Raw genomic sequence first — 144,179 nt, forward strand, 5'->3', positions numbered from 1 at the left:
GATTCTTGACAATTTATAGCTTCGATTCAAAATCGCTCCGGTCATAATGAAGTCCCAGATGTCCTAAACGTGCTGTCCAAAATTCAGGAAGATCCAACGGTTAGATCTCTGGTGATAGTCATTTTAGTGAAGGTGTAGCAGGGAAAACCGAGATGAACTTTTCCTCTCAATTTTGTCTCTTCAAATGGTCGAATAAAATGGAGAAAATGGACTGATTTTCTGATCAATTTCCAGCAGCAAAAGGGGAAATAAAAAGGGGGTTACAAGTGAAATTGATGGGGTAATAAAATGGGTGTTACAAAGGGATTTCAAAGGTTGAAATGAATCTGAAAATATCTCCCGTTCAAGACATTATTTCGGACAGCTTTTAGGAACATAAAACTTCACGTTAAAAGGTCGTGCAACGGTCCAAAACGCGCTAAAACCAAATAAATAAAAATACTAGATCAAACACGCATTTTTAAATAGTAGAACATATATATAATTTCTAATCCAATAAATTTGACAAATACAACATTTAAAAAGTTGGAAACAAATAACATAAGATATAATATTTTTAAGAAGTAAAATATTCTAAATTTAACGGAAAATAATAATTAAGGGAAAATAAGTCGAATAAATTATGAGCGAAAATCCGTGGTGTTACAACTGTACAAAAAGGGCCTTTCGCTCCCGCTCCTAAGGTGTGTAACGGCTCATGAGGGCACAAAAAATCATTGAAAAAATACACGAGGGAGTATGCGAAAATTATATCGGCAGGAAAACCCTAGCACTAAAAGCACTAAGAGCAGGATTTTAGTGGCCCATAATGCTAGCTGATGTGCAAGCTTTTGTGAAGAAGTGCGACAAGTTCCAGCCGGCAAATGATCTGCAGCCGATCCTGAGCCCCATCCCCTTTGCTTAGTGAGGGATGGATATCATAGGACCATTTACATCGGCATCTCTAGGAAGAATGTTCCTGATAGTAGGAATATATTACTTCACAAAGTGGATTGAAGCGGAGCCGACTATGAAAATCACGACCAACTAGGTGAAGAAATTTATCTGGCAGAACTTGATCGCACGGTCTGGGATTCCCGTGGGGATTGTTGTGGACCATGTCGTCCAGTTTGATTGTGGTCCGATAAAAACCTTCTTGAGCCCTTTACGGTATTAAGTTTACACACTCATCAATATGCCATCGTCAAAGTAACGGTCAAGCTGAGGCCGCCAACAAGCTAATCTTGAACGCGCTGAAAAAGAAATTGGACGACTTGAAAGGCGCATGGGAAGATATAGTTCCATCAGTTCTATGGTCTAACAGGACCACCGAGAAGGAGGCAACCAGAGAAACCCCATTCAGCTTCGCATTCAGCGCTAAGGTAGTGCTACCGGTCGAGGTTGGGTTACCCAACTGGTGGATCCTAAATTACGACCCCGAGCTAAAAAAAAGGTTGCAAAAAGAGGATCTCGATCTTCTATCGGAAGTAAGGCTAGTTGTAGAGCTCAGGTCAGTTGCGTACAAGGATCGGATAAGTAAGGCCTATAACTAAAGAGTGCGAAGCCGGCCAATAGAGAAGGAGATTTGGTACTCAGACGCACGGCGGCCACAGGGAAAGCACATGCAAACGGTAAGCTGATAGCCAACTAGGAAGGACCCTGCTTAGTAAAAGAAGAAATCGTCCCAGGAGCATACCGGTTGGAGGACATGTCAGGCAAGCTGCCCAATAATAGTTGGAACGCCAACCTACTTAAAAAATACTATGTTTAATTATTATTCTTTCCAATTTAAACTAAGTAGTTAGCAATAAAATGACATTTTTGCTAAAGGTTAGTAGTACTTATCAATACGACATTAAAGGCCGATGTTGACGTTATTTATTTTCAATTGAATAAGCCCAATAATACCGGGAAGAGCCGTTTTTCTTAATAAAATGAGCATCTTTTGACTTATACAATGCCTACAATCCTAAGTTCTTTAACGGTCAATGAACCACGTGGATCTGCCGTTAACAGAAACTTTTCATAATATGAAGTGAGGTCCCTGGCGGTCAGTGACCTATATGGATCTGCCGCCAAAGGTTACCCTTCCAAGGTAAAACAGGTTCCCTGACAGTTAATGACCTATGCGGATCTACCGTCAGGAGAGACTGAACGTTAGAGCTGATGGCCAAAGACCTAAGTGGATCCACCATCAGGGAGCTACAACATAATATCTTGCCGGTCAATGACTCTAGTGGATCTGCCAAACTAAGATAGTTAAACACGCTACTTGTACCCACCAGATTTGAGTACTTTCACAAATGCTAAATACGAGTAAGCAATAAAGTAAGATAAGGGGATAAAATGAAGAAAAAGCCGACAACAAAGCTGGACAAAATAATATTTTCATTGAATAAAGATCCATTACATCCTAACCTATATTACATGCAAAGATAGAGCCGGCCATAGACGGCAAGGCTTACAAAAAGGAAAGAGGATAAAAATAAAAAGAAGACATAGGACAAGGGTTCTACTCCTTTTGTCCTTCAAACTCGGACCCCGCCACGTCTTTCAGCTCCGGACCGTCAATGACAACGATGTCAACATTTTTCTCATCATTGATGGCTTCAGTATTGATGGCGTCTTGGTCTTCCTCCTCAAACTCGAAGCGAGGATCAACGTCAGCAATATCTACCTCGGTGACCCTGACTCCAAGATCTCGTAATGATCGAGATCGCGAACTCTCGACGATCATGAGCATCCTCCACCTTGGTCCAGTCAAGGTCGGGGATGGCGTGCCTGCACACCTCACGGCAGGATCCCAACTGCCATAATAGCGGTTAGCTAGGCGAGTGAAGAAGTCCATGGACTTCTGGTACTAGGCCACTGCGTTCGCCTCTCGGCTTCGAGCAGCCTTAAGCTCCTCCCTCACCTTTTGCAGCTTTGAATCCTTGTTTGCCAAGGTGAGCCGGTTGCTATTGTTCTACTTGTTGACCATGTCCATGTTCTTCTTAGCCTTGTTAAGTTCAGCATTAGCCGCGTCCAATTTGGACTGGACCGACTTAAGGTCACACGCCTTATCAGCCAGCTTAACGGCGATAACATGATGAGCGTCCACCTCGGCAAAGTAGGCGCCCAGTGCCGGTAAAGATCGCAGAGCTCCTTACCGGAATGCGCCGACTACAAACAAAGAGAGGAATTTTCAGCAAAAAATAGATAAAAAGTAAAAATTAGGAAACGTACAACGTCATAAATCTCATCACGACCAGGTTGTGTGCGTGAATGGCGGCGACAACCTACACTTTCTCCACCAGCATATCATATTTAAGCTGGAGGCTCTTCAAAAGCGGTACCCGAGGTTGCCACCCTCTAGTGGGCAGTCTACCAGACTGGACTCATCGTCCAGGACGTTGAGATTCCGCCGGAACATGGACCCATCTTGAACAGGCGATCGGGTCCATCTCTTCCGGAGAACCTTCGGCAGCTCCACCTCAACCCGCTCGATGTAGTCGGCCTTTCATAGAGTGCAGAAGTGTTGTAGCTCGGGGATCATAGCCGGCAGCGTCAACTGCTTGTAAATATTTGGCCGCAAAGATGAAGTGCCGACCTCTGCTACCCGACCCTTCATCAGAATTTTTGGATCCTTGTCTCTTTCCTTTGACGCAACAGCAACGATAAGCTTTGTCGATGCCCAAACGGCCTGCCTCAGCCCCCCCTTCGGTGTCACCTCAGCCGTCCTCTTCCGAGGGACGAGGTTTGACCATCGAACGACCAAGAGGATGGAATCCCTCTCGTCATCATCATTGTTGGTGCCTCAGCCAATGCCTTAACCCTGCTTCCCCTCGCCCTCCAACCCTGGTAGGGATGGAGGTGAATCCGCGGGCAGGTTTGGGCGGCATGTTGTTGATGGGCTGGACGTTTTGATTGAGGTGTAGAGTCTCGCTGACTAAGTGTTCCCCACCTGCGCACAATAATAATATAAAGGAAGTTAGCAGTCAATACAAAAGCAATAACGTAAAGTAAATACAAAAGCAATAACGGCTAATATAACAATATAGAAACCCACAATGGGGCTCAGCTTCACTAAAGCCAAGAGCGGAAAGGGCCGCGTTACACAAGATATACTTGGCATGCGACAGCCAGACAAGCGAGATCGGCACCCTCTTAGACCCTTTAGGCGTTGATATAGAAGAAGCTTCGAAAAAGTCGAAAGCCTACGTGTTCGACGCCGTTCTGGGATGTGCTCCATCTGGGGCGGGGTTTGGTCCATCACTGGCGCAAAGGAAAGTCGGCAAGAACCCTCACCCAGTAGAATCTGGGCCACCACTACTTCAGGGAGGTAAGCTTAGGGTACACCGTTATCTTGCCACCCTTGGTATACAATGACAGCCAACACCTCGGCCCAACTCATCGTCGGCCCGCGATCTTTTCCTCTTGCCACCACCCTTACCTTTTGCAGACCCATCCTACTTAATCCAATGTAACTTGCGAATAAGGTTAAGGGTTTTGGGGAACTTCTTAAACCGGATAGTCCAGGCATACGCTATGAGATTACGCCATCCTAATGGCGTCAATTGTGACAGGCATACGTTCCAGGCGTGGAAAATTTTTCGATAAACAGATCTAGCGTGTGCGCATAAATCGCGACATGCCCCAATGGACAATCTGTTACCCTGCTCCAAACGACTGGAAATACAAGTTCATACCTGTCTGGAAACGCGAAGAACTCCGACCCCTTGACGCAGAATCTGTTTTCCAAACAAATCTCTAGCCAGTTCGCGTCAACCTGTACAAAGGCAGCAATGTCGGCCTCATTTGGCGGCATATACAAGTCATCCAGGGTGTCATCATCATCATTTGGGATGACATCAAGGGGATCCTCCTCCTCCTCAGCTTTTATGGTGATTGATTCCTCGTCGAACATCAAGGCACGAACTACACTATCTACCTTACCTTAATTAACGGACTACACCTCATCCTCGAGGACGTCTTCATCATCTGACGGTCCTGGAGTGGGTGCACCCTCCTCCGATGCCCTTGCCGGCTTAGAGGATGAAGGTTCACCTGGGGGAAAGAGTAAAAGGGAGCGTTCGGTTAGCCGTACCATGTTCCCATATTGGTCCGCAACGGGAACTCTTAAAGCATTTTCAAGAGCTAGTATGCCGGTAAGAGGGGAAGCATGTAGTACCGGCTCCTCAGCAGCCCTGCCAGAGATATTGCAGTCATGGTGAGTTTTACTCCTACGTTCTCTAGTCAAGTCTACTACCAGTGAATTAGCAGACACTACGGGGATAGATGAGGTACTATCGGAATTAAAATTGCTATTGGTCATAGAAGATGGGGTCTTAGAAACATTTTGGGAATCAAAGTGTGAAGACATGTTTATAATTTAGAAGTATGAAAGATAGAGGAAACTTGTGGGGAATACCTGGAAGCAAAGAACTGGAGAAAGAGATATTCGAATGAGCATTGAGTTCAGCCAACAGGAAAATTGGAAGATTGTTTGCGGACGAGATGAGAGCAGTTTAGAGAGAGAGATTGTTTGGATAGCACAAGCAAATGAAGAGCAAGGTGAAAATGAGCAACGGAGATCATCCATGCCCTATTTATAGGAAAATTCGCAGTCTGGGTTAGGCGACTCTTCGTCTTCCCGTTCTCGATCATGCCATGCGGTATGAAGTACGGAAACAGCTATGGAGCAATTACTCTAAAATCTCTGACACCATTTGCGCGCAAAAACCAAGACGACGATTGGCATTCCCACAAATTCCCAACGGTTATATCCATGACGGTTTATAACTGACTAAGCAGGACATGTGTGTACGAGTCATACCGGCATGGGGGCTAGTTGTATGAGGGTTGTCTAAGTTCCATATCTGATGAACCGTTAACGACCTTCATGGTCAACTCATCTATATGAAGGTCGTTGACTATGTCCTGCCGGCCTTATTAGAGTAAGTATTGGCTTGGGTCTGATCCAGTGCTTACTCAATGCGCCCCATGGGAATGAATATAAGTATTGAAGATGATAAAATTGTATTCAACCAATAGGAGCAGTGTCCTATCTTAACATGGACATTGCCGGTTCCTATAAATACCCTCTGGCCTGAGTCATAAGGTACGTTCGTATATTATACTCTATATGAGATATACTGACTATTACCCTTTTATTGAATTAGGCATCAGAAGGGCGTTTCTCGGATCAACCCTCAAGGTTAGTTTACATGTGTTCTGTCTTGCAGGACAACAAACCGGCTTGCATACTTGAAGGATAGTCACTCCAACATCATTTATTCCATACCGGAACACCCAAGATCTTAACTTGCTCTTGATACTAGGCCTAAACACACACCGGAGGAGACTTTGACCATATACAAGGTTCACAAGGTTCCATCCTTAAACCAAATGGTGATAGGTGAAGTAACCCACCAATCTATATGTTAGTCACAGTCTCTCTAATTCTCCAATGCAGGACAACTATTTCCTAACTCACATTTGTGCTATACTCTTAACACTCCCTCTCACATGTGGGCCATCTTTAATCTTGCAATTTAGAGAGGTCACAACATCCTCGTTGGGTCCTCTTTGGACTAACAACATGGGGTCAACTGGGCCTATTCTTAGGGCTATCACAATTATGTTGGGCATAGTTGCCCCAAACAAATCTTTGACATATTTCATTTTGCATTCATAATGGGTAAGAACTGTCGGCTCTGATACCATGTCAAATTTCTCTATGGCAACCAATACCAATCTCAATGTTAGTCACACCTTTTCTTATTAATCAATAACGTATTTATACTACAAGGTCATAATACCTTACTAAACACTAACGCATAAAATATATCTCGATAGACTCCTAGTTGTACAATACATAAACTATATCTCCTAATCCTATCTTTCTAACTTTAATCATATTTCATAACATTAATTAGACTATTAATCATAACAATATCATATATGATATTATATCAAACTAGAATAACTATGTTATCTTCAACAACCCGTCAAACAGTAATTTCACTCTTGCAGTCGTTCTCACCAGGCCCAGCTAAGACCCTGTGCAGGGTGAGCAACTGCACAGGGACCCCAAAATATAAGGGCTCAATTGTATATGTTGTTTGCCCAATGTAAAAAAAAAAAGAATTAAATTAGTAAATGTTTGACGTTTGATGCGTCTATTTTCTTCTTCTTGTTTCCAATTTCCAAAACCCAATTAATGAAATACTCTCTCGTTTCTTGTTTTCCAAGATATAAATTTTCAAGGTAACTTTCTCTCTCCACTTTTTCATCCTCCATTTTTTTCACATTCGATTGATTTTAGCAACTCCATCACTTACTACCATAGTACCACCAAAACTCCTTTCAAGTTTATCATAGGCTTTTACTTTTTCTCTTTGGTTTCAATCAATTCTTTACGCAATAATTTTTTTTTTTCTAGATTTTATTTTCAATTTATTCTAACGCGACAACATTATTGTGGCTTATGAAGAATTTTGTTAACAGTTAGTTCTTGTTATTTGTTTTAATAATGGAAATTGACTTTTCCTCTTTGTTTTAACAATTTTTTTCCAGATTTACGCAATAGTTTCTTTTTTTTTTTCCGGATTTAGTCTTCATTATTCTTTGGTATTGATTTACATTTTTGCAATTTCTCCTTTTTTTCTTGTTATTTGTTTTAACAATGGAAATTTTCTTCGGAGATCACTAAGTCTTGGCAGTTGAATATGTATTATGTTAGTATATTTTAATTATGAACATGTAGTATAATTCTGAATTTCGTTCCGAAAGAAAACAACTCTTATACGTTGTATGAAATTTAACTTTTGATATTTATATAATGACAGTCTTTATTGCTAAGAGTCTTGTCAGTTGAATATGTATTATGTAGTATATTTTAATTACAAACATGTAGTATATTACTGAATTTCGTTCGGAAAGAAAAACAACTTTTATTAGTTGTATGAAATTTAACTTTTTATAGATGGGATTATGAGAGTGGTGGAAAGTCATTGTCTGTTATTTCTTATAGAGACCCCCATGTCTCTACTTTGGCGTTAGTAGGAAAAAAACAGGCGACATTTAACAACCTAGTATTTCTATAATGACAGTCTTTTTTTTTTTTTTTTACACTTTGGAGCCTCATAATTTACTACAGCAGAGAGCCCCTAAATTGTATGAGGCGTCGTTGGTTCTCACCCTCTTTCCCTTTATGTCCCTCTGTCTTTCTTCTCCGTTGTTGTTTTAGCTGAACGCGTAATCACCACTATCCAGACCGACACAACCGACCAAACACTGACCTCTTTGGTGGAGCACCATTAGCTACTGAATACAAACCTAGCTAGACTAATTGTCGTTTACAATCCACTGTCTTTTTCTCCGCCTCTTGAGTAGCTCATCATACCTGGTTGTTTTTGTGATTTGTTAGTTGCCACACATAATAACTAGGGATGTTCAATGTCGGATTTCGGATCGGAGGAATTGCGAATGAATCCGATCCGAAATTTTCGAATATCCGAACTTTTCAGATATCCAAACTTTTCGGATCGGATCTCTGGATTTTCGGATCGAGACGTTGACATTTTTGAAAATTCCGGTCTGTGTCCGATCCGAAAGCCGGAAATTTTTTCGGTTATCCGATCTGAAATATCCGAAAGCTTAAAATCAGATTGACTATCCGAAATTTCGGATCTGATCGGTGGATTTTTGGAACGGATAATTCGTATCGGATATTTTTGAACAACCCTAATAATGATAGCTCTTTATTTTTTTTGTAACTCTTTAGATTTTTATCTATGTTTTTCAGTGTAATTGTCTTTTCTACAACTTTGAAGATTTTAAATGTACTTGATATTACTTTTCAAATGTAATACTCTTCTATAGGTTATCCACAAATCACCCATCCCTTCTAATATTCTCTTGTTATTTTGTTTAGAATATATCTTCAATTAGTAATATATCTACATTTATTTACTCATTTTAATATTATTACACTACTTTTTCATTATATCAGCCTTGTTAATAGTTTTCTTTATGACCCATTAGATACTAGGCGGGAATCTCCATACGATAAGGATAGCATGGAGGTAGATAGAGGATTATAGGGTTTTATTTTCGAGAATTTGTATTTCTTCTAAAGGGCAAGAAAAAGGTTTCAGAGCATCCTAATTTATGTTGTACTCCATTGTTAACTCAGATGTCAAATCGGAATAGGTAAAACTTGTGCCATTATTATCGGTCAGCGTTACAAATTGTGGAGAGCAAGCATCTTGCCGAAAGTAGAAATAAGTTGCAATTAATATATATGCTCCGTTTGGTTAAGCATAAAATATTTTTAGTGTCAAATATTTTTTATAGAAAACAATTTATAATGGAGAACACAATTCCAAAATTTATTTTCCGTTGTTTGGTTCCATGTAAGAAAAATGATGAAATGAAAGGCAAAGTAAGGAGGTAATGAGATTCATGTATAAGAGAGATAAGAAAAGGAAGGAAAACAGGTTTTCCTTCAATTTTTTTTTGAAGGAAAAATGATTTTATATTATTGAGAGAGCAATTTTACTCCTAAGGAAAATGGTTTACACTCATTTGCAAACCAAACATTATAAAATTGAAAATAGAGAAGAACAAATTTTCTGAAAAATGTTTTACACCTTACCAAATGGAGCCATAGCTTTGGAGGAACATGTCCATTTATCACTTATGTCCAAACTCACCTAACAGAAAAATTACTGTAATTCCTTTTATCAAAATCATTAACATAAAATATTGACGACATTTGTTGGATGCCCTTTGAAACAACCAATTTCAAACTTATTGTTATTCTGGAACTATTTGAGACAGTGTGCCTGTAACAGCCCGCTCTTCCGAGTTGCTAGCGAAATACACTCAACAACCATAAACTAGTATCCAAATCTTGATTAATAAAATCGCAGTGGAAAAATATCCTTAATTACACCAATAACTCCACTAAAATTCCCAAATATTTTTTACAATGAAACATAAATAATTATTCTTAAATCATCTATCTAAATACAAACTCAATCCTTAATGTAGGACGACATCATAATCTTGCTCCACTTCCGATCTCGAGCTTACAACACCAAACATGCAAATTCAGGGAAGAAATACAAAACAAACACAATTCCAAAATGAGTGGGAAACTCATAACCTTTACTTTAGCCCGTTAAAAACAATTTATTTTTCAAATCATTTTCACCTCATTACAACGCTGGCATAGCTCACTCTCTTAAACAAATTAGTGGCAAGTACAAGCTTTGGACAAAGGACAAACGCTGCCTCCAAGGTTCGTTATGGAGCTCAGCAATACTACCCCCAAGGTTCGTTATGGAGCGTAGCCGACCATATCAGGTCAAAAGAGTAACCATCCTCCACCCATACCTTGCCCACTTTCTATTTTTAGTTCATAAACTAAGCAAAAAAATAACAGTTTTCGTATTCATATTCATCGAATAACATTTCCAAAATCAACTCATAATATCACATCCATAACTATGGCCATAGTACGAACTTAAGTATCAAAAACAGAATAGAGAGATCCACACACAGAAGGGCATGAGTAAATATTTTACTGAACATAAAAGTCACCTCATACGCAAACCAATTCCTCAATAATAAGCCGCCAAGACCTTTGGCAATTTGATCAACAACTCTGCAATCACAATCCACCTTACAACAATGACAATAGTTAATAAATTACTCGATAAATGAGAAACTCATCTAACTAACCCTTTTCTAACTGAACTAATTACTCTTTGCTCCATCCTCATCAACAATAATATTTGACAATTATTCTCAAAGTAATCTCAACTAGGAAGTGGAACAATAAACAATTCCCAATATGAAAATCCTTCACGATCTTAATTCCAATCACATATTACTGAATTCCCTAAACTAATTCTACACCACCCACCACAACGCATTGTCAACGATAACACAACAACAAGAACACATCACCACCACCAACAATAACAAAAACAGGAACACCACCTCCACCACCAACAAAATCAAATACAGAAGAGGGAAAAAACGAGCGACAACGACTACTACACAACATCGACACCACGCATAAACAAAACAACAAAATCATCGAACAATAACAACAACAATAACCCAACAACATCCACCACAATCACCACAACAACTCCACAACTACAATTATAATAACAATAATAACAACACAATAGCAACAAACAACAACAACTTGGCTTAATTTACAAATAAAAGTGTCTAAATTAAGAACAAAGCAGTAAATTTACCTCAGCTCTACTAGGAGCAACAAAGAACTGAGGAGAACCGAGAAACAGAGGGGTTGAGGGAGGTTTTCGAAGCTTCAGTGCACATCAGCGGAGCTTCGGCGAGGCTGAATAACAGCAGCATGGCGCCAACGACAGGATTCTGGCGGTCGTTCGTCGATGAAACAGCGCGCAGCAATAAATCGCTCGCTGGACAGCCACGAACAGAGCACGAACAACGAAGAAGAAGTGAGCCAAGTAAATTGCAGTAGAATAGCGCGGCTCCGGTGAGCTTAGGACGCCGACGAGACTAGAAAACTCCGGCAAGCAGCGCTGACGAATGAGAGAGAGGGGTCAGTTTCATGGGGCTAGGGTTTGGGGCTTCAGGCTTTTTCACGGGATTGAGGTTTCCTTCTTTTGGGTGTGAGAAATATCGGAAGAGAGAAAAGAAGGGAGTTTGGGTTTTGGGTTTCTAAAAGCAAACGAGAACATAAATGGAAGGGAAACTGACTTTGATTTCCTAATTTTCGAAACACGCTCAACTAATTGTGCAAAAAATATATAATAATAATAATAATAATAATAATAATAATAATAATAATAATAATAATAATAATAATAATAATAATAATAATAATAATAATAATAATAATAATAATAATAATAATAATAACAATAATAAGAATCTCAATAATTAAATAAAATAAATATATACATAACCAACACGTCAATATAATTCAACTCCAACTCAAATAAAATAAGAATTTTCGAAACATAATTAACTAAATAAATATATTTAACGTTTAAATGAACGCTCTTAAAAACAGGACTATTACAGTTCCCGAGAATTTTATTATGTATTTTTGTAACCTATGCATCAAGTGAATTGATTTAGCTATTTATTTTATCTTTTTAGCTGAACAAAGCTGATAAATATGATATAGTTATTAAATATATTATCATATAAAATTTTATATATGATAATTTTATCTTTCTCCCTATCTCGTTACATATCAATTATGAGGAGTATATCCTTAATTTACTATGTTATATACTTCATATCAATTTTAATTTGTTCAACAATATGTAAAAACAAATAGCTAAACCAATGCACTTGATGCATAGGTTAAACAATCCTTTTATTATATATCCGAGTGTATTATGTCATTATTTATTACTCATTTAAGAGGACATAATATAAGCAAAACAATACATTCTATAGTACACTTGCGTGTATGACATACTCCCTCCGTTTCATTTTAATCTACACACTTACACTTTTCACGCATGCCAATGTAAAACTTTAAGGACATACTACCTCCGTTTCCTAAAGATCTTCCTTGTTACTATTCCTACATATACCAAGGAGGGTCCATTTGTGTGGGGTGTGGGATGAGTAAAGTAGGAGAGAGAAAAGGGGTAAGATAAATAAACAAATAAAAAAGGGTTAAAGTAGGAGAGAGAAATGGAGTAAAATTGAACTAATAATGTAATGGTGGACCATATGATAGGGACATAAGAGGGTAAAAAGGAAAAAAGAATTTCCAAATAAGGAATAAAGTAAAAGAGGGAAGATCTTTTGGAAACGCACTTAAACGGAAAGAGGGAAAATCTTTAGGAAACGAAGGGAGTATATCTTTAGTTTTGTATTTGTAAAAATTATAAAAAGTATATATTACTAAAATACATGTTATGATGAATCTAACAAGATCCCACATAACTATATTTTCATCCGCGTAAAAATCACAAATGATGGTCATAGTGAGATTTGTGAATAGTGTAAAATATCAAAGTGTAATGACAATTAAAATGAAAAGGAGGGAGTATATTTTTGTCATTATAAACCCTAGTACACAATTACACTCTCTCAAATTCCTTGTTTTACGTGCTTTACACTTTTTGAAATTTCTTAATTTACGTTCTTTACAAACTGGTTTGCTAAACGATGCCCTAGAATTTCTCCATAACGTCCTAAATACGTATAATATACCGTATTTTCTCATTTTCAAATTTTCTCCCCTTCTTCCTTCACTTTCCCTCCCATATTCTTCCACATACCCACTGCACCAGTGCCAACACACCACCACCGCACCACTAATGGCGTCGCACCACCACCGCCCTACCCCCACCATATTATCACCCACACCCTTCTCCCTCCTCTTCATTTACAGTAATTTTTTTTTTTAAAAAAAAGGGAGGCACCCATGGGCCATGGCAGGCGTTCCACCACAAGGTGAGGCGCCTGCCATGGCCGCCTCCACCGGTGGTGGGGAGTCCATGGTGGACGCCTCCACCGGTGGTGGGGAGTACATGGTGGACGCCTCTCCATAATTTTTTTTTTAAAATTCAAAAATAAAGGCGTCCACCATGGACGACCCACCACTGGTGGAGGCGGCCATGGCAGGCGCCTCACCCTTTGGTGGAGCATTTGCCATAGACGCCTTTGTATAATTTTTTTTAAAAAAATCAATCTCCTCGTCAATTAGGATCGTGGGCCCGTGATAGTGGTTGTGATGAGTGGTGATGGTGGTGGTACGACGGCGGAGACATAAGTTATGGTGTGTCGATGGTGGTCTGGCGGCACTAGTGGTGGTGTGGAAGAAGGGAATGGGAAGTGAGTGAAGGGGAGAAAGAAAATAAAGTTGTGTTATATGAATCTTCAATGAACTGGTGGTGGTGGCGGCGGTGTTGGTGTGGTGTTGGTGGCGGTGGCGGTGGTGGTGGCTCCAATGGTGGTGAAGGGAACGGGGGAGGGGAAAGAAAGAAGAGAGAAAAATTAGAGGTATGAATATACAGTATAAAAATACTGCATTTAGGGCGTTAGTAGGAAATATTAGGGCGTCAAATAGTAAGACCCTTTACAAATGAACATTTGATTTTGAGAATGCGGTAAGGCCTAAATCATAATGTTATATTTGAATGTATAATAAAAAGAATACTCTTCATCCGTTTTGTTTTAAATGCAACAAATGAATATTTTATATCTCACAAATAGTACCCCTTTGTTACATTTAGAATGAAACAGAGGAAGTACTATTAAACTGAGATTAATTTCAAATTACTAGCCAGCTGATTACAAATTATACCATGCAAAAACCCTAGCCTCCGCTACTCCTTCTTCAGAGGTTAGGGGATGCCATGGATGATATCGTCCATGGTAAGCCCTTTTTTCCTTTTATTTTCAGTTTTTAGTTTATTTTCTTGTTTTGTTGCATAAATTAGTATCCTTCATGAGATTTCATCAAACCCTGCTATGGGGTTTTTAGTCTCTGTTGTGGAGATCTCCTTCTCCCCTATGTGAGTTATGAGTGTTTTTCTTTTGTTCTTAGATATGAGAAAATGTTCTTATTGGTTGAAGTTCAGGACTCAACATGAAGGTTTTGGAATCTCGGATGCGGTTAACATGGCTCGATGAAGAATGCTCTTCCCAAACTATGTCAGAATGATAGACTTTCTCATCAAATAGCTGCGTGATTCAGCAAATACAAGGGGGATGCGCTGTATTGCTCGATATGGTTCATTATAGTTTCTTCAAAGACAAATTTGATTTAATCTTGTTTAATTGTATCTTGTGTTTCTTTGATATTTATTGTAGATGCCGTTTGACCTTCAATTAATGAAATTTCCCTTTTTTTAAAAAAAAACTATCCTAAATAAAGAGTTTTTCCAATCATAACTCTCAGGGTAATGCATGTTCTTAAAATCTAGAATTGAGTCATAAACTCTTTTGATCATGCAATCTCGATTCTTACTAGGAGCTAACGATCAGATATGAAAAACTGAAATTTTTGGTGCAAATAAAATTCTACATTCCTAAAATCTAATGATTCCATTCTAAAATTGTGAATTTGAAGTTTGGAAATAGTGTCAAAAGTTCAAGTGTAACCATTATTTAGAAATAGAGGTAGTATTAGTCAAGTAGTGGAGGGAGGAAACAAGAAACTGCGAAAAGTAAATGATGAACTAAACAATTGCAAAAGAAAACATAAAGAGAAAATGACAGTTAATTTCTAGAGGAAGGAAAGTAAAAAAGAATAAAAATTCAAACGCTTCACCGAGCCTATGCTGGATCTGCCTCTAAACTGGGCCATGCAGAGGTTGATGATATATGCTTTTCTAAAAGGTATGAATCTTTTTCGCTTTTTTCACCAAGTACTCTCGAGTTTTCAAAAAATTCACCTGGTACCCTCCATGTTTTCAAAATACACGGGGTATCCCTAAGTTTCAAACTAATACACCCAAATACCCTTAATAAATAACTGTGTTAACCACCGTTAGACATTAACCCTCATTAAACCTAATTACCCTTTATTAAACCTAATTATCCCTAATTAACCTAACTAAATCTAACCCTAACCCCTAATTTTAAACCTTAATCTTAACCCCTAATTTAAAACCCTAACCCTAACCTCACTACCACACAAACACCACCCCCTTTCCTCCACCCACCCACCCTACCCCCTACAACCCCAAGCCCCACCGCAACCACCACCCCCATGCAGCCCCCCAACTTTCCCTCCCCCACCACGTGAATCTCGCCAGCTCTCATCCCCCACCCATTCCATTTCTCCCCCACCACCGCTAACCCACCCCACTACCCCACCACCACTGTGCGCACCACCTCTGCATCGCCCAGCCGCCTAGCAGCCCTCTTTCCTTCGCTCTCTTCTCGGCATGATTCTGCAGCGTCTAACCGCCCACCACCTCTACAGTGCCCCCTCGAACTGCTGGGCATTGCCTATGCGTTTCATCCCTAAAATCGAATGAGTGGGGGGCTTGCTGGATGGCGCAGGGTTGGGGGAAGGGGCGGTGCGGGGGTGTGGTTGGAAGAGGGGGGTCGCGGGGGGTGGGGAAGGGAGGCTACAGGAGGTGGAGGGAGTGGGGATGGGGGATGGGGGTAGGGTGTTGGGAGGGTGGAGGTAGAGGTGGTTAATGTTAGGGTTAGGGTTAGGGTTAGGGCTAGGGATTAGGGTTGGGGTTAGGGGTTAGTGGTTAAATACATTAAAATATAGAAAATTAGGATTACTGACTAACGACGGCTAACGCCGTTAGTCATTAAGGGTATTTGGGTCTATTAGTTTGAAACTTAGGGGTACCCCGTATATTTTGAAAACTTGGAGGGTACTAGGTGAATTTTTTTTGAAAACTCAGGGGTACTTGGTGAAAAAACCGAATCTTTTTTCTTCTAAGATTAGTTCGTTTATCTCTATTATATAAGTCAAGGGGGGGGGGGGGAAATGGTGTCCCCCTTGGAATGTACTAAAATCTCCCCAACATATATTAAGTTTCCACAAACAACCTCTAACCACCTAATCAATCCCAATTCCATGCATAAACTAGCCAAAACAAAAATATCAATCAAATCAAATTTAAACCCAATCAAATTATATAAAATTCAATCACATAAAATTGCAAATAAAAAAGATTCAATCAAAAAGATTCATAATCAAGAACTTATCAAACGTTAATACTACATACAATAACAAAAGAAATTACACGGCATAACATCCTCTCAAATCAATTTTTCCATAACACAAACTTCAAACAAAAAAAAAATCAGATTGGAGCTTCATGCTATTCTCAAATATGAAAGTTTGAAGTTTGCCAATTCTTTACCGTTAATCAGGTACACAGTTCATCATTGAAAATAAAATTATGTGTGCTGTTCTTTTTTTAGTAAATCTTAAAAATATGTACTATGTTCGAGTAAAATGAAACTCAAATTACAGTGACTCTTACGAATATGTGCTGTAATATATATATTTTTTTTTCAAAAAAAATTGACTTAAATTTACAGTTTATTTAAAATTTAATTCGAAGATAGTTGAAATTCAAATTCAAATTACATCATAACTGATCGAAAAAAATGAAATTTCGTCAAAAATGACTTCAATATCCGTGCCCTGGATATAAAGAAAGAAATTGAGACAAAATATGAGAACTTGAACTATTTTTGTGCCCATATATTAAAATGAATATGAGAAAAAAAAACCTTAGCTTAAACCCATATATTAAAATCAAAAAATCAATTTTTGTTAATATAACTATAGTATTCGTGCCTAAATATAAAAAAAATGAGACATAATAAAGAACTCGAATTTGGGGGAAAAAAGAAATACTTAAACTGATATATTAAAATCAAAAAAATACTTAAACCCATATACTTAAGGTCGAATTTCAACATAAATTGCAGAGCTTGGGCAATGAGCGCGAGCAAGCTCGGCGACCCATCACGGGCTTAGCGAAAGCTAATTCCTTGACCACCAAAGCCAACTCTGCAACTTGCTTGAGATAATTCTCAGCTAATAATCGATGGTCTCAATTGAATAGAGGGAAAAAAAATTGAGTGTGTGGTTTGAATTGGGGGAAATTGATGAAGATGATGTTCAATTGAATAGAGAGAGAACAAATATTGCGTGAAATTCAAAAATATAAGTATGATAATTTGGGGGTAATGATTTGATTTGAGAAAAATATTGTTGCACGCATCGCGTGTATTAAAATCTAGTGAAAATAAAGTAAAGAAACGTGTTGTATCGAAACTCTACATGAGTCAACGGGTGAACATGATTCTATGCATGATACCGAGAGGTTCTCTTAAAATAGAGGAAAAATATAAAGGAAGTTCTCATTTCAAAATGTCTCCAATAGAGTTTAATCTCACCATTATTTCATGATTGTCTGCTACAAATAATAACCACCAAACCAAAGTCACCAAACATAGTTCAGGGTTGGTCACTTGATTGCATGGAATTTGGCATTTGGACAAGTAGATTAGAAAATTGGGCTAAATGGACGGACGTTAAGTTGTCCTTATATATACTTCTATGTCGACTGCTCTATTAAAGGAATATGACTCATGGATAGACTATTGGAGTGAAAGATTCTGAATGACGGAATGATTGACATTTTTGAAGGGTTCTACTCCATTAGCCAAAGGTAAACAAGAAATTCGGGGAGGATAAAGAATAATGCTTGACATCAAAAACAATGCTTCTTTCTGTTATTCTAATATTTCTTTTAAATCTGGGGAGCACAGAGAGGTTCTCGCCGAATCTCTTTATAGAAATTTCTTTTTGAGGCAAAATTTTACCAAATATCTTTATTGATTTTCTTAAAAAAAAAAACTCAAATGGACCCTATTTTTAGTGTGCACCGAACTGGTAATTGAGATTAACTTTATATAATGACTTTTATAAAGATATATTAAAATTATATAAAATATAGTGGATTTTATTAGCGGAAGCCGTGTAGTGAAATTATATGCAATATTATTAAGTGATTTAATTTTAATGCTTTAACACAGGAAAATATAGGTTGTGTAGTATATATATCGTGACACATGCTTTAACATATAAAAAGATGTATTTTCTGCATGATATATTGAATGTCTGAATTATATTGTTAGTTTTTGTATGATATAAAGAGTATCTGAATGATATAGTGGATTATTCCGAAATGATGTAATTTCTGCATGATAAAATGGGTTTGTAAATGATATAGTGAATTTGTGAATGATTTAGTGGTTTGTTTAGAAAAGATGTACTTCTCTTAATGATATATGTTGAACGCTACTTTTGGTGATGGCAAAGGAACAAAATACAAACTAAGTAATAAACTAACAAATTGTTAAGTGAATGGATTTGCAAGGTATCATTGTATTGAGCAAAGAGAATACTAAGTTAGAAGAAAAAATCAGATTTATGTTTGTTGCTCAAGTAAATGCTAAAATTTAGGAAGAAGTATTAATCCTCTAACACACGATTGATGAGATCGTGGGTTTCATGAATAAAAAAAATGGAACGTGTTTCTCTAGTTAATCCACTATCACATGTTTTACTCCCACGTTTTACTTAATCGATGCTAGAATTACTTATGTCCAATTAAGTTCCAATTTGTCTGTGACCCAGAGATCTAATGACTCTAACTAATTAAAGCATCAGTGCCTTCATTCTCTCATAAGTCATTTGTTCTTTGCTTACTTACACTATTCCACTGAGTTTATTGATCATTATAAACACTAGTAGTATATCATGTAAAAAAGAAAAAACAAAATATAAAATAATCATATTGCTGCGGTTTCGGCCGAAAACCGCAGCAATATGGTTTCAACGAAATTTCTGCGGTTTCTCGATATAACTACAGCAATATATTAAAATAATATTAAAAAATTTATTTTAATATATTGCTGCAGTTTTTATAAAAAAATCGCAGCAATATGTTGTTTGCAAATATAACAACAATTTCGGCCCAACTAGGTTTTATTTTCCCTCTCTCCCTCTCATTAACACAACCGTTTCTCCTCATTCTCCTCCCTCTCCTCACTATCCTCTCTCCTCTCTCTCCTCACTACGGATTTTGCCCTTTCTCTCTCATACAGTGGCTCCTCTCTCCTCTCTCTCTTCGGTCGCCCTCTCTCTCTCCTCTTCGGTCGCCCTCTTTCTCTCCTTAAACCATTCTCTCTCCTCTCTATCCTTCTCTATCGTCGCCTTCGACGAAGTGGCGTGCGAGCAGTGGAGTGCTCGAGTGTGTGTATGTGCGTGGTCGTTCGAAGCGGACCAACGAAGGTTGTGCGTGCGAGCAAGGGTGTGAAGGCGAGCATCGTGTTCGAGTGCTGTGCGAGCGAGCGAGCGTCGTTCGTAGCTCGTGGTTCGCCGGCCTTCGTCGTTCGTGGCTCGCTGGATTTCGCCGGCCTTTGGCGCTCTTGAATCTCGCCACCACTGGATGAGAAGAAAAGGTTTCCGTCAAAGTCGTTCCTTCTTTTTTTTTCATTTTTTTTTGTTAATTATCGGTAATTATGTAATTCTGTTTGTTTTTAGATCTTTGTGGGCGTGAATATTGCAGTACAATATTGCCTGAGTTAATAGGCGTGAATGTATTTTGTAATTATATTTTGTAATTATATATTGTAATTAGGGTTTGTAATTAGGATTTGTAAAATATTATTTTTATGGTATATATGGCAATTTGGGTCAATTAGTTTTATGTTGTTATTGTAATCCAATAGTCCACTTGGATTTAAAAATGTTTATATTATAAGTATATTATAACTACCAAAAATTTATGCCTTGAGTAATGAAATTTTTTTTTTTTTTTTTACCTGCCATGCATATATTGCTGCTGTTTCGGGTTAGAAACCGCAGTAATATACCTGTATTTTTATTATTAAAAAAATATCTATTGCTGCGGTTTTGCCCAGAAATCGCAACAATATGTTCTAATATAATTATTACCTATTGCTACCCCCTTAATTGCTGCGAGCCCAAAACCGCAACAATAGGCCACTTTTTGACCGCAGCAATAACCATTTATTCTACTAGTGAAATTTAGTTATCTGGATAAGGGGGTTTTGAGTGAAGACATATAAGAGAGAAGCTTTGAGTCAAACAAGTTAAAGTGAGAAAACTTCCAGTGAAGTTGAGAGTAACAACTGTTAAGGGAACAATTATTCAGGAACTTGAGTTTGGGAACTCAAGGTGTGGCCCAAGAGTAAAGTTATGTTGTACCAAAGTTGTTTGGCTCAACTAGTGAAAGAGTTGAGTTTAAATTTCTAGTGGTCGAGGTTGTTTCTTCTTGTTGGGCCCAAGAAGTTTTTTTATGTAAAATTCCCTTGTGTTCTTTTAGCTTGTTTCATTATTTAAGTTCTATAATATCACAAAAAGTACGTTTATTTCTACACATACAATGTACCCCCCCTTGTAGTGTTCCTATAGAAATAACAGTTGGTATTAGAGCTAAAATTCACAAAAAGTAAGAAACCCTATTGAGAAAAAAAATCTAAGGAACATGAATACCATCGAGAAACTTGAAGAACGTTACTCTACTTAACGACCTCCAATGTGTAACGGGAAATTCTATTGCTAGTAGAAGAATAGAATGGAGATATTCATCAAGGTCGAAAACTATCAGGTATGGAGAGTCATTGAAGTTGGTGATTTTGAGGTCACAACCACTAATGACAAAAAGGAGGTAATCCCTAAACCATTATCTTTATATGACAAAGCCGACTTTGAAAAAAAGGAAGTGAATGCTATGACTGTTAAACTTTTGCATTGTGGACTTGGACCCCATGAATACAATAGAATCATGGGATGCAAATCCACAAGTGAAATATGAGATTTACTTGGGTAACCCACAAAGGTAATTATGAAGTAAAAAGATCTAAAATTTCTATACCAGTGAATCAATATGAAATGTTCTCCATGAAGACTAAGAAAAGCATATAAGAGATGTTAACTCATTTTACTAACATTATCAATGAGTTAGTTTCTATTGGAAAGTTTATTTCATCAGAGGAACATACTCAAAAAGTTCTTAAGAGTCTTCCTAATTATAAATGGATTGCTAAAGTCACTAATTTACAAGAAACAGAAGACTTCACGAAGTTCAACTTAGAACTGCTCGCTGGATCACTTATGACTTATGAGCAACGCCGCCTTGTGTAATACCCTAATCTTTAAGAGCGTTTTGTTTAGCGTTAATCATAATTGTGAAGTTAATTATATTACGAAATTTTTTATATATTTGGGTTAGAATATGATTTGATTTCTCATGATTGTAATATATTTATTTATTTAATTTTATGAAGAAATTATTGTTAAATGTTTTTGGGTTTTAAACATTTAGAATTGGTTGGGTGGTATTTGGCCCAAATAGCAAGCGAAAGTCGATTTCCCTTTTCTTCCGTCTTGTTGTCGGTTGAGGACCCAAAACACAAAACCGCCTAAAAATCAGTTTCTCTCTCTGATCACTTCTCACTCAAAAACCCAAACCCTAAAACCCCATTCTCTTCTTGTGTGCTCGGTCTACCCCCTTCTCTCTCTCGTGCGCTGCGCCAACCACCTGCGCATCCATTCCCCTCGCGCACTGCACTTTACAGCCGTGTCGTGCCGCACGCTCAACTCTCCTTTTTCCTTCCGCTCTCTCTCCGATTCGTTTGCCCTGCTGCTTGTTCGTCGCTCCTCCACCGACAAACTTTGCGGGCCTTATGTCATCCTCGCTGCCACCACCCTTCTCCTCTCTCCTCTTGTGCTGGTGTGAGTTGATATTAACCCCTTTTAGCTTTCCCCTGTTTTATGATTTCCAATTTTGGATGAAAAAATTGATGATGGAGTCATGGATTGATGTTACTTATTGTGCGATGTTATTAGTGCTGCTCAAGTTATTGTTTGATATGAATCAAAACCCAAATTCATGTGTGTTGGATGAATATAAGAAATGTTAATTGATTTGTTTTAGAAACCTACATAATAGAGTGAGACTAAATAGTTATTAAATGTTCTAAAATAGATTATATGTTATCAAGTTGTTGCTAATGATAGATTGGTCAAGAATCCAAGCTAGAATAGTCTCAATGTTAATTGATAGTCTTAGTTAGTTTTAGTTGTAACTTGGAAGGCTAAATTAATTATAAGTTATGAATCTGGTTTAATTGAGTTCGATGGTCAGTTGTAGGCGTTAGCCGTGTACTCCTAACCAAATATAATTAACCTACTCTCATGCACACTAAGCAAGTATAATGGAAGTAGGGATCGTATTCACGGAGAGTAAAAGAACTTGATCGGAAATTAGTGAATTAAGTACCCTAGTATGTGCTAAGGCCAAAGTAACCGAATTAGGGGGATTTGGAACAATGCAAGCAAGGTGAACTAAGCACATTATTAAAACACGAAGAGATTCAATATGAAAAGGCCTTGGACTCGATTAGCATCCACCCTAACTTAGTTTGTGATCACAAAACCTTAACCCCCGACACTTCCTATGGTCACCTATCGAGAAGTCTAGACCTCTATCCTCCTAGATCGTGGCGAAACACATGATCCGCGTGGTTTGAACCACCCTTACTATGACTTAACTCAATTGAATTGCACTTAAGTCCAAACTAAAGTAGCATTAAGGTCGAGTAAAACAAATAGGATTACTAATGTTGTCAAAGCAATAACATTCAAATAATAAGCAATGCTTCTCTAAGTGTAAAACATTAATGTTCAACACTTAATCAAACACCTATTATGCTCCATGGAGCTAGGAGGTGATTAAGAAAACATCATGAAATTAAATACAAGAAGCATCACAATAATCATAGAGAAAGTCACTAGTAGAATAAATGCTATTTGCTGCGGTTAAAAAGTGCCCTATTGCTGCGTTTTTGGGCGCGCAGCAATTAAGGGTGCAGCAATAGGTATTAATAATATTGCTGCGGTTTTAAACCGCAGCAATATCTTCAAATATTGCTGCGGTTCTTAGGCCAAACCGCAGCAATATTATAATTTTTTACCTGTTTAACACGTAATATTGCTGCGGTTTCTGGCCCAAAACCGCAGCAATATTATATATTAAAAAACAAAAAGCTAATATCGCTGCGGTTTTGGGCCAGAAACCGTAGCAATATGTCCTGGTACAGGCAAAAAAATTTTTTTTTTTTTTTTTTTTGCATTTGCCAATTAATTTTGAAATATTATAACCAAACAACTAACCCATTCACTATCCATTAAATTCACATACAAACTGAAGATAAAATGTTCATTAATTGATAAAAATGAAAAATCTAATTTCATCAATATTACAAAAGAATAAAATGTAAAAAGAAAAGGCAAAATTACAAAAACAATTACATCTAAATAACCAATACAAACAAATAATATTTATACGAAAAAAAGAAAAAACAAAAAATAAAAAAAAATCTTAAAACTACAAAAAGAACATAAGAAACGAAAAAAAAGGGAAATAAAAACGAACAAAAAACAGAAAATTCTGAAAAAAAAAAACAACGAAAAAAAAGGAAAAAAAATAGAAATGTCGCGTTGAAGGAGGACAAAAAAACGACGATGGAAGACGAACAGACGTCGCGTTGAAGGACGAACAGATCTGGGTTCGCAATCTGTGGACTTGAAAGGCTGAAACCATTAGAGCATAGTTGAAGGAGGACGAAAAAACGAAGATGGAAGACGGACAGACGAGGATGAGCGACTTCGATCGGCGGGGAGATGAAACGACGAGCAACTTCGGCGGGAAGATGGACGACGAGCGACTTCGACAGGGAGATGAACGACGAGCGAGCAACCGCTTTTTTATTGAGGGTGAGAACATGAGAGAGGAGAGAGGAGAGAGAAGAGAGGAGAGAGGCATGAGAAGTTGAGAACTGGTGAACATGGGTGAGGGGCTGAGGGCGCCTAATATCTTGAGGGTTAATAGAGAGATGGGCCTTAACCCTAGCCTTTTTAAATACTTTATGTGGACTATTGCTGCGGTTTTTATTATAAAACCGCAGCAATATATTAAAATAATAATTTTTATATTATTTTAATATATTGCTGCGGTTTTTGTCAGAAACCGCAGAAATATGGTTGGTCAAATAGTAAAAAAATTTCAAAAAATTTACGTTGAAATTATATTGCTGCGGTTTTTGGCCAAAACCGCAGCAATATAATTATTTTATATTTTTCTTTTACGTGATATATTGCTGCGTATGGGTAAAACCGCAGCAATATCACCGCAGCAAATAGCATTTATTCTACTAGTGAGTAGAGGATAAGAACTTCTCACAAATAGATTAGAGCTTCAACAACCAAATCCAAGATTGATGTTTAAACTAGCAAAGCCATATAATCCATTACAAATCTACAAAAGAAGAGAAGAAGAAACCCTGGAAAGCAATGTTCTTCTTGCCCCTCTCTCGTAGCTAGAACAAAAACTAAAAACTAACTTAACAACAAAACCCTCCAAGGGAGGAAAAGAAAAAAAACGGCGGTTGACACGGGGGTCGCGACTCGTGACAACCCTCGCGACTAAAGGGGAGTTCGTGACTCGCGACACTGATCGCGGGTCGGGACGTAGCACCTACCTCAAAACCACCAAAGCAAACTACAAAGAGGAAAAAGAAGGAGAACTTGGCATTTGAGTAAGCCATGAAGCTGTAGAACCAAAGTGAACATGATCCTCGGACGACGAGAAAACCAAGAAGCTTGACCCACGGATCTCAGAACTCGAACTCGGAACTCGAAACTCAGATTCGGAACTCGAAGCTCGGAAGCCTCGAAAGATGCGCCATAAAGGAACCAAGGAACAAGACCCCAGGGAACAAAAAGTGATTGAAGGGCCAAGATCGGCCCTCGACTAAGCCACCATGCAAACCGCTCCCTAGACTTCTCAAAACACAACATCCTCCGACAACACCTCCTAATGTCAAAACTCTCCTAAATCCCAATACTAAGCTCGAACCGACACCAAAAACGACCCGAAATCCGCCTAAGATTAACGAATAACTTGGACACATCAAATTCCCCCACGCTTAAACCTTACTCGACCTCGAGTAAAAGAAAAAGAGAACTCGACACACCCAAGCACCAAAATACGCCATACCACGCCAACCTCCGGAATCGCCATCCACAAGACAACAAGAGCCAATCGACAAAATCTACCCCAAAAGAGTTCTTCTATACAAATGAATCTTGAATCCCGAAAGTTTCTGGACACGAGTATGAACAATGATTGCCCCATCCAACCTACCCAAAATGCAAGGATACTAAGGCACGAGGGTAAATGTTTCCCCCACGCTTAGCTTCGTGCTCCGACCAAATCATACCACAAGCAACAAAAGAGAAACAAGCCAAAAAAGAAATGTCACTAGTAGAATAAATGCTATTTGCTGCGGTGATATTGTTGCGGTTTTACCCATACGCAGCAATACATCACGGAAAAAAAATAGTTAAATATAAAATAAAGATATTGCTGCGGTTTCGGCCGAAAACCACAGCAATATGATGTCATCGAGAAAATTTCTAAAAAAATTGACTATTTGACCAAATATGTTGCTGCGGTTTTTGACAAAAACCGCAGCAATATATTAAAATAAAATTTTAAAAAAATATTTAAATATATTGCTGCGGTTTTTAAAGAAAACCGCAGCAATATTATTAAAAAATATATAAAAGGGTGAATTAGCTCGCTTAAGGTTTTATTCCTCTTTTCCCTGCAAATCCCACGCCTATCTCAACTCCTTCTCTCACTCCACGCCTCTCTCAACTCCTCTCACTCCACGCCTCTCTCAACTCCTTCTCTTCCTTTACCCTTTAGATCTCACGCCTCTTTCCTCTCACTCCTCTCATCATCCTCAAAAATCGCCGGCTCGTTCGTTGCTTCTCATCCTCTCACCCTTTGCGGCTGTTCGTTGTTCTTCGAGAATCTTTGTTGTTTTTCGAGATCTTCGTTGTTTCTTCGAGATCTTTGTTGTTCTTCGCGCACTTTTCGCCGGCTGGAGCGTCGCCTCTCATCAAGACCGCCGGCTCGTTCTATGTTCTTCGCCATTTTCGGTGATTTCATTTCTTCGCGCAAACTCTTCACTCTCTTTGTTCGTTATCGTAGATCAGATTCTCTCTAAGATAATCGCAAGTCGAAGAAGGCCACAAGTTGAAGCAGCGTCGGTCAGTCCTAGAAACGGCGGCAGTGGCCTGCAACAGATCGCTTTTAGGATTTTTTTAATTTTTTTTCTTTTTTTCAGATTATTTTGTTGTATGATTTTTCTTTATTTTTTAATATATTTTTTGTTTGTAGATCTGTTAGTAAACTGTTTGTTTTCTTTTTTTTTTTGTTTGGTGAGATTTGTTCATCTGTTCCTAAATTTTTTATTGTAGGATTTTTTTTATATTATTTTCTTTTTTAGATCTGTTGATTTATTTTTTAATATATTTTTTGTTTTTATTATAATTTTTGTAATTAGTCATTAAGTTGTAATTAGTTTTCTTATGTTTATATATTCATGAGATTTTATGTCATTTTATCTTTAGTTTGTCTTTAGTGGATATGTTAGTTGCATGGTTTTAATTTTTAAAATATATTTGCGAAATGACAAAAAAAAAAAAAATTGTACCAGGTCATATTGCTGCGGTTTTGGCTAAAAACCGCAGCAATATACTGAATCTTTCCTGATAAAAAATTATAATATTGCTGCGGTTTTGCCTAAAAAACCGCAGCAATATTGGTATATATTGCTACGGTTTAAAACCGCAGCAATATAATTAATACCTATTGTTGCGCCCTTAATTGCTGCGCGCCTCAATCCGCAGCAATAGGGCACTTTTTAACCGCAGTAAGTAGCATTTATTCTACTAGTGTGTACACCTAACTCTCAAAGGACATAAAACGAGAACCTAATCTAGCCTGAAAACACCGACTCCAATGCCGCCACCTTATGACGCCGACAAATGAGAATCAAGCAACTTTTTTTCCCTCTTTTCTTTTTTCTCTCATTTTGCCTAGGAGCCCTTTCGGCTTTTCATCCTAGCTTCTCATTTTCATTTTTTTCATCTCTCTTCTTTTTTTTCGGATCATAACAATCACCCGCTCAACTACCTCTTTTTAGCATAGGCCGCCCTTTCGGGGTTTCGACCTATCCCGAGCCCCTGATTTTGCCCGAGTCGCCTGCACGTGCGGGTTTTCAACTCAGCGGGATTCTCCTTTCTTTCTTCTTTTGTCACTTTTTTTCTCTTTTTTTTTCATTCATTATTTTGTCATCATTTTTTTTTCAAATTTTCATCAAATTACAACAATATATATGAAACAAACCAAAACAGAACAAACTAAAACAAGCTAAAATACCACCACATCTAATCAATCTCTCCCCCACACTTATTATGCACATTGTCCTCAATGTGGAAAGGATAAACTTGAATAAGAGGAAAAGGGAAAGGGAAAAGCTCTAAGTGCCCGAGGGGCCCCCGCGCTCAATCCTCCGGGCTTCTCTCCTCCGGCGGCGTATAATCCGCGCCGCTTTAATCTCTGGTGTGGGATCGGAGTACCAGGATTCTTGGTTCTCCGGTCCCTGGGTGGATAACGGAACATAAAGAAGTTGTTCATTGCCGAAACCATGGAACTAACTGAATAAATCTGGCCCTCCATCCCATACATCCTATCCTGCATCTCTCCTAAATGTCCCCTAACATTGGATAGTTGCTAGTTACCTGAGCCTAAAACTGGCCGTGAGGGAGGTAACCCTGCTCCTGCTGGTACTGTTGTTGGTACTGCTGAAACTCCTGGTATTGAAACTTATGTGGCTAAGGCTCTAGCTGAGGCGGGACCTCTTTAAGGTCCCTCTGACCTAATTCCTCCGCCACCCCCCCGAGAATACCTCACGTCCGGGGGAAGGAAGAGCTCCTCATGTGTGGTCTGCTCTGTAATGGCCAACCGTCCCTGCGATAAAGCCATATATTTGACATTCTTCGCCCCAAAGAGCCACACATATATCGTCTCATCGCCTATGGTTTTAAATTGGAGCATGGTAATACTCCTCAAGGCAATGGTATCATAGCGATTAGAATCACGGGAATATCGACCACTATATGTCCCTAAAGGGGTTAATGTCGGGTTCCCCTTCTTATCCACAGGCACCTGGACACCTAGTTGGGAGGCTAAAAGGCTACTCATGCCCTCCATACCTCAGCCGACTGAGCTAAGCACTTATCCATCCAAATTTTCACGCAATCTGGACACCCCTCCCCTAGAGGTGTCATGGCCCAAAGACATTTAAGGTCAAACTCGGGTAAATTAGTGGGCTCTCCTGCACAAAAGACCATCATAGACAAAAGATGGTGCACATAGCGCAAGGCGGGGTGGGGGATGACGCTACTCTTGCAGTGGCTATGCCACGTATGACCACCAGCGATCTTGTACCAAAACACAACAGGATTATAGTTGCCATTCACTAAAAAGTCATCCTCGGCCATGAAGTCCCAAGCAAAAGTACTCTCTATCTCAAGGAAAGTCATTTTGCATTGGTTGTCATTGAGGGAGAAAGTGATGTGTTCAGGTTCATCATCGGTTTCGACATGTTTTTGGTGGTTCAAAAGGAACTTGAAGGTGCATCGCTCGCCCTCTTCCATAGAAAGTTCCGGAGGCCAACCTTGTCGAGAAGCAACTCAACCGAGCTAGCCAACCCCAAATTTTCTAGGGTAGAGTAATCCCCAAACTTAGTTTCTTGTACCACCCTCCCCGGTCTGTCAAGGCGGTCAATCGCCTTTTAGCTTGGTCATATAGCGTCTTAAGGCCACGGGAGTCAATTTGGGGGACGAGTTCGGTTCGACTTCTCTTGCTCATTTTTTTTTTCAATTGACAACGACTAACAACAGCAAGGGTATGACACAAAGACACAACAAGAACATTCTTGCACTCCAAACACCCTCCACACAATAATAATAACCAACCACCAATTCCCGATTAAGTTCAACAATCACACCAGCAACACCACACAACTCAACAACTTCAATCAACAACTATAAACAATGACTTGATTAAACAAGCTACAACTTTACAATCAAGCAAGAACAAGATATTCTAAGCAAAAATCATAGAGAACTAGGAAAGAGTGTGTATACCAAAATGGAAGTGAAGTAGTGTTATGTAGAGGGATTAGAACTTGTGAATAGCTCCCTTAATCATGTAGAATGAACCTCCAAGCTTCAATTTGGATGGTGGTGCTTCAAATTAAAAACCCCTAAATTCTAGGGTTTGGTAGAAGGTGATGATTTTCAGAGATTGTGGAAGGATTATGGTGTGAAGGAGAGAAGAAAGTAGTGAATTTGTGTGGAGAAGTGAAAAGGAGAATATTAGAGGAGAGATTGAGAAGTTGTTGTGAAGATTTGAGAGAGGGAGATGAGATGAGGTGCTTGAGAGATTTTGAGAGTAAGATAATGTGTTTAGAGCAGTGGCGTCGTGTGAAATGGGTGGGAGAGATAAAGGGGGGGGGGTGTAATTGAGCTCTGCTTAAAAAAAACAAATTAGCTGTCGCGAGTGGCGAACAGTGTCGCGAGTCACGACCGAATGACTTCGCGAGTCTCGACCTGCACAGTCGCGACCTGCGATGACCATCACGGCTCGTAAGGGACTTCCTGGTAAATTCCGTTTGCGTCTTTGATTTCCTTAATTCCTTCTTAGCAGCGTCCCACTTTTTTTTCTATGTTGTATTTCATACAAGCTCTCTCTTCACTCTTGTCCACCTATTACTCTCATTTTTCTTTCATGCTTTTGCTCGCATTCCTTGTGCTTGTTTTGCTTTGATTTCTAATGCGAACCAACTCTTGGCTTTTGATACTCGCTCATTAACATTATTACACTCAAAACTTCACAAGTCACGAACTTTTCTTCTATTCCTTATAAAACGAACAACCACAAGCATAATATCCTCCAAAAACCAAAAGAAAACTAACTTTATACACTATATACAACAAGCTCGTTTATTTACCGTTGTCGACACGACTTACAACAACAAGGTCTAACCATAGTCCAGGTCACCGCGAGGAACATCCTCGGCCCCAACCTACTTGAATCTTTCAAAGTACGGCTTAAGCCACGGTCCATTTACCTTCAAAATATTTGAGGTAGCTTCACTTTGGCTTCACTTTGGATTTCCACGGCTCCATGTGGAAACACTTTCACGACAATGAATGGCCCGATCCACCTATAACGCAGTTTTTTAGGAAAAAAAGTAGGCGGGACTAAAACAAGAGGCCCTTTTGGTCCACCTTGAACTCTTTCCTTATAATTAGCTTATCATGCCAGGACTTAGTCTTTGCTTTATAAATTGCTGCGTTTTCATAAGCCTTGTTCCTTATCTCATCATATTATTGCAATTGTAACTTCCGATGCAATCCAGCTTCATCCAAGGCCATATTAAAGTTTTTAACGGCCACATAGTTTGTGTTCAAGCTCCACTAGAAGGTGACATGGCTTTCCAATCACGAATCAGTATGGTGACATACCAATGGGGTTTTTATAAGTCGTCCTATAAGCCCATAGTGCATCCTCAATTCGTAAGCTCCAATCCTTCCTACTCGGATTCACCGTTTTCTCCAAGATTGATTTGATCTCGATTGACACCTCCGCTTGGCCATTTGTTTGTGGATGGTAGGCCGTTGAGGTCTTGTGAGTCACATGATATTTTTTCAGCAGCGCACCATGGTTCGATTGCAAAAATGGTTCCCTTGTCACTAATCAATGCCCTTGGAATTCCAAACTCAAAATATGTGAGATTTCACAAAATCTGCAACCACTTAGCATCGTCAGTATGGTGGCCTTAGCCTCCACCCATTTTGATACATAATCCACTGCTAAAAGAATATACATGAAACCAAAAGAGGTCGGGAAAGGTCCCATAAAGTCAATGCCCCACACATCAAAGATTTCACAATACAAAACCGCACTTTGAGGCATTTCATTTCTTTGGATATTTCCCGACCCTTTGACAATTATCACAACATTTTCAGAAATAAAATGCATCATTATGAAGACTCGGCCAATAAAAACCACACTCCAATACTTTTCGTGTCGTCCTTTTTGCTCCAAAATGACCCCCACATGCAAGGGAATGACAAAAGGCAAGGATAGAAGCTACCTCTTCATCAGGATTACATCTCCTGACTATTATTTGATCTGCACAATGCTTCAAGAGATAAGGCTCATCCCATACATAGTGCATGGCATCGCTCTTGAGCTTATCTTCTGTGCCTTGGAAAAATGAGGAGGAAAACAGTTAGAAACAAGAAAATTGACTATATCTGCATACCATGGTATAAGCATCCTAGGGTCATCACTTGCTCGTCTGGGAACTCTTCCCGAATAGGTTCTTGCCGTGGCTTCTCCGAACTTGGTGTCAGATCATAAGAGGATACTAATCGACTCAAATGGTCTGCGACCAAGTTCTCAGTTCCCTTCTTGTCTCGCACTTCCAAATCAAACTCGCTTAATAATAGAATCCACTGAATTAGCCTAGGTTTGGCTTCTTTCTTCGCCATTAAATGGCGGAGAGCTGCATGGTTAGTGAAAATAATTACTTTTGTCCCTAGCAAGTAGGATTGGAAATATTCCAGTGAAAACACCACAGCTAACAACTCCTTCTCAGTTGTGGAGTAGTTACCTTGTGCCTCATTCAGTGTCATAGATGTATAATAAATGGCATGTGGCACCCTTCCAACTCCTTGTCCCAGCAGCGCACCTACGGCATAGTCGCTTGCATCGTATAGCAGATATTAAAGGGACACGTGAAGGTTGTTTTCTCCTGATCTTCCAGCGCTATAGCCACCTGAAAATATCCAGAATATCCATCTAAGAAACAATAATAAGCATGACCAGCTAATTTTTGGAGCATCTGGTCAATAAAAGGCACTAAAACACCATCTTGGTTCTCCACTACTATGACTTCAGACTTCTTTGGGACAATTGGGTCGGACTAACCCATTTGCTATCAGAAATTGGGAAAATCATACCAGCTTGGAAAAGTTTCAGAATCTCGGCTTTCACCACCTCCATCATAAGGTGGGCTAAGCCGCCTTTGAGGCTGTCGCACGGGCTTTGCATCATCCTCCAACAAAATCTGGTGCATGCAAGTGCTTGGGCTAATTCCCTTGATATCTGTTGTAGTCCACCCCGTCGCCTCCTTATGTTTTTTTAGCACCTCGATAAGTTTTCTTTCTCGTTCCTCGAAGGGCTTACTTGATATAATCATCAGCAGTGTTTTCTCCATCTCCAAGGAATGGATATTTCAAATGCTCCGGTAATGATTTCTGCTCGACTATGGGTGCCTTCAAATTAGACGGTAAAAGCTTCCCCGGAGAGACAGTCAAAGGAAAAGGAGCCACAAAAGAGGGAACAAGTGGAAGTATCACATGTTCCTCCAAGGTCTGGACTGTTTCCTGCAAGTTAGCACTTAAAACATATTCAACATCATTTCCTTCCAATAGTGTTCATATCTTGGGAATTTCATGGAGTCATAGATGTTAAACTCTACAAGACTTCCATCAAATTTCATAGTAAGACAACCGCTATGCACATCAATTTTTGTCCTAGCAGTTTTCAGAAATGGCCTTCCTAAAAAAATATGAGTGGCATGCTTGTCATGCTCCATGTCTAAAACATAAAAACCAGCAGGAAAGATTAACTTATTGACCTTAACCAACACGTCTTCTACTATCGCTTTCGGGTGAGCATTAGAACAATCAACTAACTGAATCACAACACCAGTTTCATGCAGGGTACCTAATTTTAGGGACTCATATAAAAAATATTGAATGACATTAATTGAAGCTCCTAAATCCAGCATAGTAATAGAAAATGTGGTGTTCCCAATCACGCAAAGGATAACAAACATGCCTGGATCACTACACTTCGAAGGAAGTGCCTTTTGAAACATGGTAGAGACATGCTCGCTAGCTTTTACCTTTTGGGCCCCCTTAACCTTTGTTTCCTTTTTGTAGTACACATTTCCTTAAGATATTTAGCATACCTAGGAATTTTCTCCAAAGCATCCACAAGGGGAATATTTACCTCACATTTACGAAAAGTTTCGTAAATGTCATGATCACACTCCTTTTTTCGAGTGTCTCGCAGGGCGTCTGGGAAAGGAGGAGCTGGCTTGTAAAGTGGTGGAGGTGGTGATTGCTTGGGTTCTCACGAGATGTAGAAGGCTCAGATTCTGGCTCTGACTCTGGCTCGGGTTCTGGCTCATAAACAACAATCTCCTCCTCGACCACTTGATCTCTTTTCCACTCCTCAAAGTAATTGCACTTGCATTCTACTTCGAGATAAGATACATTTGAGACGGTACCTTTCTCAAATCTCGAGCCTCTAACCAGCTCACTACTCAAGAGACCTGACTCATTTGTTGCTCCGAATTCTTGATGCTCGATCGGATCTCCTCCTGAAATTGAACCATATTTCCCTGCATGTTAGTCACATTTTTAGTTAAAGCATTAATTATTTTAAGTTGACATGCTGGTACTCGGTCCCTATGCTTGGCCTTGCGGCCTAAAATGATGAGCTCCTTGCTCTTGGTGTCTCGGGTGAGGAGGTGAAGGGCGGTTATACTGCTGCGGGCCCTGCTGGTTTCCCAAGGCATTCCCATATCTCAAATTGGGGTGATCTCACAACCCAGGATTATATTTGCTCGAATACGGGTCATACCACTTTGAAAACCTTGGCCTTGAAATTCAACCACCTTTACCTCTTCACTCGCTTTCTCTTGTAAACGAGGACAAAAATCTGTGAAACGGTTCGAATAGCAAATGCCACAAGCTTTCACATATTGAGTATTGTTCTCCTTTGTCATGAATTATTGCACCATAGATGTCAAAGCTTGCACTTGATCCTCTAACTTAGAACTTCCAGGACTCTCGGTAAACACACGACGAGCTCATGATCTTCTAATGAATTGTCTCGGGCCTTAGCCAGCTCATTTTTCAAATCTTTGGCAGCTTGTGAGGTTTTATTTACAATTGAACCTCCACTAGCTGCATTCACCATACGTGCATCTTCACCACAAAGTCCATTGTAGAAGTAGAGCACTAAGTCTTAATCTGCATAGCTATGATAAGGACAACTAGCAAACAACTTCCTGAATTTGTCCAGTACTCATAAAATGTCTCATCACTCTTTTGCTCGATGTTGCTTATCTCCTTCTTCAACACCGAAGACATTGAAGTCGGGAAACATTGCTCGAGAAAAGCCTTTTTCAAATCAGACCATGAGGAAATGCTACCCGGTGAAAGGTAATACAACCAATCATTTGCCACACCTTTTAATATGAACGGGAAGGCTTTGAGTTTCACCTTATCTTCTGACACTCCGCTTGGTTTCATGCTGCTACACACCACATGGAACTCCGAAAGATGCTTATTCAGATCCTCACCATTTAGCCCATAGAATGTTGGAAACAAATGTATCAACCCCGATTTCATCTCAAAAGTCTCCCCTTCATCTTCTTGTGGGAATGTAATGCATAAAGGTTAGGAGTTGTGAGCTCCTTCAATGTGCGTGGCTCAACTCTCGGAGGCATCTCTTCTTCTATTTTGATAGCAAAAGGAAGCTCCTTGAAGTTTTCATGCCTTTCCCTTCTCAACCTAAAAAGAGTTAATTCCAAATCTCGATCATACTGCAAGGGGTGTTGGTTATAGCACGAGTATTAACCATAAACTACAAAACGATACAACCTAAACAATAAAAGTTTACTAATTACATACAAAAAACGCGTGGCTCCCCGGCAACAGCGCCACAATTTGGTAGGCGTTACCCGTGTACTCCTAACCAAATATAATTAACCTACTCTCATGCACACTAAGCAAGTATAATGGAAGTAGGGATCGTATCCACAGAGAGCAAAGGAATTGGATCGGAAATTAGTGAATAAAAGACCCTAGTATGTGCTAAGGCCAAACTAACCAAACTAGGGGGATTTGAAACAACGCAAGCAAGCTAAACTAAGCAAAGTACTAAAACACGAAGAGATTACAATATAAAAAGGCCTTGGACTCGATTAGCATCCACCCTAACCTAGTTTATGATCACGAAACCTTAACCCCCGACACTTCCTATGGTCACCTGTCAAGAAGTCTAGACCTCTATCCTCCTAGATCGTGGCTAAACACACGTTCCGCATGGTTTGGACCTCCCTTACTATGACTTAACTCAAATGAATTGCACTTAAGTCCAAACCAAAGTAGCATTAAGGTCGAGGAACGCGACAGGATTACTAATGTTATCAAGTCAATAACATTCAAATAATAAGCAATGCTTCTCTAAGCGCAAACGATTAATGTTCAACATTTAATCAAACACCTAGTATTCTACATGGAGCTAGGCACACAACAATCCGATTATGCACCTAGAATTAGCATTAGATGAATCACACAACAATACTAGTAACGTTCGTAGCAAAGATTATGCAAACATCATGAAATTAAATACAAGAAGCATCACAATGACCATACAGAAAGTAGAGGATAAGAACTTCTAACAAATAGATTAGAGCTTCAACAACCAAATCCAAGATAGATGTTATGCTAGTAAAGCCATATAATCCATTACAAATTTACAAAAGAAGAGAAGAAGAAACCCTGGAAAGCAATGTTCTTTTCGCCCCTCTCTCGTAGCTAGAACTCAAAACTAAAAACTAACTTAACAACAAAACCCTCCAAGGGAGGAAAAGATACAAAAAGGGCGTCTGTTACAGGGGTCGCGACAACCCTCGCGACTCGCGATCAAGGGAAGGTTGCAGGGGTGGGGCAGGGGGTGGCAGTGTGCACAGGGGGTGTGGAAGGGCTGTAGGGTGGGGGCAGTGTGGGGGGAGTGTGCAATGAGGGCAGCAAGGGGAGGCAGGGGGTGGGGGTGTGTGCAGTGAGGGCAGCAAGGGGTGTGTGCAGTGAGGGCAGCAAGGGGGAGGGCAGGGGGTGGGGGTGTGTGCAGTGAGGGCAGCAAGGGGTGTGTGCAGTGAGGGCAGCAAGGGGGAGGGCAGGGGGTGGGGGGAGGTACTTGCAACGGTATTGGCTATCTTCAAGGTCCCCGGATCTGAAATGGTCATCTTATTGTCCCGATCACGCGTATGCATGGAGCACCACCAATCAGCGACACAATCAACTGTGATAGATGTGGCGTTGGAGGTAGAATCCGTCGTTGTAGAAGGGTAACATTTATCGTCAATCCACATTTATCTCGCCCTCGCGTAAGTGTAGGAACCCATATGATGGTAGTGGTTCCTCTGTCTTGCACTCTGTGCATGTTTCTAACGCTTAGCCTATAAGATAACATGGTTAGTTTTAAAACATATCAAATTGTAGTTAAAGTAAATATGCAAATTCTATATAGCTTAAAGCACAATATACTTACCACCATCTCGGGCGTAGTATTTTGGGCAACAAATACCTCCCAATCTTCTCGTTTTATATGTGTCCAAATCTCAAAAGGCATGATATCCGGTTGTCGTGAATATAATCACCATCTCCAATTTTCCTCTTCTTCTCATTCCTCTTTCTCCGTTTCGAGATCCATCCACTAACTAGCTTGCTTTTGAAAGCTTTAAATCTTTCGGTCACTGCGGATAGGAACAATGCCTTTTTAGCTTCATTAGGAGTAATATGGAACAAATTATATAGAAACAAGAAATAAACTAGGAGTTAATTTACTTATACATATACATCAATGAAAATGAGTTTCTAAATGTAAAAAACTTACTCAAGTGTCTTCCTATAATGATTTCTTCATTGCCTCGGGAACATCTTTCCACTTCACTAAAATGTTGAGTTTGCGCATACAAAACCGAATACGCTGCCCATACTTTACACGGAACTGACCACAAGGCTGACCCAAATCATCATACTCGAGGGTCATTTGGGTCTTAACATTCAAACCCTTATTCGCACCCCTACCTTTCTGCTTCTTTGTTGCAACACTCCTTGGAGTTTTAGTTGAAACTTGCAACTCTTTCCTGGCTTTTTAGGGTGGCACACTGAGCGACGAGACAACTGGATAATCTTCCCGAGCGTTGTTGTCAATGGGGGGAGCATTATCTCCTTGCTCCTCAAGGAGGTGAACCTTGCGCATTTCCTCATCTTCCAAGCGCTTCTCCTTATTTGCATCATACTCGTCATCATCAAATGATGACTTATCGGTTACCTCATCACTTTCTTCCTCCATAATCACATCATCTAGGACCATGTTTGAGAATCCTGAAATACTTACAAAAAGATTTTAGAAACGCGCAAGATCAAACAAAAACATGAAATAAATTATAAACTCGAAAGATATAACAAGAACATGAAGGAAATTAGAAACGTGCATACTTCAACAACAAAAAATGATGTCGTGCACCGCCAAACCACCCCCTGCCACCCCCTACCACCGCACACTGTCCCCCCACTGCACACAACCCCTTCCCCCTGCCCTCCCACTGCAACCCTGCACTGCAGCACCCCCTGCCCCCCTTCACTGTCCCCCCTGCACTGCAGCACTCCCCCACCCCTTGTGCACACTGCCCCTGCCCCCACCCCTACAGCCCTCCCCCACTCCCAATGCACACTGCCCCCACCCCCTGCACTCCCCCCACCCCTGCACTGTCACCCCTGCCACCTGCCCCCTGCACTACCCCCCACCCCCCACTGCACAAACCCCCCTTGCACAGTCCCCCACCCCCGCTCAAAACTAGAAATAGGCCATAAAGAGTTTCATGTACCCAAATCGGTTTCTTACATATATAGTGATCCTAATAAGAACCAAACATGCCATTACATGCGGCTAAAAGTGAGAAATTAAAGAATTGGAACATGAAAAGCCGAAATCAGCCCAAAATGACATCCACTTACCCAAAGTGGGTTTCAATACATGTGAAGCTAGTTTAGTTGATTGCAATACATATAGTGATCCTAATAAGAACTAAACATGCCATTACATGCGGCTAAAAGTTAAATATCTCACATAATTGGAACATGAAAATCCGAAATCAGCCCAAAATGACATCCACTTACCCAAAGTGGGTTTCAATACATGCTGTGAAGCTAGTTTAGTTGATTGCAATACATATAGTGATCCTAATAAGAACTAAACATGCCATTACATGCGGCTAAAAGTTAAGTATCTTACATCTAATTTTAATTCAATGATACATATATACAGATTTGCACATATAAACCAATTTACACATATAAACCAATTTAGTAATATATGAAATTAAAGAAAGTTAAATATGAGCGATAACATACCAATATCAAGGTTGTAAATAGGGAAATGGAACTCAACACTCCGTCACTAGCACTCCATCACTAGCTAGCTTCAATAATCAACAACAAAGTTTAAAGTTCAAATTAGTATAAATTACCAAACTAAACTAAATTAAACTAAAATAACTAAACTAAACTAAAGTAAACTACAAAAATAACAATCATACTCATCCTACCACAATGACCTAGTTTTCTAACCTCTAAATCAAACTAACTACTCCAATCAAAATTAAATTAACTCAAATGAATAAAATTTAACCCTTAAACTATTATACAACCTAATTTCACTAACAACTATTCATAAACTTACAATGAATTATAAATTTATGAGATTACAATAAAAGTTATGAAATTTTTAGTTACCTAGCTAGGAAAAGGTGGTAATGTAGTTGGTTAGGAAGGGGAGGAGGAGGAATGAAGCTATAGAGCAGCAGTGGTGGCGCAAAACTAGGGCAAAAGTGGTGGCACCAAACTAGGGCAGTGGTGGCGCAAAATTAGGGCGAAACTAGCGCAGCTGGTTGTGGCGAATCTTCACATGCGCAAGTCGCCAGAGTTGGTGGTGGTGGCAAGTCGCCGACGTGGGCAGTGGTAGTGGAGCAAGTTGTTCGTGTAGTGAGTTATTTGCTTGGGAGGAAAAAAAATTATGTTGAGAATAGGCGGGTTTTTGAGCGTTCAACATTTAGCAGAGGAGTTTCGGATGCGGTCCCCTGAATCGCATCAGGTTCAAAACAAAACCGCATCCGATATTAAATCTGATGCGATTTTTTCTGGACCGAATATGCTTTTCTTTGCCAAGTTTCCCTCGCATTTTTTTGTTCATTTTCGGATGCGGTTTTACAAAAACTGCATCCGGTACAAAGTGACATATAAGGTTTTTTCCACTAGTGAAAAGATGCGACGAAGAACAGACGCCAGTGCACGACGCCAGCACGACTGCGGTGGCTATTGACGGAAGTCAAAAGTTCATCTGATTGGAGTTCTTCTACTTCTTTAACTTTTAATTATTCAATTATTGATTTTGTTTAATTACAATGTTAGGTTTTTATTCTTCATTGTTATTCAATTGGATTGATTTAGTTATTATGTCTTTCTAAATTTCTTTGTTCTAGGTTAGGGATGTAGTCTTTTATATTTTTATCGATGAATTGAATTTATTGTTTGGATTTGATTTATTATAGTTGCAATTTGATAATCTTGGTTTGTTTTCACATAATTGATTTGGCCTGTTGGTTATATGTTTAAGATATTGGATCATTATCGGAAGTGAAATTACAATATTAGTTCATGGGATTATTAAACGTCAAGTAGTATAATTTTAGGAATAGTTATACACTTAAGGTGGTCCTTTATATGAATTTCTTGTTTGTAATGGGTTTATATTAATTATTATGACCACGAAAGTAGGCGTAAAATTAGTATAAATACACGTTTTCTACCTTGGAAGAGGAGATAATATATCATAGGAAGTTGATCATTACAACCCAATGTTATTTCAACCCAACAACTAGTTTCATCTCATTATAGGAAGTAAAAGGTGAAACCCGAAACCTAGAACTATCTCTCTCATATTTGGTTTATACCTATTGTCCGACGCTTTTAGAGTTAGAATTATTTTAGTTCTCATTTTTAGTAGTTTAGTTTATCACCATCATTCACTATTCATGGATCGTCTAAATAATATTAGTATCTCTTAATTTGGTAGTTGATCATACCTCCTTGTGGGAAACAATACCTTGCTCACCTATACTATTATACTTAACCCGTACACTTGCAGAAATTGTAGGTATATTTTAGGCCGACCAGTGTAACGATTTTAAGTGTTATAGTATTTATGTAACGATGTTGAACGTTACAGGTTTTATGGCAATCCCTTGATATCCTCTCGGATTTCTCTCTTTCGTTTTTGGTCTGATTTCGTCCTAGAAAATCAGTGCCTCCCTTATCAGTTGAAAACACACAGATACTCATTCTCTTCTCTTCTGCTCTTCACTTTCTTCCTGGGTACGTGCTAATCTCGATAGCCTACTCTGTTAGTGGTAACAATTTAGGTTGTTGTGTTAACCTTGGGGAGTTTTCCGGCCAGTGTCGATTTTCACTGTTGCCGGGTCGTAATTGCTTTCAAGTCAGTGGTCTCTTACCATGGCACAAGCTTGAAATTAGTTTCTTCCTCGCCATTGCAATTGTCAGTTTTTAACATTCACCATGATGCTCCTTGATCTTCATCTCCTTGAATGAGCTTTGGAATTCATGTTTATTTGAAAACTTGTGAAAGTTAAAGATTTATTAATTTCTTTAATTTGATTTATGATGATGATTTTTCTTGATTTTCATTTACTTAATAAAAATGATTCACTTTTATGAGAAACTTAAGATTTAATAAATTTTAATTAACATTTTCATATGAAGAGAAAATATTTTTTTATGAAACTTAAGTTAATCACTTTATTTCATATTCGAGATTTCACTTTTGTTCTTGTACTGGCTTATAAATTTCATAACTTTCTATAAGAAGTGTGAAATTGCGAATTTGATACACATATGGATGTTGTGTGAAAATTTCACAAGCTTTTAGTGACATCTCGAATTATGGTGGATTTTATACTAAAACTAGTCCAAATAGGACCTTTATCCAATTTATTCTTTGAAATCCAACTTATTGAACTTAATTTTAAGTGAAATTTGGTATAAATATTCTATACACATTGGAAGACTAGAATAAATAATTTCACTTGAATTAGACTTATGCAAGATCCATGTTTTATTCATTTTCTTAAACAAAGAGAAAATCAGTTTTTTTGGAATTTGGTGATTTGCATGAGCGTTATTGTAAAAATGAGATAAAACTGTATAAAATTAATATAAACATGATTTTTATGTTTTTGGAAAGATACTGATGTCTACTTTAAATTTGATGTTTTTAGTTTTACCTAAATGATTTAATTTAAACTTTATTGAAAGAACAATCTTATGTGGTACTGGACAAAATTAGTTTTTTAAAACACTTTTGTATGATTTATAGTTAACAGTAGAAAATTCTTTTTTGAGAAATTCCAATGCGCAGTTGCTGGAAACATCTTGAAATTCATAGGAAAAATATTACATCCTATAAATTATTTCAAAAATACAGAGGAAAATTGAAATGAAGTATGAAATTAAAACTGACTATAATTATAGTATAACACATTTTCTTTTTATGGAGATGTTGATGCACAACTCGACTTGATTTTTTATTTATGAAAACATTCTTTTTTGGTGATGAACAACAACTTGATTAAGATAAATCACATAAACACATATTTCCTAAGAGTCTACGCATTAGAGTTAACTATTCTAGGTGGGTGATTTAAGGTTAGGAACCTATTATGATAAGAGGAAACAAAGAGAAAGTTAGTATATGAACAAGAATATAATTAATAAACATAACAAGAACATAATTTTACCTTGCTAACTCAATGATGCACTTTGCAAAGTTTTCTACTTTTTTTTTGTGATTTTCTTAGTTTCTAAGTGAGTTTCTAAATTCACTTAATTACTAACTAAAACCCCTTTTTGTGTTTTTATTTGATAAATTTCTTAACTACTAATTACTTTCTAAAGTTTTACTTTTTTTGTTCTTAAAATTGATTTTTCTTAGAGGAAGGAAGTAGAGAAGATGAGAGTAGTATTGAAGTTGTGAGTTAAGTTGTGTTAAAAATGAAAAGAAAAGAGGGTATTTATAGTGAAAAAGAGGTGATGAACTAGGGTTCAAAGAAAGTAGAAAATCATATTGTCACCCAAAAATCTGATTTTTAACATCCCATATTATCTTAATAACATCACACTAATAACATCACCTTAAGCACATCACTAAATCCCCTCAAAAAATCATGGTTCTTCAAAAAATCATTTTATTAAAATTGGTAGTTGTAGTCATTGACTACGATTTTCGTAAAATTATATTTCTAAACTGAAATTGTGTGACGAACACGTAAAAATGGAAATTCACATGACAAAATGAAACTCGTGCTCCGAGACAAAACTTGCTTTTGGCGTGGTGAGCGCTCCACGATGTATGATAATTCTTATTATTTTTATTTCTTTTCAAAATCTTTGTTGCTAAATTTTATACTCCCTCTGTTTCCTAAAGATCTTTCTTGTTACAGTTACTACAGATACGAATGAGAATCAATTTGTGTGGGTTGTGGGGTGAGTAAAGTAGGAGAGAGAAAGGGGTTAAGATAAAATAAAAAAATAAAAAGGGGTTAAAGTAGGAGAGATAAAGGGAGTAAAATTGAATTAATAATGTAATGGTGGACCATATGATAGGAACATGAGAGGATAAAAAGGAGGAAAAAAATTCCAAATAAGGAATAAAGTAAAAAAGGGAAGATCTTTTGCAAAACGCACTTAAACGGAAAGAGGGAAGATCTTTAGGAAACGGATGGTACTAACAAGGGTTCAAAATTTGGTGTCTATATAATGCCCCATATTGAAATGTATTTGATCTTGTCTTGAGCATTTGAAGTTTTCATTGAAGATTCTTCTTTGGGAAGATAATATAGGCAAAGGAAAATATCGCGTAGATACCATGGAATGGTTAGAGAGTCCTTCGAGGAAAAGGAGAGTTTGGAATAAAAATTAAAATTTGGAATTTATGACTTGAATGAATATAGGCGGGAAAAAGCTTTAATGAGGCTAGGTTTAGACACTATTCTATGTCAGAAGTAGAAAGAATATGCTCCTAAATTCTAGAAAGTCAAATCATTAGACCTTAATTTATTTTATTTTACTGAAGCAGTCGGACCTCGAGGTGATGATTCCTACATATCTTTGTGGAGTCAAACCATACGTAGTTCCATATCTAATTTCTTATTTTTTTTCATTAATTTTTTTGTGCCCTAACTTTTGCCTAGGTCGCCATTTCGAGTTTTCAACCTAGCGGGCCAGAACATACCTTGAAGGAGTTAGGGTTGATGAAAGGTCGAAGGGTTTAAGGCTTGAGGTTTAGATAAAGGTTTAAATGGTTGGGATAAGGTAAAGATCATGGATTTGATTTATAGGGATTAAAGTTTTGATGGATTGAAGGATTGAATGAGGGGTAAAACTTGTGTGCAAGCCCCCTAGCTCGGCTTTTTTTTTTTCTTTTTTGCATTTGCCTTTTTCTTTTTGCATTTTTTTTCTCCTATGCGTTTCTTGTGCTTTTGCTCTCTTTCTTCGCACTTTGTTTTTTATATAGACTTTTTCAATTTTTCCTGGCATTAGTTTTTTTTTTTTTTTATGTAGTAAGGCTTGCACATAAGTTTTTGTTTAAGGTATTGGAAGGCTTGGCAGGATATTTGTGCAGCTTTGATTTTGAATGGATTATTTGGCTAATGGAGATCATGGTTTATGGATGATGGGGGGAAGAGCAGAATAAGTCCTGATCCAAAGTATGTCCATTTTTATTTTATTTTTTAATTTTTGTTATTTTTATTAATCAAGGTCATAGGAAACAACTTGACTTGAGTTTCATCATCGAACTCGAAGCATAAATGATGGTGAAACGCTGATGAAAATAAAAAAGAAAAATAAAATAAAACGAAAATGGAAAGACTATAATAAATGAAGTCCTACAGTGACATGAACTCGGTGGGAAATGACATAAATGCCTTAGGGTAAGAACACTTTGGCTCATCCTAGTAAACCATAAATAAAAGACTATACCCTTTTAAATTGTCTATGCACTACGCAAAAAGGTTACTGGTGATGTCGATTCTCGTTGTAGTAAGTGTTAAAAGTCTATTGTCATCAACCATGTTTCGCAGTGCAATGATGATATTTGACACTAAATGTCATATGTTCATTGTTCTGTTGGAATTTGTGGTAGAAATGTATGTTGCATCTTCTGAATTTTCTTTAAGGTGCAGGGTCCGGAGTAGACCTTACGGGAGTGATCACGCCTCTAATGTGAAAGCGGTAGACCGTATGGAAGTGATCGCTCCTCTATTATGAAGGTAGTCAAAAATAATCTTCATGACTCTAATGGAAGTCGAGGTGGTGATAAGGTGCTTGATGAGCTTTAGAGTAGGCTCACAGTTTGTTCCTCCTTTAGGCATTCGTAAGTTGTAATCTCTCGACCAGTCATGAACAGAATTGAGTGGATCTTGCTTGTAAGTTTTAAGAAATGAATTTTTGAAATGAGAAATGGGAAATGAAAGAAGACATGAAATGAAAATGGAAATGATTAGAAATAGTTATAGTGATAAATGGGTATGGTTTCCGACTAGTATGGGCTTGACCATTACTGTTACATGGGCCTAGCTATATGCAAATGCAGATATCAACTGGATTATACTGAACTACACAAGCAGACTGGATTGAATGATCGAACTTTCGTGATGATAGGAGAGAGTAGACTTTGAACTTACGGGTGAGTAAGCATTCTAGACTCTAAAGAAGGCTGGACAATAAGGGAGACTAGAATCTTAACTTAAGCAAGCAGGCTAGGCAACTAGAAATTGAACTTACGGGTGAGCAAGCAGGCTGGACAACTAGACTTTGGAACTTACATTAGACTAAGCAGGCTAGACTCAAAAACTGCATATGTGAACTTACAAAATGCGAGCTTCACTAGACTTAGGGGGTTGCCATTGTGGTCTTACAAGGATGAGTAGCTTCACTAAACTCGAGGATTTGGGTAGTTATGGATCTTTTGGAGGACCAGCTGCACTATACTTAAGGGATTTGGACCATTATGGACTTAGGAAGGAGTTGGACTTGACTAGGGCCTACATGGAGATACAAACTAGACCTAATAATTCATCTGTTCCGAATTAAATGCAACAATTTGGATGACACATTCTCCTAGGAAAAATTTCTTAAGGTGAGACTAAGAAAAGTAAGGGCATGTGACTAACTTAATATGGAGAGAGAAAGTGGGACGAAGTTAATATAATGTACTTAAATATAGCTTAATTAGTTTTAGTAAGGGTATATTCATAATTTCTCACTAAAAAATTTTATAAGAATAGAAAGAAGTAATATGTTGCATATAATTTGAATTTGCCGTTTATAGAAATTGTTGCATTTAACTCAGAACGAATGAAGTCTATGAATTGGGCCTAAATGAACCTAAGTTTGGACTAGATTAATATAAAGGTTTGACTTAGACTGGGAGATGCATATGGGCTTGACATTGGAAATGGATTAGGATTGGACATAGAATGGAATAGTTTGGGTTTAGACTTCGAATGGGCTTAACATGGACTTGGGTTCACATCAAGATACAATAGGCCTAGATCAACTCTAATGCTAGCGATCCTACTATGAATGCATGAACTCAAATTTATATGTACCTAAAATGAATGTAAAATGGACTCTAATGCATATGGGCCTAAGATGAATGCAAGTAAATTGGGTTGATTGGATTGGATTGAATGAAGGTGATCGGATTAGGCTTAGAATTTTTCGAAATTTGTTTTTGAAAAGGAACACCTTATTTTTATCTTTTGTTCGGAAAAGATGATGGATCATGTTTGAAAAATATATATTTTTTTTTTTCAATATGTTTTAGGTGATAAGTAAATGTTTTCGAAAAAGATAGAATAGAAGAGGGTGTAGGATTAATTTTGAAAAATGTAGTTTTTGAAATTAATTGCATATGTTTGGGTAGAATTGATAGGGAGAAAATGAGAAGAGGTAGACATGCATGATGACTCTAACTCTAATATGACCAGATTTTTAGATGCGCCTTTTTTCTAGGATAGACTCGACCTTGCATGAAAAGAGTAATTTTTTATTGTTTGAATTAGGTGAGACCTCTAGAATGACCATGATTTAACGCGATTTTAGATGGACCATATACAGGATCGACCACCACGACGACTAAATCGATGAAAAGCAATTGATGCACAGGCTACGTGCCACACAACATAGTTGCGTCGCGGCACAGAGTCGTGTGTCTGGCGCATAAGTGGTGCGTCAGGCGCAGCTTAATGCCCTTGGCGCACTACTCCCCGACATGTTTTTCAGGGATTTAAGCGAGATTTTGTCCAATTGAAGATCTTTTTGTTTGTTTTTTGGACACGATATTAGGCACGACGCGTAATAATTACAATTTGGCAAATTAATAACAGGAAAAATTGCAATCATAAGCGAATATCATATAACATGGATGCAAAAGTTCCAATCTAAAGTCCAATTCTATGTTTGAAACTATTGTCAAGTTTAGGTTAAGTTTAAAAACGTCCATGACTAAGAGATTGATCCCATGCTTCGTACCTTTGCTTAAAGAGGTGGCCACTTGTAAGGCGTAAAGGTGTACTCCGATTCTCAAGTCATGAACAATAAAAATATTCCATGGTTAGGAAGGTTTGCTTATGACTAAGATCCAACACTATCACTCATGAATCTTTTTGGAATAAGGATAAAGAGCAAATTCCTAAGGGGGCGACCTCACGCATTAAACATGCACTAATGAGGCAAGGTAGATTTTCCTTTTGGTGGCTTACACAATAGCCATGCATATGAAAAACTGTAATGTCATTCTAAAGCATAAAAAGACTATAAATCGTATTCTTTAAAGGAAGAATCATAAACCTAATTGGATATTGGCGAATCAAAGGGACGAATGAGGGAGTTATCCAATATAGATTTTCCGATCCTGACTCCATAGATGGTCAACGAACCATAGATTGAGTTCGGAGGTGAAGGTACGAATACGGTCAGGAACCATGTCACCCATTGCTGGCCTTTACTTAATATCGATTCATGTTAACTTTTATGCAATATAATAACCATAGAATATTTTCATGTACCCTGAAAAAATAGTCTAGGTGGGTAAGAGAAACGCATAAAAGACTATTTATTAGTGACATGTTATTATGCAATCAGAATAACAGGAAACCTAGAAGGTTGTTCAAATTATTTGATTAATATTACAACAGTTCTTTAGGTACGTCTTTGATTAGCAAAACTAACATATGGGTGATGAAAGCATTAAAACAAGACAATCATATAGCATGCATATGCATATGAATAATAATATTATAAAATAAAATATAGAAAAGAGATTAGAATGTATAAAGGCACAAGTTTTATATGAAAGATCTACAAACACTTAATAACTCCCTTCAATGATTTGTTGATCAGTTTTTCATCATGCATCCTCTGCCTTGAAGAGGAAGAGGTTATAGGTTATTCCCACCCTACCAGATTCAAGTGCCTTGGTATGGCTATCTTTTGTTTATATTTTGAATAATGTTTGCATGTTGTAATATTAGATGTTGTGGATAGAAAAAACGCACTTTGTGAAGTGAGGTACTTTTACTCAAGTAACTTTATTACAATCTGTATGATTTGTGAAGTCAAGTGACAATCGCCCCCCCCCCCTCTTTAGCTTGTATTAGAAAGTGTGGTTTTGAGCATTTTGACAATAATCCTACCGTTGGATTTTCTGGTGGTATGTGGTTAATGTTGTTAATGTGGAAATATTGTAATAGAAATTCTTTTAGTCTATCTATGCTTGTTCTATCAGATTATTAAACCAAGTTGTATCTTTTATTGTTGTATTTATATATGCTCCAATAAATAGCGCCTCCAAAGCTTAATTCTGGGAAGAATTAGTTCACTATCTTGGTTCATTAATTAACTTCCCCTTTTGTGGTTTTGGGTGATTTTAATGGGTTAAGTTCTGCTAATGATAAACTAGGAGGGGCTGCCTTTACTCTAAGTAGGCTGAAGTATATGAACTATTTGATAAATAATGCTGAAATGACTGAAGTTCCTTTTAAGAGACTTAGGTACACTTGAAGAAAGAGAATGGATGGTCTTGATAATGTATTTGAAATACTTGACAAAGCGGTTGCTAATATGCCCTGGTTAGATTTATTCCCTCAAGCCCATGTTCAACATCATAATTTTATGTCCTTTGATCATTGTTTTATTTCGTAAAATATGATTCCTTCCATAAAAGCTAAATCTCCCCCATTTTGATTTGAGAAAATGTGGTGCCTAAGAGAGGATTTTGTAAATTCATCTCAAAGACTTGATGTACTAAATTTAATGGATCTAATATGTATTGTTTTGTTAAAAAAAGTGAACTTCTAAAAGCAAAGGCAAAAATTTGCAATTAGGACCAATATGGAAATATTTACATACTATTAAGAATAGTAGATAGCCAACTTCAGGAAATTCAAGCTAATATCCTCTCTACCCCCATTTAAATAATTACTATGAAAAAGAAAAGGTTCTTAATTAAAAACAATCCAAATTGTTAGCTTTTCAGGAGGAATATTGTAAACAAAAGAGTAAAGTAAATTATCTAACTAAAGGGGATGCTAATACTAAGTATTACCATGCTCATGCAACAATTAGACGAAGTAGTAACCAAATTAAGGAATTTATTTCAAATACTAATGCTATCATCAACGTGCCGGAAGAAATTTCCACCCCAATGACAAATGCATTTAGACAAAGGTTTATTACGAATTCAGAGTGTTATTTTTAATACTAACTCCAATTTTAGCCTCCAAATCTCAATTATCTCAGATGAGGATAATTTGTGTCTTACCCAGGATATCACGGGTGAGGAAATAAAGTCATCCGTGTTTTATTGAGCCTCTAATAACCATACTTTTTTAGCTCTATTTCCCAAAATTGATAACACTACGAATTGAAATCACTTTAGACCAACAAGCTTGTGCTTTACTATCTACAAAATAATTTCAAAAGTTATTACTTTTAGGCTCAAAATGGTCCTAGGTAAGATGATTCATCCTTTACAAGTCGCTTTCATCCCGGAGCGGTTAATCCAAGATAATATCCCAATTACTAATGAAGTATTTCACTCCTTTAGGAAAAAAATCGGGTAAAAAAGGTTGGCTTGTGATTCAGCTTGATATGGGAAAAGCATATGATAGGCTTGAATAAAAATTCTTTCTCGGATTTTGCGAGAAATGATGTGATTGGATTCAAGCCTGCATTTCATCAGTTTCTTTTTTCAGTCCTACTGAATGGAATCCTAGATGATAGGTTTTTTCCTTCTCGAGGTATCAGACAATGAGATCTTTGTCTCCATACCTTTTTCTCTTATGTGTTGAATTATTGGCTAGCGAACAAGCTACATCAAGTCAGGAAAAAGATAAATTTATAGGGGTTTCAGTTGGCAAGTTTGGTGTTGAAATTCCATTTCTCACCTTTGCTAACGACAAAATGATTTTTTCTAAAGCTTCAAACCCAAGTTGTCATCGGATTTAGCAAATTCTTGAAAAATATTGCTCTATGTCAGTCCTACTCATCAATTTCCATAAATCTGCTTTCGAGGTGTCAGCTAATATCGCTCTGGAATCTAAAGCCAACTTCAGTAGAAATTAACATGAATAATCCCAACTTTCACCTATATTCTCAAAATAATCTCAACTTTGTATTATTCTAGAACAATCCTGACTTTTTAGAAGATCTTCTCAAAATAAACCAAACTATCATTTTTCTTGCCTACATTAATCCATTTTAGGTATATAATATATTAAACATTAATAGTTCGGATTATTTTGAGAAAGCTCCATATGAAGTTGGGATTATTCTAAAATAATTCAAAGTTGGGATTATTTTTAGAAGACTAGTAAAAGTTGGGATTATTCATGTCGATTTTTCCGTAGAATTATAGGTATGACTGAATCCACCTCTTTAGGTGATTATTTAGGTTTCCCTATAATAGATAATAGGGTAACTAAAGAGACTTTTGATAAAGTATTTTCTAAATTAATAAACCAACTCCCAAAATGGAAAGCCAATGCTTTATCTCAAGTTGGAAGGTTTGTTCTTATTCAGTCTAACTTGGCCACCAAATCTAGTTGTCAAATGCAGAGCTTTAAGCTTCCTAAGTTATTTTTAATAACTTAGCTAAAACATATAGAATTTTTTTCTAGAATAAAAATGTGGATAGCAAAGGTGGTAATCTTATTGGTTGGTACCGTATCTGCACCCTTAAGGAAAGAGGGGGACTAGGTTTTAGAAAAGCTGAGCCTCATAATGTGGATTTTCAAATGAAACTCCTTTGGAAATTGGTCAAGATTCAGCCTAGTTTCTGGGCTGAGTTGGTCAAGAAAAAATATTGTAAGAATAAGAGTATTATGTCTCACAGAGTTTCTAATGTTGCTTCATGGCAATGGAAGAATCTCATTTCGGCCTATCTTTAGGAAAGGGTTCAGATGGCAACTAGGCAATGGTAGAAGTATTAATTTATTTTTGGATAATTGGTTCTCCCTTACCCGCTCAAGGATATAGCTCTCTCGGGTGCTTTCTCGGATCAGTATTCAATGGCAGATTTTATCTTAGAGGAAGGTCCATGGAATAAGAATAAACTGGAGGAAGTTGTTTCCTTAAATATTGTGGTGCAAATTTGTGAGCTTTATATTCCGGAGAAAGAAGATCAAGATATTCTCTTTTGAGGTCTTACCTCTAATGGTGAATATTCAGTAAAATCGATAGCTAGATTAGCTTAAGGGGACTTCAATTCACATCAGGAAGTTGTTGAGTTCAATTGGATTTGGAAGTTGAATGCTCCTCCTAATATTAAGAATTTATTAGGGAAGGCTTGTTATGATGGTCTGCCTACTAAGGCTTGACTTGAAAAGTGTCATGTGTGTCTTCCTAAAGAATGTGTCTTCGGTAATTATCATTCTGAATCTGCCTCCCATTTATTTTTTCTTTTCCTTTCACTCAGGATGTTATGGCTACCTTTAGCAAATCTTTTAATTGGCCTATTCTTCCTATATGTGATTTGTGGAAGGAAATTCTTTGTGTCAGTTGATTAGTCTTTTCGTTAAAGCTTTATCGGCTGAACAACTTCTCCCCTTTGCTATTACTTGATGGTTTATTTGGTTTGTAAGGAATAAATGATCTTTAATAATGAAAGTTTATCTTCTAGAACGTTGAGTTCTCTTATTTTTAATTATGACAAAAGTTGGTCTAAAGCTAACTCTATTAATAGGTGTAATGTACATTTGATGCTTAGAAAGTCTACTTCTGAGAACTCCCGTTCTAGGTTTGGTCAACATGTTATTTGGTCTCCTCTGAAGGGGTTATATAAACTTAATTTTGATAGCTCGAAGCTTTCTAATGGTAATGCCAACCTCTATTTATATTATTATCCGTAACAATCTAGGAGAGGTTTCGTTAGCTAGAGAAAATAGTTTGGGATCTTCTATTTCCATTCTCCAGGCCGAAGCTTGGGCTTTAATTGTGGGCCTTAAAGGGGCGGCTCAGATTGCATTCATAATATCGAGATTGAAGGACATAATTTGGTAGTGGTTAATGCTATTAATTCGGTTTGGCATATCCCTGGGAAATTAACAATATTGTTTGTGATGTAGTAGTCTATTTTTCTCGGTTCGAGGAGTGGTGGATTTCTCATTGCTTTCGTGAAGCTAACAAGGCTGCTGATTTCATGGCTGCAAAAGGCCTTAATTATTCGTCTCTTAGGTATTGGTATCCCCCATAATTTATTGATTTTTCCCTTATCATCCGTGAGGATGTTTTTGGTTGGCCTCCAGATTAGGAGTCTGGTTTAAGTTTGTTTTCCTCATAAAAAAACATTTTTCGAAATAGTTTTTAGGTGGCTTTTCACCCCTCGGGTCGGACCAATTAAGATCACGATATGTTTCAGCATCGGATCATTAAATGGGGAGACATAATTATGTATCTATAATAATAGCTACCCTGAAAAAAATAAGTGATTATGACTCCCAATTTCATTGCCAAATAACAAACATTGAGCATTATCAACCAACCCCAACTGAACCAAAATATCAGTTGTTTTGAGCCTTTGATGCATTGTCAACCAACAATAATTTGATGCTTTGGAATTGCCAATATATTCCAAATCAAATTACCCTAGTGTATCACCCTATTTCCCCCTCTCATCTTCCAATAGATACACTTGATACCAAACTGATTCATCTCACTGAACTCCTGCTGAGTCTACAACTCTTTAACTTCATTCTTGATTTTTCATAACTGCTTCCAATACCAGCATCAATCTTGTGGTGGCTCATAATCCCACCAATATTGATTTTTGATATAAACTTCATGAACTCATTGGACTCATAGGTTATTTTATTTGGTATTAAAAACCTAAACATACTTAGCTAAATCCTTATTCCATACCTGAATATGTCTCACCCCGCAAACCGCCCTCTTGCTTTGGAGTACAAATCTTCTGCCAAGCTATATTGCATGGCTTCCTATTACTATGCTCACCACTCTAAACAAATGATCTACAAATCTTCTCAATTTCTTTCAAGATGAATTTAGGCATTATAAACATATTAGCCCAATATATGTCGATACTCAACAAGACAGAATTTATGAGCTAAAGTCTAGCAACATAGGAGAGATTCCTACTACTCCAGACTTTGATTCTTACCCCCATCTTCTCTATAATTTCATTGCATTAAACAATTGCAATATTCGTCAAATAAATAGGAACTCCTAGATATTTAAAGGGAAGATAGTTGTGATTAAAGCCTGAAACATGCTTAACTCTCTTAATAACATCCATACTGACTCTAGCGGTATAAAAATCACTCTTAATTTCACTTATCTACAAACCAAAGGATGAGAAAATGACTTGCAAGCTTGGAGCATGCAATACACCAGAAGGAAGTTGCCACTACAGCACAATATAACATCATCAGCAAAGATCATATGATTCAGCTTTATCTGCTTATATACTTCAAAAAGGCCAAGGAGACCATCTATAGGAGACCTATTAAGGTTACTAACACATTTCTTAAACCTAGCAAATCGTTGATTATCCAAAACCAATCTCTTAACATTAACTGTTGACCCTTGAGTTTTGAAGATGACTTAACCACAATAGACATAGTGTATTTTATTAAAATGGAATACTTGATTGAAGATTAATATGGAGAATTAATCAAAGATCGAAGTGAAGATGTTCGAATGATGAAGTATCAAGCTTGGAGTGAAGATTAGAATACATTAGGGTGTATTTAATATCTTCATGTTAAGGTTGAGTGAAAGATCAATTTAGTTTCTGGTGAATTCTCAAACGGAACTTGATTCTGTTCTCATGAAATGAACAGACACTGGCACAGTTAGGAACAAGGTTAAGGAACAAACTTATAGACAGCTTTAGGAACACCTAAATAACTTCTAAGTAGTGCGCCTAACATTGTAACACCCCCACGACTCCTCCTTTTATAAACTAGGAGAAATTGCGGGAGTTGTTATGCCACGCATGATAATACGTAAGGCTAATCAGATAATACAGCGGAAGTCTTTTAAGATAAACTGAAAATACTTTAATACAACGAAAATAAGAAAGTATGTAAATGAATTACAAACTCAGAGACTATCCCATACTAGTCCCATCTTCAAAAGTCAAACCTTGACCCCATTGGTCAAGTAAAGTCAAACATAAAATTCAAGATAGCTTAAATAATAAAGTACTCGTGCACTGAAAACTCCCATCCGGATGCTTATGATTTCCATGCACATCAAGAACTTGTACCTGCAACTTCTTCTCTAAACTCTGCTCACCAAATGGATCATCACAGGGTTGTTGAGGAAAAACAACAACCAAAAGAAACAAAGAACACATACATCAGCAACGCTGAGTACATAACACAACTAATTAATGCGAATAATAATGCATGCAATCCTCAATCACTCCGGCTTGCTCTTCTTACGACTCTACATGCGACAAGCATATAACTGAACTTACTAAATACTTTCTTTTATTATTATTTGGCAATGAACGGGCACCTCCTCCTCTTGGAGTCATACGGGCTACTATTTCTTGTGTAAGAGATCCCACACTTCTTACTAAAGTTCCATGAACTTTAAATAACTTGACTCGAGAATTTTAAGCTTGTTAGTAATGAACGAGGATGAGAGTGAGCCTCTAGACTCAACATGTCAGAGATAAAGAATATGAGTGACGCCTAGTCCACTCACAAATCTTGATAATTGGAATTCCATAAACTTGCTTGATAAAATAAGAGCATTAACATCGTCATGCTAAGCTATATGCAGGAGTATAGTTTCACACTAACTCCCCCTTATGTTCAATACTCATGGGGGATCCATCCCAAGAGTTTTATTGCCAAAGCCCATTATGTGAGACACATTCACAATAATACATCTAGCAAATAAATTAATTTCTTATCTTTCTTTAACAAGTGAATGCAACAAACACCATAGTTAACTCAATTCTAAATTCTTTGAGACCCTGCTCATCTTATTACTTTAATTACTCCATGAGTCCTTTTTCTTACTTTCTTAAGGATCCATGATCCAATCAATTGAGTCCTTGCTCAATGATTAAACTACTTGTGAGACCTTGCTCAATAACTTTAACTTATGAGACCTTGCTCAATAACTTGATAACTTGTGAGACCTTGCTCAATAATATATAGACTTCTAATGAGACCATGCTCAATAAAATATAAACTTCTAATGAGACCATGCTCAATAAAATATATAACTTCTAATGAGACCATGCTCAATAAAATATATAACCTCAAATGAGACCATGCTCAATAAAATATATAACCTCAAATGAGACCATGCTCAATAAAATATTCATAGGCAAGCCATAACTTCAAGAGTAACTTTAATAACTTTAATCATGCTCAAAAGCAATAATCATCAATCACATGCTTTTCAAATATAGGAATAACTTAAAAGTTCCATTCCTAATCTCCTTTCTAAGTTCTCAACATGTACTCAAACAATTCCAAGGCATAAGCCTCTCCTTACTCCTCATGCTCAATAAAATATATATATATCCTTGGAAACTACTAAAGTCAAGGTCAAAGTGTATGTACCTTGATTACACAAAAATCAACAGTCAAAAGTTTGACTGGCTTTAATTATTCTTGAAACCTACCAACAATAAAGTACTATCAATTAGTACTTCCAACAACAATTCAAAGCTACTTAATAAATAAAATCAACATTTTAAATATACTAATAAAGCTGATTTTTCTTACAAATGCTTTAAAAACTATTTTAAAGTCATAACTTGAAAACCTTAACTAGTAGGCAAAACCCACTACAAACTAATACTTCAAACTTCATAAAAACTACTAATTTACTTAATAAATTGCTGCTGTAAATTATTAAAATAGTTCTTTTTTTTTTTTTTACAAGTGGTTCAAAAACCACAAATCTCAAAAAAACTAACCCAACCGGCACCACCACAAGCACCACCCGCACCACCACTGACGCGACGGTGGCAGCGGCGCTCGTGCCTAGTCGCCGGTCACCTACTGCTGGCCGGCAGTGGCCGCTACTCCCGACGGAGCTCGCCGGCGAACCACCACCGTGGTGGCCGGAATTCGCCAACAAAGAGAGGGCGAGAAGAGAGAGAAAAAATATGGAAGAAACCCCAAAAATTTCAGAAAAATCATTACCTCTTTGCTTCCCTTTGATATTTGCAAGATCTTCCTATAAATTTCAAAAACAAAACTAGATTAGAAGCTAGAATTATTGAAGAGGATTACTTGAAAAACTTACTTGAGGAAGAACAAAGGTTTGAGAGGAAAAAAACCCACTTACTCCTTTTTGAGAAATGGTGGCTAGTGAAGAAGATGGAAAAAGATGGAAACTTTAGGTTTTCCCCTTTTTATAGTGGTAGTCATTTTGTGTAAAAGACTAAAATACCCTTACTCATCAAATTGCCAAAATAAATTTGATGATCAATTTCCAAAATAATCTTCCTACTAATATTAATAAAATACTTTCTTGAAAATACTAAAATACTTCTTTGTGGAAATACTCAAATACTCTTTTCGTAAACTGACCAAAATACCCTTCTACTCTCAAATACTGAAATTAAATAGCTTTAATAATTAAAAATGATTAAAACTATTTAATTAAATATCTTAAAAATATGGGGGATTACAAACATTACTTGTGCGCCTAACATGTTAGTTTAGAAGTTTTAGGTTAGTTTTGACTAGATCCACTATTTTAGGGAGTGTTATTAGTTTCTTAGGAAAAGATTTAAATTGATTTAAATATCAAACGATTTTTAATCTTATCTTTTATATTTTAATTAAACTAAAAGATTTTGTTTTCAAAATTAAATATAGTTTTTGGTTTTAAAAAGATTTTCTTTTTAAATATAAATATGACTTTTGTTTTAATCAACTTATTTTTATAGATATTTTCTTAAAAAAATTATGTAAAGTAAATATTTTATTTACTCCACAAGAAATTAGTTATCACGCCTAAACTACTGCTACACGTTTGTAGTTAGTGGTTAGTGGGCTTAGTTAATTATTTCCCAAGTCTTAATTAATTTAAATAGTTTAATTATTTCCCAAGTATCTAAAACCACATAATACTTACTACTTCTTAGTTTTAAATTAAGTAGTGGAGAAAGTGGATTAATTACTTCTCAAGGAATATTTAAAATAAACTAATTAATTAATTAGAATCATGGACATCATGGGATAATGGATTAAGTAGTGATTAAGTTTATGTCTTGTCTAAATAATCTATAAATAGGCGCCTAAACCTTAGAACAGATTGTGTCTGGCTTAGCTAAATATTCTTAGTTGTCTAAAAAAGTCAGTGTCGTTCCTAAGAGAATTCATACTTACTTTATTCGAGTTATTACTTTTTCATTGTCTTACAAATTGTATTTTGTTGTTAAGGGTTTGAGTGAACTCTTGTAAGTGTGAAAAACTTTGAGTGAAGCAAGAGAAAGAGAAAGAGAAAGTAACTTCTAGTGAAGTTTGAGAGGAACGACAGTTGTGGGAACTGTCGTTGGGAACTTGAGTTTAGTAACTTAAGTTGTGGCTCGAGAGAAAAGTAATAGGATTGTAAACATAGTTGTTTTGGCCTATTATAGTGGAAGGTTTGAGTTAAAATCCCTTGTGGTCGAGGTTGTTTCTTCCTATTGGGCCTAGGAAGTTTTTCCGTGCTAAAATCTCTCGTTTTCCCATTGTGTGTTCCCGAGTTAACTTTTAATTCCGCAAAAAGTATAGCTTATTCTCTCACTATGATTCACCCCCCCTCTTATTGTGCTCATATTATACAACAATTAGTATCAGAGCGGGAACTCTAAAACTCAAGAAACCCTGTTGAGTTCGAGATCTAGAAGATATGAATACTAGAGAGAAATTGGAAGAAGGGTACTCTACCCAGAGGCCACCAATGTTCAATGGTAAGTTTGGGATCTTCATCAAAGCCGACAATTACCAGGTCTGGAGAGTCATAGAGGTAGGCGATTTTGAAATCACTACCACTAATGACAAGAACGAGGTAATTCCTAAATCCATGTCTGATTTTGATAAAGAAGATTTCGAAAAAAATGGAAATTAATGCTCTTGCTATATAACTGCTTCATTGTGGTCTTGGACCTAATGAACACAATCGTATCATGGGATGCAAAACCGCAAAACAAATTTGGGATCTCCTTGAAGTCACTCATGACGGTACGAGTGAAGTTAAGAGATCAAAAATAGATCTTTTGATGAATCAATATGAACTCTTCCAAATGAAATCAAAAGAATCTATTCAAGACATGTTTACACTTTTTACTAATATCATTAATGAGCTAACATCTCTTGGAAAAGTGATTACTTCTAAGGAACAGGTACGAAAGGTCCTAAGGAGCCTTCCTAGGGATCGATGGATGGCTAAGGTTACTGCTTTACAAGAAATTAAGGACTTTACGAAGTTCAATCTGGAACAACTTGCTGGTTCCCTTATGACTCACGAGCTGCAAATGGACAATGAGAATGGAGATATGTCCAATCAAAAATCGATTGCCTTGAAAGCTGATGAAATTGATGACTCGGAAACTGACGAAGAAAAATCCGCTCTCATGGTCCAAAAATTCAAAAGGATGTTTAGGAACATGAAGAATGAGACTACAAGGTAAGAATAAGAAATATTCTAACAAACTTGTTTGTCATAAGTGTGGCAGTTCCGATCACTTTATCAAGGAATGTCCCCAATGAGAATAAGACAAAGGCAAAGGAAGGGAACGCATCAAAGATAGGAACAAAGAATACAAAAGTTCCTATACTAGATCTGATATGGAGAAAGCTATGGTTGCTGCATGGGGAGATTCTGACTCCGAAGAAGAAGATGATCCTCAACCAAAATGAAGAGACGGCAAACTTTTGTCTCATGGCTCTTGAAAATTCTGAATTTGGTGAAGAGATTGAATCTCTTGAGGCAAGTCTAGACACTATCAAAACTCGTCTTAATTCCTTGAGTAAAGAAAAATTATTTGAGTTCATTGTTGATGTCGTGAATGATTGCAAAGATGAATCCATTAAACTGAAACAATGTCAACATGCTTTAGTAGTTGCGAAGGAACATACCTCTTGGCTTAAAAGTATTCGAACTGATATTGAAAAAAGATTTTTTGAGTTGTTTGATAAAAATCTAAAACTAAAAGAGGATTTCGAAAATCTTAAAAATGAAAACTACTTGTTATGCCTTGAGTTATCACAATTAAAAGAGTTTGTTCCTGAAGTGAGTTCCTTTGATATTAAGTTAGTTCCCTTACAAAGTTTCACATCTGAAATAAACGAGTTGAAAAATCATGTTTCGTTTTTGGAAAAAGAAAACCAGGAACTTGAAAGGGAACTTCACTTAAGTAGGAACGAGAAGAAAATCCTACCTATACCAAATTGGATTAAGAACCCTCAAACAAAACGAACCGAAGGTCTTGGTTTTAATCACAAAAAGAAATTTGAAAAACCTAAAAAGAGAGTTGATTTACCAAGTGATAAAGTTTGTATTTTTTGTGGGAACACTGGTCACTATAGGAACTCATGCCCTATTAGACTTGGTCGCTTTAACGAAAACTTGGAAACAAGTAAATTAACTTGGAAAAAGAAATCTATTGTTCCTGAAGGCAAGGAACCCAAGAAAGATTGGGTTCCTAACTCTAACAATTAGTTTTCTTGCAAGTTGGAGTGAGGGGGAACAACACATGGTACCTAGACAGTGGTTGTTCTAAGCATATGACTGGAGATAGATCAAGATTTCTCTCACTCTCAGCCTATGATGATGGAAGTGTGACTTTTGGTGACAACATGAAAGGTACCATAGTTGCCATGGGTAAAGTTGGTAAGTCATCGTCACATTCCATAGATAACGTTTTTCTAGTTGATGGTTTGAAGCATAATTTGTTGAGTATTTCCCAATTCTATGATAAAGAGAACTTTGTAAATTTAATAGTAAAAAATGTCTAATCATCAACAAAAGCACGAAGGATATTGTTTTAGAAGGAACAACATATGTTGTGGATCTTAACCTTGTTCCCAAAATTAAGTTTACATGCCTTCGTGTTATTGATTATGATTCTCTTTTATGGCATATGCGTCTTGGACATGCTAGTTTTTCTTTGCTTGACAAACTTCGTCCTAAAGAACTAGTTTTAGGACTACCTTCAATTAAGTTTCATTTAGATCATGTTTGTGATGCGTGTGCTAAAGGGAAGCATGTTAGATCCTCCTTTAAGTCCAAGAATGTGGTAAGCACCACAAGACCATTAGAGTTGATTCATATGGATTTTTGTGGACCAATGAGGATTCAAAGTAGGAGTGGCAAGAAATATGTGTTGGTTATTGTTGATGCCTTCTCTAGATTTACATGGGTTATTTTTCTTTCTAGCAAGGACGAGACTTATGATGAGTTCCTTGTCTTTGCAAAGAAAGTTCAAAATTTGAGTGGTAAAAAATTGTTACACCTTAGATCCGACCATGGCAAAGAATTTGAGAACTTTAAGTTTGATGACTTTAGTAGGGATCATGGCTTAGATCATAATTTCTCCGCCCCTAGAACACCTCAACAAAATGGTGTTGTTGAAAGGAAGAATAGAACATTAGAGGAAATGGCTAGAACTATGTTAATAGCTAGTGGTCTTCCCAATGTTATCAGGATCGGGATCCTACTTTGGATCGTAGGGGTTGGTAGAATCGAATCGGTGGGATCGGATCGTAGGATCGTAAGATCCTACAATTCAGTGAAATAAAGATAATTATATATTAATATGAATTTTTTAATTAGCAAATGATGATAGTTTTTCAATACCATAAGTTTGAAGTAACATAAGACCAAAATCTAATAGGAGAAATATAATATGTGAAATTACTTTATGATTTTTACACGGTAGGATCGGATCGTAGAGTCATAGGACCGTAAAATCGTGTTAAGATCCTACCATGTGATTTTTTGTGGTTGGACAGGATCGAAAGATCCTACAAAATTAAGATCCTATGTAGGATCGGGATCGGTGAGGTCCTCCAAGATCGTAAAATCGTAGAATCGTAAGATTCGGATCGGGATTTTAACAACAATGGGTCTTCCTATGAACTTTTGGGCTGAAGCTGTGAGAACTGCTTGTCATATTATAAATCGTGCCATGGTGGGACCTCTGTCAAATAAAACTCCTTATGAGCTATATTTTGGTAAAAAGCCCAATACTACATATTTCAGAATATTTTGCTATAAATGTTTTGTTTATAATAATGGGAAACAAAATCTTGGAAAATTTGATGCTAGAAGTGATGAAGTTATTTTTCTAGGATACTCTTCTAGCTAGTAGTGAAGCTTATAGAGTTTATAATAAAAGGTCTTTGTGTGTAGAAGTGTGCATATTATTTTTGATGAAACAGATAAACCTATCCCAAGCACACAAATTGATGATGACTTCAAGATAGGCTTGGTAAAAGATCAAAGTCTCATTGATGAGACTTTGGAAGAAGAAGAAGTCATGCGAACAAAGCCTAAGGAATAGCCTCATGTTCCTATTCCCTATGAAGAAGAAGAAGAACTAGGTGAGGATACACAAGTGAATGAATCCACTATTGTTGAACCTGGTTCTAAAGAACAGGGAAGTGAAGATAATCAAAGAAATCAAGTTTCCATCCAGGATTTCCAACCAAAGCCTTGGAAAACTCATCGTTCCCATCCAGTGGAACTCATAATCAGTGATATAAACAAGGGAACTCAAACGATATCTCAAATTAGAAATTTTTGTGCTTTTCATGCTTTTCTTTCTATGATGGAACCCAGGAACCATGAAGAAGCTCTCACTGATGCTGATTAGATTGTAGCTATGCAAGATGAACTTCATCAATTTGAAAGAAACAAAGTTTGGCACCTTGAACCTAAACCTAAACACAATAAGGTTATTGGTTTGAAATGGGTGTTTAGAAACAAGTTGGATGAGTTCGAAACCATAGTAAGGAACAAGGCTCGTATAGTTGTAAAAGGATATAATCAACATGAAGGTATATATTATGAAGAAACTTTTGCACCTGTTGCAAGATTGGAAGCTATTAGAATTTTTATTGCATTTGCTGCTTTCATGGGTTTTAAATTGTATCAAATGGATGTGAAATGTGCGTTTTTAAATGGTTATCTAAATGAAGAGGTTTTTGTGGAACAACCTCCTGGTTTTGAATATAGAGATTTTCCAAATCATGTCTTGAAGCTTGACAAGGCTCTTTATGGGTTAAAGCAAGCTCCAAGAGCATGGTATGAAAGACTTTCTAAGTTCCTTTCTTGAAAATGAGTTTAAAAGAGGAAAATTGGATCGAACCTTGTTTTTAAAATCAAAAGGAAAACATTTATTAGTAGTTCAAATATATGTTGATGATATTATATTTGGTGCCACTAATGAATCTTTGTGCCAGGACTTTGCTAATCTCATGAGTAAAGAATTCGAAATGAGCATGATGGGTGAACTTAACTTCTTCTTGGGGTTGTAAATCAAGCAAACAGAAGAATGAATCTACATCCATCAACAAAAGTACATACAGGAACTGTTGAAAAAGTATGGTTTGGATACATCCAAAGTAAATCATACACCTATGGGAACTTCAACCAGATTGGATGAGGATACTATAGGAACAAATGTAGATCAAACCAAGTATCGATGTATGATTGGCTCATTATTATATCTAACTGCAAGTCGTCCTGACATAGCTTTTAGTGTAAGGCTATGTGCAAGGTTTCAAGCCAATCCAAAGCAATCTCATCTCACAGCAGTGAAGAGAATCCTAAGATACCTCAAAGGAACATACGATTTGAGCCTATTCTATTCAAGAAGTGATACCTTTGAACTAAAAGGATTTGCAGATGCTGACTATGCAGGAGATCTAGTCAATAGAAAGAGTACATCAGGTATGGTTGAGTTCCTTAGTCATAGTTTGGTTTCTTGGAGTACCAAGAAGCAAAACACAGTTGCTTAATCTACAGCTGAGGCTGAATATGTTGCAGCAGTAGCATGTTGTTCCCAAATGCTATGGATAAAATAACAACTTCGTGACTATGGAATTTACTTTGAGTGTGTTCTCATCTATTGTGACAATACTAGTGCGATTAGTATTTCTAAAGATCTCGTGCATCATTCTAGAGTTAAGCATATCCATATTACGCATCATTTTCTAAAGGATAATGTTGAGAAGGGCCTTATTAAAATGGAATTTTGTGAAACTGAGCATCAGATTGCATATATTCTGACTAAGGCTATGTTTAGTTCACCTGAAATTTTCTGATATGAACTTATCTGATCTGATCTGATCTGAACTTGTTTTTTCTGATCTGATCTGATCTAATCTGATCTGAAATGATTAGATTACAAGATCTTATCTTTAGATTTTTCTCAATATATAAGAAAAAATATAGTCATGTGGGGTCTTGTTTGATTCGTCTCAATGAGTACTTTATTAATATTCAATTATTATAATTTTTACTAATATGTAATGAAAGATATAATGATTTTTAAATATAAGCATGATCTGAACTGATCTGATCTGATCTGAACTTATTTTTTCTGATCTGATCTGATTAGATCTTAAATAAGCAAAAATAAGGTGAATTGAACATAGCCTAAGCCCTTAAATAGAGATAGGTTTGAGAAACTAAGACTTGAACTTGGCTTGATTAAGTTAAAATAATCGCTATAATCTTTCTCCCTATTGGTCTAACTCTTTGGCATTATGTGTGTGTGAGTAAATTTGATGTTTTTATTTGTTTAAAATGCATCACAATCTTTATATGATTTTTTTTCATATGTATAACTAAAAATTTTTGCAAACTGCTCACTAAGGTCCAATAATATTCCCCTTATTGTTCATAAGATAATTCTATACCTTAAGAGTTGACAAGGGATTAAATGATTAATTGTGTTCCAAAGTAGCAAAACTTGTTGTTTCCATTCGCTGTTCCCAAACGCTGTTCCCAGCGTATTAAATCTAGGATTTATCTTTCAAATTTTCGAAAATTCAAAATCAAAATCCAAAAATATTTTGTTCAGATTTTTTCTCCTAAAAATCTGATTCTAATCCCTTTATTCTCTCCTAATATTTCTCAAATTAGTTGGGAAATATTATCTTTGTTATGAAATATAATATGGATGCCCATTATACCCCCGTTAGTATATCCGGGATATTCTAGGGTTTTGTTCTCAAAGCAAACCCTAACTATTGTATTATATATATATACCCCGGACTACATGGAATAAGATATACAATAGGATTCTCTCTTCTCTCTTCTCTCTTCAGTTTATTTACAACACGTTATCAGCACGAAACCCTAGCCAACTGAGCAGTCGAAGCCAATTGACGGGAAATCATATTATCACACGACAATCCCAACACCAGTTTCTGGTCGCTTATTACGTCGGCTCCTCGTCTCGCGTTCATCTCGCCGGTGCCGTACGTGAAATCTTTTTTTTCGCCACAATTGTCGCCTTGCTGGAGCGTTTTGTTTTTGTCGCCACTTTGCCGGAACCCGGAACTCAGGTCTGAGAACGGAGAACCTACTGAACTGCAATACTGGTTGAGTGAACTATGTCGAACCTTACAAAACTTGAATTTGCGGCCCTTGATATTACTGGAAAGAACTATTTGTCTTGGGTGTTAGACGCTGAAATTCACCTAGATGCAAAAGACCTTGGTGATACGATCAAAGGAGGCAATAAAGCAACAAGTCAAAACAAAGCTAAGGCTATGATATTTCTTCGCCACCACCTCCATGAAGGTCTTAAGATTGATTACTTGACTGTGAAAGATCCACAAGTCCTTTGGAGTAATCTAAAGGAAAGGTATGACCACCAGAAAACTGTAATATTACCCAAAGCTCGTTCTGACTGGTTACATTTAAGACTACAAGACTTTAAGTCTGTAAGTGAATATAACTCAGCTATGTTCAGAATTACTTCACAGTTGAAATTATGTGGAGAGAAAATCACTGATGCAGAAATGCTAGAGAAGACATGCACTACCTTTCATGCGAATAATGTTGTCCTGCAGACACAATACCGTGAAAAGGAATTTAAGAAATATTCTGAACTTATATCTTGTCTCCTTGTGGCTGAGCAAAATAACGAGCTACTGATGAAAAATCATGAATCACGTCCAACTGGTTCTGCTCCATTCCCTGAAGTGAATGCGACATCCCATAATGGGAAAGAAAAATATCATGCCAACAATAGTGGTCGTGGACGTGGACGTGGATATGGATATGGATGTGGACATGGTCGAGGTCGTGGACGTGGATATGGATATGGATATGGTCGAGGTCGGGGCCGAGGTAGTTCTTTCAAGAATTCATATTCCCACCAGAAGAGGGACAATAAAGATGATAACAAACAAAAAAAAATTAGAATCGTGATCCAATTTGTTACAATGTGGAGGAAAAGGTCATTGGTCTCGTACTGTCGTACACCAAAATTGTTGACCTCTATCAACAATCATTGAAGCAAAAGGGAAAGAAAGTAGAAACAAATCTTGTGTACGAAGATGGCAAGTGACTTTGATTGTGGCAATACAACTCACCTGGAATTGCTAATTTCTTCACCACCCCTGAAGGGAATAACTAATCCTTAGATTCGATTATGGTCATTTAAAGAATAAAACTTCGTTTCATTTATTAAGTTATTACTATGGATTTTTGTTTGGATTATGTTATTTTATTTTAGATTTTATTTGTTAGTACTATGATTTTTATATGACATTGTTAAATTTTGGTTATTTAGTTATTCTTATATATTATTGTTATTTCATTTATTTGAAGAATATGAATACCCCTCAAGTTCAGTTAGCAATGAATGTAAGATTTATGTCTAGCAGACAGTCAACTACTCATACCAATAAAAAGCAAGAGATATTTTCTCTTATTTGACAATGAAAGAAACTAGTGTGAGTACTATATCAGGTAGTACAAAGATAATTGAAGGCTCCGGAAGAGCAAAATATATTATTGCCTATGGAACGAAATTTGAAATCATTGATGCACTATATTCTCCCAAATCTCAAAGAAATTTATTCAGCTTTAAAGATATTCGCCATAATGGATATCATATTGAGACAATAAGTGAAGGAAATGTTAAATACCTTCATATCACGAGTATACCCAAGCACTAAGAATATTTTGGAGAAAGTACCCGCATTTTCCACTGGTCCGTACTATACTAAAATCAATACAATTGAAACATATGCCATAGTAAACAGGAAGTTTGCAGATAATTTCACTATTTGGCATGACCGGTTGGGCCACCCTGGTTCAATAATGATGCGAAAATAATTGAAAATTCATGTGGACATTCATTGAAGAACCAGAAGATTCTTCCTAATGATTTCTCATGTGCTGCTTGCTCACAGGCAAGTTGATAATAGACCTTCACCAACCAAAATAGATTTTGAATCTATCAATTTTTTGGAACGTATACAGGGAGATATTTGTGGGCCAATTCACCCACCATGTGGAACATTTAGATATTTTATGGTTTTAATTGACGCATCGAGTAGATGGTCACATGTATCCTTGTTATCAACTCGCAACCTGGCGTTTGCGAGACTACTTGCTCAATTGATTAGATTACGAGCACATTTTCCAGATTTCCCTATGAAGGCAATCCGCCTTGATAATGCTGGTGAATTCACTTCTCAAGCCTTTGATGATTATTGCATGTCTATTGGGATAAGTGTTGAACATCCTGTAGCACATGTTCACACACAAAATGGCCTAGCTGAATCATTAATAAAGCGTCTCCAGTTAATTGCTAGACCACTACTTATGAAGTCCAAACTCCCAATCTCTGCTTGGGGACATGCTATATTACATGCAGCAGCATTAATTCGCATCAGGCCAACGAGTAATCAAAAGTTCTCCCCATCACAATTGGTTTTTGGTCAGGAACCAAATATTTCCCATCTAAAAGTTTTTGGATGTGCTGTATATGTTCCAATTGCTCCACCACATCGTTCTAAGATGGTCCTCAAAGGAGGTTAGGAATATATGTTGGATATGAATCTCCATCAATAATTAGAGCCATCCACAGGGAATCTATTTAAGGCTCGATTTGCAGATTGTCACTTTAATGAGTCAGTTTTTCCAACATTAGGGGGAGAATAAACAGCTGGAAAGGAAATCAGTTGGAATGAATTATCATTATCTCATCTTGATCCTCGTAATAAACAATGTGAATTAGAAGTCCAAAAGATAATTCATTTACAAAGCTTAGCAAATCGATTGCCAGACGCATTTACTGACCCAAATAGAGTAACCAAGTCGCATATACCAGCTGTGAATGCTCCAATCAAAATTGATGTCCCAGAAGGAAAACATCAAACTGCTAGTGAGTCTACAGCACGCCTGAAGCGTGGTAGACCTATTGGTTCCAAAGATAAGAATCCTCGGAAAAGAAAAGGAGCAGGAATTGATAATGGCCAGACCGAGGAAACAAAGAATTTTGAAGGATCTCCAGGAGAGACTTTAGACATGGCAAAGGAAGAAATTCAGGTACCTGACAATGAAGAGATCTCAACTGATTATGTCATGTCTGGAATAAAATGGAACCGAAATCAAATCGACGTCGATGAAATTTTTGCATGCAATGTAGCAGTTGATGTTATGGAAGAAAATGAGGATCATGAACCAAAGTCTATTGAAGAGTGTGCACAAAGTGATGATTGGCCAAAATGGAAGGAAGCAATTGAGGCAGAATTAAAATCTCTTGCAAAGAGAGAAGTCTTTGGACCAGTAGTCGTACACCTAAAGGTGTAAAACCAGTGGGACATAAATGGGTCTTTGTGCGAAAGAAGAATGAAGATGGTGAAATTGTGAGATACAAAGCACGTTTAGTTGCACAAGGATTCTCACAAAGACCTGGAATTGATTATGAAGAAAATACTCCCCTGTGGTGGACGCAACTACTTTCAGATTTCTTATCAGTCTGGCAATAAGAGAAGGACTTGATTTACGTTTAATGGATGTAGTCACATCCTACTTATATGGGCCACTGGACAATGACATTTATATGAAAGTCCAAAAAGGATTTAAACTGCCAGAAGCAGCAAATTCTAATTCTCGAGAACATTACTGCATAAAATTAAACAGATCTCTTTATGGATTGAAGCAATCAGGGCGTATGTGGTATAATCGCCTCAGTGAGTACTTATTAAGTGAAGGCTATAAGAATGACCCTATCAGTCCATGCATTTTTATAAAGAAATTTGGGGCAGGATTTGTAATAATTGCAGTGTATGTTGATGATTTAAATATTATCGGGACCCCTGAAGAGATTTCACACACAGTGGAATATTTGAAGAAAGAATTTGAGATGAAAGATCTTGGAAAGACAAAATTTTGCTTGGGGCTACAAATTGAGCATCTAAAGAATGGAATCCTTGTGCATCAAACAACATATACGGAAAAGGTTATATAAAAGGTTTCATTTGGATCAAGCACATCCGTTGAGTAGCCCAATGGTTGTAAGATCACTTGATGTTGATAAAGACCCATTCCGTCCTCGAGAAATCAATGAAGAAATCCTTGGTCTCGAAGTACCATACTTAAGTGCAATAGGGGCATTGATGTATCTTGCTAGCCATACGAGACCTGACATATCATTTCCTGTGAACTTGCTAGCAAGGTTTAGCTCATGCCAACTTGAAGGCATTGGAATGGAATAAAACATGTACTTCGTTACCTCCAAGGAACGAAAGATATGGGTTTATTCTTTTCTAACCAACCCAAAGAAGACTTAATTGGTTTTGCAGATGCAGGGTATTTGCTGATCCCCATAATGCTCGATCACAAACAGGATATGTGTTCACAAGTGGTGGTACTGCCATTTCTTGGCGTTCCATGAAGCAAACGATTGCAGCCACTTCTTCCAACCATGCAGAGATTTTAGCTATCCACGAAGCTAGTCGTGAATGTGTATGGTTAAGGTCTGTAATTCAACATATACGAGAAGATTGTGGCATATCTATAGGGAAAGAAGCTCCAACAGTTATGTATGAGGATAATGCAGCATGCATTGCACAGCTCAAGGAAGGATACATCAAGGGTGATAGAAAAAACACATTTTACCAAAATTTTCTTCACCCATGAACTGCAGAAGAATGGTGATGTAAAGGTTCTACAGATTCGTTCAAGTGAAAATTTGGCAGACCTATTTACCAAGGCACTTCCCACCGCTACTTTCAAGAAATTAGTTTACCGTATTGGATTACGTCGTCTCAAAGATCTCAAGTTATGTAATCATGAGGGGGAGTAGATGCGCGCTCCACTCTTTTTCCCTTAACCATGGTTTTTCCCACTGGGTTTTCCTGGTAAGGTTTTTAATGAGGCAGCATCTTACGCGCATTAGGAAATGTTTTATTTTAAGAGAGAACTTTTATTTTGTATAATGGACATCCAAGGGGGAGTGTTATGAAATATAATATGGATGCCCATTATACCCCGTTAGTATATCCGGGATATTCTAGGGTTTTGTTCTCCAAGCAAACCCTAACTATTGTATTATATATATATACCCCGGACTACATGGAATAAGATATACAATACGATTCTCTCTTCTCTCTTCAGTTTATTTACAACAATCTTTAATTTCTTTATTAATTTTCTTTATTTTTTTTTCCTCTCTTCAAACTGTGTCAAATACACGGTTAAGTACATTTTTTTTACTTTTCACCTTGCTTCATTACTCCCTATCTTTCACCTTAAACCAAAAAGTATAGCTTATTCTCTCACTATAATTCACCTCCCCTCTTATAGTGCTCATATTATACAACAATACGCCTTTTCACTTCAAATAAAACCGGAAAAAAAATCTCCAAAAATTATGAGCACCAAACAAACCTCTTATTCTCTCTCTAACCAAAAACCTGAAAAACCCTCTCCCTCTTCCATTCACATCGAATCTCCAACTCCCATGGATATCTCTCCTAATCCATCAAAAATGATCTTAAGAAATAGGAAGCAAACTGAAGAACTTGGGAAATGGAGGTGGAAGAATCACATGCAAACATTGAAGGGGAATCTACGGTTCCTGTGATAGGAATAACCAAGGTTGCAAAAAGAAAATCCATCGCAACACGGTATGTTTATGGTTTATGCATTAATATTTCTTGGTGTAGAAAGGTTAATTTTCGTAAATTGCTTGAATTGATTAAATTTCAAGGTTGGGAACACCTTTTCGAAAATTGTTATGGACAATGTCAAATTCTTAAACTTATGGATGAATTTTGTGAAAACTTTTCAATTGATGAAGAGGGCAACTGTTCTACTCTTGTGAAGCGAACTCAAATTACTTTCAATGCTGAATTTTTGGGAAATCTACTCGGTGTTCCTGTGAGGGGAACCGGTGTATATTTCAAGAAACAAAGAGGCTCTTATCCATTTTCTGATATTTCCTTTGATGAATTGATTGTGAAATATGGTGGAAAAAGAGGCACTACCTTTCTTGATCACAATCTTCTTTCTCCTTACCACAAAATACTCTTCCACATTCTAAAGAAAGCCCTCTTACCTCGCCTTCCTAAGCGTGCTCAAGCTAGCATGTTAGACTTGATTTATATTCACTGCTTAGCCTCCCGGCCCATAAACACATAAATTTTCCTTCCTTGATGATTCAACACATGAGTCATTGCATTGAAAAAGGTTTTGTTGTTGGTTATGGAGCTCTTGTTACGGAAATTTTACTTAAGTTTAATGTGAAGATTTCTGGGGTTCCAAATATTGGTGTGTCTACGGGAAACATGCTAAATGTTCGTGCCTTGAACAATTTAAATGTGTGTGTGGTGAATGGCGAAGTGATTAAAAGAAGAGCTAATGTGGATGATGATGAGGATGATGATGAATGTGATGATGAGGAGGATGAAGAAACCGAAATTGAAGTTGAGAAGGAAAAAGAAAAAGAACAAGAGAAAATCGAAAAAATCAAAAAAGAAAAAGAAAAGAAAAATGAAAATTGGAAAAAGAAAAACAAAAGGCAAAAGGCAAAAGAAAAGGGGAAGAAGGTGGTTGAAAGGAAAGAAATGGTGAAACCGGTTGCAAGAGATACTCGAACTAGTCAAAGAGTTCGAAACTTGAAAGTTCTAAACTCTCCTTCACATGATGAAGATGAAGTTATAGTAATCGCTAAAGAAGTTTATGATGCTTGCATTCCTCCTTCTAGGGAACAATCTCATGTTCCTATGGATACCATCCCCCCTACTACTTCATCTCCACCAAAAACTGCATCTCCACCTCCTTTTGCACCACAAAACACTACAATCCCTCCTCCTACCAAATCACCTCCATCTCCTGTTCCTAAGGAAAAGAAACCAGTTGATGTTCCATCTCAGAGGAACAACCTGTTGTTCCCGATCTTAAGGAACAACTTGCCGCCTCTAATCCACCTAACACCTCTCCTTCTTCATCCCAAAACCCTTCCATTGGTGCTACTTATACCCTAGCTCATGCTCGAAGGTTGGATTACTTGTTTACATTGGTTATGGGTCACTCGGAAGCTATGATGGAATTTGCAAATGAAACTAAGGGTGTGAATGGATTAGCGCAAGGATTGATGAGTAAGGTTGACAAGGCTTTGAATGGTCAAAAGTTGATTATGGAGCAACTTGGTGATATGACTACGTCCCTCCAAAAGATGAACACGAAATTGAAGAATTTGGCGGATGTTGTGCTCAAGCTTGATCAAACCGTTGCCGGAAATCATAAGGAAGTGATTACCAAATTAGATGATGTGGTAGAAGAAGTGGCCGAACAACCTTCCTATCCTAAACCTTAAACACTATTCTTAGTTCAGTTTTTTTTGTGTGGGAACAAAACTTTTTATTTTATGTCTTTTCTTTCTTAAGCATGCTACAATGGAACTATGTTAATTTAATAATTCTATGTTAAATCTTTTTACATGTGTGCGTCTCTTGAATGGCAAATATTCTTGGATTGCGGTTTTGAGAGTTGAATGCTTTATTTGCTGATACTAACCAAATTGTCTCTAACAAAATTTGGTGGTGTGATGTCTTTTGATAGATAAATTTCATCTTTTCGAAAACGCGGAATAATGTTTTTGAAGATGCCAAAGGGGGAAAGAGAAAGGCAATAAGAGTAAATATTTATCTAGTCACGGTTCATGTTCTCACGTTTACTTCAAATCGTTTTTTCTTAGTTACATAATAAAATAACAAGTCTATTAGAATTAATTTAACTTAGTTGAATTACTTTGTTAAAAGAGTTTTATATGACTTATTTAAATTACATATTTTATTATTATATGTCTTTTGTTGTCATCTTCAAAAATGGGGGAATTGTTGACCCTTGAGTTTTGAAGATGACTTAACCACAAAAGACATAGTGTATTTTATTTATGTTATTGCTAGGTAATTCATTTTTCGAGCAAAGAGAATACTTGATTGAAGATTAAAATGGAGAATTAATCAAAGATCGAAGTGAAGATGTTCGAATGATGAAGTATCAAGCTTGGAGTGAAGATTAGAATACATTAGGGTGTATTTAATATCTTCATGTTAAGGTTGAGTGAAAGCTCAATTTAGTTTGTGGTGAATTCTCAACCGGAACATGGTTCTGTTCCCATGAAAGGAACAGACACTTGCACAGTTAGGAACAAGGTTAAGGAATGGACTTATACACAGCTTTAGGAACACCTAAATAACTTCGAAGTAGTGCGCCTAACATTACTTGTGCGCCTAACAAGTTAGTTAGAAGTTTTAGGTTAGTTTTGACTAGATCCACTATTTTAGGGAGTTTGTTATTAGTTTGTTTAGGAAAAGATTTAAATTGATTTTCTGATTTTATTAAGATAAATATAAAACGGTTGTTAATCTTATCTTTTATATTTTAATTAAACTAATAAATTTTGTTTTCAAAATGAAATATAGTTTTCGGTTTTAAAAAGATTTTCTTTTTAAATATAAAAATAATTTTTGTTTTAATCAACTTATTTTTATAGATATTTTCTTAAAAACTATTTAAAGTAAATATTTTATTCACTCCCCAAGAAATTAGTTATCACGCCTAAACTACTGCTACACGTTTGTAGTTAGTGGTTAGTGGGCTTAGTTAATTATTTCCCAAGTCTTAATTAATTTAAATAGTTTAGTTATTCCCCAAGTATCTAAAACCACGTAATATTTACTACTTCTTAGTTTTAAGTTAAGTAGTGGAGGAAGTGGATTAATTACTTCTCAAGGAATATTTAAAATAAACTACTTAATTAATTAGAATCATGGGATAATGGATTAAGTAGTGAATAAGTTTATGTCTTGACTAAATTGTATATAAATAGGCGCCTAAACCTTAGAACAGATTGTGTCTGGCTTAGCTAAATATTCTTAGTTGTCTAAAAAAGTCAGTGCCGTTCCTAAGAGAATTCATACTTACTTTATTCGAGTTATTACTCTTCCATTGTCTTACAAATTGTATGTTGTTGTTAAGGGTTTGAGTGAACTCTTGTAAGTGTGAGAAGCTTTTAGTGAAACAAGAGAAAGTAACTTCTAGTGAAGTTTGAGAGGAGGAACGACAGTTATGGGAACTGTCGTTGGGAACTTGAGTTTAGTAACTTAAGTTGTGGCTCGAGAGAAAAGTAATAGGATTGTAAACAGAGTTGTTTTGGCCTATTATCACTAGTAAAATAAATGCTATTTGCTGCGGTAATATTGCTGCGGTTTGACCTATACGCAGCAATATAACACACAAAAAAAAATAAAAAAATAGAAATTGGCAATATTGCTGCGGTTCCCGCCCAAAACCGCAGCAATATTATTCAATGTATCAATTTTGAAAAACATGTGGGGCCCATAACAGTTAATATTGCTGCGGTTTCCACGTAGGACCGCAGCAATATATTAAAAAAATATTTTTTAATATATTGCTGGGGTCCTACGTGGAAACCGCGACAATATTAGTTGTTACCAAAAAAAATCAACCGGCTCCTCACATTTCCTCACTACTTCACGCGAACCAAACCCTATCCTCTCATGCCTCCCTCACAACTCACTCCTGCGCCTCCCTCCCTAAACCCTAAACGAAAAAACCAGATCTGAACTCTCTCTCTCCTCTCTCCTCTCTCCTCAATCAGATCTTCTTTGTCGTTCGTGGTTCTTCGTCCTTCTTCGTCGTCATCCCGGAAATCTCTCTCTCCTCTTCCTTTTCGTTCGTTTGTAGTCAGGCCGGCGGCTATGCGTATTGTTGCTCGGTGCTTGAATATTTTCTATTGTATGTCACGTGTGGATCACAAGGCCAGAACGTACATCCGCGTCGGTCCTTGGTGGACGAAATGCTGGACAGCTCTTTGGTGGACGAAATGCTGGACGGTTCTTTGGTGGACGAAATGCGTATTGTGAACTGTTGTAGGGATCTGAATTACTGGCTTCTTGGCAAGCAAACTTGTTCTTTGAGCCTGCCAAATTCGAGGTAACAACAACTGCATGTGTTTAATACATAAACTGACACTTTGACACCTCGAATTTTTGCTTTATCTTTTGATTTTTTCCAATTCTTTCATTTATCTTCACATCTCAACATATATGTTATCAATAGTTCAAATCATTGAAGGTGCGCGTTTATATTTTATACAAATGCAGCCGTTCATCGAGAAATATATGAAGTAGCGAAAGTTTTTTATACGAGCAATTCATGCCATAAATCCAAAATCGCTTAGATACCTATTGAGAAGAAGCAAAGTTTCAATTTACAGGTCACTCACTAGGCGACGAGTTTTTGTTTTTTTTTTTCGTTTTTCAGATCCGATTTTTTTTTTGTAATTTTTATTTTCGTCAGATCTGTATTTTTTTGTGTAATTTTTTTTGTAATTCGTCTTTTATTTTTGTTTTGTTTAATTTTCTGGTAATTTCACCATATCTAGATTTTTTTAGTTATTCCATATTCTTTATTTTCGTCAACTTTGTTGTTGATTATAAGATGTCATTTCATCTTTCTTATGTGAATTAGGTGGATGGATTAATTGCCTGATTTTAATTTTTCAAATTTGATTGCAAAATGCAAAAAAAAAAAAAAAAAAATTTTGGTTGGACCTATTGCTGCGGTTTTGGCCAAAACCGCAGCAATAGTTTGACATATTGCTGCGATTTTGGCCCAAAACCGCAGCAATACTCTCTGTTAAATATATAATATCTACAAATATTGCTGCGGTTTGGCGTAAAAACGGCAGCAATATTTGTAGATATTGCTGCGGTTTAAAACCGCAGCAATATAATTATTACCTATTGCTGCGCCCTTAATTGCTGCGCGTCCAAAACGCAGCAATATGGCACTTTTTAACCGCAACAAATAGCATTTATTCTACTAGTGTATAGTGGAAAGTTTGAGTTAAAATCCCTTGTGGTCGAGGTTGTTTCTTCCTATTGGGCCTAGGAAGTTTTTCCTCGCTAAAATCTCTCGTGTTCCCATTGTGTGTTCCCAAGTTAACTTTTAATTCCGCAAAAAGTATAGCTTATTCTCTCACTATAATTCATCCCCCCCCCCCCTCTTATAGTGCTCATATTATACAACATTAACTATTTGACTTATAAAAAAGGTTTTTTATGGGATAGGAAATTACTTCTAAGTAAAATCGATTTTCTTGAAATATTCTATTTTTTTAACGGTTTTTTCACCAGATACCCTCGAATTTTCAACAAAATCGCTAGGTACCCTCCATGTTTTCAAAACATCATAAGATACCCCCGAGTTTTATTATATACCTCAAAATTCCCTTAATGACTAACGGTGTTACCCGCCGTTAGTCATTAAGCCTAAATTTTTAAAAAACCCTAATTAACCTATTAAACATTAACCCCTAACTTTAATTCCCTAATCCTAACCTCATCACCTGACCCCACCCCACTTTAATGCTAAAACTACCTAACCCCCACCACCTCCCCTTCCCCCACCCTTGCATCCCCACCCACCAACGACAACATCACCAACCCAGCTTAACCACCTAGCAGCGGCATCCCCCCCACCGCCCGCAGCCCCCCTCCCCCACCACCCCGTCGAATTCCCTCCTCCTCCCCCACTTCGATTTCATTGATCAGTGTCGCTGTGAAAAGTTTCTCTCTCCTAAAGCTTCTTCTCCACAACATCAACCTCTCACTTACGTTCCAAAATCTTCCTCACAGTTTTGCTAACCCTAAACCATAGGATCGTTTTTTTAGTCGACTGAAACATGCATTTTTCACAACAAAGGAAGGTTGGCAGGAGGTAGGGGTGGTTAGCGGCAGCAGGCGGCAGGAAAGACAGGGTAAGGGAGGGATATTGTGATGGTGCGGCAGGAAAGACAAGGTAAGGCAGCAGGCGGCAGGAGAGACGGGGGTGCTGCGAGGAGTGGGGGTGGGGGAGGGGGCGCTGCTGACATGAGGGAGGGGCGCTGCGGGGCGTGGGGAGGGGGGCTGCGGGGCGTGGGGAGGGGGTGATGGGAGGGTGGGGCACTAGTAGAATAATTGCTTATTGTTATGGTGGTATTGCTGTGTTTTACCCATACGCAATAATAAATCACGTAAAAAGAAAAGGCAAAATATAAATTAAAGATATTGCTACGGTTTCTGCCGAAAACTGCAACAATGTGGTTTCAACAGGAAAATTTTTGAAAAAGTTGACTGTTTGACAACATTTATTGCTCAGGTTTCTGGCAAGAAACGCAGCAATAGATTAAATTAATATTTTTTAATATTATTTTAATTTGTTGATGCGTTTCTTGCCAGAAACCGCAACGATAGGTTTGCACCAGATCTGGAAAAAAAAATTCGGGTTCTATTCTCTGTCACACTTTCTCTCTCGATTTTCTCACACTCTCTACTCTCGCACTCTCTCACTTAAAACTGACCCAAGTGTTCATTTTTCGGCGACAAGTGTTCGTTTTCCGCCCCTAAATCGATGGTCTTCGGTGGCAAGGGTTCCTTTTTCTATATCTAGGTTTGGGCGACAAGGGTTCGTGCAGTTATCGGCCTTCTCCTCTCCTCCACCGATGGGTTTTCATCCCTCTCCTCCACCGACGGTTTCCCCCCCTCTCCTCTCCTTCCCGCCGTCGCCACCACCATTCTTCACGCCGATGCCACCTTCCCCTTAGCATAGGAGGTTAGTTTTTCATAATTTCTTATTAATTATCAGTTTTCTTATTTAATAGCGTTTTTATCGAAAACTTTGCTTGAATATATAGTAGTTAAAAATGCTTAATATAATGTATATATATGATTAGTTATAAGGTTTAAGGGTTAAAAAACTAATTTTGTGATTATTTTGGATAAGTTTTTGTGTTCCCTAAAATGTTATATGGGATTGTTTTATCATGAGTTCTTTATTTGAAGTGATATGTACAATGACATTATTTTTGCAATGCCTTCATATTGATAGACTCTCCAATGTAAGGGGAAGGGAAATCTAAGGAATGGTTTGGTACTTGTTGTTTAGTGATGACTTGGAATCGCTTGAATGCGATTATTTGTATGTACAATGTGATTGTTTGTATGTACAATGTGATTGTTTTTGTAATGCCTTCATATTGATAGACTCACCAATGGGAGGGTAAGGGAAATCTAAGGAATGGTTTGGTATTTGTTGTTTCGTGATGACTCGGAATCGCTTGAATGCGATTGTTTTTGCAATGCCTTCATATTGATAGACTCACCAATAGGAAGGAAAGGGAATCTAAGGAATGGTTTGGTATTTGTTATTTGGTGAGGACTTTGAATTGCTTGAATGCGATTACTTTTGTAACACCCCGACCTCCAAACATCATTTTTATGTTAATTAATCCAATGTTAGTCGCGGAACTTAGATGGTCGATGCGCTACTGCCGTATTTTCCGTTCGAGAAAATACAAGGCAAACATTCGTTCATGACGCTAAACATATTGTAGTTATTAAAATAAGTATCTTAATTATGTAAATATAAATAGCTAAGCATAGATGATTACGTAGTTATAGTTAAACTAAGTTTGTGTTCCAGTGATCATAAATTTAGATTACATAACCAATATAGTTTTTTCATAATGTAAAGAAGTTGACCATCCTCACTTCTACGCCATCCAGACATCTTCATCAGTACCTAAAACCAAAAGCAACATCGTGAGCCGAAGCTTAGTATCATACTACCCTAACAACGTAAATTCATTTCAATTCATTTTATTTGCAAACAGGGAGGAGAGAATATAGTAAAGCATATTTCAAACTTGTAATGAAATAATAGCAAAGTAAACAATTATAAATAGCATCTTGATACTTCATAAGTTCCCATTATCTTTTCATCTTTAAACATGGTAACTGGCGAGTATAGACATGTGAGATGTCTCCCACCATGTGATGATCCTCAAGGAGCCCAACTCCATTTTTGGATACACCACCATGCCATGATCCTCAAGGAACCCCGTTCCCTTTTTGGATACACCGCTCGCACCAAAATAGCATGCGGTACCTCTCAAGGAACCCAGATTCCTTTTCGGGTGTACGGCTGGTGCGAATGTATGTGCACGACCATAAAGTAGATAAACGTAACATTATACTGCGAGATGCTCTTTCACTTTTATTTATCATGTTTCGTTTCTTTTGCATTCATCGGCATAAGCCATAGACCTTTTATGAATCATACTTGAGCATCAATAACTCATAAGATCGTCATTTATGAAACTCATTCGAAAATAATTTAAGTATCCTACAATCCATGCATATAAATAATCACATCACAAAATTCTTAACATAATTATTATAAACATCATTTCACAAACACATTTCGAAGGGGATCGTGGGTGTTAGCAATAGATGTTACCTCGATTCCTGCTAATAACCTTGAAAGCCGGGGGAGGCTGTAATATCCATTCCGTTTAATCTAATCATGAAATGACGCAACAAAATATATAAATATTCGATTTATTTTAACAATTGACCTTTAGTTATTATTAATACTTTTATTAATACTGAGTGATGTTATTGGCAAGGTCACTCATTAATTCGTAATATTATATAATCATAAATAGTTATCATAAATTTATAATATAATTTATAAACTTAAATAAATCTAACAATTTTCCTATTACAAAAAAAATAAGGTGAACCATTGGTGATAACTAACTAAATTAGTTTAATTCTTATTGCTTGATTAGAAAAATTAATTAAAGAAATAACCTAATTAATTAGTCCCTTAAACTTAATAAGTTGATGAATTTTGTAGATTAGTTTAAATTGAAAAAAAATCAGCTTGTTGGCCCATTGAATTGAGGGAGTAACATGGCCCATGTTTGGGCTTAACTTATTTAAACAAAACAAACATCATAAAATTAAAACAAAGAGAGGTATGTTCATTCATACCATTGCTCAATTGAGCAGGAACGAAAAGAGAAAGTAGAGGAGGGAGACTGACTGGCAGCGGGGTCGGGGCTCCGACAACAGTGGCGAGGCAGTGTAGCTGGGGCGCGAAATTCCGGCGGTTATGGGCATGGCTCACTGGCACACGAGGAAAGAGAGGGAAACACGAGAGAGAGAGAGAGGTGGGGGCGCAAGAGAGAGAAGAAAAAGAAGGGGTGCGCGAGAGAGAGAAGGTGGCGATGTGGAGGTGCGGTGGTGGCGCACAGAAGGCGTGGTAGTGTTGTGGTTTGAAAACTCGGTTCATAAGGTCCATAAAAACAGCAGGAGCATTAGTCATCCCGAATGGCATTATTGTGAACTCATAATATGACCATATCGAGTTCTGAAGACATTTTTTTAGATATCTTCGGGTTTGATTCGGAGTTGATGGTATCCAGACCTCAAATCAATCTTCGAGAAAGTGTTGGCACCTCGTAGTTGATCGAAAAGGTCATTAATGCAGGATAGTGGATATTTATTCTTGATGGTGATCTTGTTTAACTCCCGATAGTCAATGCATAATCTCAAGCTTCCATCTTTCCTTTTCACAAATAACACTGGTGCACCCCAAGGTGATACGCTAGGTCGAATATACCCTTTCTCAAGTAATTCATCTAGTTGCTTCTTTTATTCTTGCAACTCAGCTGGTGCCATTCTATAAGGGGCCTTGGATACGGGAGTGGATCCTGGAATCAAGTCAATGCTAAAATCTATTTCTCTTTGTGGGGGCATGCCAGGTATCTCTTCTGGGAATACGTCAGGATATTCGCAAGCTATGGTAATTTCAGACAAAGAAAGTTCGGGGGTCGTTAGGTCTACCATGTTGCAAAGGTATTCCTGGCAACCAGTCATGAGAAGTTTGAAGGCTTTTGAGGAGAGACGATTTTGGGTTTGTTTTTTATTCTTCGAAAAGATACCTTACTTCCATCTGGTTTCCTAAGGGTTATTTCGTGGCTAAGAAAATCTATCTCGGCTTTGTGTTTCGATAACCAGTTCATACCTAATATAACATCAAAGTCGGTTAACTCAAACTGGACTAGGTCAACAAGAAATTCACATTCGTTGATGAGGATAGAACAATTCTTATATAGGACATCGCATGAAATTGATTAACTATTTGGAAGAGCAACAAACATAGCAGAGAATTGGGAACATGGTTTGACTTTCAAACTTTTAGCAAATGATGCGGAGACAAATGAATGTGAAACTCCAGAGTCAAAAAGAACATAAGCAGGTATAGAATTGACAGGAAAAGTACCAGTTATGACGGTATCATCGGCTTATGCTTCTTCTCGTTGCATCATGAATACTCGTGCAGCTTGGGGAGGTCCACAGAGAGGGTTACGGTTTGTAGTGCCACCATTTCCACGGTTTTGACCAGCTGGTTCATTTCTCCCATTGGCTTGTCCTTGATGCCATTGAGGGCAATCTCGAACCATGTGATCTTTACTACCGCACTTGTAGCATTCTCTTGTACCAGCTCGACATTCCTTCTCAGTGTGGCTCCACTTTCCACACTTAGAGCATTTTCGAATTTGATTCTGGTTTATGAAATTTCCACCACGATTTCCAGTTTCTTGCCTCTTGAATGACCCAATGTTGGGTTGGTTTTGAAAATTCTTCTTTCTTTTCCCGTTCTCAAAGATCTCTTTCCGAAGCTTGCTTTTTCTTTCAACATTGATAGCCCTATCATAGAGCTCTTGGAAGGATGTACTCATGTGTGCTGCAAGTTTCTCCTGATCCGTCGACACTAAGTCAGGAGCAAATCGAGCAAGCTCATTGAATTTCACAGCATACTCTAACACAGACATACTCCTTTGCTTGAGATGGATGAAGTCCGATTCCATAAGAAGTTGCAGGCTTTGAGGGTAGAACTGATTTCTCATTGCTCCCTTCAGATTTTCCCATCCAAAGCCAGGTTGGCTTTGCATTTCCTTTGCAGTCTTCCACTAAATGTCTGCTTGCCCTTTGAGATAGAATACCGCGAAATTCACCTTCCATTTTTCAGAGCATTGAGTGGCGTCAAATAGTTTCTCCATATGATTAGTCCATTCTTCGAACTCGGTAGGATCCGGCTTGCCAACATAGGTTGGTGGTTTGTGAGCAGAAAATCGCTTAAACATGTTAGAGTACTCTTCTTGCTCTGATTTGGGATTTTGTCGATTTCCTTGCAAGAGTTCCATCATTACAAGTAGTCTTAATAAGTTTGTTCTGGTATCTTTAGCAACGTCTCTGGTGGCTTCTCCGAAAATGGGGTCACATCGCAAAACATCGAGCCTTGACCTCATTTCTTCCAGTGACATGTCCGACACGTGATTTTCTTTTCCTCCTTCAGCGTGATCACTCTCACTTGTTGCCATATACTATCACATTGAACGTTTCACATTCATATTACTTTTACCGTAATTAAGGCATAGGGCATTCAAAAGCTAAGAAAACTTATCCCATTCCCGTTCCTACGCTCACGCTCATGGTTATTCTAGTTTTTCTATTCATTCATCAACTTATGAAACTTAAATTTTCATTTATTTTTCCTTAATTATTTTACGAAGCTCAACTATTTCTATCCAATGATTAATAATATTATTGTCGTTATTATTTATTACTCCATTTCACCTAAACCATTTTAACATTAAAGTAAATTTATGTAAAACCATTGCGGTTCTACTAAGGGTTTTAGAAACCCTCGGCTCTGATACCACTCTGTAACACCCCGACCTCTAAACATCATTTTTAAGTTAATTAATCCAATGTTAGCAGCGGAACTTAGATGGTCGGTGCGCTACTACCGTATTTTCCGTTCGAAAAAATACAAGGCAAACATTCGTTCATGACGCTAAACATATTAGTTATTAAAATAAGCATCTTAATTATATAAATATGAATAACTAAGCATAGATGCTTACGTAGTTATAGTTAAACTAAGTTCGTGTTCCAGTGATCATAAATTTAGATTACAAAACCAATATAGATTTTCATAATGTAAAGTAGTTGACCATCCTCACTTCTACGCCATCCCGTCATCTTCATCAGTACCTAAAACCAAAAGCAACATCGTAAATCGAAGCTCAGTAACATACTACCCTAACAACGTAAATTCATTTCAATTCATTTTATTTGGAAACATGGAGGAGAGAATATAGTAAAACATATTTCAAATTCGTAATGAAATAATAGCAAAGTAAACAATTATAAATAGCATCTTGATACTTCATAAGTTCCCATTATCTTTTAATCTTTAAACATGGTAACAGGCGAGTATAGACATGTGAGACGTCTCCCACCATGTGATGATCCTCAAGGAGCCCAGCTCCCTTTTTGGATACACCACCATGCGATGATCCTCAAGGAGCCCCGCTCCCTTTTTGGATACACCGCTCGCACCAAAATAGCATGCGGTACCCCTCAAGGAGGCCGCCTCCCTTTTCGGGTGTACGGCGGGTGCGAAGGTATGTGCACGACCATAAAGTAGATAAGCGTAACATTATACTGCCAGAACCTCTTTCACTTTTATTTATCATATTTTGTTTCTTTTGCATTCATCGGCATAAGCCATAGACCTTTCATGAATCATACTTGAGCATCAATAACTCATGAGATCGTCATTTATGAAACTCATTCGAACACAATTTAAGTATCCCACAATCCATATAAATAATCACATTACAAAATTCTTAACATAATTATTATAAACATCATTTCACAAACACATTTCGAAGGGGATCGTGGGTGTTAGCAATAGATGTTACCTCGATTCCTGCTAATAACCTTTAAAGCCAGGGAGGCTGTAATATCCTTTCCGTTTAATCTAATCATGAAATGACGCAACAAAATATTTAAATATTCGATTTATTTTAACAATTGACCTTTAGTTATTATTAATAATTTTATTAATACTGAGTGATGTTATTGCTAAGGTATCTCATTAATTCGTAATATTATATAATTATAAATAGTTATCATAAATTTATAATATAATTTATAAACTTAATTAAATCTAACAATTTTCGTATTACAAAAAAAAATAAGGTGAGCCATTAGTGATAACTAACTAAGTTAGTTTAATTCTTATTGCTTGATTAGGAAAATTAATTAAAGAAATAACCTAATTAATTAGTCCATTAAACTTAATAAGTTGATGAATTTTGTAGATTAGTTTTAATTGAAAAAAAAACCAGCTTGTTGGCCCATTAAATTGAGGGAGCAACATGTCCCATGTTTGGGCTTAACTTATTTAAACAAAACAAACACCATAAAATTAAAACAAAGAGAGGTATGTTCATTCATACCTCTGCTCAATTGAGTAGGACCGAAAAGAGAGAGTAGAGGAGGGAGACTGGTTGGTCGGGGCTCCGACAGCAGTGGCGAGGCAGCATGGCTGGGGCGCAGGATTCTGGTGGTTCTGGGCGTGGCTCGCCGGCGCACGAGGAGAGAGAGGGAAACACGAGAGGGAGAGATGGGGTGCAAGAGAGAGAAGAAGAACAAGAAGGGGCGCGCGAGAGAGAGAAGGTGGCGGTGCGGAGGTGCGGTGGTGGCGCACAGAAGACACGACAGTGCTGTGGTGGTATGCGGGTGGTGGTGTTACGGTGGTTGAACGAAAACAGAGGAGAGAGTGTGGTGTTTGCGAAAAAAAACAGAGGCTTTGGTGGTGGTTTTTGGTGGCGTTTTTCCGGCGATGGTTGGTGGATTTTCGACGAGGGTTTAAGTGAAGTTGTGAGTGGGATGATAATGGTGGAGAACCCATGGCTATTTATAGCCATTGTTATGGTTAAATTTTGTGAATTTGGGTGGGTTTGATTTGATGATAATTTTAATTTTTGGATGGGTTTGATTTGGATTGAAGTTTTTAATTGAATAAGAGTTTGTTTGTGTAAAATAAATCATGGGTTGAATAAAACTCCATTATGGGGTTGGTTTGAGAAGGAAACATGGAAATGGATTGAAATGTTGATGAAACAGTAGCATTTGTTTTTTATTTTCCCTTTTTTTTCCTTTTCTTTTTCTTTTTCTTTTTCTTTTCTATTTTTATTTTCCTTTTTATTCTTAATACTACCAATTTGTATAGTAATCAATTTGTTTATTACTTTGTTTCCTTATTTCAACTAATGTTATTATTTAATCTAACATAATTTATTATTGTTTGCAATTCTTGTCATACATACATACATCATATGTTTATTTAATGAACTAATTATCCTTTATCATTACTTGGATATAAAATAACAAAATTTCAATAATAACTTATGATTGAAGGAAAATACTAACCACTAATTATTATTGTTATTATTTAATTTAAGCAAAGTTTAAATTTTCGAGATATTACAACTTTTATGTACATAATAATGCCTAGAGACCCGTTCAAAACTTACTCATTAGGAGTAAGTAAGTCTTGAATAGTCCCCGTTGTGTGGGGATTTTTAGAAATGGATCGAAGTTGGATGTATGGAAAGCAGAATACGTTGGAGTTCGTATAAGGTGTGAATGAGTTTTGCAAACATGTTATACAGCATCAACAACTTACTTGTGATGATGAGATTTATTTTCCATGTGTTGATAGCTACAATGCGAATACCATTTCTAATATTAAGACTATATGATTGATATGAGGTTTGAAAAACTCGAGCAAGTGATCCAATCATTTCTTGCACTTGAGAGTCAAGCTCATGGTCATGACATCATTGATCCTCAACTCAAGGAAAGCTTCCTCAAAAGGTAGCATTGGGTGACCTCCAAAAATTTGAGGGTGTCGAAGATCCAAATGATCATTTGAGAGCCTTCTCCATCTCCACAGCTCTCAAAGGCATGAGCAAGGACTTGTTTGTTTATGTCTTTCTCTTGACCTTGGATGGACAATCCAAGTGGTTCCAGTCACTGAATAAGACAAAGCTGAATGATTGAGACTACGTCAAAGAAGAGTTCGACAAGCAATATTGCTACAATGGTCGGCTTCTAATCGGCCTTTGTGAATTAGAATTAATTAAGCAAAATCACAACAAAAGGAAGTGCAATATAGAGTTAAGCCCAAAATTGTTTAAGAATGACAAGTCTTATTACAAGCCCAATTTTAAAATCCCAATTAATTGTTCATGACAGTCAATTGTATTTTTAAAGCCAATTTTCATAAATCCCAAATAATTATTCTTGATAATTAATTGTAATTTTAATATCTATGGTCAAATTAAATTAATCGATATTATGAGAAACTAGTTTTTATCCTCTAGGAAATTGATTTTCGACTTTAAATGATAATATGCAATCAAAGATGAAAAGAATCTTTTAATGTCGGGTAATAAATAAAATCTGGTCATATCTGCAGTTCAGCAACGTGTAATTTGATGCGTTATGCGCATCAAGGTGCGCACCCATGACATTGAGACAACCAGCAAACTGATTAGAGGCGTAAAAGACGTTGCATGTTGCGCATCAGCCGGTGCGTGCCACACATCATGCACACAAATCTTATCCCACATTTATGATTTCCCTATAAATAGACCTCGTTCTGTTCGATTTTGGGACATATTCCCACATGACTTTTCCACAGATCTCGAGATGACTACATAATACAAAATTCCTCTATAACACTTCAAATACATTCCTAAACACTTCAAATATTCAAACAACCTTCAATCCCTATCAAGTCTCCATTCAAGCTTCTGATTGCTTCCTCTTCGAATCATTATTAAAGACTCATGCGACAAAGGTATAATTTCTAAGAGTCTATAATATTTCAAATTCTATTTGATTTCTTGAAGTTACTAACAAGCTTTTCATGATGTAGATCCTTAAAGAATTCATGCTCTTGTATCTTCTTCTCAATTTCTTTTTCTTTCTTTCTTATATTTCTATATTATGTTATTCATATGCATGTCTATATTTTTAATGCTTTCATCACCTCATATGTTTGTTTTTGCTAATCAAGACTTAAACAAATGCTCCAAAATTAAGATTATACAATTTGGACAATTGATCAGGTTTCTAGTAATTTGATTGTTTAAATATCACCAAAAAATAGTCTTTTAATTTGCTTGTTATATAAACCAACTACATAGATTTTTTTTGGATCCATGAACATATTGATCAGTTGTTCATTTTCATAATAGTAGAACATGAATCATATCCAGTAGATGTCAATAATGGGAGAATTTGATTTCTAATCATATTCTTACCCTCACCCCTGAACTAGTTCATTGACCATGCCAATTATGAAGTTATAATGGAGAAATCTACATCAGATAAGTCCTTAAATTGTCCTTATGATTTTTTAATACCCAGTTAGATTTAGGAGTCTTTGTTTAAGAACTTTTTGGTTACTTCTTTTTCAAAACAAAAAACTTTATAATGAGATAATCAAATCTACGCTAATCTTGTGTAAGCAATAAAAATATGCGTACATATTGGGAATAACTTTTTTTTTTAGATTTAGGTATGGAGAGAGAAAATATTAAGAACAAAAAAGGGTACTTCTTCTAACACTTAAATAGGACAGGGAAATAAAATGTCAAATGCTTGAAGTTTGCAATTTTGCCGCAATGCGGGTATAATGTGTCCTTTAAACAAAACAATCTCAAAAGATATTGTTTTAGAAAAAAGCATAAGATGTGCTATTTTGCAAAAAAAAAAAAAAAAAAAACATAAAAAGTGTTATCTCACAGAAAAAAAAAACTCGCCTTTAATTAGAATTAGGGGTGAAAGTTTTGTGTACAATTTGATTTCAGTTTTCAAATTCAAATCCAAACCAATCACAAATTTTTGAGTCCAACAAAATTAATTTGATATTTAAACAGTGAATTAATTTCAATTTGAAATATATTAAATTTTTAATCTATTTTTTCCTTGAAGTAGATTAAGAGTGAATATCAAAATAAATTAGAGTGATTCAATAATTTAAGAGTGAGTGATGACAATGGGTCGATGTGCGAAGAGATAACATTAGAGAGACAAAATAAAAGTAACTATTCAGTTAGAGATAGAGGAATTGAGGAACTGGTGATAATTGAAAATAGAAAAGAGAAAATGAAGGTACATATATGGTGGCTACCAAATGAGTGCTTAGGGTTAGAGGATATGGACTTTTTAAGATACAATCAGTTAGGCTTTTTAAGATATGTCCAGTCCAATTGCAAATTTAAAAGGCCTATTTAACTATTCGATTATGCTGGATTTTTGGATATAATCACGCCCAGTCCGAATCAATTAGGAAATCCAATCGTTTGAAATAACTTTATTTAAATCCAATCCAAACATAATTTGAAACAAATTACTAACTTAATTTGAAGCAAATTACTAACTCAATTTGAATCATATTAGATTTTAAATTTTATCTAAATAACTTTCACTCTTAATTAGAACTCACTTGCAATTTCAATTTAGACTTAGAAGAACACCATTCCCCTCACCTCCTGCCTGGCTGCCGCCGCCACCACCACCCTCACCTCCATTGAAATTACCCCTCTCTCTCCTTCACTATCCACTTCGCGTAACGTCACACACCACCACCACCACCGTCACCTCCACTTTGCGTAACGTCGCACACCACCACCACCTTTGCATTACGTTGCACAGCCACCACAGCGTCGAATTTTTTTTATACTGGCGAAGGTCCGGCCAGAACGTCCTGGCCGGACAATCGCCCCATGGACAGAACGTCCTGGCCGGACGTTCGCCAGTATAAAAAAAAATTCGGCGCTGTGGTGGCTGTGGTGGAGGATGTTAGGCGATGCGTGGAGGCCGACAATGGTAGTGGGAAGGTAGGTGGTGGTGGGGTGGTGGGGAGAAGCGGAGAAGGTGAAATGGCAGTAGGTTGGTGGTGGTGGGGGTGGTGGGTAGTGTAGAAAAAAAGAAAGAGTAAATTGATCTATAAAAATATTTTTTGGGCAATTTTAAATACTTTATGGACGATGTTTAACAATCCTCAAGAAAATTCCTTCACCTCCACAAATCAAGGGGCACCCCGTTTCCCCACAAGATAATCAATCCCACAATTGAAGTTCTTTGATAACATTGGACCCATCAATGAGGGACATAACTCCTAAAGTCTCCCGTTACTTGTGGACCCTACGGGCCATCGTCTATCACATGCAAACTATGCAAGACAAGATTTTTATTTTTGTATCATGATATTCATCATACATCACACAGTACCATATGGTACACTGCAACACACATGACTAACTCCTTCCTCTCTCCCTCCCTCCTCTTTTCCCAAACTTTTTGCCTTTAAAACCCAACTCCCAAACTGTAGAAAGGCCTCACTCTCCACTCTCTTCACTAAAGATGTTCTCATTTCACTTCCTCAAAATATGTTCATTTTCTTTCTCCTCATTGATTGTTTGTCTGTTGCTTCTAATTACTGTCTACTTAGATGTAGCAGTAGTTGTGACTGCATCCTCTGACTCATCTTCATCTTCTTCTTTTTCTAATTCATCAAATTCATCTAATTCTAAACTTCCTACTAAAATTGGGAATGGTTACCGTTTGGTTTCTGTTGAAGAGCTCTCTGATGGAGGCTTCTTGGCTTACTTGCAAGTCAATAAGAAAAACAAAATCTATGGCCCTGATATCCCTATGTTGCGCCTCTTTGTAAAGTGAGTTTTTTCTTTGATTTTTTGCCTTTTTCGGACCATTAACTAATTTTTATTGTTTATTTATTCTTAATTATTGCTGTTTTGTTTGTTTATTTTTTTTTTTACTATACAGTACAAAATTTAGATCAATATGTCTCATATGCACATTTCACTTTTCACAATAACTCAATGTGATGGGATTTAAAGACAAAACAAAAAGTGTAATGTGGATTTTTTTAAGTGAAAAGCTATATGCAGTTATAAGAGCTGTATATAAGAAGTTAAAAAGGAAAGGAAGTTGTATTAATTGATCATTTATTACAACTTATTTTCATTTTAAATATTATATTTATGTTTTATATGCAACCCTAAAAATTGCATATTACATAACTTTTTTTGTAGTTAAGTGGTCGTCTAGATGACATATACTCCTATCTATAATGTAGATTTTAAGTGTACGAGTATATACCATGAAATAAGTTGTTTTCGAAAATGTTAAGTGGTCGTCTAGATGACTTTTTTGAAAATGTTTGACTAACTAAGATTGTCAATCCTCTTAGACACATTAGAATAAAATATTAATATGTACGTTATAAATGAGGAGAGAATAGATATAAAAATAATATTTTAATATATTTTTAAACAATGAAAATTCAATAATAAGAGGGTTGACAATCTTTAGGATCACTCAATCAATGTCCTAACTTTTTTTTCTTCTTCTAATTCCTATCTTTAACCAAACAATTGCTAAAAGTAATTATTTTCGCTTTTCTTGAAGGTATTGTATTTGGTGTTACATTAAGCAACTTTGTTTTTGGGATAGGAAAGTAAATGACCCTTTTTTCTAGAAAATCTTAATGTTACACCTAAAAAACATATCTCGCTATCAAGGAAACTCAAAAAAAATCCTCAAATTTTGATATGAATTGATAATTCTGACTCTACTGGTATTAGTGTTGTGTTTTCAATAACATCTTTGGCCACATTCATTTTACAAATTTACTGTCTCCTATTACTTAATATCTCTTCCTTTTTGTACCAAAAGTTAATTTACTCAATTTAGAATTCTATTCTAAACAATTATTTTTTTATTCATATGAGCCACGAATTCAGTACAATGTACAAAGAAGGGGAGGGAGGATTTGAATCTATGACTTATTGTTCACAGCACCTCAATCTTAACCACTAGGCCAAGAAATTCATGGTTAATTTTAACAATAATGTAGCAAATTTGACAACATTAATATTTTCCTCCTTGATTGTAATTTCAGGCATGAAACACAGGAGCGTTTAAGAGTACAAATTACAGATGCAGAGAAACCCAGATGGGAAGTACCCTATGATCTTTTACCTAGAGAAAAAGCACCTTCACTAAAACAAACCCTTGGGAAATCCAGAAAAGTCCCACTTTCTGACTCAAAAATCTCAGGAAATGAGCTTATCTTTAGTTACACAGTTAACCCATTTACCTTTACAGTAAAAAGAAAATCAAATGGGCAAACTCTTTTTGATACAAGCTCAAATAAATCCGACCCGTTTAACAGTTTAGTATTTAAAGACCAATATCTTGAAATTAGCACCCATTTACCCTATGATGCATCACTATATGGACTTGGGGAAAATACCCAACCCCATGGAATTAAGTTATACCCAAATGAACCATACACCCTTTACACTATGGATATTTCAGCCATTAATCTTAATACAGATTTATACGGTTCGCACCCGGTTTATATGGATCTTAGGAGAGTGGGTGGGCAGCCTGAAGCTCATGCTGTTCTATTGTTAAATAGCAATGGAATGGATATTTCATACACTGGCAAGTCATTGACATACAAAGTTATTGGAGGAGTTTTTGATTTTTACTTCTTTGCTGGTCCATCTCCTCTTGATATTGTCAATCAGTACACTAGCTTGATTGGTAGACCAGCTCCTATGCCTTACTGGGCTTTTGGTAATTTTCTCCTCTATATTACTACTCATTATCTTCTACTTTCATATACTTAATTGTTACTTTCTTTAGATTGCCTTTACTTTTAATTCATAGATACTCATATCTGCAATTTGCACTCTACACTCGGGGGTAAATTTACATCCTTGAATGAGCTCAGTCATGTCTACTACGTTACTTTCCTACCTCATAAAACATACTTTCTCTATTTTTTAATACAATATTTACTTTTTTATATGAATATATTAAAATACTTTCTCTATTGTGTGAACTTTTATAAGACTTCTGTTTTGTTTGGTAAAAAGGTATCCTTAGCAATAATATGGTGAAGTAAAAGTCTACATAGCAAATGTAGAAAGTTACCTATGATTTGCACGGCTCAAATTTGACAACTTGCTTATTATTTAAATATGGTGGAATATAATACTTTATCTGTTTCAATTTAATTGTGAGACTTTCTATTTTAGGAAGTTTCAATATATTTTTATTTTGGATAATAATTTATCTCTATCTTTCTCCTATCAGATGGGATTCTTTTATTTTCTTTCTCTATCTCTTTCCTCTCCAGAAATTGTACAGGAGTTCGTGATTTTAAAAGTGTCCCAACTAAATTGAAACGGAAGAAGTATTTCATTTCACTTTCACTTTTAACTTACTTTTGATCATTGCACTTGTTTGCTAAACCAAATGTTAACTTGATTTCTCAAAAAAAAAACTTTAATTTTGATAAACTTAACTTTTTTTTTTAAACGACTAAACTTATTTTTAGTGAAAAGCTTAATTTAATAAGTTGAAAGAAATGGAGCCTCAATCCCAAATGCGTAAGAGCTGTTTGGCTAAATTTCGATCAGCTAAATATATGTCCCATAAGTCTAAAAGTATCATTTTGTCAATACACTATGCAGGGCCTATTAGGATAATTTGTCTTATGTTTAGCTAGTTAAAATTAAGGTAAATAGAGTTTACCATCGAGAATTTTAATTTATTGGAAGATGATATCTATTGTCATTGCGTTTCTGTAATATTCTCTGTTAAAATCTGATTTGGATGAGAGAATAATGCTGAATGTAGCCTGCAAGAAAATAGAGCATATTTTACTTAAATCCTCAATAGACAAAATATTTTACTCTAATCAGCATTTTAGATATTATTTATTAAGCACAAACCCGCGGTTTGTGGGATCTACTTTCATGTTATTTTGCCTTTTCTTGGGGTTTGTTGGTCGGGAGATCTCTTTGATCTTGCCAATAAATAAGACTAGATTATTGAGACAAGATAGTCTTGTTAGTTCCTTCTTTTTCGCCCATGATCTGACTATTGTTTTAGATCCATGCATCATATTGTACTGAACAATAATATTTGCAACGGTGATCTACATCTACTCATAATTTATTTATTTTCATAATCAAGGATATCTTGACCTAGTGGTTAACATTGACGTGTTGTGAATGATAGCTCGCAAGTTTGAATCTCTTTTCTCCTTTTTTTTACTTTGTAATGCCTTCATGACTTATACGGATCTAAAAAAAATTATTTTCATTAATTAAGAAAAAAAAAAAAGAAGACCTGAAGTGTGACATTGTTGTAGACCGTGAGTTTATCTCAAATCATATAGTAATTGATTAGACAAAACAACCTTAATTAGAAAAAAATAAAGAAATTATATAAAAAAAGATGAATGCATTTTCTAGAGTAACTTTTGTCTCATTGTCATCGATTATCCGACGTATACTCTTTTCCTAGTGAGGCTAGATATATTTTTGGTAATCCATGCACCTGTTAATATTTTTATGGATTTCAAAGCTTCAATAAAGGGGGTTTGAGATTCATATCACTTGTAGTTGGACATTAGATCTTTTGTTGGTCGAAGTATTTTTCAAAGTATTTCACAAGTCTTTGCCTATCAGAAGGGGAAAATAAAATAATCGAATAGGTCATTGTAAAGTTTAAATGAAACATATCTTGGCAATATATTTCTATGTCAAAAAATGTGCTTAAAAATTTGAGTCATCATTGATATCAGTAGAAAGATTTGCAAATTTCTTGTTCAACGTGGAAGATAGAAAGTGACTTTTGCAGTTGGCCATGAATCATGATAAGGAAAAGAAAAAGTGGTCCTTACAAACAACTAGATAGCATTCACGTTGCTTAAAAAAAACATTCATGTGATACTTTTTCTTTGTTTCTTTGTTTCTTTTCTTATTCTTTGGTCCACATACAATACTTTTTTCTGCAAGCAATCTATCTATTGTGCAGTGTGACACACTAATCAAAGTTTTGGTATCTAATCTTGGTCTAGTGGTAAAGACTTAAATGAGTTGAGCTTATGATTTGGAGGTCATGACTTCAACTCCCAACTAGGAGTACTTGAGGGTGGGATTCTTTTAACCTCCGCTCACCCTCAAGGTGCTTGGCTCGAAATTCAATATCGAAAAAGAAAATTAAAGATATCAAAGTTATACTCCAAGTAGAGATAATAAGCAATGGGAAGAGAAAAGAAAGAAAATATTGTTAATGTTAGACAAGGATGGCATTATCAGTTGTGATTTATGCTCGTGTATATTTGAAATTGCTGATTACCTCCTTGTGAAGCCTTGGCTCTTATGATTTTAGCTCCATACACAAGTCATTCATGAATCATGATGCTTTAAGATCAAAAAGAGGGGTGGGGAGTTGGGTTAGAGCGGGCCACATGACGAATAACTCAGATCGAGATCATTGTCATAAGTCCACACCTGACCGACCCGACCCAACTGGGATGAGTTCAGGCCCACCCCATTGGACAAATCTAGTTGGTAGGTACACTTAATGCAAGATATTTACGTGGTTAATGCAATGGACTTCTATTGATTTTTGGACCATCTAATAAAGTAGCTTGTTTCAGAGTATTTTTGCTTCTTAGACTTTATAACTATGTCATGACTAATCTGTTATCATTCATAACCACAAGTGACTTATTCTCTGTTTGGTTGGGTATAAAGCATTTTCAGTGTAAAATGATTTTCAGGTAAAATGAGAGGAGTGTAACAAAAGGAAGGAAAACAGTTCTCCCTTCATTTTGAAGGGAAAATGAGTTTTCATCATTAGGAGAGCAATTTTACTCCTATGGAAAATGGTTTTTACACTTCTTTGCAAATCAAACAATGTAAAATTGAAAATAGAGGACAACGGTTCTCTAGAAAAATATTTTACGCCCTACCAAAAGGAGCCTTAATGGTGAATAGGATATTGGCTTCTAAATTTGTCATTATATGTCATTCAGTACCTGCGTGTTGCTTATGAAAGCTCTGGCTTTTAGCAAATTTCTCATAGGTAGTTCCCTTGCTAATTGTTGTGGCCTAACCTGGGCACTCAACAAAAATGATCGGGATATTGCAAAACCCATGTTCAAAACATACACCAAGATAACTGATTTCAATACAAATTGAGTGTGACCAATGCCAACCAATCTGACCCAAAAACCCATATGATCAATGTTATTTATAATAAAGAAATTGATAGTAGACCTGGAATTGAGCCAAGCCAGCCCGATAAGGAACCAGATTTATCCAAAATCAATCTGATCCAACAACCCTTTTGCCACCTCTATGCAAGGTATCGTCTAGCCTGTATGCTGCTTTATATGTCTGAACAATATCTACTGTTTGGTTTTTTCAGCTTCATGGTGATGAATGATGTTAGCCTCTCAATGAAGTATGATTATGATGCAACAGAATTCCTGTCTTGCTTCTTCCCTCACCACTGAATGCATTTTTCTTGTTGTTTTGGTGATATTATGATTTTCTCTGGATTTTATTGCTAGTGCATGATCCTGTAGGTCTGATCTATCAAACTCCTTGTTTAGTCGGGGTTAGAAAAGGGAGGCATGTAAGGTGGAGATACCAAAATACCTGAATAATACATTGCCTCTTGGTGTAATGACTTGGATGGAGTTGTGAAGCTTAAATGTTTTGTTCATTTAAGTGCTGTATTCTTCTTTCTCGTGCTAGTAATAAACAAGAAAAGAATAAGCATAGTTGACATTCTTTTGGATTGGCAGGTTTCCACCAATGCAGATGGGGTTACCATAACATCTCGGTGGTGGAACATGTAGTTGACAACTACAAAAAGGCACAAATTCCACTTGACGTGATCTGGAATGATGATGATCATATGGATGGACACAAGGACTTCACCCTTAATCCTGTTAACTTCTCACGTCCAAAGCTTTTGAAGTTCCTTGACAAGGTACATGCTCGAGGCATGAAGTACATCGTCCTCATTGATCCGGGCATTGCTGTTAACTCGAGTTATGGGGTATACCAAAGAGGCTTGGCTGATGATGTTTTCATCAAGTATGAGGGAAAACCGTATTTAGCCCAAGTGTGGCCGGGGGCTGTTAACTTCCCTGATTACCTCAACCCAAAAACGGTTGACTGGTGGGTAGATGAAATCCACCGGTTCCATGAACTTGTGCCTGTTGATGGCTTGTGGATTGACATGAATGAGGCCTCAAATTTCTGTACCGGGCTTTGCGAAATTCCCGAGGGCAAAAAGTGCCCTTCTGGTGTTGGACCTGGATGGGAATGCTGCTTAGACTGCAAGAACATCACGAAAACAAGATGGGATGAACCACCGTATAAGATAAATGCTTCAGGAAAAAGCACACCTATTGGTTACAAAACCATAGCTACTAGTGCAGTTCACTACAACGGGGTTTTAGAGTATGATGCTCACAGTTTATACGGCTTAGCAGAAACAGTTGCAACTCATAAAGGCCTTTTATCTCTTCAAGGTAAACGACCATTCATTTTATCACGTTCTACTTTTGTGGGATCCGGTCATTACACTGCCCATTGGACTGGTGATAATCAAGGAACTTGGAATGATCTAAGGTACTCGATTTCTACCATGTTGAATTTTGGTATATTTGGGGTACCGATGGTTGGGTCGGACATATGTGGTTTCTATCCTCAACCTACTGAGGAACTTTGCAACCGGTGGATCGAATTGGGTGCTTTCTACCCCTTCTCAAGAGACCATGCAAATTACTATTCACCGAATCAAGAACTCTATGTTTGGGACACAGTTGCTGAGTCAGCTCGGAATGCCTTGGGTATGAGGTACAAGCTTCTTCCTTATCTCTACACACTAAGCTACGAGGCACACACTACAGGTGCACCCATTGCAAGACCGCTATTCTTCTCTTTTACCAATTACACAGACTGTTACGAGTTGAGCACACAGTTCTTGCTCGGTAGTGGACTGATGGTATCACCAGTTCTCGAAAAGGGAGCCACGACTGTGAAGGCACTTTTCCCCCCAGGTTCTTGGTATAGTATGTTTGATATGACTCAGACAGTTATATCAAAGGAAGGCAAGTATGTCACCCTTGATGCACCATTGAACACAATCAACGTACATTTGTATCAAAATAACATACTTCCGATGCAACAAGGCGGATTAACCTCCAAAGAGGCGAGGACGACACCTTATCATCTTGTGGTGACTTTCCCAGCTGGGGCTAGTCATGGACAAGCCAAAGGAAATCTCTTTGTTGATGAAGATGAGCTCCCTGAAATGAAACTAGGAGGTGGGTCGTCTACCTATGTTGATTTCTATGCAACCGTGGATCAAAATATGGTTAAGGTTTGGTCACAAGTTCAAGATGGCAAGTTTGCCTTAGACAAAGGGTGGAGTATTGGGAAGATGTCGGTGTTGGGATTGGGTGGAACTGCTGGAAGTATCGCCATTGAAGTTGACGGGAAAGATATTACGAGTGCTCCAGATGTTGTGAGCACATCCTCGGAGCAGAGTTACAGTGAAGATTCTGACATGGATGGCGCAATGAAGAGCGTGATGGTACAGATCAGTGGGTTGTCTTTGTCTATCGGGAAGAATTTTGCCATGACCTGGAAAATGGGTGTTTAGGTGTTGGGTTATGCATGATTCTATGTAGTCAATCATTACACTAGCTTCTTCATATTTATCACCCGATCATTCCTGATTTTTGTTTGTAATTCCCTGTCAGGTAGGGGAAGAAAATGAGTATTTCTTATCATCCTTTTCCCTGGAAAATAGACTACTGAAAAATAAGTTATGTTACGCCATCATAAAAAAGAAAAACAGAAAATAAGCTTTATTACATGCATCTCAAGGCATCATATAGTTCCATTATGTCATGTAGCATTCATAGCCAGTCATAGGCGCCTGTACTTTCACCCAAAAAAAAAAAAAAAAGGCGCCTGTATATTAAGGGGTCTGTCATGACATTGTGATGGTTTTATTTGATTACAGTGGAATGAACAACATTTCATTTCTGGCTCTGATGATTTTCACAGTTACTAGCACTTTGAAGGTAGGGGATTATATCTTCAAGTTAAACATTTTATAAGGACCCAAACATATAATAAAACGCCTAGCTTCTATTATTTTGTCAAGGACTTGTTCCATTAAGGACATATACTATTTTCTTATTTTGTCAAGGACTTGTTAGATGACTTCAATTAATTTCTTGGTTAAATCTAATGGCAATGTGAAAGTAAAATTAAGAAAATATATGTTCCATTTAATAATAAAATGAATATCTTGTTAATAATTTTCAAATATATAGGAGAATGTTTACTTCAACTCTTCTATCTTATGAACTATTTTTTATTGCCACTAAAAAGGAAGAGATAAAATGTATATTTCTACTAATTAAAGGTATATACTTTTACTCCAAATTTGCAATTGTGTACTTAACTTCGAAATTTATATGAGTAGTGATTAAATTCGAATTTCTAATTTTCTTGTTTATCTTGTTGATAAATTGTTTATGTTGATCTTCTATGGCCTTTGTTGAATTAAGGAGATATTGTTTACATTAGGGAAAATTGGTGCAAACAACACCAACTATTGGTTTGGTGCACAAAACAACACGAACTAAATGAGATGTGATGCACAACACAAACTTTATAGCATAGGTGCGTAAATCAACATATGACGATTTTGGCATGAGATTCGTTTAACCAAGCCTTACGTTTGTGTTGTAGAACTGTGCCAAAATTGTTGTTCATGTTGATTCATGCATCCATGCCATAAAGTTCGTGGTGTATCAAACCTTGTTTCGTTCGTGCTGTTTTGTGCACCAAACCAATAGTCGGTGCTATTTACGTCAATTTTTCCTTTACATTAATTTATCAAATTAAGTATAGCTTTCCTGAAAGACATTACAATTAATTAGCAATTACTATGAGTAACACCAGAAGAAGAGAAGTAGAGTGGCACCTTTAAGTAAAATATTTTACAAGGGAACTTATCGAGTATAAAATTAAAGTAAATGTTGCGAGAAGTGCGATTAATAGAAAAACTATGGTTGGAGATTTGTTTTATAACAGTTTTCATTCTAGCCCTTAATATATATCTGTGTGTGTGTGTGTGTGTGCTTTTTTTTTTTAAAAAAAAAAACAGTAAGAAGAAAGAAGTTAGGGGTCTCTAGGCACGAGGGGTATGCTAACACTTCGTTTACAATGATATCATGAAGATCGGTATTATTACAATTTTCTATACTAAAAGATTAAGGAACAAGTGACCAACATTCGTTATCCAGTCTGCTGCCCTGTTTGCCTCTTCATAGATATGTGTGACGGTCCATCTATTAAATGATTTTAGGTGTAGTTTGATGTCGCATATTACGTGCGAGATTCGCTAAGGAGACCAAGAACCTTTGATTGTATTTACAATAAGAAGATTGTCGCCTTCTATTTGGAGATTTTCTTATGTTAGATTGAATAACAAGGATGATACCATGATGAAGTGCCAAAGCCCATGCTACAAAAACTTGTGACTGGACAAGGTTGTAAGCTACGACTTTTAACGGTACTCCTCGACTGTCGCAGATGATGACACCAGCTACAGCTGAATTGAGTCTAGAGTCGTCGAAGTTGATCTCCTAGAAAGATGGAGGTGGTAGCATCCTGGAGACGAGAAGCTGAATGGGGCTTGAGGGATACCGATGGAGCTTGTTGGAGGGTGGATTTGTGTGGAATGGGGTTCCATTTGAGTGGCATTATCAGTATCCTTCCGTATTTTCCATTCATTCCTTAGGAATTTTGCCTTATGGATGATTCGATGAATTTTGAGTTTGTCATTCTTGAAAATAATTTTACTTATTTCCTTCCAAATGCTTCATACTAAGAATATGAACTTTGTGATGACGTCTTTGTTTCGTCGCTTGTTTTCAAGGGTGGTGAAAAATAGTGGATGGAATGGTGTAACACCCTAATGGCCCACTAGTAGATATTGTCCTCTTTGGTCCCTAACTCGCAAGGATTTTCTTTTCTGTAGGATTGAAGTCCTATCCAAAAGTACTCTACTAGCTTGAGGTGTCCACATCTATATAAAGAAGGTGTCGTTCTCCTCAACTACCGATGTGGGATAACCAAGATCTTAGGTACCTTCTCCCCTCTTTTAAGGAGTCTGCGACCCCGTAAGCACTAGAGGATACCGGAATGGGCCCTGACTCTAATACCATCTGTAACTCTCCGGGGGCCCATTAGTAGATATTGTCCTCTTTGGACCTAACCCGCAAGGATTTGCGTTTGTGCAGGATCGAAGTCCTACCCAAAAGGCCTCTACTAGGTTGATGAAGGTGTTGTTTGATAAGTGCATATTCTAACAATATTTAGTTGCATATTAGGGTGCATTTTCGTGTAGCATTAGAGCATTTACATTGCATTTATGCATATTTAGGTCCCTTTTCATAAGCTACGATGCTTTCACGGCTTGTTTGGTATTTTGATGTAATCTCAGGTAATTTGGACTCATATTTGAGGATATGACGATTAAGGCACGTATATGACCTTCAATATAATATATCATGTACCCAAAACGGATTGGAAGCGAAGAAGATACACACGACTTTGTGTACTTGTGCGAAATATGACACCTCTGCACCCACTAGGGAAAAAAAAACAGAAGGGCTGCGCAAGAAGGGTTGCGCTTTTGATAAAAGCGCAGCCCTATTAATGAAGGGCTGCGCTTTTTTATAAAAGCGCAGCCCTTCAGTTAGTAGGGCTGCGCTTTATGAAAAAGCGCAGCCCTTCTCACATTAGAAGGGATGCGCTTTTTTTTACTAGCGCAGCCCTTCGTTTAATTTTTTTGTTTTTGAGTGAGTTTAGTGCGAGCATGTACAGTATCCAGAACACTTTCCCTCTTTCTTTCACTTAGAGTAATTACGAGCGAAAAAATTTCGAGTGCACCACCACCATTTTTTGCGACCTAATTCCAGTGCACCACCACCACTGCACATTAGCGACTTTTTTCGAGTTCACCACTACCACCACCACCACATTGCGCGACGGAATTTTCGAGTTCACCACTACCACCACCACCACATTGCGCGACGGAATTCGAGTGCACCACTGCCGCCCACCACAATTTCGAGTACAGTGGGTCCACCACCACCTTGTGCGCCACCCACATTGCGCGTCGGAATTCGAGTGCAACCCTTCTCTTCTCTTCTCTTCTCCACCATCACCACTACCCTTCTCTTCTCTTCTCATTTCTTCTCCACCATTTGAGTGGTTTATTAGGTATGAATTAATTTTGTTTTAAATTACTTTTTTGTTTTTCTTAGTTGAATTAAATGATTAATGTGCAATGTGGGTTTTGTCAATTGTAGGAAGAAGAGGCTAAGGAAGTCAAATAAAGTCCCAAGTATCTCTTTTCTCTTCATTGCTCGTCGTTGGTGTTAAGAGGTAACTACTTTAACATGTAGACAAAGTTGATAATTTATTGAATGTATATGTATTTTTTATAATGTATATATATTTGTTGATATGAGATTGTATGAAAACGCAATGTGATTTAGCTATATATGAAATCTACAAGTTGTTTGAATCATCATCATATATGCCTAGATACCGTTCAAGACTTACTCATTAGGAGTAAGTCTTGAATAGTCCCCGGTTTGGGACTGTTCTTGGACTTTGATCTCACTTAGGTGGTGAATGTGTGTCTTCTTTTCAATTCCGAGGAAAATCTTGGCTTATCATTTCTCTACATTGTTCTCTTGGTACATATGTAGATAAGCAATTATCTACATTGTGTACTTGGAGAACTGTAGGGAAATGCTGCGCGGATTTTCCTTAGAATTGAAAAGTTGGCATATATTCACTAGTGAGATTAGACGTCCAAGGATGGGTTAGGTTGGAGTGATAAGGACCTTTGACTGCATGCATACAATTGAACATGTCACTATCTTAGCTTGCTGTATACGTGTGTGATTTGAATATGTGAGTGTGTGTACTTTAATAATGATTGATGCATTATAATGAATGTTGTGTTTAATTATTAGAGGTGGTCTTCTTGAATGAGATGGATCGTACTTGGATGTATGGTAGTCGTGAATCGATTGAGTTTGTGAATGGGGTCTCGGAATTCTGTAGAAGTGCATTAGAATATCAAACATCCTCTAGAGCATCGACTTTTATTGTCCTTGTTTGGATTGTAGAAATGTGAGCAAGGTTAGTAGTATACATGTGGTTAGGGAGCATGTCTTTCGCCGTGGGTTTAGGCCTCAATACCACGTATGGGTTTGGCATGGTGAGCAGGGGAGGTATATGGGAAGCTCTGGAGTAAAGAATGATGTATGTGAAGAAAAAAAGAAGGATGATGATGAGTTAGGGGATGAGAATTTGGATGATGACGATAGGGATCGGGTAGACGAGATGATACACGAGGTTGAAGATCAGTCGTGTAGACGACCTCGTATTTTTGAGTCTATGTCCCAGGCTGCTGAAAAGTCGTTGTATCCAGGTTGTACAAAGTACACCAAACTTTCCGCAATGGTAACACTGCTCAACATTAAGTTGAACGCTGGTTGGACGGACTCTAGTTTCACATCGTTGTTGGAAGTTTTAGCTGAGATGCTCCCTGATAGAAATGAACTGCCAAAGTCGTACTATTATGCGAAGAAGCTGATGTGTCCTTTGGGTTTAGAGTACTGTTATTTCCCTATGAACACTACAAGAGGGGGGGTGAATTGTAGGTGTAGAAATAAACGTAACTTTTTGCGGAAATTAAAACTTAAACGAATAAACAAGCTAAAGGAACACAAGGGATTTTTACGAGGAAAAACTTCTTGGGCCCAACAAGAAAAAACAACCTCGACCACTAGGGATTTTAAACTCAACACTTTCACTAATTAGGCCAAACAACTCTGTTACAATCTAATTCTAACTCGAGCCACACCTTGAGTTCCTAAACTCAAGTTCCTGAGCCACTGTTCCCTTAACAGCAGTTCCTCTCAACTTCACTCGAAGTTTTCTCACACATACAAGCTTCACTCAAAGCCTTTCTCTTACAGAACTTCACTCAAAGTTCCCTTACCCCAAAAACCAAAATACAATTGATCGAAATAAGCTTAGTGGAATTAGAATAAGAAGGCAAAGAACAAATGGCTATTATGAGAGAATGAATGCACTGACACTTAATAAGTTAAACTCACTTAATTACTTAGTCAGACACAATTTGGAACTTATCTAGACTTCTATATTTATAGTGTTAATCATGAAGAACGTGGGATTAATGTTAGAGTACACGTTTTAGTCCATTTACCCATGATGTTCCTTCCCCTAAGGAACACGTTTTACATCATGTCCCATGATCCCATGAACTACAAATGGACGTGGATATTTTTCAGCCATTACTCCTAAGTAATAGGAGTTCCTTGAGCTTTATCCGAAAATCAGTTTTTATAAAAACTCTCCAAGTTTCCTTCCCCCTTTCACTTTTCTTACTTTCTTAATTATTATTCTGTTGTGTTTCTATATACGTTAGCGCTTAATTCTTTTTTTTGCTTGTTTCATTATTCTGCAAGTTTAGGTGAAATGCAATGTGAAATGTATGTTTTTGTTTCAGTTAGGACAAATGTATCAGAATTTGTTTTTGTTGCATTAGGTATTTCATATTAGTGCATCTTTCTTTGCTAAGAGGTCTTGGAGAAACTGTGCTAAATTGGCCGAATCGAGAGCCGCCGAGGAACTGGCAGGGCGTGCATGTTGCTTTGTTATATTGTTGTCAATCATACTTGGTTGTTGTAAATTAAGAAGTAGAGGAGCTCTTTGGGTTGGCTATGCAGTCATTCATTGAGGAAAGTGGAGGGTTAGTGAAGTGTAGGTTCTAATTCTTTAGGGCCTTAAGATAAATGAAGTGATCTGTCTGAGACCAAAATATGGTTATACCAGTAGCAACATTCATGCATTTTGCTCTCAGAGTTACAACTGAATCTTCAAATAACATGCCTGAGTGCAACACTCTTGGCATTTTATAGTTCTGATCAAGGAAATATTAATTGTCTAGTCTAAACATTTTAGAATTTGACCATACAATTCCATTAAACACCACATATAGTTTTATATGCAAGGCTTGTCAGAGCATTAATTCACATAAAAGCTGAAATTCATGATTTATGTGAAAGTATATGAATCGCGGACTAAGAACAAGTAATAGCAGATTTCAAACACACAAGAGCATTCATATTTTATAGTCTTGATGAACATTCTCTATAAAGCTAGAAAGTAGAAACATCACTTTCATCCTCACTTTTATACTACACCCTTATTAACACAATCCCAGATGAGCAATTGAGCACATAAATGATAAACTTCAGCAAGCAGCTGGAAATTGGAATAAAACTAAACAAATAGTAGGAAGAGAACCTGTGCAAAGGCGAAAGGTAAAGCTGAATACAACCCTGCAGCTCTCTCTCTGTAGGAAACATATCTTACTCCTTAGCTGTCAATTCTCTGATGCTTATGATAATTTTAGATCGATAATTTTAGATAAGTCTAGATCGATTCAAGCTGAGTTAGTTGAATAGAACAGCACCCTTCTTTTGCGTTTAATCAATGGTATAATGCATCCATATATGATTAACTAATCTATTTACTCCTTAGCTGTCAATTCTCTGATGCTTATGATCGTAGTCCAAATGAAGTTCATTTTTCTCTCATCTATTTTAATATAGGATCCTCTTCTGAAGCCTGCACCAAAGAAGCAGAGTGAGTCTTCATCAAAGTAGATCTGTTTCGTAAGTGCTGTACTGAAATCTTATCTTCTCATGTTTGTGAGTTTTTCATGTTGGTTTGGACGGATGAATTGAATCTCATCTGAAAGTGGTTTTATGGCTGAATAAACTTTGCCTCGTTATTATGGGCATCATTTGGCATGTAATGCCTATAAATTGGTTAATGAATGTGTCCTGTAAAATTTTGTATCTCCAGCTTGCCTGGTGGAACTGATACTGAAGGTTGAGGCACTGCCTCTGGTGAATCCCATAATTAATGTTTGATTGTCCATCAGTTGGTGATTGCCAGATTTATCAGTTTCTTCTGTATCTTTCTTTTATGAGTTCCTAATCGCAGTTGGTAGGAGTATCTAGCTAAATGAGTTTATTCTTCTTTTAGGATCACCAGTTTAGTACTTAAAAAGATTTACATTCATTGGATACAACATAATAACTCACGTTTTGATTTTAAGGTTTTTTGTGTATATTTATCGTAGGCTAACTCTTTATTTATCTTTGTAATTTTTGCTGTTTTTCGTTTAGTATAGATCATCTGACTGAATCTGTTGGTGTGTATTGTTGGCGACTGAATCCCTTCAATTTCTAGTGTTGAACATTTGAGCATGTTTTATCATCTAATTCGGTAGTATCTATATTTTTGTTAATATATATTTCTGTATTTTAGCATCTATATTTCTGTATACAACATAATGAACTATTTCTGATTTGAGCATGTTGAAATAGTATGTGAGGATATTTATGACTTTAGTATAGTAAATAGTGTACTAATTGTGATTTTTTTTCTTTTGCAGGTTTGCTTGGGTTTGATAGGATGACTTTGGAAAGGTTGAAGATTGAAAATTTGTAATATTGAAGAAGAAATGAATTCTTTCTAATGTATTAGATAGATTTTTGTTATTATTTATTTAAGTAAGGTTGTAAATTATTCACAGATTTTGATTTATATTGTAATTACTTTTATTACATATAATAATAATTATGATTTTTCCTCTAAATTTGCATTATTATATTAGATAGTGACAAGTTTGACCCAACACAATAACCAAGAAAAAGTGGTTACTAAAAAGTTTCAACATTGCACCATACAAATACAAGCTTGAAACATTACATTTGAAAAAAAAAAAAAGAGAATTACCGTCCGAATTTTCAAATTTAGCATCCGACTTTAGGGTCGGACGCTAATTAGCATCCGACTTTAGAGGCGGACGCTAATTAGCATCCGACTTTAAAGTCGGACGCTAATTAGCGTCCGCCTCTAAAGTCGGATGCTAATTAGCGTCCGACCCTAAAGTCGGATGCTAAATTTGAAAATTCGGACGCTAAACTTTTAGCGTCCGCTTAGCGGACGCTAATCGAAGAATTAGCGACTAGGGGTTTTGCATCAGTCTTTTAGCGTCCGTTGACGGACGCTAATAACTTTAGCGTCCGATCCCGCGTTTTTAGCGTCCGATTTTGGCAGACGGAAAAGGGCATGACTTACTCCATTATCATTTTATCCGTTACACTAATTACACGCCTAAGTCTAGTTCCTTTTATTAATTCAGTTCCTTTAACATATTTGCTAAGTGCCACTTAGTTTGTTCCTTACAAAGAAACAAACGCTCATTCTCAAATATACTGCCACAGTTCCTTACCATTCTTTCTTTGTTCCTTTACATTGGAACTAGAAAATAAAACGCCTAGCTTCTATTATTCTTGATCCAATGCTTGCTCCAGTATCAACATAGAAACTTCTTTACTTAGCCTTTGAAATCCTCTCTTGACTTCTTCATTGACTTTGTATTCTCCCAGTTCCTTGCATTGATACCTTAAACACCATACACTTAAATAATTCATTAGTTCACTACTTAGTTTGTTCCTTTGTTTCTTTGTCATTATCAAAACTAGGGTTCAACAATTTCCCCCTTTTTGATGATGACAACAAAGGTACAAACTAAGGAAAATAACAAATAACATAAGTGAATGAAAATAAAGACATAAAGAAGAAAATGAAAAATAAAACACAATTATGTAAGTAACTGAAGTTTGAGTTTTCATTTACCTTGACCTATTTTTGATTTTTCATTTACCTTATCCAATTTTTGATTAATTTTTTTCAATTTTCATTTTTTTTAATTTTATGTACAGTTTGTTCCTTAAATCCTTTTCCCCCTTTGTCATCCTCAAAAAGAATAGACTCTGCATGAATTGATGAATTGATTTAACACCTTAAGACCATTATGCAAGCACCATTAGTGGTTAAGTTAGAAAATCAAAGAGTAAACTTGCTCAAACATCAATCACATAATACTAGCCATTCTAAGGAAGAAATTATTCAAATCATTTAGAAACATAGACAATATAGCAAAAGTCATTGATTATATAGCACTTGTTCCATAACAAAACAAAGAAAGAAAAGAAAAAGGAAGAAACAAAAGTTGTGTTCCTTGATGAAAGAAACAGGAACAACAAAACAAACATTAAAGAAACTAAGAAAGGGAAGGGGAATGGTGTTCCTCTACAACTTCTTCTTCAACCACATCCTCCAATTTTTCATCACCACCCCATGATTGAGTCAACCTGTTCCTTCAGCTCCTCCAAGGACGAGCCATAGATCCATCTTCTTTTGCTGCGCAACCACGGTATCACTCAAATTCTTCATAAGACTTATCATAGTATCAGTTTTGGCATCCAAAGTCCAATGAAGATGATTGTAAAATTTTATCATATGTTGTGCAGGAAGGCAGACTTCATTAACCCAGTTAGTATCATCCGGAGTTTCCTGTTCCTTACCCTTGGAACTAGAGGCAGATGGGGGATGTTGTGAAGGAACTGGAGGGGTTTGAGTGGAAGGCTCATCTGTTCCAGGAATGGAAACAGAAGGTGAAGGGTGATAAATGGGAGGAAGAATGGTGGTGTGGGTGGAAGAGTTGTGGAGGTGGAAGCAAAAGGATTGTGGCCTTTTATTTCATCCTTCAACTGCTCAAAACGGAAGGAACAGAGAAGGACGAAGGTGAAATGGAGGGTATTTGTTTGAAAGGAACAGAGAGTTTGGGAGATGGTGGGGAGTAGGTTCCTTGAGAGTAGAGGGTACCTGTTCCTCATTATCCGAAAGGACTAAAGGAGAGTCCTCGTTGGAAGGAACAGGAACGGAGCAATTTTTCGACGAGTGCTCTTTCTCACTCTCAGAGGAACAAGGGTTTAGGCTTAGTGGCAATGTGTTTGCGCCTCTTAGGTTTCGGTTCCTCCGGTTAGGAACAGGGTTATCCAAGATTACATCATTATCTTCTTCTAAGTCAAGTTTGGGCAATTTTCTTTTTCCTGAGGAACTTGAAGCCATTCTTCCTTGAATGAGAACACCTTCTTGGACAGACAAGCCAAGTCCATTTAGAGGTCTTCTCATTCAAGATGTTCCCTTGTTTGACTCCTATGTGGTCCAACCCGTAAGTCTTACTTCAAAATGATGAAGTAAGAAGTTATCAAGGCACCGTACCAATAACACAATTATTCTCAATACAGTGGGTTAAGTGTTGAATGAAGAGGGAAGGGAATTGATTTGTATGGTGGTCCAAGCAAAACATGTAACACATATCCAAGAGACCCACTTCATTCCTCTTTTCAGTTCGAGGAATGAGTGCTCTCCAAACCAAGTTAAAAGTACTTTGTGAAGGGGAGAGAGTAGGTTATGGTTAAGTTTGTTTTGGCCAGCTGTTCCTCCAAAATATTCTAAGATTTTGTCTTGAGGAAAATTCGGAAAGGAAACAGTTCCTTTCCTTTTAAAATACAAATCAGTTCCTTTGCAAGGAACTTCCCATACTTTGCTTAAACCTTATTTTCTTTCCTCTAACCTCAGTTGTGCAAGTTCCATTAGTATTAACATAATTTGCACAAAACTCATCCATAGCTAGAGGAACAAGAGCATTATTAAAGGCGAATTCAAACAAGAATTCCATGCCTTGTTCCTTTAGAATGGAGGTTAATTCTAGAAATTCTATTTTATTTGCCCATTCTAAATCGACGCAAAAACCCAAAACATACCTAGATTCACTTCGTTCGACCCTTTTCTTGGAAGACGAAGAAACAGTTCCTTTGGAAGGAACAGGTGCAGTTTCTTCTTCTTCCCCCTGAGATTGTTCCGGGGTTTCTTCTTCATCGTCTTCCCCAATCAATTTTCTTCTACGCATGCTCCTTCTAGGAGATTCTAATTGCTGTTCCTCTATGGGGTTTTCTTGAATTATGTCGGTTTCAAGGGTTTTAGTTGGAGATGAAGAAATTTCCATTTTTGAAGTGTCGGTTGTTTTTGGTGTTGAAAAGGTGATTTCTTGAAGTTTTTGCCATGATTTGTGAAGGTTTGGAGGTTTTTATGGAGTATCAAAGGGTGTGATGAGGTTTCGGTTATGGTGAAGATGAAGAGTTTAGAGGAACACGGTTTCTTAGATGAATTAAAGAAGGAAGTTTTGAATGTAATAGTAATTATGACACGCGGGAAAGAAATAAAGCAAAAAAAAAAATAAAATAAAAGAAGAAAACGAAAAGATAAAAAGAACCAAGATTTAATTAAACTGGTTCCCCTTATTTTTGGGATTTTTCGGATTTTTCGGATTTTTATGAATTTTAATTTTTGAAAGAAAATAAATGCTAAGGAACTTGTGCTATAGGAACAACTAATGCTACATATCAATTCCTTCATATATGCATGTTTCTTGACCTTAGGAACAGTAAGGGGAGTATTATGTGACATTTGTGAGTTGTTTAATTTCTTTGAATTCAGTTTATGTTTTGCAACATTCCAATTTGCAATGGTCTTAGGCAATTAAACACAATTATTTTTAGCACACAAAGTCACTCAAATTGATTCAAACATGGGGGAATTGACATAATGGAACAATCACTTAATTTTTATTAACCTAACTCAAGCCTTAATTTTTCATATCTATCTCTTTGCAAAGGCTTAGTTAGATATCAGCAATCTGATAATCAGTTTGACAAAACTCAAGTTTAATCAAACCTTTTTCAACATTTTCTCTTAAAAAGTGATGTCTAATATGTATATGCTTTACTCTAGAATGATGCACTGGATCTTTAGATATACTATAGCACTTGTATTGTCACAATAAATAGGAACACATTCAAAGTTTATTCCATAGTCACTAAGTTGTTGTTTTATCCAAAGCATTTGAGAGCAACATGCAGCAGCAGCTACATATTCTGCTTCAGCAGTGGATAAAGCAACTGTGTTTTGTTTCTTGGTACTCCAAGAAACTAAACTATGACCAAGGAATTGTGCCATACCTGAGGTGCTTTTCCTATTTACAAGATCTCCAGCATAATCTGCATCTGCATATCCTTTTAGTTCGAATGTATCACTTCTTGGATAGTAGAGTCCAAGATCATCTGTTCCTTTAAGATATCTAAGAATTCTCTTCACAGCAGTGAGGTGAGACTCCTTTGGATTTGCTTGAAATCTAGCACACAAACCAACACTGAAAGCTATGTCTGGACGACTAGCAGTTAGATACAAAAGTGAACCAATCATTCCTCTATATTTTGTTTGATCAACACTTGTTCCTATGGAGTCTTCATCTAATCTAGTTGAAGTTCCCATAGGAGTGTGATTTATCTTTGAATTTTCGAGGCCATATTTCTTTAATAGTTCCTTTATGTATTTTTGTTGGTGAACAATTATACCTTTTTCAGTTTGTTTGATTTGTAGTCCAAGAAAGAAATTTAACTCACCCATCATACTCATTTCAAATTCATTGCTCATGAGACTTGAGAATTCTTTGCACAATGTTTCATTAGTAGCTCCGAATATGATGTCATCAACATATATTTGAACAAGCAAAATATCAGTTCCTTTAGATTTTAGGAACAAGGTTTTATCAACCTTTCCTCTTTTAAAGTTTTTTCTAAAAGGAACTTTGATAATCTCTCATACCATGATCTAGGTGCTTGTTTTAACCCATAAAGAGCTTTATCAAGCTTGTAGACATGATTTGGGAGATTATTATTTTCAAACCAGGGGGTTGTTCAACATATACATCTTCGTTTAGATAGCCATTTAAAAATGCACACTTAACATCCATTTGATATAATTTGAATCCCATGTAAGCAGCAAATGCAATTAAAATTCTAATGGCTTCTAATCTAGCTACAGGAGCAAAGGTTTCTTCATAATCAATTCCTTCTTGTTGGTTATAACCTTTTACTACAAGTCTAGCTTTGTTTCTTACAATGGTTCCATATTCATCTAGTTTGTTTCTAAACACCCATTTTAAGCCAATTACTTTTTGTTGTTTAGATGAAGGAACTAGATGCCATACCTTGTTTCTTTCAAACTCATTTAATTCAGCTTGCATTGCAGTAATCCAATCAGAGTCAGTTAAGGCTTCTTCATGATTTCTTGGTTCCATCATTGATAGGAACGCATGAAATGCACAAAAGTTCCTTAACTGAGATCTAGTTTGCGTACCTTTGGATATGTCGCTGATTATGAGTTCCACAGGATGTGATTTTGTAATCTCCAAGGTTTTGGTTGAAACTCTCTTATAGGAACATGTTGTTCCTCATGAGTTCCTTGAGTAGATGAGGAACTCTGCTCAGTTGTTCCTCTGTTAGCCTCGGTGGACTCAGTTCCTTCATTTAGAGGAACAGGAGCATCTTCTCCTCCTTGAGGAACAGGAACATCATCATTATTTTCAATTCCTCGTTCCTTTCCTCTTTCACTTCTTCTTCTTCTTGTGAATCTGTGTTCCTTGTACTGGTTGTGCTAACCCTATCTCATAGTCATCAACCTGTATGCTTGGATTATGTTTGTCAGATTCATCAAAGATTACATGAATGCTTTCTTCAACACACATAGTTCTCTTGTTATATACTCTATAAGCTTTACTATGTGAGGAGTATCCTAAAAATGTTGCTTCATCACTCCTTGCATCAAATTTTCCAAGATTATCTTTTCCATTATTATGCACATAACATTTGCAACCAAATGTTCTAAAATAGGTGATGTTTGGTTTCTTTCCAAAGTAAAGTTCATAAGGAGTTTTATTAATGATAGGTCTCATCATGGCACGATTAATTATGTGACAAGCAGTATTAACAGCTTCAGCCCAAAAGTTCCTTGGAAGTTCACTAGCAATTAACATGGTTCTAGACATTTCCTCCAAAGTTCTATTTTTCCTTTCTACAACACCATTTTGTTGTGGTGTTCTAGGGGCAGAAAAATTATGATCTAGGCCATTATCTCTGCTTAGGTCATCAAATTTATAATTTTCGAATTCCTTGCCATGATCTGATCTAATGTGCATTATTTTATGTCCACTTAGGTTTTGAACTCTTTTAGCAAAGACAAGGAACTCATCATAAGTTTCATCTTTACTAGAGAAAAAAATAACCCAAGTGTACCTAGAGTAGTCATCTACAATCACAAGTACATACCTCTTTCCACTTCTGCTTTGAATTCTCATGGGTCCACATAAGTCCATATGAATTAACTCTAATGGTTTAGTGGTACTTACAATCGTTTTAGATTTGAAAGAGGATCTTACTTGTTTACCTCGTGCACATGCATCACAAACTTGATCAATATGAAATTTTATGGATGGTAATCCTAAAACAAGGTCTTTTGATCTAAGTTTCTCAAGTAATGAAAAGCTAGCATGTCCTAGACGCTTGTGCCATAGAAGTGAATCATCTTCAATAACACTAAGACAAGTTAAATTGATTTGAGGAACAAGGTCTAGATCCACAATGTATGTGTTCCCTTTCCTTGTTCCTTCCAAATAACCTTCTTAGTTTTAATGTTGATGATTAAGCATTTTTCTTTATCAAATTTTACAGTATTTCCTTTGTCACAGAATTGAGAAATGCTTAATAGATTATGTTTTAGACCTTCAACTAAAAATACATTTTCAATGGAGTGTAATGGTGACTTACCGACCTTACCCATAGCAACATGTTACCTTTCTTATTATCACCAAATGTTACACTGCCACCTTCATAGGTTGTGAGTGAGAGAAACTTCGTTTTGTCTCCTGTCATGTGCTTGGAACAACCACTATCGAGATACCATGTGTTGTTCCCCCTCACTCCAACCTGCAAAAATCAACTAGTGTTAGTTGTAGGAACCCCATCTTTCGTGGGTTCCTGTTCTTGACTAGGATTTGTTTTGACAACCCATTTTTTCTTACTTATTGTCACGTTTTTCCCAATCATTTCAGATTTTAATTGACATTGATTTATGTAATGACCTACCTTGCCACAATACATACAAAACTTATCACTAGGTAGATCAAAATGTACTTATCAAGTGATTTAACCCCAAATTTTCTTTGAACATGTTTATATGAGGTATAATATAAGTATTATGTAGATTGTTAGGCTTTAATTTGTTGTTGGTTGCATTTCTGGAACGAAAAGGCCATTTCTGGACTATTTTGGCCTTTTTGCTCCCAAATCGTACGTATCGAGTCATTTAACCCCAAATTCTCTTTGAACATGATTATATGAGGCATAATATAACTAGTGTGTAGATTCTTAGGCTTTAATTTGTTGTTGGTTGCATTTCGGGAACGAAAAGGCCATTTCCGGCCTAATTTGGCCTCTTCGCTCCAAAAATGTACTTATCAAGTGATTTAACCCCAAATTTTCTTTGCACATGATTATATGAGGTATAATATAAGTAGTATGTAGATTTTTAGGCTTTAATTTGTTGTTGGTTGTATTTCGGGAACGAAAAGGCCATTTCCGGCCTATTTTGGCCTATTTTGGCCTTTTCGCTCCCAAAATGTACTTATCAAGTGATTTAACCCCAAATTTTCTTTGAACATGATTATTTGAGGTATAATATAACTAGTGTATAGATTCTTAGGCTTTAATTTGTTGTTGGTTTCATTTCGGGAACAAAAAGGCCATTTCCGGCCTATTTTGGCCTATTTTGGCCTTTTCGCTACCAAAATGTACTTATCAAGTGATTTAACCCCAAATTTTCTTTGAACATGATTATATGAGGTATAATATAACTAGTGTGTAGATTCTTAGGCTTTAATTTGTTGTTGGTTGCATTTCGGGAACGAAAAGGCCATTTCCGGCCTAATTCGGCCTATTTTGGCCTTTTCGCTCCCAAAATGTGCTTATCAAGTGATTTAACCCCAAAGTTTCTTTGAACATGATTATATGAGGTATAATATAACTAGTATGTAGACTTTTAGCCTTTAATTTGTTGTTGGTTGCATTTCTGGAACGAAAAGGCCATTTCCGGCCTATTTTGGCCTTTTCGCTCCCAAATCGTACATATCGAGTGATTTAACCCCAAATTTTCTTTGAACATGATTATATGAGGTATAATATAACTAGTACGTAGATTGTTAGGCTTTAATTTGTTATTGGTTGCATTTCGGGAACGAAAAGGCCATTTCCGGCCTATTTTGGCCTTTTCGCTTCCAAATCGTACTTATCGAGTGATTTAACCCCAAATTTTCTTTGAACATGATTATATGAGGTATAATATAACTAGTATGTAGATTGTTAGGCTTTAATTTGTTGTTGGCTGCATTTCGGGAACGAAAAGGCCATTTTCGGCCTATTTTGGCCTTTCGCTCCAAATCGTAATTATCGAGTGATTTAACCCCAAATTTTCTTTGAACATGATTATATGAGGTATAAAATAACTAGTGTGTAGATTGTTAGGCTTTAATTTTGTTGTATAATATGAGTACTATAAGAGGGGGGGTGAATTATAGTGAGAGAATAAGCTATACCTTTTGCGGAATTAAAAGTAAACTTGGGAACAAACAATGGGAAACACGAGAGATCTAGCAAGGAAAAACTTCCTAGGCCTAGTAGGAAGAAACAACCTAGACCACAAGGGATTTTAAACAACTTTTCACTTTAATAGGCCAAAACAACTCTGATTACAACCTATTACTTTTCTCTCGATTCTCAACTTAAGTCACTCAACTCAAGTTCCCAATGACAGTTCCCACAACTAACGTTCCTCTCAAACTTCACTCGAAGTTCCTTACTCTTTCTCTTTCTCTTGCTTCACTCAAAGCTTCTCACACTTACAAGAGTTCACTCAAACCCTTTTCTCAAAAATACACTTTGTAAAACAATGGAAGAGTAATAAACTCGATTAATGTAAGTATGAATTCTCTTAGGAAAAGGCACTAATACTTTTAGATAACTTAAGACAAATTAGCTAAGTCAGACACACTTTGTTCAAATGAATTAGGCGCCTATTTATAGACAATTAAGACAAGACATGTTCTCCACTAATTAAACCATTATCACATGATCTCCATGATTTTAATTAATTAATTAAATAAATTAAATATTCTATGTCAAATAAATAGCCCACTAATCCACTACTTCACTTCATAAAGGAAGCAGTAACATATTAATTGGTTTTACAAAACTTGAAAAATAATTGAACTCATTTAATTTAATTAAATACTTGGAGGATAATTAACGAAGCCACTAAATCCACTAACTACATAAATCGTGTAGCAGTAGCTTTAGGCGTGCAATCCAATTTTTAGGAAATAAATAAATTAAATACTTCAGCTAGTTTTTAGGAAAAATATCTTTTTCAAAATATCTTTAATAAAAACGGAAAAACAGTTTTATATATTTAAAACCGAAACATTTTAAAAACCGGAAAGATATTATTTTTGAAAACAAAATCTTTTATATAAAATATAAAAGATAAAAGATAAAAAGATAAGATTTGAAAATTGGTTAAATTAAAATCAGAAAATCTTTTTAAAATCTTTTCCTAACAAACTTAAACTAAATTCCTCAAATAGTGGATCTTAGTTAAAACAACCCTAAAAACTCTAACAAATATATTGGGCGCACACTTAGAGTTAGGCGCACAACTTTAGAGACTCTTAGGTGTTCCTAAATCAGTTTTAAGTCTTGTTCCCTAACCTTGTTCCTATAGTGTCAGGTCTGTTCCATTCATGGGAACAGAACCAAGTTCCTTTGAGAATTCACCACGAACTTAATTAAGCTTTTACTCAACCTTAAGATGAAGATAATAAATACACCCTAATGTATTATAATCTTCATTCCATGCTAGATTCTTCATCTCGCGAACATCTTTACTTCGATCTTGATTAATTCTCCGTTTTAATCTTCAATCAAGTATTCTCTTTGCTCGAGCATGTATTACCTTGCAACAACATAAATAAAATATACTATGTCTTTTGTGGTTAGGTCATCTTCAAAACTCAAGGGTCAACAATTTCCCCCTTTTTGAAGATGACAACAAAAGGCATATAATATAATAAAAAGTAATACACATAAGTCATATAAAACTATTTTAACCAAGTATGTAACCAAGTTAAATTAATTATTATAGACTCGTTTAAGACTCATTATTTTATTTATAAAGAAGAAATATGAGAACATAATCCATGACAAAAAAAATTTACTCTGATTGCCTTTATCTTTCCCCCTTTGGCATCTTCAAAAACATTAGTCCACGATTTGAAAATGATGAAAATTATCTACAAACACATCACACCACCAAACTTGTGAGAAAAATTTGGTTAGTATAAGCAAATAAAGCATTCAACTCTCAAAAACCGCAATCCAAGAATATTAGCCATTCATTTAGACGCACACATGCAAAAAGATAAACTTAGAATTATCAAATTAACAAGTTCCATTGTAGCATGATTAAAGAGAAGATAGAAAAGACAAATATTAAAAAGTTCATGTTCCCACACAAAAAACTAAACTAGAAAAGTTTATGTTTAGGAGAGGGAGGTTGCTCGATTTCTTCCACCACATCATGAAGCTTAGCCATCACTTCTTATGATTTTCGGCCAATTGATCATTCCTTGAGCACACATCTTCCAACTTCAATACCGAGAGTTCATCACTTGAATGGAGGAGAAAGTTCACCAAGTCGACCATATCCTTGTTGTCCTCCAAGGCTTTGTCAACTTTGTGCATTACCCCTTTACCAACCCATTTAAATCCTTGCTTCCGTAGCAAACTCCATCATTGCTTCCGAATGACCCATAACCAAGAGAACAAAAATCCAATCTTCTAGCATGAGCTAGAGTATATGTAGAACCAATGGTAGGATTTTGAGAAGACAGGGAGCATTTGAGAAGGATTTGGTCGGCTGTTTGTTCCTTAGGTTTGGGAACAAGGTTGTTCCTCTGGAATGGGAACAACATCTGTTACCTTAACTTTAGGAACAGAACAGGAGGGTTTTGAGGTAGAGGGAGGGATAGGATCATTTTGTGGTGCTAGGGTAGAGCCGTAGAGGATGAGGCAGATTTTTGTGGAGATGGAGGAAAAGGAGGATTGGTTTCCATAGGAACAGGAGTTGTTCCCAGAAGGAGGAGGTTAGATTCATAATCTTCCCTATCAATCACCCTAACTTCATCTTCTTCAAAACTTTCATCTACATCAAGCAAAGGAAAATTAAGCACTTTCATGTTTTGAACTCTTTGACTAGTTCTAGTGCTTTTGATAACCGGTTTCACCACCTCTTCAACCACTTTCTTCCCTTTCTTCTTAGCTTCTTCTTTTTCTTTTTCAGTTTTCTTTTCTTTTCTTTTTCCTTTTTCTGTTTTCTTCTCTTCAATTTCTTTTTCTTCTTCTTCTTCTTCCACATCATCATATACTCATCATCCTCATCATCATCAAGGTTAGCCCTTCCCTTGATTACTTCTCCATTCACAACACAAACATTCAATTATTCAAGGCACGCACATTCAACATATTTCCCGTGGATACACCAATGGTTGAGTTCCCGAAATTTTCACATTGAATTAAGAAGATTTCGGTTATTAAGCTCCATACCAACAACAAACCATTTTCAATACAATGACTCATGTGTTGAATCATTAAAGAGGGAAAGTTTATGTGTTTATGAGAGGCTAAACAATGAATTAAATTAAGTCCAACATGCTAACTTGAGCACGTTTAGAAAGACGAGGCAATAAGCTTTCTTTAGGATGTGAAATAAAATTTTGTGTAGAAGGAAAGAAGATTATGATCAAGAAATGTTTTTCCCTTTTGACCACCATATTTAACAATCAATTGATCAAAGAAGATATCCGAAAATGGATAGGATCCACGTTGTTTCTTAAATAAACATCAGTTCCTCTCACGGAACACCAAGCAATTTACCCAAATTTTAGCATTAAAATCAATTTGGTTCCCTTTACCAAAGTAGAACAATTTCCTTCTTCATCATGGAAAAGTTTTCACAAAATTCGTCCATGAGGTTAGGAATCAAACTATTTCCATAACAATTCACAAAGAGATGTTCCCAACCTTGAAACTTGATCATATTGAGCAATTGACGAAAATTTACTCTTTTACACCAAGAAACATCAATGAAAAGGCATGAACATACCTAGATGCCGTGGATTTTTTCGAGCAATCTTGTTGTTCCTCTCTCGGAACATCGATTCCCCTCACTTGTTGCATGTTGTCTTCAACCTCCATTTCACAGTCTCCTCATTGTTTTCCTTTTTCTTAGAATTCTTGATGATGAATTGGAGAGAATATCCATGGGTAGGTGATTCAATTTTAATGGAACAGGGAGAGTGTATTTCGGCTTTGTGGGAGGAGAGAGAGTGAGAAGTGTTTTTGGGATTCATATTTTATGAGAAGTAAAACAAGAAGTTAATTTTTGTTTTGGTTTAAGGAAAGAATAAAAAAATAAGAAAGTGTATAGTACACGTTTTTGAAAAGAAAAAAATCTTCTATTTAATTTAAAAAATATTCAACTAACTTGAGAGATATAGGAAAAATCAGATTTTTAGGAAAAAAATCTGAACAGAATATTTTTGGATTTTTGATTTTGAAGAAAAAAAAAAAATAACTTAACACGCTGGGAACACGTTTGGGAACAATGAATGGAAACAAGAAATTTTGCTACTTTGGAAATCCATTAATTCTTTTAATCCTTTGTCATCACTTAAGGCATAGAATTGTCTTATGAACAATAAGGGGAATATTATTGGACATTGGTGAGCAGTTTTCAGACATTTTTACTTATACACATGAAATAATCATATAAGGATTGTGATGTATTTAAGCAAATAAAACATCGAATATGCACATCCAAACATAATGCCAAAGAATTAACACAAAGGGGAATATTGTAGCAATCATTTCAACTTGATTAAGCCAAGTTCAAGTCTCAATTTCTCAAACCTATCTCTATTTAAGGGCTTTGTCAAAATGTCTGCAATTTGACGTTCAGTCTCACAGAATTCCATTTTAATAAGACCCTTTTCAACATTATCTTTCAGAAAGTGATGCCTAATATGGATGTGTTTGACTCTTGAATGATGCACGGGATCTTTAGAAATACTAATAGCACTAGTATTATCACAATAGATGGGAACACATTCAAAGTAAATTCCATAGTCACGTAGTTGTTGTTTTATCCATAGCATTTGGGAACAACATGCTGCTGCTGCAACATATTCAGCCTCAGCTGTAGATAAAGCAACTGTGTTTTGCTTCTTGTGCTCCAAGAAACTAAACTATGACTAAGGAACTGAACCATACCTGATGTACTCTTCCTATTGACCAGATCTCCTGCATAGTCAGCATCCGCAAATCCTTTTAATTCAAAGGTATCACTTCTCGAATAGAATAGGCTTAAATCATCTGTTCCCTTGAGGTATCTTAGGATTCTCTTCACAGCTGTGAGATGAGATTCCTTTGGATTGGCTTGAAACCTTGCACATAACCCTACACTGAAAGCAATATCAGGACGACTTGCAGTTAGATATAGTAATGAGCCAATCATACCTCGATACTTGGTTTGTCCACACATGTTCCTATAGAATCTTCATCCAATCTGGTTGAATTCCCATAGGTGTATGATTTACTTTGGATGCTTCCAAACCATACTTTTTCAATAGTTCCTTTATGTACTTTTGTTGATGGATGTAGATTCCTTCTTATGTTTGCTTGATTTGCAACCCAAGAAGAAGTTGAGCTCACCCATCATACTCATTTCAAATTCTTTACTCATGAGATTAGCAAAGTCCTTGCACAAAGATTCATTAGTGGCACCAAATATAATATCATCAACATATATTTGAACAACTAATAAATGTTTTCCTTTTGATTTTAAAAACAAGGTTCGATCCAATTTTCCTCTTTTAAACTCATTTTCAAGAAGGAACTTAGAAAGTCTTTCATACCATGCTCTTGGAGCTTGCTTTAACCCATAAAGAGCTTTGTCAAGCTTAAAGACATGATTAGGAAATCTTTACTTTCAAAACCTGGAGGTTGTTCTACAAATACCTCCTCATTAAGATAACCATTTAGAAAAGCACATTTTACATCCATTTGATACAATTTAAAACCCATGAAGCAGCAAATGCTATGAAAATTCTAATTGCTTCCAATCTTGCAACTGGAGTAAAAGTTTCTTCATAATCAATACCTTCCTGTTGATTGTATCCTTTCACAACTAACCTGGCCTTGTTTCTTATTATGGTTCCGAACTCATCTAATTTGTTTCTAAACACCCACTTTAAACCAATAACCTTGTTATGTTTAGGTTTAGGTTCAAGGTGCCAAACTTTGTTTCTTTCAAATTGATGAAGTTCATCCTGCATAGCTACATCCAATCAGCATCAGTGAGAGCTTCTTCATGGTCCTAGGTTCCAACAAAAGAAAAGCATGAAAAGCACAAATTTTTTCAATTGAGATCTCGTTTGAGTTCCCTTGTTTATGTCACTGATTATGAGTTCCACAGGATGGGAACGATGAGTTTTCCAAGGCTTTGGTTGGAAATCCTGGATGGAAACTTGGTTTCCTTGATCATATCTTCATTTCCTGTCTTGGGAACCAGGTTCAACAATAGTGGATTCATTCACTTGTGTATCATCACCTAGTTCTTCTTCTTCCTCATTGGGAACAGGAACAGGATGTTGTTCCCTTGGCTTTGTTCCCATGACTTCGTCTTCCAAAGTCTCATCAATAAGACTTGATCTTTTGCCAATCCTATTTCGAAGTCATCTCAACCTGTGTGCTTGCATCAAATTTATCTGTTTCATCAAAAATAACATGCACACTTTCTTCTACACACATAGACCTTTTATTATACACTCTATAAGCTTTGCTACAAGAAGATATCCTAAGAATACAGCTTCTTCACTTCTAGCATCAAATTTTCCAATTTTGTTTCCCATTATTATGAACAAAACATTTACATCCAAATGTTCTGAAATATGTAATATTGGGCTTTTTACCAAAATACAGCTCATAAGGAGTTTTATTTAATAAAGGTCTTACCATGGCCGATTTATAATATGACAAGCAGTATTCACAGCTTCTGCCCAAAAGTTTTAGGAAGACCACTAGCTATCAACATAGTCCTAGCCATTTCTTCTAGTTCTATTCTTCCTTTCAACAACACCATTTTGTTGAGGTGTTCTAGGGGCGAGAAATTGTGATCTAACCATTGTCTCTACTAAAGTCATCAACTTAAATTCTCAAATTCTTTCCATGGTCGGATCTAAGGTGTAGAATTATGACCACTCAAATTTTGAACTTTCTTTGCAAAGACAAGGAACTCATCATAAGTCTCGTCCTTGCTAGAAAGAAAAATAACCCAAGTAAATCTAAGAAGTCATCTACAATACAACACATATTTCTTTCCACTCCTACTTTGTATCCTCATAGGTCCACATAAATCCATATGAATTAACTCTAAGGTCTTGTGGTACTTACCACATTCTTGGACTTGAAAGAGGACCTAACATGCTTACCTTTGCGCATGCATCACAAACATGATCTAAATGAAACTTAGTTGAAGGTAAACCTAAGACTAGTTCTTTAGAACGAAGTTTGTCAAGCAAAGAAAAGCTAGCATGACCTAGACGCTTGTGCCATAAAAATGAATCATCATCAATAACACTAAGGCATGTGACTTGTTTTTGGGAACAAGGTTGAGATCCACAACATATGTGTTCCCTTTCTTGTTCCTTCCAAAATGAATCCTTTGTGCTATTGTTGACAATTAAACATTTTTCACTATTAAACTTCACACAGTTCCCTTTATCACAGAATTGGGAAATACTAACAAGTTATGCTTTAACCTCAACTAGAAAACATTATCTATGGAATGTGACGATGACTTACCAACTTTGCCCATGGCAACTATTTACCTTTCTTGTTGTCACCAAAAGTCACACTTCCACCATTATAGGCTGAGAGTGAGAGAAATCTTGATTTATCTCCAGTCATATGCTTAGAACAACCACTGTCTAGGTACCATGTGTTGTTCCCCCTCACTCCAACCTGCAAGAAAACTAATTGTTAGAGTTAGGAACCCAATCTTTCTTGGGTTCCTTTCCTTCAGGAACAATAGATTTCTTTTTCCAAATTACTCTACTTGTTTCCAAGTTCTCATTAATGCGACCAAGTCTTTTAGGACAAGCACTAGTAGAATAAATGCTATTTGCTGCGCTGATATTGCTGCGATTTTACCTATACGCAGCAATATAACACGCAAAAAGAAATAAAAAATAGAAAATGATAATATTGCTGCGGTTTCCCGCCAAAAACCGCAACAATATTCTTCAACAGACAAATTTTGAAAAATATGTTGGGCCACAACAACAAATATTGCTGCGGTTTCCACGTAGGACCGCAACAATATATTAAAAAAATATTATTTTAATATATTGATGCGGTTCTTTAAACAAACCGCAGTAATATATCCTTAAATAAAATTTAAAGTTTCTAGGTTATTTTTGAGCGCCTCTCAAACTCTTATACAACTGCTAGGTTTTTCATTCTCTTTCACGCTGCCTCTCAAACTCTTTCACGCTGCCTCTCTCCTCTCTCCTCTCACGCAACCGGGGACGTCTTCGATCCGGCCGGCTTGTTATCTCGGGATTTGCAACGTCATCCGGCCGACGTCACTAGAGAACAACACCATGGCGAAATGCGACGTCATCTCACACGCCGACTTGAAGTATCGGGATTTGCTCGTCTCACACACCGGTTTGCTCGTCTCCACGCAACATCTTCGTCGGTGATTTCTTCAGATCTCACTCCACGCAACACCTTCGTCGGTGATTTCATCGGTAATTTCTTCAGATCTCACTCTACGCAACATCATCGTTGTTCGTTCACAGTTCGTTCGTGATTCCGGTTCGCTTTCCTCTCTCTCCTCGTCGTTCGTTCACCAAGATCTGGTTCGCGCTCCATCGGCTCCGTTTGTTCGAGACAAGATCCGGTTTACCGGCGTGAATAGTTGTTTGTTCGAGGACAAGTTTTGGTTCACCGGCGCTCCATTTTTTTTGTTCAGATCAGTACATTTTAATTTTAGGATTTTCTGTTTAATTTTTTTAGATCTGTTAATGTGTTTAGAGATCTTTTGTTCTAGATTTTTTTTTTTCGTTTTTAGATCAGTTTCTTTATTTTTTAATATATGTTTGTTTTTATTATAATTTTTGCAATTAATCATTAAGTTGTAAATAGTTCTTTTACCTTTATATATTAATGAAATTCATCATATATATTAGTAATATTCAGGTCATTTCATCTTGAGTTTGTCTGCAAGTTTGGTAGGTTAGTTGCATGGTTTTACCTTTTAAATTTAATTGCGAAAAGGCAAAAAAAAAATTTTTTTTTTTACTGACCATGACCTATTGCTGCAGTTTTTGGAAATAACCGCAGCAATAGGTCAAGATATTGCTGCGGTTTTGAGTCAAAACATCAGCAATACGTTGTATTTTCTAATAAAAAATAAATATATTGCTGCAGTTTTGCTCTGAAACCGCAGCAATATGTTCAGATGCTGCGGTTTAAAATCGCAGCAATATAGTAATTACCTATTGCTTCCCTCTTAATTGTTGCGCGCCGAAAACCGCAGCAATAGGCCACTTTTTAACCGCAGCAAATAGCATTTATTCTACTAGTGAAGAATTCCTAAAGTGACCAGTGTTCCCACAAAACATACAAACTTTATTACTTGGTAAATCAACTCTCTTTTTAGGTTTTTCAAATTTCTTTTTGTGATTAAAACCAAGACCTTCGGTTCGTTTTGTTTGAGGGTTCTTAATCCAGTTTGGAATAGGTAGCATTTTCTTTTCATTTCTCATTTGGTGCAGTTCCCCTACAAGTTCATTATTTTCTATTTCCAAAAATGAAACATGATTTTTCAATTCGTTTATTTCAGATTTGAAACTTTGCAAGGGAACTGACTTAATGTCAAATGAACTTACTTCATGAACAAACTCTTTTAATTGTGATAACTCAAGACTTAACAAGTAGTTCTCATTTTTAAGATTTTCGAAATCCTTTTTTAATTTAAGATTTTTGTCAAACAACTCGAAAAATCTTTTCTCAATATCAATTCGAACACTTTTAAGCCAAGATGTATGTTCCTTTGCAACAGTTAAAGCATGTTGACATTGTTTTAGTTTAATAGTCCCATCTTTGCAATCATTTACAGCGTCAACAATAAACTCATATAACTTTTCTTTACTTAAACAATTAAGACGAGTTTTGATGGTGTCTAGACTTGCCTCAAGAGATTCAATCTCTTTATCAGATTCGGAATTGTCAGGAGCCATAAGACAGAAGTTTGCAATCTCCTCATTTGGTTGAGGATCATCTTCTTCTTTGGAGTCAGAGTCTCCCCATGCAGCAACCATAGCTTTCTTCATATCAGATCGAGTATAGGAACTTTTGTATTCCTTGTTCCTATCTCTGCTTCGTTCCCTTTCTTTGCCTTTTTCTTGTTCCCATTAGGGACATTCCTTGATGAAGTGCTCAGAGCTGCCACACTTATGACAAACAAGTTTGTTAGAATATTTTTTGTTCTTACCTTTGTAGTCTCCATTCGTCATGTTCCTAAACATTCTTTTGAATTTTCGGACCATGAGAGCGGATTCTTCTTCATCAGTTTCTGAGTCTTCACTTTCATCAGGTTTTAAGGCTATTGATTTTTACTTGGACATGTCTCCATTCTCATTGTCCAATTGCAACTCATGAGTCATAAGAGAACCAGCAAGTTGTTCCAAATTGAAATTAGTAAATTCCTTAGTTTCCTGTAAGGCAGTTACCTTAGCCATCCATCGATCCCTAGGAAGGCTCCTTAGGACCTTTCGTACCTGTTCCTCAGATGTAATCACTTTTCCAAGAGATGTTAGCTCATCAATAATATTAGTAAAGCGTGTAAACATGTCTTGGATAGACTCTTTTGATTTCATTTGAAAAAGCTCATATTGGTTCATCAAAAGATCTATTTTTGATCTCTTAACTTCACTCTTACCTTCATGAGTGACTTCAAGAAGATCCCAAATTTGTTTTGTGGTTTTGCATCCCATGACACGATTGTGTTCATGAGGTCCAAGACCACAATGAAGCAGTTTTATAGCAAGAGCATTAATTTCCATCTTTTCGAAATCTGCTTTATCAAAATCAGATATAGATTTAGGAATTACCTCATTCTTGTCATTAGTGGTAGTGACTTCAAAATCACCTACCTCTATGACTCTCCATACCTGGTAATTGTCGGCTTTGATAAAGATCTCCATTCTGTTCTTCCAGTAAGTGTAGAACTTACCATTGAACATTGGTGGCCTCTGCGTAGAGTACCCTTCTTCCAGTTTCTCTCTAGTATTCATATTTTTCAAGATCTTGAACTCAACAGGGTTTCCTGATTTTTAGAGTTCCAGCTATGATACCAATTGTTGTATAATATGAGCACTATAAGAGGGGGGTGAATTATAGTGAGAGAATAAGCTATACTTTTTTGCGGAATTAAAAGTAAACTTGGGAACAAACAATGGGAACACGAGAGATTTAGCGAGGAAAAACTTCCTAGGCCTAGTAGGAAGAAACAACCTCGACCACAAGGGATTTTAAACAACTTTCCACTATAATAGGCCAAAACAACTCTGATTACAACCTATTACTTTTCTCTCAATTCTCAACTTAAGTCACTGAATTCAAGTTCCCAAAGACAGTTCCCCCAACTGATGTTCCTCTCAAACTTCACTCGAAGTTCCTTACTCTTTCTCTTTCTCTTGCTTCACTCAAAGCTTCTCACACTTACAAGAGTTCACTCAAACCCTTTTCTCAAAAATACACTTTGTAAAACAATGGAGGAGTAATAAACTCGATTAATGTAAGTATGAATTCTCTTAGGAAAAGGCACTGATACTTTTAGATAACTTAAAACAAATTAGCTAAGTCAGACACACTTTGTTCAAATGAATTAGGCGCCTATTTATAGACAATTAAGACAAGACATGTTCTCCACTAATTAAACCATTATCACATGATCTCCATGATTTTAATTAATTAATTAAATAAATTAAATATTCTATGTCAAATAAATAACCCACTAATCCACTACTTCACTTCATAAGGGAAGCAGTAACACATTACGTGGTTTTACAAAACTTGAAGAATAATTAAACTCGTTTAATTTAATTAAATACTTGGAGGATAATTAACGAAGCCACTAAATCCACTAACTACATAAATCGTGTAGCAGTAGGAAATAATTAAATTAAATACTTTAGCTAGTTTTTAGGAATATTATCTTTTTCAAAATATCTTTAATAAAAATGGAAAAACAGTTTTATATTTTTAAAACCGAAACATTTTAAAAACCGGAAAGATATTATTTTTGAAAACAAAATCTTTTAAATAAAATATAAAAGATAAAAGATAAAAAGATAAGATTTGAAAATCGGTTAAATTAAAATCAGAAAATATTTTTAAAATCTTTTCCTAATAAACTTAAACTAAATTCCTAAAATAGTGGATCTTGGTTAAAACAACCCTAAAAACTCTAACAAATATATTGGGCGCACACTTAGAGTTAGGCGCACAACTTTAGAGACTCTTAGGTGTTCCTAAATCAGTTTTAAGTCTTGTTCCCTAACCTTGTTCCTATAGTGCCAGGTCTGTTCCTTTCATGGGAACAGAACCAAGTTCCTTTGAGAATTCACCACGAACTTAATTAAGCTTTTACGCAACCTTAACATGAAGATAATAAATACACCCTAATGTATTCTAATCTTCATTCCATGCTAGATTATTCATCTCTCGAACATCTTTACTTCGATCTTGATTAATTCTCCGTTTTAATCTTCAATCAAGTATTCTCTTTGCTCGAGCATGAATTACCTTGCAACAACATAAATAAAATATACTATGTCTTTTGTGGTTAGGTCATCTTCAAAACTCAAGGGTCAACAAATTTGTTGTTGGTTGCATTTCGGGAACGAAAAGGCCATTTCCGGCCTATTTTGGCCTATTCGCTCCCATTGCACCCTTCCCCCACCCTCCCACTGCCCCCCTTCCCCTGCTGCACCCCCTCCCCCTCCCCCCTGCTGCCCCTCCCCTGCTGCACCCCCTCCCTCTCCTGCCCCTCCCCCTGCTGCCCCCTCCCCTGCCCTGCACAGCCCACCTCCCTCCCCCTGCCCACCTCCCCATTACTGCCCCCCTCCCCACTGCTGCCCCCTCCCTGCACACCCCCTCCCTGCTGCCCCCCTCCCTGCTGCCCAGCCCCCTCCCGCCCTAAATGTGTTTTTTTTAATTAATGCGTATGTTTGTACAATTTCAGGGACATGGCAGTGGTGCATACGGATACAAGTGCGGAACACACTACCGAGGATGAGCGTTTCGATTACGAAAAGGAACGACGGCAATTGGTTAAGGCTCGCCGTGAAGAAAAAGGTTTACAAAGGCCAAGTAAGAACTTGGAGACGAAAAAGAGGAAAGGAAGGGGACCTACAAAGTCACTAGGGAAACCCACCTTAATGACTTTAAGTAAGATCATTTGGGGCAACCTTGTGGAAAATGGCGTCAAAAGTATGCCATGCAAGTTGGGATTTACATGCATAAGCTCTCCGTTCTCCACTCATGGAAAGAGGTGCCCGAGTCTTTGAAGAAGATGATTTTGGAAGATACTATGGTAAGCTTCACGTACAATAACGTTTAGAATCTTAACACTTTAGTTAAATATACTATGTAATATTTACTAATTTGTGAAATGCGTTTTTTGTAGAATCAATTCCATATTGCAAATGATGAAGCCAAGAAGAATGTGTTTCTATCCGCGGTTTCCCAGAGGTTCCGAGAATTCAAGGCCAAGCTAGTGCTGGGGTGGATCACGAAGCGGAGAAAAGTCGGGGGTACAAAGAAGAAGAACATCTACGGGGGAGCAACACATTCTTTGTCTGAGGCTTCACCGGACACATCATTTGAGGCGCCCTCCAAGTTTCCATATCAGATATGGAGGCATATCACACCTGAGGAGTGGCAGGCATTTGTTGCACAAAAAACAACCCCGGAAGCTGTTGTAAGAATATTTTACTAGCTAAGATTTAATACTTTTAGATCCAATATTATTGTATAACACCATATCTAATCTTTGTTTATATTTGTGTGTTTCAGGCATCTCGTGAGAAAAATAGCGCGAATGCAAAAGTGAGGAAGTACTATCACCATCTGGGTTCTCAGTCGTATGGTCAGGCGAGAGAATCGTGGATGTATAGCCATTACCCCACGATTGCGTCGACCATGGCATCGGGCACTACCTCTACGACGACAGTTTCACAGCCTCGGCAACCATATAGAATGCTCGATTGGTGGTGTTCCATGCATGGGGTTGATGCAAAGGGACAGAGAGTCATACCTGATCCCGGAACAAAACCGATAGCTAATGCCATTGTAAGTACATATTATAATTTCTTGATAAGGTATACATAATAATATACTTGTGCGCTCACGAGTATTTCTCTCTTATCCTTATGCAGATTGGCTTGAAGGAAAAGGAGGCAACTAGTGAGTTCACTCCTAGAGGACAAGTTGATGCCTTACACGAGACTCTGGGACGGGACCAATATGGACGTGTGAGGGGCGTAGGAGGTGTCCGCCTCGGGGTGAGAAAGGTGTATGGTGATCAGTACACCTCTACGTCAAAATCCAGTGCCTCCAGTGTCAATTTAGCAGCTTCCATAGATGTGGAGGCTATGAAAGCCCAGATTCGGGAGGAGCTCAGAGCGAAGATGACTCAGAATTTCAACGCCATTTTGGCGCAGATGGGCTTACCGACTTTTGGTGCTTTCTCGCAGGGCAGTGTTCCTACGCAGCCTTTTCCTACGCAGCCTCATCCAGATCCGGAGTTCACGGTAATCATTTAAATCCCAACTATTGTTCTTAAATATGTTGTTTCATAGACTAACTATGAATAGAGTTTTTTTTTTTTTTTTAAAGGAAGAGACACCATGTGAGCTATTAGCTCAAGGAGATGGTCATGGCAGTTTCATTGTCGTTGCTTATGGCTCTGCACAGCCCCCTAGGGACCGGGTACGATTGCACAACCAGCCAGTCGCTGATATTCACTATGTGGTCAGCGTTTCAGACATCGTGCCCGGTTTCGAAGGTTTACCTCTTCCGCTGCCGAATGCAGAAGTTGGTGTACACTCAGTGACTGATGCCCTTGGCAGTTATGTTTTATGGCCGCGTGCATTGGTGCGGTTATCAGATCAGGTACAATGATTAACATAAGTTATATACATAGTTTTCTTTTATAGTTCCTATATATGATTGTCAGTAATATCTTTTAATTTAACTAATTACTAGGGTTCGGGGAAGGCCGACAGGAAGGGAAAGAAGGTAGCTTCACATCAGGAAGGCCGACGTGCCCAAGTGGAGAAAGTAAATGTTTCTACGGCAAAGTCTCCACTCATTACGGAGATCAGGAAGGCCGACGTGCCCAAGTGGAGAAAGTAAATGTTTCTAAGGCCTTACTCAACCGTGCTTTTGGCTACATGAGTGCGCTAGCGATGTAGACGATGAAGCAATGATCGATTGAGATTAAGTTGTCGCGCCACCAATTCCACTACTTTGAGGATTCATCGACCTTCATTTCTAAGGTTGATATTAAAGAATTTTTACTTGAGAAAGAGTTGAATGTTTCCATGATACAAACATTCATGAGGTAATACTTTATTAGTATATAAATTAAAATATACATATATGCCTTAATGAAGTAGTATTCAATCCAACTAATAACTTCCATAATAAGTAAGTTTTATTGTAATCAATATGATTTCTCAGGCTATTATACAATGATTTGAGGCCATCTCGTGAGCCAATGTTTGGTTGGTTATGTCCAAGCTTAGTACGAGATCACAGTTGCGTACAAAACCAAAAGGAGGTGAAAGAATATCTCAAGGATTCTTTGCAAGCATGTTCTCGTCTTGGATATAAGATCATTCTTTTTCCTTACATTGAATCGTATGCTTCTTAAAATCACTTATTACTTTAATTGAATTGACCTATTAGTTGTTCTACGATAATAATAACATTTTTATTGTTGTAGGAACCATTGGACACTGATTGCAATATGTTTGTCACGTAACGAAGTCTACCACTATGATTCTTTGCGTAAAGAAACAATACGGTCCTTACTAGTCAGATCATTGTTAAATAGGTAGCCTAATCGAAACTCAATATATGCACACTTATTAATATTAAAATTACATCTAATCTTATAATAATGTATTGATGTAGTGTGATGAAGGGGGTTATTGCATCTGGACTTCGACAACCAAAACCTCCTATTTGGCATTTAGTCGAGGTAACATGAGTAATTTTTTGCATCCTTTTATAGAAACACATAATACACATCTAACATGTCATTTATTGCATCTTTGGTGAATTTTAGTGTCCGGTACAAGTAGGTGGACGTCCGTGTGGGTATTATGCATGAGGTTCATGCTCGATATCGTCAACCATTGCAAAGATGTTGGTGATCTTTGAAAGGTATGTAACTTTTAGGTTTCCAATTGTTGTTTGTTGTATTTTCGGCCTATTTTGGCCTTTTCGCTCCCAAAATGTAGTTATGAAGTGATTTAACCACAAATTCTCTTTGAACATGATTATATGAGGCATAATATAACTATTATGTAGATTCTTAGGCTTGCATATGTTGTTTGTTGCATTTCGGCAACGAAAAGGCCATTTCCGGCCTATTTTGGCCTTTTCGCTCCCAAAATGTACTGATCAAGTGATTTAACCCCAAATTTTCTTTGAACATGATTATATGAGGCATAATATAACTACTATGTAGATTATTAGGCTTGCATATGTTGTTGGTTGCATTTCGGGAACGAAAAGGCCATTTCCGGCCTATTTTGGCCTATTTTGGCCTTTTCGCTCCCAAAATGTACTTATGAAGTGATTTAACCCCAAATTCTCTTTGAACATGATTATATGAGGCATAATATAACTAGTATGTAGATTCTTAGGCTTCCATTTATTGTTGGTTGCATTTCGGGAACGAAAAGGCCATTTCCGGCCTATTTTGGCCTTTTCGCTCCCAAAATGTACTTATCAAATCATTTAACCCCAAATTTTCTTTAAACATGATTATATGAAATATATTATAACTAGTGTGTAGACTTTTAGGCTTGCATTTGATTTTGATTGAATTTTCGGAAGGTATATGTCATTTTTAGAAGTACTAACTACGGTAAAATGATTGAATTCTTATATATGTGTTTATTCCTTGGTTGTTTTGCATGGTTTATGCGAATTCCACACCACGTTTGAGGAACTTCACCAAAGAAGAAATTGATGAAGTTCGGGATAAGTTGGCGTCCCACATTACCGATGCTTGCATAGGATGAGATTTAGCTCGAATGTACTAGTTTCTATCAATCCTATGTACACTTTTTACATTATTAAATATATTTGAAGTTAATTATTACCTTTCTCCACTTGTCATATATTATCGTATTGCAATTTGCAATTTTTTTTTTTTTGTCCAAGGGAGGTTTTGGGTGGGGGTGGGGTGGTGGGGGCTGCTGGGGTGTGGCTGGGGGCTGGGGGTGGGTGCAGTGGGACAGTGGGGGTGGGTGCTGGGAAGGGGGCAGTGGGGGTGGGGGCTGGGAAGGGGGGCAGTGGGGGGTGGGGGCCGGGAGGGGGGCAGTGGGGGTGGGGGCTAGGGGTGGGCAGTGGGGGTGGGGGGTGGGTGCAGTGAGTGTGGGCAGTGGGGGTGGGCTGGGAGGGTGTGAGGGTGGGTAGTGGAGGGTGTGAGGGTGGGAGGGGTGGGCAGGGGTTGGTGTGAGGGTGGGAGGGGTGGGCAGGGGTTGGTGTGAGGGTGGGAGGGGTGGGCAAGGGTGGGTGGGCTGCTGTGTGCAGGAGCAGGAGCAGGAAAAAAAAAACATATTCAGTGAAGGGCTACGCTAGTTTCAACTAGCGCAGCCCTTCTAAGAAAAAGAGTTGCGCTAGTTCCAACTAGCGCATCCCTTCATAGTAGCATGGCTCCTGGAGCCAGCATCCGTTCAAGCTTAGAAGGGTTGCGCTAGTCCAGAAGGCGCAACCCTTTAAGCTTAGAAGGGCTGTGCTTTTTAGTAAAAAGCGCAGCCCTTCCTTGTGAAGTGAAGGGCTGCTATTAAAAGGGTTGCTGTCAAAAAGCGCAGCCCTATAGGCCATTTTCAGCGCAGCCCTTCTGCATTTTTCCACTAGTGACCATTTTACCCATAACTTCTGACACAAGAATGATAATGAGGTAATACCAACTGGGTTAAAATTTAGACTTCAAGATCTTTCAACAATATATTACATGTGCAAAACAAAACTCTGGATCAAAAGTTATAGATGTTCAAAGTTCAGCTGAAGCCATTGCCTTACGCGCACGCCCGTGCGCATTTATGCTCGACCGTGCATCCTGCAATCAAAAGCCACGAAAGTTTGTACCTTGCTTGCACGACCGAGCGAGATTTTGCTCGACCGTGCATGACTGTGCATGCCCGTGCAAGATGTTGCTTGCCCGTGTAACCTTTTGTAATGTCATATCTTCCGCGTGACATAACTTATGTTAGTTTATATTAATTTTAGCTTATAGATAGGACTTTAAACCTTATTTTCAGGAGCTTAGATATTATATCATCATTATTAGTTGATACTTGGGCTTTTTAGAGAGAGAAAGTGGTAGATCTCCATTGTTCTCCTAGGCTCTACCTCCTTATTGTTCTAATTGTCACTTTACTTCTCATGATATTTTGTCTTGTGATGTGATTTTAGCTAATGATTTCACCCTTCACCCCATATGAATTTGATTTCACCCACGACACTTTTGGTATACTCTTTCTTTCCCCCTGTTCAAGTTTTTGAGAGTCGTATCTATATTTGTCATTTATTTTGGTTTAACTTGATTGTATGATTGAAAAGGGTTGATCTTGTTATGTGGTTGTGGATGTTTCCCTTTCCCTTCCCCTCCCTATATTTATTTATCACATTGAGGACGATGTGTTATTTTTTTTTAAATTGAGGGAATATTTACTTTTTGGTTCATAACTTTGCACATATTTTCGTTGAGGTTCATTATATATTTTATTTCTTATGCATATTTGCACATGAAAATCTTCACGAGACCTTACTCGTCCACTAGGGCAACCTAGGGGTTTAAAGGGCTTCACTAGTACAAAATCAACGATTTGCGTCGGATGCGAACCCCCATTTGCATCGAACATGGGTCCGATATGTCATAGGCCTCGATGCAAATTAAAGAGAGATGATATGCGTCGTATCAGGACTCGACGCAGATATTAAGTCATTTGTGTCGCATGTTCACCTATGTGCGACACCATTCAAGCAATTTTTATTAAAAAAAAAGGAAATTTGCATTGCATCTTTAATTATGTGCAAATCAGGAAATTTTTATTTTAAAAAAAAAGAACTTGCGTCCCATGATTAGCTATGTGCAACGCAAATCATGTATTTTTATTTTTTTCAAGAAAAAGAATCAAACATCAACAATCCAACTTCCTTTGCAGATCATAGAACTCCAAATTAAATTCATTATTTTCATTTTATTATTGCTTCAATTACAACTTGTATACACATTTACTTAAATTTAAATTAAAATTCAACAATAAAACCCATACTTTCCCATAATATGACCAAGCAGATGTTCATCCTTCACGTCATCAGCTTCGACATTTGATGAAGGATCACCCTTCATTTTGATTTCAGGCTCCTCTACATCATCTTCTTCCTTAACTGCAGCATCAGCGTTGAATCAACTCATCCTTCATCGTCTTCACGTCTTCTTCCTCAGCATACTTAAATTGCAAACAACCCAAAATAAACAGACCAAAAAATCAGGAATTGAAGGAAGAAAGATCAACAAAACCTCAATCAAAAAACAAAACTTAAAAAATCAAGAAATTGAAGAAATACCTAAGTAAATTTCACCAAAAGAACCACTATCGGTCTTACAATCGAGCTTATACTTGCTTCCAACGATATGATCCATAGAAAAAAAAATCTATTTATAAAAAATCACCAACAAACTAGTGTTGAAAACTGATTGAATTTTTCTAAGTTTTCAACAGCATGAACTTGAAGAACTGTGCTAGGGTTTTCGATGAAGATAAAAGGAATTTAGAGGAGAGAGAAAAATGAGGGAGAGGTGCAGGCCAAGAAAGATGAGGAGAGAGAAAACTCAAGCCACACGCCGGTAAGAGGGCATTGTTGAGCGAGGAGAGAGAAGGAGAGAGAGGAGTGACGATTGTGTGAGGATTGAGGAAGGAATTAATAAGTTGGTAGGGTTTATAACCCTGAGTAAATAAAAAGGACGGAAGCGCTCATTTACAATAGGGCTCATTTGCCTCGCACTTTAAGTAAAGTCCGACGCACGTTATTGGATTCAAATAATCGGTCAAACTCAGTGTTTCATATCCCAAAACAACAGCAAATAAAAAAAGACATTGATTGAGTGACCCTAGGGTTGTCAATCCTCTTAATATTGAATTTTCATTGGTTAGGAATACATTAAAACATTATTTTTATATCTCTTCTCTCCTCATTTATTAAATACATATTAATATATTATTCTAATGTGTCTAAGAGGGTTGGCAACCCTAAGGGTTACTCAAACATTTTCCATAAAAAAAAGCTGATGGAGTAATACTAGTATTTATTTGTAAGCAATACTTGGGAGTAATACTAGTATCTATCTGTAAGCGATGCTTGTAGAAGCAAATAGAAAAGTTATATTGCATAATTACAACTATCGAAATCTTAATTTTTTTTTTTAAAAAAAAGGCAAGTTAATTAATTTGAGACAAACCTTGAAATTTGATAAAATTGTTGTGTAATTGGCACTAGTAGAGAATAAATGCTTATTGATGCGGTCATTAAGTAGCCTATTGCGGCAATTTTGGCCGCGGAACAATTAAGGGGGCAACAATAGGTAATTAATATATTGCTGCGGTTTTTAAACTGCATCAATATTTGAACATATTGCTGCGGTTTCTAGGTAAAACCGCAACAATATATATATATTTTATACCAAATTCATAAAGTATATTGCTGCGGTTTCTAGGGAAAACCGCAGCAATATGCTGTATTTAATAATAAAAAATAGGCATGTTGCTGCGGTTTTACCAAGAAACCGCAGCAATTGGTACAGGTGTAAGCCAATTTTTTATTTTTTTTTGCATTTTTCCATTAAATTCGAAAGATAAAAAAAATTCAGAAAAATAGCAAAAATATCATAAACTTCCACTAGAAAATGAAAAGAAACTAACAAAGAAAAAAACAACAATAAGAAAAATGAACAAACAAAAAAACAACAATAGGAAAATTGAACAAACAAAAAAACAACAATAAAAAACTGAACAAAAATAACTTAAACATAAATGAGAACAAAAAAACAGAATTACTACACTGAAACCAAAAAAAAACCTTAAAACAATAAAAACAAGGAAAAATTGAACAAATTCCCATCACGACCAACAAACTCGCATCACAGCCAACAAACTCGCATCTCGCATCACAACGATGAACAAATTCCAGTCGTCTGTAGTGTAAGTGAGACGCCACCATCCATGGTGGTGGTGTGATTCACCAGCCATGAAGGCCGGCGAGCCACGAGCCGTGAGCCGCGAGCCACGAGCCACGAAGGACGGTGAGTCACGAGCCACGAAGGACGGCGAGCGACAAGAGACGGCGAGTCACGAGAAAAGTCGAGCCACGAGCGACAATTAATGAGAGAGAGATGGCGAAATCGCAATGCCGAAGAGGAGAGAGAGATGGCGAAATCACAAGAGAGGAGCCACGAGCGACGGTTAATGAGGAGAGAGAGAGGGCGAAAACCCTTGTGAGGAGAGAGAGAGGAGAGTGGATAATGACGAGAGGGAGGAGAGTGAAGAAAACGGCTGAGCTAATGAGGAAGAGAGGGGAACAAAACCCTAGTTGGGCCGTATATTTTATTTATACTTAAAATAGTTTATTGCTGCGGTTTTTTTATAAAAACCGCAGCAATATATTAAAATAATATTTTTTTATATTGCTGCGGTTTTTTAGAGAAACCGCAGCAATATGTTTGCTCAAATTATAAAAAAAAATTCAAAAAAAAATCTTTGAAACCATATTGCTGCGTTTTTCGGCCGAAACCGCAGCAATATTGTTAATTTATATTTTTCTTTTTCTTTTTACATCATATATTGCTGCGTATGGGTAAAATCGCAGCAATATCACCGCAACAATAAGCATTTATTCTACTAGTGTGGCATTGAGAACCAAGACTATAATGAGATCAAAAATCAATTCTGCCTCTTAAAAGTAAAAGCAAAAACACATTAATGACAATAAAATATCATCATTGAACACTAACATTTCAATATATTTTGTAAAAGTACCATCTTTGATTAACTTAATCTAACTTCAAAAGCAAATGAAAAAGTAGTAAAAGTAATTAAAATTTGTTCAAAAGCAAATGAATTTTTTGTAAAATTAAAAAAAATAGGAACCAAATTAAAGTGTTGCATAATTACAAAAATTTCATTAGTGACACATAAAGAAGGTAGATCATCCGATTTTGATGATTGAAGTGTGTGTGTGTATATATATATATATATACTAGCTTTTTTATGCACGCGATGCGTGCGATGACATTTTTAGGCCTAATTATTACTAAGTAGTAAACAAAAAGAAAATGCAAGTTTGTATTTTAAGTTCACCTCCATTTTGTGAATAATATTCTTTAATTTGAAATACAATCAAATAGTACTCCTACATTCTGTTCTTTCTTTTGCAGTCATTAACTCTTTGCATTTAAGTAGCATTACAGTACTACTCCCTTAGTTAAACTTATCTCTATTGAACAAAAAAAAAATTTTGAGTCCATATTATCTGTTACGTTGAATTTCCAATGCAACAATATTATAATTTGGCTAATTTATACTTTGATCTACACTTGTATTTGAAACCCATATTATAATTTGGCTAATTTATACTTTGATCCACACTTGTATTTGAAACCCAAAATTTTGAGTGACGTGTTGTACAGTTGTAGTCTGTAGGCACATCCTTCTAGAATTTTAACAAAAAATATTTCACTACCTTTTCCACTACTTGGCAACATCATTATAATTCCACTACTTTTGCTATTCATTTTCTCTCTCCTCTCACTACAAATCTACAAACCATATTTTAAAGGAACCTAGTTCATCAAACTATACACTATACAATAAGAAAATCAGCCTTTCCAAGTATTAAGCAAAGCAGTAGATCTAATTCATCAAAAATCCATCAACCGTATCAACCACTTTTGAAGGAGCAAACCAACTTCAGTTTTTTCTTGGGTCGATTATCTATCATCCCAAAATTTAATCCGAAAAGTATGAATCAATTTCAGTTTTTTTTCCCTTGCCTAACATCTAAATTATGATTTCACAAACTTATATTTAAAATTTTCATCAGTCACATATTTAAAATTATATTTGAGATAAAATTCTAAATTTTCATACACAATTTGATATTGAAATTTTTTTAAAAAAACAAAAATCGTTTCTTTTATCTTGTTTTCTGATTTAACATAGAATGAATTAAATTTTTTTTCCATTTCAAAATTTTACAGTTGTCTTGGTGCTTAATTTCACTATTTGTTTTCACAAAATAATGTAATTTTTTTTTATGAAAATGGTTTTAGCAAATTAATTTGATTTTTTTTTTGAAAATTGATTTTTGCAAAAATCGTTAGCGAAAACTTTGATTTTGGTTTTTTTTTTTTCAATATTTATTTGTGAAAATGGTATTTTTTGCAAAAGTTATGAGCATAATTTTTAATATTAGAATTTATTTAAAAACAAAAACTAAATTTGTTACTTTTATCTTGTTCTCTCATTTCATGTGAAAATAAATGGTTAAATTTAAGTCCTTTTTAACTAATTGCTATCATCTCCCTTTTTTCTAACTTGGAAGATTAAAAGAATTATGCACATTTTTGGAAGTTTACAATTCGCCGATGGACAAATGTGCGATATCCCCGTCGAAATTTTATGTTTTTTTTACAGATTTTTATGCTTAGCGTGTATAGGTAAAGAATAATTTGTAAGTGAAATTTGTGAGTTCTTGAGAACAATCATTTGTAAGTGAATTTTGTGAATATTTTTTTATGTATTTACGCCTTAATACATTAGTTTTGGTTTGTAAGTTAATTTTTAGTTTTTTTTGTAAAGTTTAGTGATTTGCGGGATTTCTTGAACGTGATTTAGAAGGGGATTTGTAAAGTTTCCTAACATAAGTTATTTGGGAGTGATGTTGAAATTTAATTTCCGGTAGCTTTGTTTGAATCCCCATTTTGATATTGATATTATTTTTGTAATTTAGTAAGGGAAAGGGGGGCAAAATAGTCCGTTCAAAAGAGGACACCATAGGTCCCCCCCTTCCCTTATGTAATAGATATATATATATGCACCAAGGACCCTTTAATTAATCAATCATTAGCAGCGGAAGACCTAATTTAGTCGGAGCGTCACTGTCGTACCTCCCATCCAGAAGGTACAAGGCAACACTCTTTCATAAATCTAAACATATTATAATAATCATAGCTAATAACTTAAGCATAGCTAAAGTTTCATAATTTAGAGTAAGTGAACTTATAATACATAACCGTCATAGTTGCATAATCTAAAGTCAATCTTTCCTCACTACTACGCCTTCCTATCTTTATAAGCATACCTAAAATAGAAAATAAACAAGCGCCGTGAGCCGAGGCTCAGAAACATACTACCCTAACATCGTAAAACATTTCATTTCATATTATTAGCAAACACGGAGAACAGAAATAGCAAAACCATTTTGTAAACATAACCATTAAATCATAATTATAAAACATTATCATCATTCGTGATCCTGTTCATCATCATATATCTTTTACTTTGTAACTTGGCTAGTACAACAGAACGGACATCTCCCCATAACATATAGAAAGGCGGCCACAACATAAGTGACACTTTCGGTGCCCACATTATTGAAAGAAGGGCAGTCCCAACATTGGTGACACTTGCGGTGCCCACAGAAAGGTGGTCACAATGAAGGTGACATTTTGGATGCCCAACCATTAACTAGAAGGGTGGCCACAACAAAAGTGACATTTGCGATACCCAAGGAATACTTCCAAGAACCATCTTTCACTTAAACATTATTATGTTTCGTTTCTTTAACGTATCATAATCACATTACATAAACGTGCTTAATTGTGATCATAACGTAATCGTCATCATATCGTAATTAATCATCATCATATTTTCGCGACATCGAAGTTGTCATACTTCATAGCATCAAATCATTTGATAAATATCATTTACATAGCAAACATTTCATATCTCGCATACCATAAATAACATACCGTAAACATCGTATAAAGCATCATAAAACATACTTCGAAGGGGAGTGCGGGTGTTAACAGTAGACGTTACCTGGATTCCTGCTTAAAAACCTTGATAGTGAGGGGAGGTTTGTAATAATCCTTCCTTTAATCTAATTGAGAATTTAATAACGTAACTCATTACTATTTAACTTAGATGACTTTTCTAAAATATTATTTCATTAGGTGTCATACTTAAGCGAGCATAAACATTAATCTTAACTTGACTTACAATCCATATTATTTATTATAAGCTTCTTTTAAATGTAAGAGTCATATCTAGGTAGCATTTACAAATTAGTCTTGCTTTATAATTCATGTTAAATGACTTGTAAATAAATAAGATTTTCATATTCTATTTATTCCAACTATAAGTACTTGTTATAAAATGAATATATTTTATTAAAACAATGTTATGTTTGTTTTATTCTTACCATGATTCACAAATTTTAGGCTAGTGGTTAACAATTTATTAAGCTATCAATTTACTCGTTTTATCCATAATTAAGTTTAAGTGTGATTTTTTTTTTTTTTTTTTGGCAATTCAAAGTTGTTATTGATAACCAAAAAAATAAGATGAAGCCAAATAAGCTTCTTACAACCTATAACTCCAATACATCTCAATCTGCCTCCCCATCAGAGGTTACAGACTAATCTACCAGCATATTTCTTTCATTCTCAGAACAATTACAAGCAGTCCTAAACACAATTTCCTTAACTAATTCATTGGCAGGGACAACAACATCATTAAACACCTTGTTGTTCCTTTGCAGCCATATTGCATAAACAGTCTCTGTGAAAAGCCTGACATATAGCCTAGCTTGACAGCTTTGCCCCCTAGCTTTGATCCTGGCCTTCCTAACCTCTTCACTAAAAGAGTGAGCCTGATAATCCCATTGCATCTTGTTATGAATAGCCTTCCAGATTGTTGCAGCATAATCACAGGTGAAGAACACGTGCTGGATGGACTCATCAGCTGCTTCACAAAGTTAACATCTAATAGAGCAAGGAATGTTCCACTTACTCAGCTTATCAGCTGTAGGAAGTCTATTCTGCAAAACCATCCAAAGAGTAAATTTACTTTTGGGGCTAGCCTTGTTGTTGCATATAAGCCTGCTCCACTCCACTTTCTCAAATGACCCCATCAATTTCTTATAAGCCTTCTGAATACTATATTTGCCATTATGGATTACTGAGTTCCATCCACCTAGCTGATGCAATAAATCCCTAGATGCAATTATCTTCTTAAGTTGCCATGACATACTATTGCTAATGGCAACAGATGAGATATCATTCCTTCTCATATAATATTCATTCACCCATTGGACCCAAAGCTTATCTGCTTTGAAAGTAAGAGCCCATAACAGCTTCAGAATTGCAGCTTTGTTCCAAACTTCCATGTTAATGAGGTTCCAGCCACCAACCACTTTTGGATTGTAAAAAGTAGTCCAAGCAATAGGGGCTTTCTTAGTCTCCAAAGTCTTTCCTGTCCATAAGAATTTTCTGCAAACAGTTTCAACTGCTCTAATAAGCTTCTTGGGAAGGGTGAATAATTGAGCCCAGTAATTTTGCATTGAGCTCAGGATGCTTCTCACAAGTTGGAGTCTCCCAGCATATGACAAGGTCGTGGCTATCCACCCCTGAGCTCTCTCAGTGATCTTGTCCACCAAGAACTTTACATTGTGGAAAGTTCAACTTCTTGGAAGCTAAGGGAACTCCCAGGTACTTAAAAGGTAATGCTCCCATAGGTAACTGCACAGCTTCAGCAAGGAGAGCAGCTTCATGGTTCCCAACACCAGCAATGTAAATATTGCTCTTCTCTAAACTTGCAACCAGCCCTGAAGCCTCTAAAAATTTATTGAAAGCAACCATAATCTTGGTTACAGAACTGACATCAGCTCTTGCAAATAACAGCAAGTCATCAGCAAACATAAGGTGGATAAGAGCCAGCCTCTCACACTTGGGATGAAAATTAAAATCAGGGTCACTCTTTAATTCTCCAAGACACCTACTCAGATACTCCATACAAACAGCAAATAAAAAGGGAGAGAGGGGGTCACCCTGTCTTAGCCCTTTCTTTGCTTGAAAAGATGGAGTGGGAGTACCATTTAACATAATGGAATATGAAACCCCCCTCACACATGTCATGACCCATCTCACATAATTTTCAGGAAAACTCAACTCAGCCATAACTTTTTCTAAAAAGCTCCACTCAACTGAGTCATAAGCCTTTTTTATGTCAACTTTTATAACACATCTAGGGGAGACATGGGCCCTAGAGTAACCTTTAATAAGCTCAGTGGCTAGCATTATATTATCAGCAATGTTCCTCCCTGGAATGAACCCAGCTTGAGAGTTGCAAATCACCTCACTAATCACACCATGAAGCCTCTTGGCTAGAATATTTGAAATGATCTTATAGAGAACTGAACAACAAGCTATAGACCTATAGTCTTTGACTTGAACAGCTTGATTAACCTTAGGGACCAAGGTAATTGCTGTGATGTTGACAGGATGGTGGATGAAAAACTCTTGAAAGAATTCTTCCACCCCTGCATACACATCAGCTTTAATGACCTCCCAGCTCTTCTTGAAAAACACTGCATTAAAACCATCAATACCAGGAGCTTTATTATCATTGATAGAGGATAAAGCAAGATCAATCTCTTCATGAGTTACAGCCCTACTCAAATCCACCCTAGCATCAGTATCCAGTTGAGGCCCAGCTCTTATAGTCTGGAGGTCAATACCTGGTAGACTATTAGCACAAGATCCCATAAGATTCTTGTAAAACTCAATAACCTCTGCTTGAATGTCCTCCTTTACAGTCAAGATTTCACCAAGGCTATTCTGAATGAGTGAAATGTTATTCCTGGCTTTTCTTATTTTCACAGCATTAAAGAAAAATTTTGTATTAGCATCTGCAAGCCTTAGCCAACTGATTCTAGCTTTTTGCCTCAATATACTATCTTCCACACTAGACCAATGCCTAAGCTTGGTCCCTACCTCTTTTTCATTCAGCTGAAGCTCAACTTCATTACTATCAGCCAATCTAGCTTGAACATCAGCTAGCATGTTTCTATATTCTTGCACTTTCAGATGGGCTTGAGAATACTGCCTTTGGTGCAAAGTTTTCAGAGCTCTCTTCACTGCTTTAAGCTTGTTCCACACACTCTTTAACTGATGTTGGTCCCCAGTAGAATGCCAAACCTCCCTTACAGTATCTAAGAACTTCTCATCCTCAGCAAGGATGTTATTAAATCGAAAAGGCCTACCACCTTCCTCTTGTCTTGAACCAAACTCTACCAGCAGAGGAGTATGATCTGAGATACCTTCTGGAAGATATTTCACTAAAATCTCTGGATACTTATCTAATATATCAGTTGTGATAAAAGCCCTGTCAATTCTACTAAGGATTCTTTCACCAATAGCTTTATTATTCCAGGAATAATAAGCTCCTGTACAAGGAGCTTCCATGACCCCCATATCCATAATAAACTCAGCAAAATCTCTAGTTTCAGCTTCACTGACAAGAGCTCCATTAACCCTATCTGTTGCTTGAGAAACAACATTAAAATCACCAATTATAAAATATTGCCCCACTTCTTCTTCCAACATACTTCTTAACTCCACCCATAGTTGCCTTCTATCTGCAATAGTATGAAGTCCATACACAGCAACAAGAGTATAAGCAGGTTCATTGACTTGATTTAATACTTGAGCCATAACACATTGCTCTGTCATTCTCAGCACATTGATTTTAATTCTTCCAGGCTTCCATCCTATCCATATCCTGCCCCTGGGAGAATAATCATAATTACTCACCCACTCCCAGCTGGCCCCAAACTTCTTCTGAACTGTCTTAGCTTTATGTTCCCTGACCCTAGTCTCAAATAAAACACACATTTCCACCTGGTGCTGCTGTAAAAAAATCCTTGTTTCTTTTATTTTAAGAGGGTCATTGAGACCTCTCACATTCCAACCAACAATATTCATTAGGATAAATAGGGATTAGGTCCCCTAGCACCCCCAGTTTTACCTAGGTCTTGAGAGTAATTCACCATCCTAGCAGAATGGAATGAAACTTGTTTCCCTTTAGACTTCCTAGTAACCACTTTCCAAGGTTCCTCATCCTCCCCTCCTTGCATAGGTTCAGGTGTAGTAACAGGAGTCAACTTCTCTGCAATATTTAGCTCTACTACCTTAATAGGATCACCAGTAGAACTAGGATCTACTACTAAGATAGGAGCACCAATATTATCAGAGGTACTAGTTACTACTTCCTTAGGAGGTTCTACATTCTTAGGAACCCATTTTTGTACAACCTTAGAGGGTTTCCTGGTAATTACTTTATCACAGTTATGTCCCAACATTTGGCATTTGTGACAAAAGGCAGGTAGCCAATCATACATTACTTTTTGCTTAAACACCCTTCCATTTGGATCTTCAACCTCCACTTCTTTAGGAATTTCTTTTGTAACATCCATTTCAATCAAAATCCTAGCAAAAGAGACCCTCAGTACCTTTGTGGTACATTCATCAGCATAGATAGGCACCCCCAATAGACTACCAATCCTACTGAGTGAGTTATCACTCCAGCAATTCAAAGGTAGATTAGGAAACCTAACCCAAACTGGAACCACTTTCAGAACTTCTTTATGAAAATCAAAATCAGATACCCATTGTTTAACAATCATGGGTTTACCATAGAACATGTGAGGTCCAGCATACAGAATAGCATCCCTATCCTCCTGAGTTCCCAGTTTAACAATGAAATAACCTTCATCATGTTTATAGATTATGGGTTCCACCTTGACACTCCATTGAGTTTTCATATAATCCGCAATCATTGTAATAGTAGGATTTTGCCCTACTACGTACAGGATCAAAGCATTCCTCCATTGTTCACTTAATCTTTCAGTTTCAGCTTTATCCAGTTTAGCAACTTGTCTACCCTCAATAACAAGAGGAGCTACAAAACTTAAACCCATACCTTTCTCACCCATTCGATTTTTGCCAGTGAATCCTTTCCACTTGTTCTGAGCTACTTCCTGGTGTTGGATTCCAGCTACCGGACCACCACCACCAGCTTCCAGACAAGCCTCCTTCTCCTTCGCACTCACGGGAACTGTTCCATTGCTTTGAGCTTCAGTAAGTGTCTCCTCTCCTCTATTAGCACTTGTCTTGCAACCTGAAGACGATTCCGGTGCCGGCGAGCTATTTACCGACGTCATTGTCTTCTTTTTCCGGCCCATTTGGGCTCAAGGCTCACGATAGCAAAATCACCTTATCGTGCACCGGGAGAGCTAAGTTTACTTTCAGTTTAAGTGTGATTTTTACTAAGCTAGAATAATTACTTATAATATTCATTAATCCGAAAACTTATAACCTTAATGTCGTAAAATCTAGAAATTAACCAACTAGTTAAGTATTGAATTAAAGTAATCAGCAATGAAAATATTCATATAAGCTTAACTTGTTACCATTACCCATTTATAAAATCCAGATTAACTAATGTGAATAGTTAGTTTAACATAGCATAATTTAATTAGTTTAATCCTTAATACCAGTTTAGCC

General features: G+C 36.7%; 2 protein-coding genes and 3 long non-coding RNA genes across 5 annotated transcripts; 3 read left to right on the forward strand and 2 right to left on the reverse strand.

Moving 5' to 3' along the window:
• Window positions 1–54,100: 54,100 nt before the first annotated feature.
• On the reverse strand, window positions 54,101–56,334 carry LOC130591917 (uncharacterized). Its single transcript, XR_008969864.1, has 4 exons — window positions 56,291–56,334; window positions 56,146–56,179; window positions 55,558–55,615; window positions 54,101–54,260 (listed from the first exon to the last, which is right to left on the reverse strand). It is a non-coding gene; the product is annotated as an uncharacterized LOC130591917 (long non-coding RNA).
• A 32,164-nt stretch (window positions 56,335–88,498) lies between these two features.
• On the forward strand, window positions 88,499–97,175 carry LOC104896510 (alpha-xylosidase 1). Its single transcript, XM_010683259.4, has 3 exons — window positions 88,499–88,940; window positions 90,191–90,873; window positions 94,910–97,175. The coding sequence occupies exons 1-3, from the start codon at window positions 88,630–88,632 to the stop codon at window positions 96,778–96,780; spliced, it is 2,865 nt and encodes a 954-aa protein (XP_010681561.2). The 5' UTR covers window positions 88,499–88,629; the 3' UTR covers window positions 96,781–97,175.
• Window positions 97,176–102,618: 5,443 nt separating this feature from the next.
• On the forward strand, window positions 102,619–104,916 carry LOC125499011 (uncharacterized). Its single transcript, XR_007275671.2, has 2 exons — window positions 102,619–103,924; window positions 104,713–104,916. It is a non-coding gene; the product is annotated as an uncharacterized LOC125499011 (long non-coding RNA).
• A 24,076-nt stretch (window positions 104,917–128,992) lies between these two features.
• On the forward strand, window positions 128,993–130,698 carry LOC130592030 (uncharacterized). The gene is made up of 4 exons (XM_057396066.1): window positions 128,993–129,175; window positions 129,261–129,371; window positions 129,452–129,518; window positions 129,606–130,698. The coding sequence occupies exons 1-4, from the start codon at window positions 129,033–129,035 to the stop codon at window positions 129,648–129,650; spliced, it is 366 nt and encodes a 121-aa protein (XP_057252049.1). The 5' UTR covers window positions 128,993–129,032; the 3' UTR covers window positions 129,651–130,698.
• Window positions 130,699–132,726: 2,028 nt separating this feature from the next.
• LOC125498427 (uncharacterized) lies at window positions 132,727–133,486 on the reverse strand. The gene is made up of 2 exons (XR_007275415.2): window positions 133,127–133,486; window positions 132,727–133,008 (listed from the first exon to the last, which is right to left on the reverse strand). It is a non-coding gene; the product is annotated as an uncharacterized LOC125498427 (long non-coding RNA).
• Between the last annotated feature and the right edge of the window lie 10,693 nt (window positions 133,487–144,179).

The sequence above is a fragment of the Beta vulgaris genome, chromosome 6 (assembly GCF_026745355.1).
Source record: "Beta vulgaris subsp. vulgaris cultivar EL10 chromosome 6, EL10.2, whole genome shotgun sequence".
NCBI classification, from domain to species: domain Eukaryota; kingdom Viridiplantae; phylum Streptophyta; class Magnoliopsida; order Caryophyllales; family Amaranthaceae; genus Beta; species Beta vulgaris.

What these genes read in the sequence shown, in the direction of transcription:
- LOC104896510 (XM_010683259.4), top strand. Translation starts at nt 88,630, where the DNA reads ATGTTCTCATTTCACTTCCTCAAAATATGTTCATTTTCTTTCTCCTCA. An exon ending in ATGTTGCGCCTCTTTGTAAA is followed by an intron (nt 88,941 to 90,190) that starts GTGAGTTTTTTC and finishes TTGTAATTTCAG; the next exon opens with GCATGAAACACAGGAGCGTT. An exon ending in TATGCCTTACTGGGCTTTTG is followed by an intron (nt 90,874 to 94,909) that starts GTAATTTTCTCC and finishes TTGGATTGGCAG; the next exon opens with GTTTCCACCAATGCAGATGG.
- LOC130592030 (XM_057396066.1), top strand. Translation starts at nt 129,033, where the DNA reads ATGTTTGGTTGGTTATGTCCAAGCTTAGTACGAGATCACAGTTGCGTA. An exon ending in CTTTTTCCTTACATTGAATC is followed by an intron (nt 129,176 to 129,260) that starts GTATGCTTCTTA and finishes TTATTGTTGTAG; the next exon opens with GAACCATTGGACACTGATTG. An exon ending in CTATTTGGCATTTAGTCGAG is followed by an intron (nt 129,519 to 129,605) that starts GTAACATGAGTA and finishes GGTGAATTTTAG; the next exon opens with TGTCCGGTACAAGTAGGTGG.